Source organism: Drosophila grimshawi, unplaced genomic scaffold (genome assembly GCF_018153295.1).
Source record: "Drosophila grimshawi isolate 15287-2541.00 unplaced genomic scaffold, ASM1815329v1 contig_545, whole genome shotgun sequence".
Classification (NCBI taxonomy): Eukaryota; Metazoa; Arthropoda; class Insecta; order Diptera; family Drosophilidae; genus Drosophila; species Drosophila grimshawi.
Genome location: NW_025063357.1, coordinates 408,319 through 514,344, shown reverse-complemented (window position 1 = coordinate 514,344; position 106,026 = coordinate 408,319). Strand labels below are relative to the sequence as shown.

Here is a 106,026-nt window from a genome sequence, read left to right as displayed (position 1 = left end):
GACTGATTAAGACTAAACTCTTAGCAATTCATTTTAGATTACATGACAAACTTCATATATTCGACTTCATGAAATATGTACTAAGTGATAACATGATTCTTAATCTGATGGTGTTTCAAATTTTCAAGTTATGGCCTACCAGTTTACATTGCTAAATCTAAATTACACTCTCTTATGAACTAGTGATTATTTTATCACTTGATTGACTAATAATTAATTAAAATTTTCATTGTTTTACTTATGGTTCATAGAACAATTTCATTATATGAGCGGTATAGTTTCAATTACTTTAATATGTCAAGCCCTGTAAACGTTTATGTTAATGTTCTTATCTACATAGTATTGTTATTCAATGATTAATGAAAAAACATATATATTTACTTAATTTAAAAAAAAAATACATTACAAAGGCTAATTTATTATATATTATTTAATAAGTATGCCTATGCATATTTAAATAATTAGGTATGTACCTGTCTAATAAACACTTATTTTACTCACTGTAATTTTGTTTTTGTCCTCCAGTCGATGTGATCATTAGCCCAAGATAAGGTTGACAAAGGATGAAGCTATAGCAATAAATCAATCTATCATCCTTATATATATATATATAATTTGAAATGACCATCCGTTATGTTTAAATATCAGCGATTACAATTGTTTAGATTCTAATCAATTTTTAAAACTAAATTATATTACATTAATATTTTCTAAATTGGTGAAGTACTTTAAATATCTATAAGAATAATAAAAAAAAAAACATGAATTAGTATAATGTATATAGCAGGCCATTGGCCGCAACACTAAAGGTAATTTCGATCATTTTGCAAATATGATCGGGGTTTAAACTGAAGGTTGTTGAGTTGCTTAATAAATTTAAGATTTGCTCATCTGATACTTAAGCAGAAGGAATTAAAAATGAGGCACAAACTGTTTATTGTCTCCTGGACAATATGTTGTAATTGAACACTCGTGATGGGTATGAGGATGATGATCCTCCTTTGTCGTTCCAGCTGTGTCCTGCACTGAGGCGGCATGCTACTATCTCACCGATTCGGCGATGGTTCTTTTGTCGGAGTCTGCAAGCCTTCAACCCATACTGTATACCCCCCACAATGCTGACAGCACACTACGCACGGCTCGCCAGGGTTGGTGGCGAGTCTGGTCGTTTTTCAAATTGAAAAATCTGTATGTGTATAAATACAAGCAAACTAATTAGGGTATACCAAGAAGGTAATTAAGAGTAATAGCTCGAAAACTTGGATTGTAAATTTGTTTGGCCCATTCTCGCCTTCCAAGTTCCCAAAAGCCTATATCACCCGCAAGTTAAAATTTTTCTTAGAAACTAGGACTGATTGAAGTCAATAAACCAGGAAAAAATAGCAAATTGACTGCAAAATTGCAGGGAGAAAATTGTGAAAGTTAAGAAAAACAGACAATATGAGACAATATGAGACCACTTTTTTAGTAATTGAAAAAGTTGTATTGCTGTGTTAACAGTGTCATTGTCGTCGTCCCCAGCAACTGCTGCCATTGCAAATAACTTATTGGTGCCAATGATTTTCAACTACTTTTTCGTCAGTCAGTCAGCATGCGCCGAAATCGAATAAAATGAAATTTGATTGCTTACTCGTATACACATATAAACCGTTTTTAAAAAACAACTTTACCTGATGTTTGTTTCGTTCACATAATTAGCTGACATCGCGCTTAACCTACTCATTCGACAAGGACAACAAATTTGAGGCAAATGTAGCTACATAAAAAAGTTTTGTATTACCTGGTAGGAAATCGCTGCTACCCGAAAGAATAAATAAATAAGTAAAATTGATATACACAGTTTACCATTTTATATATTGTACTATATTAGATATATAAATTTGTAAAGATCACTGCAAAAAGTAATCGAGGAATGAAGATGACTCGAGTCGAACGCCTAGTTTAATGCTATAATAAGACATTATTCATAGTACTTATTGCTAAGTTAGAAATTTAATTAAATAAATAAAATAAGAAGTAAAAGTATATGAAATAAAAGGGTTGACAAATTACGGATGTTATCCAGCACACAACAACAATGTTAGACAAATGTTAAATGAGCGGATGCAAAGTTTGAATCGCAACGGGAACGAAAAGCGCGAGAGAGAGAGAAATGAAGAGAGAGCATAACGCAGAAAACATCTACAAAAACCAAGATAAGGAATAAAAATAAAATACAAAAACTAAATATTAGCAGAATAACGATGCAACTACGCAAGTCAAGCCTGATTGTTAGTTGTTGTTGTTAAACAAAGATTTGACAAAGTCACAGCACTAATAAAAGGCACAAAATAAAACATTATTTAGCACAGAATTAAAACCAAAATAAAAAATTATGTATAGCAGAAACAGGCAGATTTATTGTATATTTCAAGCGATGAAGAAGAAGCGTACACAATTACAATTAAATTTGTAGTTTTGTAAAATTAAGTTACATATATTTTCCCCAAAATTCAACTGAAAATATATTTTTAGGAAATACGTTTTAGAATGTTTATTTTTTGGTTATTTTATAAAAAAATATATATATATTAATATATATTATATTATATTTTATAATATATATTAAAATAATAATGTGTTGAATAAAATGTTCGTCAAGTAAATATATGTATATATATAGTAAATATATATGTATATGTATATAAGTTTTTAATTAAAATAGTTTTAGCCATCAGCAGATGTTTTGCCATTTCCACAGGATTCCTGGTACTTTAGCAAGGCGGGCTTTTTGTTTTTGTTATACTATTTCTTTTTGTTGACAAATGGCTTTGTTTTGACTGGCTGATCTTGAGCCTGATCCACAGTTTGTTTGGCATTAGCATTTGATGGAGGGTCACCAGCCTGATTTGCATTTGTTTTCTGAGATTCTTTTACAACCTGCTTAATTGGCTTATAATCTGGGTGTTTGTGGCTCGATGGGCTGTGGTTAGATTTCTGATAATTCATATTGAGGGATCTTGGGGGATAAGAACCAAGTATTCCTGGCTGATGGCGTAGAGGCAGCGCTTTCACATTCGAATGCAAGGTAAATGGAAATTGCTTCGGTTGAGCAGCTCCGCAAAAGTTGCTGCGAGTGCCATTCAAATGCAATTCGCCCAACGATGGCGTCAAATTTGACACGCCCATTCCGAGAAGACGCTCTCGCTCCCCTTCTCGTTTGCTCCAATGGTAATCCAAATGCGCCTTAAACTTCTCAAAATTGCCAGTGATAAAAGTGCATTGATTGCAATGCACTGGGGTCGCCCTCCGCAATTTCTCAATCACATCGGCGGACAAGGGCTCAATGTAGCCTTTGGTCAGCAGCAGGGCGTATACGGCCTGATAAGTGATGAATAAGTCACTGTTGAAGGTATTCCACTGGTTAATGCGCCGCATGTACTCCGAACAGAAGTCATCGGAAATCACATGCATATTTAAACGATTCATAAATGGATTTATCTTGAAGCCAACCCGAAAATTGCTCGAAGGCAATTCTTCTTTCTCAATTATCTGATTGGCCAGCTCCATCATATGTTCTAGCAGAGGCAAGTGTTTGGGCGTTAGCTGGAGCAAGAAACAATTATTTTTGGAACATATAACATATATATACAGTGTGTTACAGTTCATTTCGGGCAGTGTCTAGCAAAAACTTTAATTGCCTGCCATTAACAAATTATCCAATATTTTTCAAAAATTCCAAAGACCGGTGGCAGGTACATATATTAACCACCATAATGAATATATGACCCCCATAAACTGGGGTTTCCCCGCCGGCTAGGCCTGGTTATGTAAAAAAGTACCTGAAATTATGGTTACATTTTATTTCGGGCAGTGGCATTATGGACACCTGGGTGCCATAAAACCCGGATTTTTTACGCCGGGATGATTATTTTTGGAATAAATAGACCAATCCTTCGTAGTCAGTTTAGTTATATCCTGCATCTCGGGTGCCACCAGCCAACAAGGACTATGGACAAACGGACTACCATTGAGCAACGGAATCTCATCCTAGAACACTTCCAGATTGGATATTCACATCGCCAAATAGCTAAAATGGTAGATCTGAGTACCACAACTGTATTCAATATCATTCGACTCTTCGTCGACGAAAATCGGATAGAGGACAAGGGCAGAAATGCACCAAACAAGATTTTCACCGAACAGGAGGAGCGGAGGATCATCAGGAAAATAAGGGAAAATCCCAAGCTATCGGCTCCAAAACTGACTCAACAGGTGCAGGATGAAATGGGGAAAAAGTGCAGTGTGGAAACTGTGCGCCGGGTTCTGCGCAACCATGACTTTAATGCCCAAGTACCACGGAATAAGCCCTTTATAAGAGCAAAAAATAAAGGCACTAGGATGGCATTCGTCAAAACCCACTTGGACAAGGATTTGGAGTTCTGGAACACATCCATATTTGAAGATGAGCCCAAATTAAACATTTTTGGCTCAGACGGACAAAATTATGTGTGGCGACAGTCCGATACTGAGCTGAATCCCAAAATCCTAAAGGCAACAGTCAAGCACGACGAAGGAAGTGTCATGGTATGGGCATGTATCTCGGAAGCCGGCGTGGGAAATTTGGTGATTTTTGAAACAACAATGGACAAGAGTGTGTATTTCAATATATTCAAGGAAAATTTACTCCAAAGTGCCAAGAAGCTAGGAATCCGACGTACTTTCCGGTTCTACCACGACAACGACCAGGACAACAGCCAAGCATAAGTCCGGATTAGTACAGTCCTGGCATATCTGGAACTGCCCCCATATGATAATTCCACAGGTCCAGTCTCCAGACTTAAATGTTATTTAAAATTTGTGGGCTCTGCTGGAAAATAACATCCGCAATCACAGATCCGATCTCAAGAATGCTCTGCTGGATGAGTGGAGCAAAATCAGTCCAGAAACGACCCGGAAGCTGGTATCTTCCATGAATAATAGGTTAAGGGGAGTTATTAAGGCTAAAGGATATCATACTAAGTATTAACATCCTTATTTAAGTTTTTATACGCCTAATATGTTACTTTTCCAAGACTGTTCCAAAAAAACTGTAACATGTATTTTGGATATGTTTTAAGTTTTGACTAATTTTAGTTAATTAATTAATATTTTAATAAAAACTGAAGCTTCCTTTTCAAACGTGATATAACATAAAACAAATTGGCATTTAAACATTTTGCGTTTGTTTCTTTGTTTAAACTTTATAGCACTTTAAAATTTTTGCTAGACACTGCCCGAAATGAACTGTAAGCCACTGTATATATAATATGTATATTCACCGCAGTCACATACGCAATATCCTGCTTGGGCAAAATAATGAAATGAATTTGAGCCTTTGGGCAATCTACATTACGCAGAACAGCTGCTCGATCGGATTGAAGGACAACATCTTCGCCAGTTTCCATTTTGCGGGTCAAGAGGCCGCGTAGAAATTCCACATCCTTCTCTTGTTCCTCCATATCCTTAATTATGTAAGAAAAAAAAAAGAAAACAGATCAAACTGCACTCAAATAAGGAATCAGACTAAAAGCTTTTAATCGAACTGAAAGTAAATGTAGCTGCACAGTGCTGAAAACATTGTTTGCTCAGCCAAATGAGCGCAAGAAAAGGTTGCTATTTTTGCAGTTTGCAATGCCCCCAACCCAAAAATCAGCGTTAGTGACGTCACAGCGCTTTGAAGATTGCCTCCTTAGCTTCACATAATTAGCTTCACATAATTAGCTGAAATCGCGTTTAACCTACTCATTCGACAAGGACAACAAATTTGAGGCAAATGTAGCTACATAAAACAGTTTTGTATTACCTGGTAGGAAATCGCTGTTACCCATAAAATAAATAAATAAATAAAATTGATATACACAGTTTACCATTTTATATATTGTACTATATTAGATATATACTCGTATTATATTGAATTTTGATTGAAGTACAATATCAAAAACAATTATTTCATTGATTGGATGCTTGGTATTTTTCGCTACATCAGATTAAAAAAATTAAAATAAATTGGAATATTTAATGTAGCATATATTTTGAAAACATTTTAGCTAATTACAAAAATAAATAAATAAATTTGTAAAGATCACTGCAAAAAGTAATCGAGGAATGAAGATGACTCGAGTCGAACGCCTAGTTTAATGCTATAATAAGACATTATTCATAGTACTTATTGCTAAGTTAGAAATTTTTTTAAATAAATAAAATAAGAAGTAAAAGTATATGAAATAAAAGGGTTGACAAATTACGGATGTTATCCAGCACACAACAACAATGTTAGACAAATGTTAAATGAGCGGATGCAAAGTTTGAATCGCAACGGGAACGAAAAGCGAGAGAGAGAGAGAAATGAAGAGAGAGCATAACGCAGAAAATATCTACAAAAAACCAAGATAAGGAATAAAAATAAAATACAAAAACTAAATATTAGCAGAATAACGATGCAACTACGCAAGTCAAGCCTGATTGTTAGTTGTTGTTGTTAAACAAAGATTTGACAAAGTCACAGCACTAATAAAAGGCACAAAATAAAACATTATTTAGCACAGAATTAAAACCAAAATAAAAAATTATGTATAGCAGAAACAGGCAGATTTATTGTATATTTCAAGCGATGAAGAAGAAGCGTAAACAATTACAATTAAATTTGTAGTTTTGTAAAATTAAGTTACATATATTTTCCCCAAAATTCAACTGAAAATATATTTTTAGGAAATACGTTTTAGAATGTTTATTTTTTGGTTATTTTATAAAAAAATATATATATATTAATATATATTATATTATATTTTATAATATATATTAAAATAATAATGTGTTGAATAAAATGTTCGTCAAGTAAATATATGTATATATATAGTAAATATATATGTATATGTATATAAGTTTTTAATTAAAATAGTTTTAGCCATCAGCAGATGTTTTGCCATTTCCACAGGATTCCTGGTACTTTAGCAAGGCGGGCTTTTTGTTTTTGTTATACTATTTCTTTTTGTTGACAAATGGCTTTGTTTTGACTGGCTGATCTTGAGCCTGATCCACAGTTTGTTTGGCATTAGCATTTGATGGAGGGTCACCAGCCTGATTTGCATTTGTTTTCTGAGATTCTTTTACAACCTGCTTAATTGGCTTATAATCTGGGTGTTTGTGGCTCGATGGGCTGTGGTTAGATTTCTGATAATTCATATTGAGGGATCTTGGGGGATAAGAACCAAGTATTCCTGGCTGATGGCGTAGAGGCAGCGCTTTCACATTCGAATGCAAGGTAAATGGAAATTGCTTCGGTTGAGCAGCTCCGCAAAAGTTGCTGCGAGTGCCATTCAAATGCAATTCGCCCAACGATGGTGTCAAATTTGACACGCCCATTCCGAGAAGACGCTCTCGCTCCCCTTCTCGTTTGCTCCAATGGTAATCCAAATGCGCCTTAAACTTCTCAAAATTGCCAGTGATAAAAGTGCATTGATTGCAATGCACTGGGGTCGCCCTCCGCAATTTCTCAATCACATCGGCGGACAAGGGCTCAATGTAGCCTTTGGTCAGCAGCAGGGCGTATACGGCCTGATAAGTGATGAATAAGTCACTGTTGAAGGTATTCCACTGGTTAATGCGCCGCATGTACTCCGAACAGAAGTCATCGGAAATCACATGCATATTTAAACGATTCATAAATGGATTTATCTTGAAGCCAACCCGAAAATTGCTCGAAGGCAATTCTTCTTTCTCAATTATCTGATTGGCCAGCTCCATCATATGTTCTAGCAGAGGCAAGTGTTTGGGCGTTAGCTGGAGCAAGAAACAATTATTTTTGGAACATATAACATATATATATATATAATATGTATATTCACCGCAGTCACATACGCAATATCCTGCTTGGGCAAAATAATGAAATGAATTTGAGCCTTTGGGCAATCTACATTACGCAGAACAGCTGCTCGATCGGATTGAAGGACAACATCTTCGCCAGTTTCCATTTTGCGGGTCAAGAGGCCGCGTAGAAATTCCACATCCTTCTCTTGTTCCTCCATATCCTTAATTATGTAAGAAAAAAAAAAGAAAACAGATCAAACTGCACTCAAATAAGGAATCAGACTAAAAGCTTTTAATCGAACTGAAAGTAAATGTAGCTGCACAGTGCTGAAAACATTGTTTGCTCAGCCAAATGAGCGCAAGAAAAGGTTGCTATTTTTGCAGTTTGCAATGCCCCCAACCCAAAAATCAGCGTTAGTGACGTCACAGCGCTTTGAAGATTGCCTCCTTAGCTTCACATAATTAGCTTCACATAATTAGCTTCACATAATTAGCTGAAATCGCGTTTAACCTACTCATTCGACAAGAACAACAAATTTGAGGCAAATGTAGCTACATAAAACAGTTTTGTATTACCTGGTAGGAAATCGCTGTTACCCATAAAATAAATAAATAAATAAAATTGATATACACAGTTTACCATTTTATATATTGTACTATATTAGATATATACTCGTATTATATTGAATTTTGATTGAAGTACAATATCAAAAACAATTATTTCATTGATTGGATGCTTGGTATTTTTCGCTACATCAGATTAAAAAAATTAAAATAAATTGGAATATTTAATGTAGCATATATTTTGAAAACATTTTAGCTAATTACAAAAATAAATAAATAAATTTGTAAAGATCACTGCAAAAAGTAATCGAGGAATGAAGATGACTCGAGTCGAACGCCTAGTTTAATGCTATAATAAGACATTATTCATAGTACTTATTGCTAAGTTAGAAATTTTTTTAAATAAATAAAATAAGAAGTAAAAGTATATGAAATAAAAGGGTTGACAAATTACGGATGTTATCCAGCACACAACAACAATGTTAGACAAATGTTAAATGAGCGGATGCAAAGTTTGAATCGCAACGGGAACGAAAAGCGAGAGAGAGAGAAATGAAGAGAGAGCATAACGCAGAAAATATCTACAAAAAACCAAGATAAGGAATAAAAATAAAATACAAAAACTAAATATTAGCAGAATAACGATGCAACTACGCAAGTCAAGCCTGATTGTTAGTTGTTGTTGTTAAACAAAGATTTGACAAAGTCACAGCACTAATAAAAGGCACAAAGTAAAACATTATTTAGCACAGAATTAAAACCAAAATAAAAAATTATGTATAGCAGAAACAGGCAGATTTATTGTATATTTCAAGCGATGAAGAAGAAGCGTAAACAATTACAATTAAATTTGTAGTTTTGTAAAATTAAGTTACATATATTTTCCCCAAAATTCAACTGAAAATATATTTTTAGGAAATACGTTTTAGAATGTTTATTTTTTGGTTATTTTATAAAAAAATATATATATATTAATATATATTATATTATATTTTATAATATATATTAAAATAATAATGTGTTGAATAAAATGTTCGTCAAGTAAATATATGTATATATATAGTAAATATATATGTATATGTATATAAGTTTTTAATTAAAATAGTTTTAGCCATCAGCAGATGTTTTGCCATTTCCACAGGATTCCTGGTACTTTAGCAAGGCGGGCTTTTTGTTTTTGTTATACTATTTCTTTTTGTTGACAAATGGCTTTGTTTTGACTGGCTGATCTTGAGCCTGATCCACAGTTTGTTTGGCATTAGCATTTGATGGAGGGTCACCAGCCTGATTTGCATTTGTTTTCTGAGATTCTTTTACAACCTGCTTAATTGGCTTATAATCTGGGTGTTTGTGGCTCGATGGGCTGTGGTTAGATTTCTGATAATTCATATTGAGGGATCTTGGGGGATAAGAACCAAGTATTCCTGGCTGATGGCGTAGAGGCAGCGCTTTCACATTCGAATGCAAGGTAAATGGAAATTGCTTCGGTTGAGCAGCTCCGCAAAAGTTGCTGCGAGTGCCATTCAAATGCAATTCGCCCAACGATGGCGTCAAATTTGACACGCCCATTCCGAGAAGACGTTCTCGCTCCCCTTCTCGTTTGCTCCAATGGTAATCCAAATGCGCCTTAAACTTCTCAAAATTGCCAGTGATAAAAGTGCATTGATTGCAATGCACTGGGGTCGCCCTCCGCAATTTCTCAATCACATCGGCGGACAAGGGCTCAATGTAGCCTTTGGTCAGCAGCAGGGCGTATACGGCCTGATAAGTGATGAATAAGTCACTGTTGAAGGTATTCCACTGGTTAATGCGCCGCATGTACTCCGAACAGAAGTCATCGGAAATCACATGCATATTTAAACGATTCATAAATGGATTTATCTTGAAGCCAACCCGAAAATTGCTCGAAGGCAATTCTTCTTTCTCAATTATCTGATTGGCCAGCTCCATCATATGTTCTAGCAGAGGCAAGTGTTTGGGCGTTAGCTGGAGCAAGAAACAATTATTTTTGGAACATATAACATATATATATATATAATATGTATATTCACCGCAGTCACATACGCAATATCCTGCTTGGGCAAAATAATGAAATGAATTTGAGCCTTTGGGCAATCTACATTACGCAGAACAGCTGCTCGATCGGATTGAAGGACAACATCTTCGCCAGTTTCCATTTTGCGGGTCAAGAGGCCGCGTAGAAATTCCACATCCTTCTCTTGTTCCTCCATATCCTTAATTATGTAAGAAAAAAAAAAGAAAACAGATCAAACTGCACTCAAATAAGGAATCAGACTAAAAGCTTTTAATCGAACTGAAAGTAAATGTAGCTGCACAGTGCTGAAAACATTGTTTGCTCAGCCAAATGAGCGCAAGAAAAGGTTGCTATTTTTGCAGTTTGCAATGCCCCCAACCCAAAAATCAGCGTTAGTGACGTCACAGCGCTTTGAAGATTGCCTCCTTAGCTTCACATAATTAGCTTCACATAATTAGCTGAAATCGCGTTTAACCTACTCATTCGACAAGAACAACAAATTTGAGGCAAATGTAGCTACATAAAACAGTTTTGTATTACCTGGTAGGAAATCGCTGTTACCCATAAAATAAATAAATAAATAAAATTGATATACACAGTTTACCATTTTATATATTGTACTATATTAGATATATACTCGTATTATATTGAATTTTGATTGAAGTACAATATCAAAAACAATTATTTCATTGATTGGATGCTTGGTATTTTTCGCTACATCAGATTAAAAAAATTAAAATAAATTGGAATATTTAATGTAGCATATATTTTGAAAACATTTTAGCTAATTACAAAAATAAATAAATAAATTTGTAAAGATCACTGCAAAAAGTAATCGAGGAATGAAGATGACTCGAGTCGAACGCCTAGTTTAATGCTATAATAAGACATTATTCATAGTACTTATTGCTAAGTTAGAAATTTTTTTAAATAAATAAAATAAGAAGTAAAAGTATATGAAATAAAAGGGTTGACAAATTACGGATGTTATCCAGCACACAACAACAATGTTAGACAAATGTTAAATGAGCGGATGCAAAGTTTGAATCGCAACGGGAACGAAAAGCGAGAGAGAGAGAGAAATGAAGAGAGAACATAACGCAGAAAACATCTACAAAAACCAAGATAAGGAATAAAAATAAAATACAAAAACTAAATATTAGCAGAATAACGATGCAACTACGCAAGTCAAGCCTGATTGTTAGTTGTTGTTGTTAAACAAAGATTTGACAAAGTCACAGCACTAATAAAAGGCACAAAATAAAACATTATTTAGCACAGAATTAAAACCAAAATAAAAAATTATGTATAGCAGAAACAGGCAGATTTATTGTATATTTCAAGCGATGAAGAAGAAGCGTAAACAATTACAATTAAATTTGTAGTTTTGTAAAATTAAGTTACATATATTTTCCCCAAAATTCAACTGAAAATATATTTTTAGGAAATACGTTTTAGAATGTTTATTTTTTGGTTATTTTATAAAAAAATATATATATATATATATTAATATATATTATATTATATTTTATAATATATATTAAAATAATAATGTGTTGAATAAAATGTTCGTCAAGTAAATATATGTATATATATAGTAAATATATATGTATATGTATATAAGTTTTTAATTAAAATAGTTTTAGCCATCAGCAGATGTTTTGCCATTTCCACAGGATTCCTGGTACTTTAGCAAGGCGGGCTTTTTGTTTTTGTTATACTATTTCTTTTTGTTGACAAATGGCTTTGTTTTGACTGGCTGATCTTGAGCCTGATCCACAGTTTGTTTGGCATTAGCATTTGATGGAGGGTCACCAGCCTAATTTGCATTTGTTTTCTGAGATTCTTTTACAACCTGCTTAATTGGCTTATAATCTGGGTGTTTGTGGCTCGATGGGCTGTGGTTAGATTTCTGATAATTCATATTGAGGGATCTTGGGGGATAAGAACCAAGTATTCCTGGCTGATGGCGTAGAGGCAGCGCTTTCACATTCGAATGCAAGGTAAATGGAAATTGCTTCGGTTGAGCAGCTCCGCAAAAGTTGCTGCGAGTGCCATTCAAATGCAATTCGCCCAACGATGGCGTCAAATTTGACACGCCCATTCCGAGAAGACGCTCTCGCTCCCCTTCTCGTTTGCTCCAATGGTAATCCAAATGCGCCTTAAACTTCTCAAAATTGCCAGTGATAAAAGTGCATTGATTGCAATGCACTGGGGTCGCCCTCCGCAATTTCTCAATCACATCGGCGGACAAGGGCTCAATGTAGCCTTTGGTCAGCAGCAGGGCGTATACGGCCTGATAAGTGATGAATAAGTCACTGTTGAAGGTATTCCACTGGTTAATGCGCCGCATGTACTCCGAACAGAAGTCATCGGAAATCACATGCATATTTAAACGATTCATAAATGGATTTATCTTGAAGCCAACCCGAAAATTGCTCGAAGGCAATTCTTCTTTCTCAATTATCTGATTGGCCAGCTCCATCATATGTTCTAGTAGAGGCAAGTGTTTGGGCGTTAGCTGGAGCAAGAAACAATTATTTTTGGAACATATAACATATATATATATATAATATGTATATTCACCGCAGTCACATACGCAATATCCTGCTTGGGCAAAATAATGAAATGAATTTGAGCCTTTGGGCAATCTACATTACGCAGAACAGCTGCTCGATCGGATTGAAGGACAACATCTTCGCCAGTTTCCATTTTGCGGGTCAAGAGGCCGCGTAGAAATTCCACATCCTTCTCTTGTTCCTCCATATCCTTAATTATGTAAGAAAAAAAAAAAAGAAAACAGATCAAACTGCACTCAAATAAGGAATCAGACTAAAAGCTTTTAATCGAACTGAAAGTAAATGTAGCTGCACAGTGCTGAAAACATTGTTTGCTCAGCCAAATGAGCGCAAGAAAAGGTTGCTATTTTTGCAGTTTGCAATGCCCCCAACCCAAAAATCAGCGTTAGTGACGTCACAGCGCTTTGAAGATTGCCTCCTTAAGCTTCACATAATTAGCTTCACATAATTAGCTTCACATAATTAGCTGAAATCGCGTTTAACCTACTCATTCGACAAGAACAACAAATTTGAGGCAAATGTAGCTACATAAAACAGTTTTGTATTACCTGGTAGGAAATCGCTGTTACCCATAAAATAAATAAATAAATAAAATTGATATACACAGTTTACCATTTTATATATTGTACTATATTAGATATATACTCGTATTATATTGAATTTTGATTGAAGTACAATATCAAAAACAATTATTTCATTGATTGGATGCTTGGTATTTTTCGCTACATCAGATTAAAAAAATTAAAATAAATTGGAATATTTAATGTAGCATATATTTTGAAAACATTTTAGCTAATTACAAAAATAAATAAATAAATTTGTAAAGATCACTGCAAAAAGTAATCGAGGAATGAAGATGACTCGAGTCGAACGCCTAGTTTAATGCTATAATAAGACATTATTCATAGTACTTATTGCTAAGTTAGAAATTTTTTTAAATAAATAAAATAAGAAGTAAAAGTATATGAAATAAAAGGGTTGACAAATTACGGATGTTATCCAGCACACAACAACAATGTTAGACAAATGTTAAATGAGCGGATGCAAAGTTTGAATCGCAACGGGAACGAAAAGCGAGAGAGAGAGAGAAATGAAGAGAGAGCATAACGCAGAAAACATCTACAAAAACCAAGATAAGGAATAAAAATAAAATACAAAAACTAAATATTAGCAGAATAACGATGCAACTACGCAAGTCAAGCCTGATTGTTAGTTGTTGTTGTTAAACAAAGATTTGACAAAGTCACAGCACTAATAAAAGGCACAAAATAAAACATTATTTAGCACAGAATTAAAACCAAAATAAAAAATTATGTATAGCAGAAACAGGCAGATTTATTGTATATTTCAAGCGATGAAGAAGAAGCGTAAACAATTACAATTAAATTTGTAGTTTTGTAAAATTAAGTTACATATATTTTCCCCAAAATTCAACTGAAAATATATTTTTAGGAAATACGTTTTAGAATGTTTATTTTTTGGTTATTTTATAAAAAAATATATATATATTAATATATATTATATTATATTTTATAATATATATTAAAATAATAATGTGTTGAATAAAATGTTCGTCAAGTAAATATATGTATATATATAGTAAATATATATGTATATGTATATAAGTTTTTAATTAAAATAGTTTTAGCCATCAGCAGATGTTTTGCCATTTCCACAGGATTCCTGGTACTTTAGCAAGGCGGGCTTTTTGTTTTTGTTATACTATTTCTTTTTGTTGACAAATGGCTTTGTTTTGACTGGCTGATCTTGAGCCTGATCCACAGTTTGTTTGGCATTAGCATTTGATGGAGGGTCACCAGCCTGATTTGCATTTGTTTTCTGAGATTCTTTTACAACCTGCTTAATTGGCTTATAATCTGGGTGTTTGTGGCTCGATGGGCTGTGGTTAGATTTCTGATAATTCATATTGAGGGATCTTGGGGGATAAGAACCAAGTATTCCTGGCTGATGGCGTAGAGGCAGCGCTTTCACATTCGAATGCAAGGTAAATGGAAATTGCTTCGGTTGAGCAGCTCCGCAAAAGTTGCTGCGAGTGCCATTCAAATGCAATTCGCCCAACGATGGCGTCAAATTTGACACGCCCATTCCGAGAAGACGCTCTCGCTCCCCTTCTCGTTTGCTCCAATGGTAATCCAAATGCGCCTTAAACTTCTCAAAATTGCCAGTGATAAAAGTGCATTGATTGCAATGCACTGGGGTCGCCCTCCGCAATTTCTCAATCACATCGGCGGACAAGGGCTCAATGTAGCCTTTGGTCAGCAGCAGGGCGTATACGGCCTGATAAGTGATGAATAAGTCACTGTTGAAGGTATTCCACTGGTTAATGCGCCGCATGTACTCCGAACAGAAGTCATCGGAAATCACATGCATATTTAAACGATTCATAAATGGATTTATCTTGAAGCCAACCCGAAAATTGCTCGAAGGCAATTCTTCTTTCTCAATTATCTGATTGGCCAGCTCCATCATATGTTCTAGCAGAGGCAAGTGTTTGGGCGTTAGCTGGAGCAAGAAACAATTATTTTTGGAACATATAACATATATATATATATAATATGTATATTCACCGCAGTCACATACGCAATATCCTGCTTGGGCAAAATAATGAAATGAATTTGAGCCTTTGGGCAATCTACATTACGCAGAACAGCTGCTCGATCGGATTGAAGGACAACATCTTCGCCAGTTTCCATTTTGCGGGTCAAGAGGCCGCGTAGAAATTCCACATCCTTCTCTTGTTCCTCCATATCCTTAATTATGTAAGAAAAAAAAAAAGAAAACAGATCAAACTGCACTCAAATAAGGAATCAGACTAAAAGCTTTTAATCGAACTGAAAGTAAATGTAGCTGCACAGTGCTGAAAACATTGTTTGCTCAGCCAAATGAGCGCAAGAAAAGGTTGCTATTTTTGCAGTTTGCAATGCCCCCAACCCAAAAATCAGCGTTAGTGACGTCACAGCGCTTTGAAGATTGCCTCCTTAGCTTCACATAATTAGCTTCACATAATTAGCTTCACATAATTAGCTGAAATCGCGTTTAACCTACTCATTCGACAAGAACAACAAATTTGAGGCAAATGTAGCTACATAAAACAGTTTTGTATTACCTGGTAGGAAATCGCTGTTACCCATAAAATAAATAAATAAATAAAATTGATATACACAGTTTACCATTTTATATATTGTACTATATTAGATATATACTCGTATTATATTGAATTTTGATTGAAGTACAATATCAAAAACAATTATTTAATTGATTGGATGCTTGGTATTTTTCGCTACATCAGATTAAAAAAATTAAAATAAATTGGAATATTTAATGTAGCATATATTTTGAAAACATTTTAGCTAATTACAAAAATAAATAAATAAATTTGTAAAGATCACTGCAAAAAGTAATCGAGGAATGAAGATGACTCGAGTCGAACGCCTAGTTTAATGCTATAATAAGACATTATTCATAGTACTTATTGCTAAGTTAGAAATTTTTTTAAATAAATAAAATAAGAAGTAAAAGTATATGAAATAAAAGGGTTGACAAATTACGGATGTTATCCAGCACACAACAACAATGTTAGACAAATGTTAAATGAGCGGATGCAAAGTTTGAATCGCAACGGGAACGAAAAGCGAGAGAGAGAGAGAAATGAAGAGAGAGCATAACGCAGAAAATATCTACAAAAAACCAAGATAAGGAATAAAAATAAAATACAAAAACTAAATATTAGCAGAATAACGATGCAACTACGCAAGTCAAGCCTGATTGTTAGTTGTTGTTGTTAAACAAAGATTTGACAAAGTCACAGCACTAATAAAAGGCACAAAATAAAACATTATTTAGCACAGAATTAAAACCAAAATAAAAAATTATGTATAGCAGAAACAGGCAGATTTATTGTATATTTCAAGCGATGAAGAAGAAGCGTAAACAATTACAATTAAATTTGTAGTTTTGTAAAATTAAGTTACATATATTTTCCCCAAAATTCAACTGAAAATATATTTTTAGGAAATACGTTTTAGAATGTTTATTTTTTGGTTATTTTATAAAAAAATATATATATATATATATTAATATATATTATATTATATTTTATAATATATATTAAAATAATAATGTGTTGAATAAAATGTTCGTCAAGTAAATATATGTATATATATAGTAAATATATATGTATATGTATATAAGTTTTTAATTAAAATAGTTTTAGCCATCAGCAGATGTTTTGCCATTTCCACAGGATTCCTGGTACTTTAGCAAGGCGGGCTTTTTGTTTTTGTTATACTATTTCTTTTTGTTGACAAATGGCTTTGTTTTGACTGGCTGATCTTGAGCCTGATCCACAGTTTGTTTGGCATTAGCATTTGATGGAGGGTCACCAGCCTGATTTGCATTTGTTTTCTGAGATTCTTTTACAACCTGCTTAATTGGCTTATAATCTGGGTGTTTGTGGCTCGATGGGCTGTGGTTAGATTTCTGATAATTCATATTGAGGGATCTTGGGGGATAAGAACCAAGTATTCCTGGCTGATGGCGTAGAGGCAGCGCTTTCACATTCGAATGCAAGGTAAATGGAAATTGCTTCGGTTGAGCAGCTCCGCAAAAGTTGCTGCGAGTGCCATTCAAATGCAATTCGCCCAACGATGGCGTCAAATTTGACACGCCCATTCCGAGAAGACGCTCTCGCTCCCCTTCTCGTTTGCTCCAATGGTAATCCAAATGCGCCTTAAACTTCTCAAAATTGCCAGTGATAAAAGTGCATTGATTGCAATGCACTGGGGTCGCCCTCCGCAATTTCTCAATCACATCGGCGGACAAGGGCTCAATGTAGCCTTTGGTCAGCAGCAGGGCGTATACGGCCTGATAAGTGATGAATAAGTCACTGTTGAAGGTATTCCACTGGTTAATGCGCCGCATGTACTCCGAACAGAAGTCATCGGAAATCACATGCATATTTAAACGATTCATAAATGGATTTATCTTGAAGCCAACCCGAAAATTGCTCGAAGGCAATTCTTCTTTCTCAATTATCTGATTGGCCAGCTCCATCATATGTTCTAGTAGAGGCAAGTGTTTGGGCGTTAGCTGGAGCAAGAAACAATTATTTTTGGAACATATAACATATATATATATATAATATGTATATTCACCGCAGTCACATACGCAATATCCTGCTTGGGCAAAATAATGAAATGAATTTGAGCCTTTGGGCAATCTACATTACGCAGAACAGCTGCTCGATCGGATTGAAGGACAACATCTTCGCCAGTTTCCATTTTGCGGGTCAAGAGGCCGCGTAGAAATTCCACATCCTTCTCTTGTTCCTCCATATCCTTAATTATGTAAGAAAAAAAAAAGAAAACAGATCAAACTGCACTCAAATAAGGAATCAGACTAAAAGCTTTTAATCGAACTGAAAGTAAATGTAGCTGCACAGTGCTGAAAACATTGTTTGCTCAGCCAAATGAGCGCAAGAAAAGGTTGCTATTTTTGCAGTTTGCAATGCCCCCAACCCAAAAATCAGCGTTAGTGACGTCACAGCGCTTTGAAGATTGCCTCCTTAGCTTCACATAATTAGCTTCACATAATTAGCTTCACATAATTAGCTGAAATCGCGTTTAACCTACTCATTCGACAAGAACAACAAATTTGAGGCAAATGTAGCTACATAAAACAGTTTTGTATTACCTGGTAGGAAATCGCTGTTACCCATAAAATAAATAAATAAATAAAATTGATATACACAGTTTACCATTTTATATATTGTACTATATTAGATATATACTCGTATTATATTGAATTTTGATTGAAGTACAATATCAAAAACAATTATTTCATTGATTGGATGCTTGGTATTTTTCGCTACATCAGATTAAAAAAATTAAAATAAATTGGAATATTTAATGTAGCATATATTTTGAAAACATTTTAGCTAATTACAAAAATAAATAAATAAATTTGTAAAGATCACTGCAAAAAGTAATCGAGGAATGAAGATGACTCGAGTCGAACGCCTAGTTTAATGCTATAATAAGACATTATTCATAGTACTTATTGCTAAGTTAGAAATTTTTTTAAATAAATAAAATAAGAAGTAAAAGTATATGAAATAAAAGGGTTGACAAATTACGGATGTTATCCAGCACACAACAACAATGTTAGACAAATGTTAAATGAGCGGATGCAAAGTTTGAATCGCAACGGGAACGAAACGCGAGAGAGAGAGAGAAATGAAGAGAGAGCATAACGCAGAAAATATCTACAAAAAACCAAGATAAGGAATAAAAATAAAATACAAAAACTAAATATTAGCAGAATAACGATGCAACTACGCAAGTCAAGCCTGATTGTTAGTTGTTGTTGTTAAACAAAGATTTGACAAAGTCACAGCACTAATAAAAGGCACAAAATAAAACATTATTTAGCACAGAATTAAAACCAAAATAAAAAATTATGTATAGCAGAAACAGGCAGATTTATTGTATATTTCAAGCGATGAAGAAGAAGCGTAAACAATTACAATTAAATTTGTAGTTTTGTAAAATTAAGTTACATATATTTTCCCCAAAATTCAACTGAAAATATATTTTTAGGAAATACGTTTTAGAATGTTTATTTTTTGGTTATTTTATAAAAAAATATATATATATTAATATATATTATATTATATTTTATAATATATATTAAAATAATAATGTGTTGAATAAAATGTTCGTCAAGTAAATATATGTATATATATAGTAAATATATATGTATATGTATATAAGTTTTTAATTAAAATAGTTTTAGCCATCAGCAGATGTTTTGCCATTTCCACAGGATTCCTGGTACTTTAGCAAGGCGGGCTTTTTGTTTTTGTTATACTATTTCTTTTTGTTGACAAATGGCTTTGTTTTGACTGGCTGATCTTGAGCCTGATCCACAGTTTGTTTGGCATTAGCATTTGATGGAGGGTCACCAGCCTGATTTGCATTTGTTTTCTGAGATTCTTTTACAACCTGCTTAATTGGCTTATAATCTGGGTGTTTGTGGCTCGATGGGCTGTGGTTAGATTTCTGATAATTCATATTGAGGGATCTTGGGGGATAAGAACCAAGTATTCCTGGCTGATGGCGTAGAGGCAGCGCTTTCACATTCGAATGCAAGGTAAATGGAAATTGCTTCGGTTGAGCAGCTCCGCAAAAGTTGCTGCGAGTGCCATTCAAATGCAATTCGCCCAACGATGGCGTCAAATTTGACACGCCCATTCCGAGAAGACGCTCTCGCTCCCCTTCTCGTTTGCTCCAATGGTAATCCAAATGCGCCTTAAACTTCTCAAAATTGCCAGTGATAAAAGTGCATTGATTGCAATGCACTGGGGTCGCCCTCCGCAATTTCTCAATCACATCGGCGGACAAGGGCTCAATGTAGCCTTTGGTCAGCAGCAGGGCGTATACGGCCTGATAAGTGATGAATAAGTCACTGTTGAAGGTATTCCACTGGTTAATGCGCCGCATGTACTCCGAACAGAAGTCATCGGAAATCACATGCATATTTAAACGATTCATAAATGGATTTATCTTGAAGCCAACCCGAAAATTGCTCGAAGGCAATTCTTCTTTCTCAATTATCTGATTGGCCAGCTCCATCATATGTTCTAGCAGAGGCAAGTGTTTGGGCGTTAGCTGGAGCAAGAAACAATTATTTTTGGAACATATAACATATATATATATATAATATGTATATTCACCGCAGTCACATACGCAATATCCTGCTTGGGCAAAATAATGAAATGAATTTGAGCCTTTGGGCAATCTACATTACGCAGAACAGCTGCTCGATCGGATTGAAGGACAACATCTTCGCCAGTTTCCATTTTGCGGGTCAAGAGGCCGCGTAGAAATTCCACATCCTTCTCTTGTTCCTCCATATCCTTAATTATGTAAGAAAAAAAAAAGAAAACAGATCAAACTGCACTCAAATAAGGAATCAGACTAAAAGCTTTTAATCGAACTGAAAGTAAATGTAGCTGCACAGTGCTGAAAACATTGTTTGCTCAGCCAAATGAGCGCAAGAAAAGGTTGCTATTTTTGCAGTTTGCAATGCCCCCAACCCAAAAATCAGCGTTAATGACGTCACAGCGCTTTGAAGATTGCCTCCTTAGCTTCACATAATTAGCTTCACATAATTAGCTTCACATAATTAGCTGAAATCGCGTTTAACCTACTCATTCGACAAGAACAACAAATTTGAGGCAAATGTAGCTACATAAAACAGTTTTGTATTACCTGGTAGGAAATCGCTGTTACCCATAAAATAAATAAATAAATAAAATTGATATACACAGTTTACCATTTTATATATTGTACTATATTAGATATATACTCGTATTATATTGAATTTTGATTGAAGTACAATATCAAAAACAATTATTTCATTGATTGGATGCTTGGTATTTTTCGCTACATCAGATTAAAAAAATTAAAATAAATTGGAATATTTAATGTAGCATATATTTTGAAAACATTTTAGCTAATTACAAAAATAAATAAATAAATTTGTAAAGATCACTGCAAAAAGTAATCGAGGAATGAAGATGACTCGAGTCGAACGCCTAGTTTAATGCTATAATAAGACATTATTCATAGTACTTATTGCTAAGTTAGAAATTTTTTTAAATAAATAAAATAAGAAGTAAAAGTATATGAAATAAAAGGGTTGACAAATTACGGATGTTATCCAGCACACAACAACAATGTTAGACAAATGTTAAATGAGCGGATGCAAAGTTTGAATCGCAACGGGAACGAAAAGCGAGAGAGAGAGAGAAATGAAGAGAGAGCATAACGCAGAAAATATCTACAAAAAACCAAGATAAGGAATAAAAATAAAATACAAAAACTAAATATTAGCAGAATAACGATGCAACTACGCAAGTCAAGCCTGATTGTTAGTTGTTGTTGTTAAACAAAGATTTGACAAAGTCACAGCACTAATAAAAGGCACAAAATAAAACATTATTTAGCACAGAATTAAAACCAAAATAAAAAATTATGTATAGCAGAAACAGGCAGATTTATTGTATATTTCAAGCGATGAAGAAGAAGCGTAAACAATTACAATTAAATTTGTAGTTTTGTAAAATTAAGTTACATATATTTTCCCCAAAATTCAACTGAAAATATATTTTTAGGAAATACGTTTTAGAATGTTTATTTTTTGGTTATTTTATAAAAAAATATATATATATTAATATATATTATATTATATTTTATAATATATATTAAAATAATAATGTGTTGAATAAAATGTTCGTCAAGTAAATATATGTATATATATAGTAAATATATATGTATATGTATATAAGTTTTTAATTAAAATAGTTTTAGCCATCAGCAGATGTTTTGCCATTTCCACAGGATTCCTGGTACTTTAGCAAGGCGGGCTTTTTGTTTTTGTTATACTATTTCTTTTTGTTGACAAATGGCTTTGTTTTGACTGGCTGATCTTGAGCCTGATCCACAGTTTGTTTGGCATTAGCATTTGATGGAGGGTCACCAGCCTGATTTGCATTTGTTTTCTGAGATTCTTTTACAACCTGCTTAATTGGCTTATAATCTGGGTGTTTGTGGCTCGATGGGCTGTGGTTAGATTTCTGATAATTCATATTGAGGGATCTTGGGGGATAAGAACCAAGTATTCCTGGCTGATGGCGTAGAGGCAGCGCTTTCACATTCGAATGCAAGGTAAATGGAAATTGCTTCGGTTGAGCAGCTCCGCAAAAGTTGCTGCGAGTGCCATTCAAATGCAATTCGCCCAACGATGGCGTCAAATTTGACACGCCCATTCTGAGAAGACGCTCTCGCTCCCCTTCTCGTTTGCTCCAATGGTAATCCAAATGCGCCTTAAACTTCTCAAAATTGCCAGTGATAAAAGTGCATTGATTGCAATGCACTGGGGTCGCCCTCCGCAATTTCTCAATCACATCGGGTCACTGTCACTGTCACAAGTCACTGTTGAAGGTATTCCACTGGTTAATGCGCCGCATGTACTCCGAACAGAAGTCATCGGAAATCACATGCATATTTAAACGATTCATAAATGGATTTATCTTGAAGCCAACCCGAAAATTGCTCGAAGGCAATTCTTCTTTCTCAATTATCTGATTGGCCAGCTCCATCATATGTTCTAGCAGAGGCAAGTGTTTGGGCGTTAGCTGGAGCAAGAAACAATTATTTTTGGAACATATAACATATATATATATATAATATGTATATTCACCGCAGTCACATACGCAATATCCTGCTTGGGCAAAATAATGAAATGAATTTGAGCCTTTGGGCAATCTACATTACGCAGAACAGCTGCTCGATCGGATTGAAGGACAACATCTTCGCCAGTTTCCATTTTGCGGGTCAAGAGGCCGCGTAGAAATTCCACATCCTTCTCTTGTTCCTCCATATCCTTAATTATGTAAGAAAAAAAAAAGAAAACAGATCAAACTGCACTCAAATAAGGAATCAGACTAAAAGCTTTTAATCGAACTGAAAGTAAATGTAGCTGCACAGTGCTGAAAACATTGTTTGCTCAGCCAAATGAGCGCAAGAAAAGGTTGCTATTTTTGCAGTTTGCAATGCCCCCAACCCAAAAATCAGCGTTAGTGACGTCACAGCGCTTTGAAGATTGCCTCCTTAGCTTCACATAATTAGCTTCACATAATTAGCTTCACATAATTAGCTGAAATCGCGTTTAACCTACTCATTCGACAAGAACAACAAATTTGAGGCAAATGTAGCTACATAAAACAGTTTTGTATTACCTGGTAGGAAATCGCTGTTACCCATAAAATAAATAAATAAATAAAATTGATATACACAGTTTACCATTTTATATATTGTACTATATTAGATATATACTCGTATTATATTGAATTTTGATTGAAGTACAATATCAAAAACAATTATTTCATTGATTGGATGCTTGGTATTTTTCGCTACATCAGATTAAAAAAATTAAAATAAATTGGAATATTTAATGTAGCATATATTTTGAAAACATTTTAGCTAATTACAAAAATAAATAAATAAATTTGTAAAGATCACTGCAAAAAGTAATCGAGGAATGAAGATGACTCGAGTCGAACGCCTAGTTTAATGCTATAATAAGACATTATTCATAGTACTTATTGCTAAGTTAGAAATTTTTTTAAATAAATAAAATAAGAAGTAAAAGTATATGAAATAAAAGGGTTGACAAATTACGGATGTTATCCAGCACACAACAACAATGTTAGACAAATGTTAAATGAGCGGATGCAAAGTTTGAATCGCAACGGGAACGAAAAGCGAGAGAGAGAGAGAAATGAAGAGAGAGCATAACGCAGAAAATATCTACAAAAAACCAAGATAAGGAATAAAAATAAAATACAAAAACTAAATATTAGCAGAATAACGATGCAACTACGCAAGTCAAGCCTGATTGTTAGTTGTTGTTGTTAAACAAAGATTTGACAAAGTCACAGCACTAATAAAAGGCACAAAATAAAACATTATTTAGCACAGAATTAAAACCAAAATAAAAAATTATGTATAGCAGAAACAGGCAGATTTATTGTATATTTCAAGCGATGAAGAAGAAGCGTAAACAATTACAATTAAATTTGTAGTTTTGTAAAATTAAGTTACATATATTTTCCCCAAAATTCAACTGAAAATATATTTTTAGGAAATACGTTTTAGAATGTTTATTTTTTGGTTATTTTATAAAAAAATATATATATATTAATATATATTATATTATATTTTATAATATATATTAAAATAATAATGTGTTGAATAAAATGTTCGTCAAGTAAATATATGTATATATATAGTAAATATATATGTATATGTATATAAGTTTTTAATTAAAATAGTTTTAGCCATCAGCAGATGTTTTGCCATTTCCACAGGATTCCTGGTACTTTAGCAAGGCGGGCTTTTTGTTTTTGTTATACTATTTCTTTTTGTTGACAAATGGCTTTGTTTTGACTGGCTGATCTTGAGCCTGATCCACAGTTTGTTTGGCATTAGCATTTGATGGAGGGTCACCAGCCTGATTTGCATTTGTTTTCTGAGATTCTTTTACAACCTGCTTAATTGGCTTATAATCTGGGTGTTTGTGGCTCGATGGGCTGTGGTTAGATTTCTGATAATTCATATTGAGGGATCTTGGGGGATAAGAACCAAGTATTCCTGGCTGATGGCGTAGAGGCAGCGCTTTCACATTCGAATGCAAGGTAAATGGAAATTGCTTCGGTTGAGCAGCTCCGCAAAAGTTGCTGCGAGTGCCATTCAAATGCAATTCGCCCAACGATGGCGTCAAATTTGACACGCCCATTCTGAGAAGACGCTCTCGCTCCCCTTCTCGTTTGCTCCAATGGTAATCCAAATGCGCCTTAAACTTCTCAAAATTGCCAGTGATAAAAGTGCATTGATTGCAATGCACTGGGGTCGCCCTCCGCAATTTCTCAATCACATCGGTCACTGTCACTGTCACAAGTCACTGTTGAAGGTATTCCACTGGTTAATGCGCCGCATGTACTCCGAACAGAAGTCATCGGAAATCACATGCATATTTAAACGATTCATAAATGGATTTATCTTGAAGCCAACCCGAAAATTGCTCGAAGGCAATTCTTCTTTCTCAATTATCTGATTGGCCAGCTCCATCATATGTTCTAGCAGAGGCAAGTGTTTGGGCGTTAGCTGGAGCAAGAAACAATTATTTTTGGAACATATAACATATATATATATATAATATGTATATTCACCGCAGTCACATACGCAATATCCTGCTTGGGCAAAATAATGAAATGAATTTGAGCCTTTGGGCAATCTACATTACGCAGAACAGCTGCTCGATCGGATTGAAGGACAACATCTTCGCCAGTTTCCATTTTGCGGGTCAAGAGGCCGCGTAGAAATTCCACATCCTTCTCTTGTTCCTCCATATCCTTAATTATGTAAGAAAAAAAAAAGAAAACAGATCAAACTGCACTCAAATAAGGAATCAGACTAAAAGCTTTTAATCGAACTGAAAGTAAATGTAGCTGCACAGTGCTGAAAACATTGTTTGCTCAGCCAAATGAGCGCAAGAAAAGGTTGCTATTTTTGCAGTTTGCAATGCCCCCAACCCAAAAATCAGCGTTAGTGACGTCACAGCGCTTTGAAGATTGCCTCCTTAGCTTCACATAATTAGCTTCACATAATTAGCTTCACATAATTAGCTGAAATCGCGTTTAACCTACTCATTCGACAAGAACAACAAATTTGAGGCAAATGTAGCTACATAAAACAGTTTTGTATTACCTGGTAGGAAATCGCTGTTACCCATAAAATAAATAAATAAATAAAATTGATATACACAGTTTACCATTTTATATATTGTACTATATTAGATATATACTCGTATTATATTGAATTTTGATTGAAGTACAATATCAAAAACAATTATTTCATTGATTGGATGCTTGGTATTTTTCGCTACATCAGATTAAAAAAATTAAAATAAATTGGAATATTTAATGTAGCATATATTTTGAAAACATTTTAGCTAATTACAAAAATAAATAAATAAATTTGTAAAGATCACTGCAAAAAGTAATCGAGGAATGAAGATGACTCGAGTCGAACGCCTAGTTTAATGCTATAATAAGACATTATTCATAGTACTTATTGCTAAGTTAGAAATTTTTTTAAATAAATAAAATAAGAAGTAAAAGTATATGAAATAAAAGGGTTGACAAATTACGGATGTTATCCAGCACACAACAACAATGTTAGACAAATGTTAAATGAGCGGATGCAAAGTTTGAATCGCAACGGGAACGAAAAGCGAGAGAGAGAGAGAAATGAAGAGAGAGCATAACGCAGAAAACATCTACAAAAACCAAGATAAGGAATAAAAATAAAATACAAAAACTAAATATTAGCAGAATAACGATGCAACTACGCAAGTCAAGCCTGATTGTTAGTTGTTGTTGTTAAACAAAGATTTGACAAAGTCACAGCACTAATAAAAGGCACAAAATAAAACATTATTTAGCACAGAATTAAAACCAAAATAAAAAATTATGTATAGCAGAAACAGGCAGATTTATTGTATATTTCAAGCGATGAAGAAGAAGCGTAAACAATTACAATTAAATTTGTAGTTTTGTAAAATTAAGTTACATATATTTTCCCCAAAATTCAACTGAAAATATATTTTTAGGAAATACGTTTTAGAATGTTTATTTTTTGGTTATTTTATAAAAAAATATATATATTATAATATATATTATATTATATTTTATAATATATATTAAAATAATAATGTGTTGAATAAAATGTTCGTCAAGTAAATATATGTATATATATAGTAAATATATATGTATATGTATATAAGTTTTTAATTAAAATAGTTTTAGCCATCAGCAGATGTTTTGCCATTTCCACAGGATTCCTGGTACTTTAGCAAGGCGGGCTTTTTGTTTTTGTTATACTATTTCTTTTTGTTGACAAATGGCTTTGTTTTGACTGGCTGATCTTGAGCCTGATCCACAGTTTGTTTGGCATTAGCATTTGATGGAGGGTCACCAGCCTGATTTGCATTTGTTTTCTGAGATTCTTTTACAACCTGCTTAATTGGCTTATAATCTGGGTGTTTGTGGCTCGATGGGCTGTGGTTAGATTTCTGATAATTCATATTGAGGGATCTTGGGGGATAAGAACCAAGTATTCCTGGCTGATGGCGTAGAGGCAGCGCTTTCACATTCGAATGCAAGGTAAATGGAAATTGCTTCGGTTGAGCAGCTCCGCAAAAGTTGCTGCGAGTGCCATTCAAATGCAATTCGCCCAACGATGGCGTCAAATTTGACACGCCCATTCCGAGAAGACGCTCTCGCTCCCCTTCTCGTTTGCTCCAATGGTAATCCAAATGCGCCTTAAACTTCTCAAAATTGCCAGTGATAAAAGTGCATTGATTGCAATGCACTGGGGTCGCCCTCCGCAATTTCTCAATCACATCGGCGGACAAGGGCTCAATGTAGCCTTTGGTCAGCAGCAGGGCGTATACGGCCTGATAAGTGATGAATAAGTCACTGTTGAAGGTATTCCACTGGTTAATGCGCCGCATGTACTCCGAACAGAAGTCATCGGAAATCACATGCATATTTAAACGATTCATAAATGGATTTATCTTGAAGCCAACCCGAAAATTGCTCGAAGGCAATTCTTCTTTCTCAATTATCTGATTGGCCAGCTCCATCATATGTTCTAGCAGAGGCAAGTGTTTGGGCGTTAGCTGGAGCAAGAAACAATTATTTTTGGAACATATAACATATATATATATATAATATGTATATTCACCGCAGTCACATACGCAATATCCTGCTTGGGCAAAATAATGAAATGAATTTGAGCCTTTGGGCAATCTACATTACGCAGAACAGCTGCTCGATCGGATTGAAGGACAACATCTTCGCCAGTTTCCATTTTGCGGGTCAAGAGGCCGCGTAGAAATTCCACATCCTTCTCTTGTTCCTCCATATCCTTAATTATGTAAGAAAAAAAAAAAGAAAACAGATCAAACTGCACTCAAATAAGGAATCAGACTAAAAGCTTTTAATCGAACTGAAAGTAAATGTAGCTGCACAGTGCTGAAAACATTGTTTGCTCAGCCAAATGAGCGCAAGAAAAGGTTGCTATTCTTGCAGTTTGCAATGCCCCCAACCCAAAAATCAGCGTTAGTGACGTCACAGCGCTTTGAAGATTGCCTCCTTAGCTTCACATAATTAGCTTCACATAATTAGCTTCACATAATTAGCTGCACATAATTAGCTGAAATCGCGTTTAACCTACTCATTCGACAAGAACAACAAATTTGAGGCAAATGTAGCTACATAAAACAGTTTTGTATTACCTGGTAGGAAATCGCTGTTACCCATAAAATAAATAAATAAATAAAATTGATATACACAGTTTACCATTTTATATATTGTACTATATTAGATATATACTCGTATTATATTGAATTTTGATTGAAGTACAATATCAAAAACAATTATTTCATTGATTGGATGCTTGGTATTTTTCGCTACATCAGATTAAAAAAATTAAAATAAATTGGAATATTTAATGTAGCATATATTTTGAAAACATTTTAGCTAATTACAAAAATAAATAAATAAATTTGTAAAGATCACTGCAAAAAGTAATCGAGGAATGAAGATGACTCGAGTCGAACGCCTAGTTTAATGCTATAATAAGACATTATTCATAGTACTTATTGCTAAGTTAGAAAATTTTTTAAATAAATAAAATAAGAAGTAAAAGTATATGAAATAAAAGGGTTGACAAATTACGGATGTTATCCAGCACACAACAACAATGTTAGACAAATGTTAAATGAGCGGATGCAAAGTTTGAATCGCAACGGGAACGAAAAGCGAGAGAGAGAGAGAAATGAAGAGAGAGCATAACGCAGAAAATATCTACAAAAAACCAAGATAAGGAATAAAAATAAAATACAAAAACTAAATATTAGCAGAATAACGATGCAACTACGCAAGTCAAGCCTGATTGTTAGTTGTTGTTGTTAAACAAAGATTTGACAAAGTCACAGCACTAATAAAATGCACAAAATAAAACATTATTTAGCACAGAATTAAAACCAAAATAAAAAATTATGTATAGCAGAAACAGGCAGATTTATTGTATATTTCAAGCGATGAAGAAGAAGCGTACACAATTACAATTAAATTTGTAGTTTTGTAAAATTAAGTTACATATATTTTCCCCAAAATTCAACTGAAAATATATTTTTAGGAAATACGTTTTAGAATGTTTATTTTTTGGTTATTTTATAAAAAAATATATATATATTAATATATATTATATTATATTTTATAATATATATTAAAATAATAATGTGTTGAATAAAATGTTCGTCAAGTAAATATATGTGTATGTATATAAGTTTTTAATTAAAATAGTTTTAGCCATCAGCAGATGTTTTGCCATTTCCACAGGATTCCTGGTACTTTAGCAAGGCGGGCTTTTTGTTTTTCTTATACTATTTCTTTTTGTTGACAAATGGCTTTGTTTTGACTGGCTGATCTTGAGCCTGATCCACAGTTTGTTTGGCATTAGCATTTGATGGAGGGTCACCAGCCTGATTTGCATTTGTTTTCTGAGATTCTTTTACAACCTGCTTAATTGGCTTATAATCTGGGTGTTTGTGGCTCGATGGGCTGTGGTTAGATTTCTGATAATTCATATTGAGGGATCTTGGGGGATAAGAACCAAGTATTCCTGGCTGATGGCGTAGAGGCAGCGCTTTCACATTCGAATGCAAGGTAAATGGAAATTGCTTCGGTTGAGCAGCTCCGCAAAAGTTGCTGCGAGTGCCATTCAAATGCAATTCGCCCAACGATGGCGTCAAATTTGACACGCCCATTCCGAGAAGACGCTCTCGCTCCCCTTCTCGTTTGCTCCAATGGTAATACAAATGCGCCTTAAACTTCTCAAAATTGCCAGTGATAAAAGTGCATTGATTGCAATGCACTGGGGTCGCCCTCCGCAATTTCTCAATCACATCGGCGGACAAGGGCTCAATGTAGCCTTTGGTCAGCAGCAGGGCGTATACGGCCTGATAAGTGATGAATAAGTCACTGTTGAAGGTATTCCACTGGTTAATGCGCCGCATGTACTCCGAACAGAAATCATCGGAAATCACGTGCATATTTAAACGACTCATAAATGCATTTATCTTGAAGCCAACCCGAAAATTGCTCGAAGGCAATTCTTCTTTCTCAATTATCTGATTGGCCAGCTCCATCATATGATCTAGCAGAGGCAAGTGTTTGGGCGTTAGCTGGAGCAAGAAACAATTATTTTTTGAACATATAACATATATATATATATAATATGTATATTCACCGCAGTCACATGCGCAATATCCTGCTTGGGCAAAATAATGAAATGAATTTGAGCCTTTGGGCAATCTACATTACGCAGAACAGCTGCTCGATCGGATTGAAGGACAACATCTTCGCCAGTTTCCATTTTGCGGGTCAAGAGGCCGCGTAGAAATTCCACATCCTTCTCTTGTTCCTCCATATCCTTAATTATGTAAGAAAAAAAAAAGAAAACAGATCAAACTGCACTCAAATAAGGAATCAGACTAAAAGCTTTTAATCGAACTGAAAGTAAATGTAGCTGCACAGTGCTGAAAACATTGTTTGCTCAGCCAAATGAGCGCAAGAAAAGGTTGCTATTTTTGCAGTTTTGCAATGCCCCCAACCCAAAAATCAGCGTTAGTGACGTCACAGCGCTTTTAAGATTGCCTCCATAGCTTTTTTTGTACTACGCCTGAGTGCCCGAACAGAGTGATATTTGAAAGAGTACTCACTTATTATTGCCAATCATAGTATGACGTAGAAAATTCAACCGCAAACTACTCTGCCCCGGTTACTTATATCTGCATTTAAGACTGGAAATGTGTCTTTAAATATATCGTGGGAAACCCCCTAATATTAAATAGATTACTTCTCTGATTTTGAATTTAATTTAAGTGCAACATTTATTAAATGTGAATTTTACTACTTTTAAGGTAACAAAATAATAATAAGACATATTTAATTACATATGCATATGCATATATATATATATACATATATTCATATAGCTGTCAATTTATCGCGGCTTTGCACAACACTGGTGGAACTTATTCACTTATGTTTACAATACTTGTAATTTAGTAACAATATTCATATATATATATGCATATGCATATGTAATTAAATGTCTTATATATATATATATATATATATATATATATGCATATGCATATGTAATTAAATATGTCTTATATATATATATATGAATATTGTTACTAAATTACAAGTATTGTTAACATAAGTGAATAAGTTCCACCAGTGTTGTGCAAAGCCGCGATCAGCTGTGTTTGAATTAGTTTGACCAAACAAATATATTTAATGAGTTTCTTATTTATTTTGATTTTGCTTTTGTTTTCGAGGCTGGGTTTTCCTTGAATGGTTTCGGTTTGTTGGCCTGAGACGGATTCTGACCCTGATTAACAGTATTTGCGAACTGTTGTGAGCCCAAACATTTATGTATATTCGGCTTTGAGTAATTGCTGCCTTGCTGTTTAATATTCAAGGGTGGAGAACACTCTGCTCCATTAATATTGTTCATGTTTTGGGGCGTGGCATGGGAGCCATTTTTGTTAGGAGCCGCTTGCCTCATGTTGGGATATTGCTTAAATGGATTGAATGGAGCCTGATGCGGCATGTTAACATTATTTGGAGCATGGCCCAGCTGAAATTGCTGATTGAATATTGAATTATTAGAGTTCATTTGTGGATTTTGGTTGGCCCTTCGCCACTTTGGAGCATGCTGACCAGGATTAGGATTTGTTTGATGGTTTCCAGGACCAGCAGGCCTGTGGGACGATGTCCTCAAATTATTTGGGGAATGGCCCAGACGATAATTTGAAAAATGCTGAAATTGCTGATTGAATACCGAATTATTCGAGTTCATATGTGGATTTTGGTTAGCCCTTTGCCAATTAGGATTTGTTTGGTGGTTTCCAGAACTAGCTGATCGATTGGACACTGTCCTTGGAAAGTGGCTCGCGAACGTATTTAGATATGAAGCCGGCGGCGACTGTTGATCGCCCTGTTGCTGTCCCTTGGACGGAACAATGCGCTGAGATTGATCTTCCAGCACTTTAGCGATTGGCGTCAATTTGGTTTCGTCCAAAATGCGAGTGAGTTTTTCCACTTGATCTTTGATCGTAAACTTGTCCTCTCGCTCCTTCCAATGTGTGAAGAGGTGAGCCTTCAAAACCACCAAACCCTTGCTAACAAAATCGCATTGATTGCATCGCAATTCAATTGAATTTCGCAACTTTTGCATCTCCTCCTCGGGCATTGGCTCAATGAATCCCTGGACACGCAGCAGGGCGTAAGCCGTTTGATAGGTGAGGAACAAGGCAGTGTTGAAGCTGTTCCAGTGCTGTTTGCGTCGCATGGATTCCGAGTAGAAATCATTGGAAATTACATGCATGCAAAGACGATTCATAAACTGATCGATCTTGAAGCCAATCAGAAAGTGACTGGAGGGCAAATTTTTCTGCTGTTCGATTATTTGATTTGCCAGCTCCTTCATGTGATCCAAGAGCTGTAAGTGATCCGCCGTCATCTGAACTAGGTCATAGATTAGCAGAGAATGGAATTGATTTTTATTTACTTATTTATTGAATTACCGCAGTCACATTGGAAATGTCCTCTTTGGGCACGACCAGAAAATGATATTGCGCCTTGGGATAAGCATCTTTCATGACTGCTGCTAGTTCAGTTTCAATTAGACATTCCCGTTTCTTTTGCAATATACGTGTCAAGCTGCATTTTGCAGCTTCCTTCTTATCGGCCATTTTTCTTAGATGTAATCACAGAGAACTTAAAACCACACTAAATCAACTTCAATCGGTAATCGAATAATTGTGAATTTTATTCGACAGTGTTGCAAAGACTGCGCAGACGGCTTTGCATGCACACACACATATGCACACGCATACGTGTAATATTTGAATTATTGTTGCTTTGCTTGCAGTGTTAGTCAGTGTTGTTGCAGATGATCCTTAAGCATTGGAAAGCTTTTTGCAATAAATTCACACTTATTGCATTTTAGAGGACTGGCAAGCAGCCCGTTCACAATATCTGTGGGTAAACGTTGAAAGCAGTCCTCGCCTTTGAGCCTGGAATAAAGTGCTATAAAATACATGTATAATAAGTATGTAAATAAGTACATTTTTCGGCCAATTTACTTTCGTACGGCACAAAGAACGGCGTATTGAAGCTATTCCAATGTTTTTTGGTCTTCAACGCGCTAGATACGAAATCCTTTGAAATGACGTGCAAATGCAAACGTTGCATGCTCGGCTGAGCATGAAATCCAATTTGAAATTCCGACCAACTTTCGCCGCGCACTTCAATAATATTGCGTGCTAACAAATGCATTTCTTCCAGCAGTGGCAAATGTTTTTTGCTCAACTACAAATTAAAAAAAAAAACTCGATTCTTTTGCCTTGAGGATATGCTATCTTTACCTGAAAAATGTTGGGAATGTCCTCGGTTGGTAGCACAAGATAATGATGACGGGCTTTTGGATATTTATCGGCAATTACAACTGCTGTATCCGTTGATATAATTAGATTAGCAGGGTCCAAAATTGTTTTGATTAACCCGGTTTGCCACGACATTATTAGCAGCTGACTGCGTTGCTTTAGTATTGATAAATGCATAGAAGGGCTGTATGCAGTGTTGTATAGCGAGTTCGTAAGCACAATGATGCGTGCGTCAGGCGCACTATTGCATATATATGGAAGGTGTTTGCCAAATACTAATGACATTCATATATAGAGTTTGTGAAATAAAAGACAAATAATGCAAGTAATTAAGTAATTTATATTTTGTGTAAATTGCATGACAACTATTTACTCGTTTTGAGTGTACTGCCCAGCACTGTTAGTAGCACAGCGAATGCAACCCTGCACGCAACCCTGCTAACAACAACAATGAAGTGTAAGAGCCGAGAAGAATATTATTTGTTTGGCCGTCTAAATGTGCTTGTGTGTAGCGAGTGGCCCCGTAAAAAAGTGTGTACCGCAACATACAAAAAGAGGCGTGCATTTTTTACGCAACGCATGCATGAAAATAGCTCAATTACGTGATACATTTTAATCGGAATTCATTCGAATCTCATTTTGAAGCATCCAGTGCAGCGCCAACTTAACGGAAATTTGCATCTCTTCAATTGAATGCCCCCAATCGGAAATTTCCCAGCTAAACAAAAAAAAAAGGGATTACGCAAAGTGCATAAAATATAAATTAAATTATCCACGCAATATGGCGCATGCGACAGCAACAAAACCACGGGCTATGGCCGAACCGTTGCACATACAGCGCCTGGAGACGGCTCTAAATATGCGCCCCTTCATGCAGATGGCTCGTGAGGTGCTCAAGCAGCCACTGAGCAGTGGGAGTGGCGAGGGCAGCGCCACAGAGCTGGATGCTAATGAGGAGCAGTGCATTGACTCCGATGACTCCTCCACTCAGGTGGGCGTTGTCAGACTAAAGCCCAAACAGAAACGACGCAAACGTCTCCTGGGCAGCAAAGAAGGTAATTAAACTTATGATTTGAGTAGAGGAGTTAAGTTTACTCATTAAAACTATTTATCTTTGCAGAACGACAGAGTGTCAAGGCGCAAATATACAATTTCAATGATCTGACCAGCGATCGGGAGTGGCTCTACGATGCCCTGCTTAGCGATACGGAGAGCGAGGGGCACGCAGTGAGCGACGAGAATGAGTACATTCATCAAATGCTGCGCGAGCACATACAGGAGCAGCGTCAGCGCAAGAACTACTACAAGAAGCCAACGGTAAGTCAACTGCCCCAAATTTTAAATGACGCCTTTTTGAACTCCTTTTGATGTTGCAGAATGCTCAATATGCCTACTATGGCAGTGGCTTGCTGTCCAATCATGACGTCTATGCAGAGCGCCAACAGGCCACCGTTGGGGTGCGCAAGCGGCGGCGTCGCACAAAGCAGGAGATACTGCTGGCGCGTCTGGCTGAAGCGCAGGCGGGCCCCAAGCCCGTTAAACAGCGTAGGCGAGGGCGGAAGAAGCGCAGCATACTCGACTCGCCGGAGTCGGGCGAGGTGCCGCCGTCAGAGCTGGGCAAGTATTGCTTTGGGGACACGCTGCCCGCGAACGAAGAAGATGAGGAGGACAATGGAGAGATGGTTGACTACAAACGGGAGTTGGCCAATTTGGCACTGGACTATCCCGACGAGGACGAGGAAATCGAGGAGGAAGTGGATGTGGTGGGCGCGACGGATGGCCAAGTTACGCGTGTGCGTTGCCGTCGCAAGAATCCGGAAGTGTTGGCGGCGCGCCGTCGTCGCATCTGGCAAATTATGTCGAAAAAGGAGTCCGGCCGGCTGCAACGCATTAAAAGCAATAATCATAAAGAGATGCTGGCTAATTGCAAGCGCGTCGCGGGCATGTGTGCCAAGGTTGTGCGCCAGCGTGCACTCAACTCCCAACGCACCATGAAGGAGACGGTGTGGCGGGCCAAACGCCTGACCCGCGAAATGCTCAACTATTGGAAGCGCTATGAGCGGGTCGAGCGCGATCAGCGTCGAAAACAGGAGCGCGAGGCTGAGGAGCAGCGGAAACAGGATGTGGAGCTAATCGAGGTAAAGCGGCAGCAGCGTAAGCTCAATTTCTTGATTACTCAAACGGAGCTCTACGCTCACTTCATGTCCAAGAAACTGGGCCAGGGCAGCGAGGCGGATCAGTTGCGTATACTCAGCCAGCTGGATGAGGAGCACAATGTCCGACTGGCTGCCCACGATAATTACGATGCGGGCGAAATGAAGCAGCTGGCGCAGGCGAATGCCGAGGCAGCAATTCAACGGGATTTGGACAAGACGCGCGCATTCAATGTGCCTATCAAGAGGGAGCAAATGTTGGAGCAGCTGCAGGAGTTGGAGCAATCGTTACCGCAGCATGCGCGTAAGCAAATGAAGGATTTGCCGCAACCGAATATGTTTAAGGGCACACTGAAGGGGTATCAGATCAAAGGCATGACCTGGCTGGCCAATATCTATGATCAGGGCATTAGCGGCATCCTAGCAGATGAGATGGGTCTGGGCAAGACGGTGCAATCCATTGCGTTCCTCTGCCACATTGCCGAGCATTACGGGGTGTGGGGCCCGTTTCTAATCATATCGCCCGCCTCGACACTCCACAACTGGCAGCAGGAGATGGCCCGTTTTGCGCCCGATTTCAATGTAGTTCCCTACTGGGGTTCGCCGAACGAGCGTAAAATCCTACGCCAATTCTGGGATCAGAAGCATTTGCATACACGCGAAGCGAGCTTCCATGTGGTGATCACCTCCTACCAGCTAGTGGTCAGCGATTATAAGTACTTCAACCGCATCAAGTGGCAATATATGGTCCTCGACGAGGCGCAGGCTATCAAGAGTGCCGCCTCGCAACGCTGGAAGCTCCTGTTGGGCTTCAATTGTCGCAATCGCCTGCTGCTGAGCGGGACACCCATACAGAATAGCATGGCGGAGCTGTGGGCGCTGCTGCATTTTATAATGCCCACGTTATTCGATTCGCATGATGAGTTCAACGAGTGGTTCTCTAAGGACATTGAATCGCATGCGGAGAACAAAACGGGAATCGATGAGAGGCAAATCTCTCGTCTGCACATGATACTCAAACCCTTCATGCTGCGTCGCATCAAGAAGGATGTGGAGAACGAGTTGTCCGATAAGATTGAGATTATGGTCTACTGCCCGCTGACAATACGTCAAAAGCTGCTCTATAGAGCACTGAAGCAAAAGATACGCATCGAGGATTTACTGCATTTGGCCAGTGGTGGCTCGACAGCCGCATCGGCGGCATCGGATGGTGGCATTCTGGACCGCAACTTCACCTCGAATCTTATGAATCTGGTCATGCAGTTCCGCAAAGTGTGCAATCACCCGGAGCTATTTGAGCGGCGCGATGCCAAAAGTCCGTTCAGCATGCGCTGTGCCGAGTTTGTTTTACCTCGCTTAGTTTTTGACGATGGACTGCTCCACAGAGCGTTGCCCAGTCGGAAGCACTTGCTTTATAATCGGTGAGTGGTTATCAGGTTTACTATTTTCATTTGATTTTAATCTGGTTTGCCTATTTGACAGCTTCAACATCTTCAAGTCGGCCCACATGCAGCGATCTTTGTTTGACGATGTCAGCGTTGATAGCTGCTTCAGTTTTACCCGCTTGTACGACTTATCCCTGTCTGACACAGAGGATGTGACCTGGCATGGCCTTATCGACTTGTTCGTATTTAATTTGCAATTCGTGTTGCTCTCTCTATACTCATTTTTGTGCTCTTCCCGCAGTTTGTTGCACTACCGTCGCGTGCTTGAGAAGCAGCCACTGCTCTCTTATCGTCGCCAGTGGTGGCCGCATCTGCGCAACACTCGTTACCAACTGATGGAGCCACTGCTAGAGCGCAAACTCTTACCAGACTTTATGCTCACGAACAGTGTCTTAAGGCAGTTCATCTTTACCGCAATGGTTTGTTTGTCTTTATCTATAAGTATAAAAGTGTCTGTATAATCTGTCAATCCTTCTAAAAGACTGCACTGATTTTGATGAATGTTTTTTATGTGTTTGTGTCTGACCCTATATGGTGTCGATTCACAATTCGCAAATCAACTCTACGAGAGTTAGGTAGTACAACATCAATATCTATATAAAAAAAAACAAACATAAATACGGAAATTTGTAATATTCCACCCGAAAATGTTGGAAATCTGTTAACTATTTCAAACGGCTTGAAACTCACTTTCAATGATTTACGTGCGCAATTGAGATTTTCAGTTGATTCAACCGCATTTTTAAAGAACAATACCTTAAATTTAGATAGATAGATGAGATTTCATTGCACGACATAATGTAAGTTATTTTGTTTAGAATTGTAGTTTAAGATATTGCTATAAGGATAATAAGTCATTTTGGTTAAGTTATTGTAAAATGCACAAACAAGAAATTGATTTTGTTTGATTATTTTATTTAACTGCTGTAAGATGTGGTTCTCCAATAAGTGCACATATCTTTTGGAACCAAGGGAAGTGTTTTTTATATTGCATGTATTCCGAGATATATTTCGAATACCGTCGCGATTCATCTTGAACACTTGACCTGCACCTGAAAAACATACTTGAATTGTAAAATGAGTTCATACAAGAAACAACAGTTCGAATATTTTACAAAATTATGCAAAATTTTGCTAAGATAAATAAACATTAAAAGATCACAGGCTTAAAAATATTTATAAAATCGCCAGTCTCGATATTTATATAAAGCCCGCCACTCAAAATAATAATAGTGGTATAACCTTTTAGGATTTCCTTTGGGTCAAATTAATTTATATTAATTATAAGTATTTTTATAAATACTATTACCATACCACGTTTACTAACGCTCATCAGAAATATCCGCTTCTAAAGATATATATGTTCAAGATCTGAAAATAGCTACTAATAGCAACGTTAATGCTATTTATATTAATATTTATATAAGATTTTTGCTTTTAAGTAGTAAAACCTTAAGGTCAGCAGCTATTTTCGACAGTATTTCCTTCTGTTATGATTTTCATTGATTTTCCAAGTCTTCTACTCTACTCTACTAAATATATGAATTTCACTCAATTAACCTTATAAAATAGCTTGGCTTAAACTATTCCGATTAATTTCAGCAGCACTTCTATTACTTTTAATAGCACAGTCTACTTACATCTCCTAGACTTTTAGATTTTAAATTATATTGATTTGCGGAAATTACGAATCCTCACCTAATTTTATTACCTTCTAATTTTTGCAGACATCTCGAGATAGCAGCGTGTATGCCTTTGGCGATTACATCACTGTCAACATGCAGGAAACGATCGAGCATCGTGTGACACGTTCAAAAACAATCAAGCAGAAGACGCCTAAAATTGAGCAGCTTTGCGAAAACGATGGTCAAACGCAAGTGAATTCTGAGGCGTGCAGTATAAAGCAAGAGCTAGAAATGGAATCAGTGGAAGTGCAGACGAAATCGAATACCAAGAGCGATGTCAAAGTAACAACATTGCATTTGCTGCCCGAGTTTCCGCATCATCCGCGCAAACCGCAACGCTACGAATGCGAACCGCTACAGATTCCTCGTTTTCTCTACGGATTGGGTCAGCGGGTGCAGGCCGTCGATCGGCATTTATAGTGAGTAGAATTGCTTAGCATTCAATGTATTTTTAATCTACTGTAACTAATAATTTGTGATAACTTCTGTGTGACAGTTGCGAAAGTCGCGGCGCTGCCTGGACGCAAATACGCCACGTGCAGTGCGAGAATATTGTGGGTAGGGAGCTGGTGGCCACAGGCTTGGCGCTGTGTCGTCCGCGCAGTGGTTGGTCGTCGATTGTGGTGCCCGATAAGGAGACACTTATAACAGATGCTGGCAAACTGTCTGTGCTCGATGGTCTACTCACACGCCTCAAAGCCGAGGGTCATCGTGTCCTGATCTACTCGCAAATGACCAAAATGATTGACCTGCTGGAGGTGCGTCTAAATATTATATATCTTGCTGTACAGTCTTTGCTAATGCTTGTCCTATTTGCAGGAGTATATGTGGCATCGCAAGCACCGCTATATGCGTCTCGATGGCTCCAGTAAGATTTCAGCTCGCCGCGACATGGTCGCTGATTTCCAGACCCGTGCCGATATCTTTGTTTTCCTGCTATCAACGCGCGCCGGCGGTTTAGGCATTAATTTAACTGCAGCTGATACGGTAAGTTTGAAAGATGTATTTCAACAGAAATTTGAAAATGATTTGGTTTTCAATGTTTTAAGGTGTATAATGATATGATATGATGATATTTCCATACTTCCTGGTTCAAAGTTGTGGGGTTCTACTCTAAAAATAAGTTCTTAAATCATTATTTCAAGCTACCTGATCATTGCAGTGTCTTCTAAACGGCGATTAGGTAAGCCTATCTCTGCCTGTAAGTCTGGAAAACAAACAAAGTCAAACCGTTTTATATTCCTTGGTTCTATCTCTATAAACTTAGAAACTGTAAAAAACTGTAGAAGATTCTCCTTACGAGATGACGGAACGTAAAATATTCCACAATTCTTAGGTTATGTTTGTAAATGTTTGCAGATCCTGCAGTGTACTTTCAGGCAGCTCGTTAGAATCCGTAGATAGTTTTTACTTATGTTCAGACACTCGTCCGCACATTTATTGTTATAGCCCCTTAAAAGTTTTTAATTGTGCCTGGCTACAAGAGAAGCGCTAAAAATTTTTAACTGTGCCTGACTACAAGAGAAGCTTGCCAATACTTCTCATATTCTTGATGTGTTTCTAGTCGAATACTATGGTTGACATAGGCAGAGTCCAAAGAAATGAACTGAATTCGGATCCAATACTTGGTAACCTTCCTTCTCATTCACAATTTATTCGTGATCTCTATGCACTCCAACAATCCTAAAAAAGTACTACATTTTATAAAAAAAAATATATTTTTTGCGTAACAAAAATCTCACAATTATATTGCTGTAATTAATCAAATAGGTATAGCCCATATACATTATTTGGGTCAGTGCTGCATTTATACAAATTATTCAAAACTTAAAGAGAAACAACCGTCTAACGATTGTTCTTCAGATTTGGGAAGAGTAACAAAAATTCCTAATGGCACACTTACACAATGGGATTTAAAGGTTGTTGTCTAAAGGCACCCGATGTTAAAAGTACTTCAACCGTTATTATAAACCAATGAATTAGGACAATATAATGCGCTAGATCGCCAGGCATACACGAAAATTTCTGGGGATGACTTACCCATTGCCGATCATCAAAAACAGAAAGACAAGGTCCTAAGAATAACCCAATGAGTTCAGTCTGAGAAAAGACAAAGACGACATTGGTGTGTCAGGTGCGCACAAAGTCTCTTTAGGCAAATGGGTCTTATCCATGGGTTTACGACCTGTCAAGTATGTAGAGTTGAAGCAATCGCTTCCATAAAATGCTTAGCATTGAAATGGGCACGCTTTGTATAATGCGGCAGTCGGATGATATGCCAGAGGTGACTGCAGGTCTGATGCGACAGTGCGGCTACACTCAGAAAAAAATCGCTTTGAATTTTAGAGAGTTTTTCTTGTTTTTAGAAATACTTTCTAAATATAAGAAACAAGTATTCCAACAATTGGAAAGGCCTGCCCTATATCGGCAATCAACAAATATTTCTTATCATTAAGATAAGCATAAAAGTAAGCCCTGATTCTTCGAAAAAATCCCATCTGAAATTCAGAAAATAATATAATGCTCCCGAACGGAGAGTTTCGGGTTGGATACAGATATAAATTGAAAATTTTAGAAAATTTTGCAGTGAAACTAAGAAAAAACATTAGTTTTTGAAAATATACTTTGAATAATAAATGTAATCTTTTTTCTGAGTACGCCAGAAGCGGATTATAAAATGAATCGCATCTGTAGCGTTATTCAGAGTTCCTCAGAGCTTAGATATTGGGAAGGTCTATGACAATGTGCCGAGCTCCAGTGGCTCCAATTGCCATCTAGCTAATTTATGTGTGGGCGCTGCAGAAAGGAGCAGCTTGTTGGCAGCGCTTGTATCCATTTGCTCGACTACTTGTTAATGCAATGCGCGCTGGTTCACATTTGTGTGCGCGTCGGCATCGGCGTCACCGTCGACCGAGCAGTTCACCATGATTTACACATTGCGATCTTTATCGGAACAATGACACTGCCAAGGTAAGCAACCACCACAAATTCTCAGCCAAAAGGATACAGTACTTATTGTGAGTGTTTCTGTTTGCCTTGATTCGATTCGATTTGTGACTTTGGCTGCTGGGCTTCGTGTGAAAATGTTCGCTTGGTTCTTAAATCATTTTGTCACTGATTTTTATTTGTTATTTGCGCTGCTGCGAAGTAATTTGGTGTTTGTCTTCTCGCCTGTTTTAGTGTTTGGTTCTCAGGCTCGAAATTGTTCGCCAAAGTCTGTGTTGACTAATTTCTTGGCATTTTGGCATGGCCTGTTCCTTTTTAGCGGCTTTTTTTGAGAGGCTCATCGCTCCCGGCAAAAATGCTTTTGTGTTATTGCTTTTTTATGTTTAATGTAATACGAGCTGTGTGTCATTGTCGGGAATTATCTAGAATATTTATTTTTTGAATTAGTTAATCGAGGGATGATTAAAGTTTATCAAGGGATTTTTACAGTTCAATTTCAAGTAGGTTCATTAACCATTATGCTTTTTGATTAAATTTATTGTTAATACTTTAACTGTTAATAATTAGAATGTTTATTCCACAGATTAATGCCTATAACTATACAAAGAGTTAGTGATTTAACAACATTTTTTGATTTTTACTTTAAATCTTAATCAAAAAAAATGTCGGATTATAAAACCAAACCAATCGACCTATCTGACCATTAATCATCATGAATTATGCCACAAATTCACTTGAGCAGCAAAACCCAAAGAAATACATCCAATTTCCACAAGAATTTATAAAATTCCAAAAAAAATTGGTATTTCTCTTTCAATAAAATAACTAAAACACCAGTGTGTGAGAAAGATAACTCCATAGCCCCAAAAGTATTTGCTGGCCATGTCGCTTTCGCATACCAAAATAATTTGACCAGAAAGAACGCAGCACTTTGGCATTTCACTGACCGCTAACGGAAATGGCCGAAGGCCCTCAAAATTGTACCAGTTACATTTTAAATTAAATATGAGATCAGCTCATTAAATGTATTTTTGTGCCATTTATAAACAAATTGTATCTTGTGTAGAGCTTCGATAGTAGAGTACCGACCATATCATTGCATCATTAATATGCGCGTCTTGATTTTGTTTGCATTCAATATTTCTGACATTTTCGAAATTGTAGCAAGGTCTTTAAGTGACGGCTGTATGTCTGTCCATCACATTCTTGTCATGCTTATCACGTCACTGAATTTAGTGCAATTCATTGGGTGTATACACATTTTTTTTTACATTAAAAATGGGTAAAAGGGGCATAATGAAGTTGTGTAAACGAATGTAACAGCCAGAAGGAAGTATCTCTGATCTCAAAATATACATATATGTATATCAAAGTATACAGCTGTAATCACAATATTTTCTACATATACCTTATGCGCATTTTTAATTGTGTTGGTTTATATATCAAAGACGTGTTCTTTATAGTTATAGACTTCAGAATATCCCCTAGTCTAGAGTGTTAGACTAGAGCAGCTGTCTTGTCTGTCATAGACTCGAAATCTGTGATCGTGACGAATTGTTCGACTGGTCACACGTGTAGGCAATATTTTTTTTTTTTAATTCTTTCTGTTTATTATGTTATTTTATTATTATTATTTTTTTACAGCACTTAAATTTAAAATGTTCAAATTAATGTCAGATTAACATGTGTCTTATATCTACTTAGACTTTTTACGAAAATATCAAAGCAGTACATTTTGTTAAATAACCTACTACTATTTGAGGAGTTCAAAAGGAATTGCTGTTTTGTTATTTTCATTGTTCTTGCATTGTTATTTCTGTACTCACACATTATTAACAGACTTTAATTAACATAGCCGCATAAGACCTGTAGACGCGAAATTGTATTTTAATGATTTATAACATCCCTATATATAATGAACCAATGTTCGCATAAGAAGCAAACAATTTGCTTGCATAACACATTTTTTCTAATGCGTATGAATGGAAAGCATCACCGCATCCGCTTTTTTAAGTTTATTTAGATGCTTTTTTGTCTTTTATACTATTTGGTTTAGAACAAAAATAGGTACTTTTAGTTAGTTATATTACAGTGTCTTGAACACATAATCTTGGCTGAAATGCTAAAATGTGATGATTTTCCTCTGTAAGAATATTTTACATTCTTTGCAGACCATTTAAAAACCTGGATTTTATATCAGTTACCCAGATCACGAAAAAATTTATTCCAGATGAGAATTTTCTTATGATGATCAGTTGATTGTTGCTTTATTTCTTAGTTGTAAACTTATGTGAATCTCAAATCATTTCAAGAAATTTAAAAAAATAAAACAGATTAAAAAAAATGTTTGAAAAAAATTCCACGATTACATCGATTATTATAATAATTGCCCAACAATTTAAATTTACACTTTTTTCATTTATTAGGCCATCATATCAACTGCAATTTACACATTGAACTAATATTTAAAAGATGGTTGTCAAATTCCACAAAAGATAACATTAATGAGCTTATGTGATTTACAACTTGACTTACGCTTTTACTACTCCAGAAACTTTAGGATAAGACAACAACGGAAAGGTGTTAAATAAAATTTATATTGTATTTACAAAACATTTTTTTAAGATGTATTTTCTTTTAATATGTCATTCGTCTTCCACTTTATAGTTTATCACTTTAAGGGAATAACATCTTCATGATAATATATCAGGTTATGGCATAATGTAAATACGAACTGTGTTTCCTCTTTTGAAGCTTTTCAATCTATTTTTTTAAATGTATATAAGTGAAGACTCTAAAAAGTGTAGAAAATAAAAAAAAAGTATCGAACTAAATGTATAGATTATGTTATTCATTGTTTGCAACATATTTAATTTACTTTACAAAAAATTAATAAAAAATTGGTAAACTCTTCAACAATTACACTTTTAATTATACAAATTAAAAAGAAGTAATATCATTATTTACATTTAGTAGTCTATTTAAGAAATATGTAAATAATGATGCTATAATTATATATTTAAGATTTAAGAGTTAGTTATCTATTTAAGAAATATGTAAATAATTATGTTATAATTATATATTTAAGATAAGATTATTTTATTAGTTTAATATTCTGAAGCGCTACCTTTATTAGAAACGTCTTGGGATTAAATCAAGCAAGTTGTGACAGTTCTTTAGTCCAATTGTGCTCAAAGACTTCCGAAATATTATGATTTTTTACTTGTGTGCTTAACCTAAAAACTACTCTGATCTGTTCATAAAATATTTCTCCATTTTTGGGTTGGCCATTATTAAAGTAAAGCTTTCATTAGAAAACTCAACCAATCGAAATCCATCCAATATCACATTTTATGATATTGCGCATCTCCTCACTGCAGTTTTTTCCACGACCCATTGGATTGATCATTTTGGATTTTAAGTTTGATGATTGAAATAATAAAGTCAAACTCAAATCTTATAAGTACATGCTTTTTATAAAGCACACTTGTGCACCATAACACTTTCTGTAAAGAATGCCTTAGTGTTCCTTAAAATTATTTAAATTCCTAAAAAATATAGGCTAAAGCAGTGCGACCCTTTAGGCAACAACAAACAATTTTAAAAATCAGAATTTGAAAAAATTCAAGACTAATTGGTTGTTTTTGGATCAGTCAGAAAAGTGCATAAAATCACTTATATTCTACAATTTAATGTTAGAGACACCAAAGTTGATAACTAGGAACCGCCCTTAAGATTGCTAAGAAAATTTCTGGACCAATAGCCCTAAATTACTTTAAATGTAAAGGGAGCATAAATCATTAATCAATGATAAAGGCCCACAATTCGATACCTCCTCAAACTTTGTGTTGCATGGGAAATTAGGTGTATAGTAAATAAATATGTTCTTTATGTGGTAAATGATTTCCTACGCGACGTATTTATAAACAAAAAATGAGTCTAAACTATTCAAGATAAGTGTTAATGAATATGGAATATATTTTAAAACATTTAAGACTTAAGTTACATTTATAAAACAATGATAAGTTTAATCGGTTACAAGTGTTAGATCACGTGGACTGGTGGTCTTGCACGTCATGTGGCCATACAATTTTAGGTCGTCCTAATTGGAGAGTTGATAACTATTTCTCTTTGTTCCATTTTATAGAAGTTATAAAGCAATTTCCTGAGAAACAGTACTACTCTTTCTCTTTCTCTTTCTCTTTTGGAAAGCGTTTCCATTAACAAAAAGAGAGTTTCGAGTGACTATGAATATATCTAGAAATAATTTAAAATTTGCTACGATAGTCCGATTAGATCGAGCTATTCTTCGGTCGGTTTGTGACTGAGGAGTCATGCAACTGGCCAGAAATTCAATATTCTCCATTGTACAGTATATGTTAATTCATAAAAGCATATTTCAATAGGACTTTTCACCCATTCTTATATTTTGTATTAACTTTTTTAATATAGTGATTTTTTTTTATTATTCGTCTATAATGGGACGAATATAGTATTAAATTGATAATCTGCTTATTTGAAATACCATCTTATCTGATGTTTGCGAAGGTACACGAAGATAATTCTCATTGTTAATTTTTGATTAAAAATCCATGAATGTAGCCATGATAATGACAACTCTTTAATGTTAAGACTTGATTGCAGCTGATCACGGGTCTTTACGAACCTCTTTGCACCACACTTGGGGTTCTGCACTTGGGAAAATAAAATTATAGTTAAGAATTATTGTACCTTTAATAGTGCTCTGAACGCCCTAGCTTTTTCGTCCCACAATTGATAATGCTTAAGATTACAATTTAGTTAAATAAATAAATATTTAGGCTTTTAAAATATGTTCTTTATTGCAAAATTAAATGTGTATATACAGATAGAAATATACAAAAATTAAAATTTTTTTATGATTAAAAAAATTTTGAACCCATTGGGATATCAGGCAAGCCACTCGCGAACCAGTTGAGCCACACGTTGCTTGGATGCGAGCATTGCAGGACTGTCCTTAGCACTGATTGAACCCATGTCGGAACAATGAGAAGCTTGGGGAATAATGGTGGCACCCTGTGCTGCTCCGGCCCCAACTGGATGCCATGGATCTAATCCTCCATGAGTCATGTAAACGTTCTCGACATTAGGGTTCACACCTCCGTACACCTTGTTTTTTTCGCTTATATACTTTTCGATTTTAGCTGCAGTGTATTTTGATCCAAAGACATCTTTACAAGTGTCGGTGTACAGGGTGGCTGGAAAAGATGAGCCGAATGGTTGATTCTTGCTACCAGAGGATTGGTACCAGCCGAATTCGTTGCATGTTTGAAAGAACCAGCTGAGACTAGCTAAGAAAGAGTTATTTGATTCGTCAGACTTAGTATTCATCATTCATTTAACAAGGTGTCACTTACAACCATCATAGTTATGCATTGCCCACTTGTAATATTTAACAGTTGCTTTATATACGGTGTTAACGCATTCTGGATTGTCGAGACGCCATTGTATGAACTTAGATAGTGCCGTGGCATCGTCCGTACTAAAGGATCGAAGCACTGAGCAATGTTTGGCCAAGTCATAGTTTGCCGGGCTGTATTGAAGTAAAAACACATGTAGCTTTCGTAAATTGGGGGCGTTGCATAATTACTTTTGGTACTGGGCGAGGCCTGCCAAAATGTTTGCAATTGTGCTAAAAATTTGCCACTGATCATGTTGGTCGTTTTCATTGAAATTATCGCAAAGGTTTAAGAGCTTCTTGGCCTCAGCATTCTGACCGTTTTCAAACAAATCCTCATAAAAGGAAGTGGCATTATCGATGATGTTGTAACAATAATCTCCTCCGAGCTCCCTGTATGCTTGGCCAACAACTTTCATATAAGCTACAAAGTAGACGATACAAAACATTATTATGATATCATATTTGAGACTGGTTACTCACCTTTAAAGTCCACTTTAGCCTGCAAGGGAGCACTGGACGCCCAGCTGCCCACAATTACGTCGGGGTACAATTTCTTAATCCAAACCGCCATGGTCGCCGAGTAGGAACATCCTTGCACAACCACCTTAGAGTTCTTATATTTTTCCTCCTCCTTAAGAACATTAATTACATTAACAACATCGGCTAAAGCTTGTTCCACATTTTGGTACTTGAGGTTCGCAGTTGTCAGGGGTCTGTTGGTATAATCAAAGAATGGATCTAAGTTAACTGGCGTATTAGGATCTAAATCATTTACTTAATGGGAACGCTTTGGCCAAAGAATCGATGTTCCGTATAGACCAATGATCCATTGTGCTCGCTAGCGATGTCCACCCAATGTCCTGCTGTTATAGGACTGGGCTCAATCTCCCATTCACCGCCAAGGTATATGAAGATTGGGGAACCATCTACGAAGTGGTCCTCATTGATCAATACGCGCTAAAATTAAAGATCACTGTGGTTAAAGTGGCCAGAAATCTTATAATCACATCTTACATCATCCCAGACTTCCTCATTGTCTTCGTCAAAATTGTCCAGTTTCTGACTGATCCAGCGAGTCTCCACATTTGCTCGCTTGCTGATAAGCTGCATTGGTGGCCCACGGTGAAGCTCCTTCAGTGTTCGCACAGATGCAGGAATCTTTGAAACATCTGAGCTTAGTTTAGCTGAAGATGCCAGAGGAGCGAGCAGTGCAATTACTAGTAGGATGTGCCTCATCTTGTTGGCTAGTTCGCAAGTTTGCGAATGGTTTCCTACTCCAATACATGGCTTATTTATGCAAAATTAAGTCTGAGCAAAGTGCTATTAAAGATAACTGTTAATGAATAGACATAGCTTTAAAGCAGTTCAATTACATGCTTCATTTATAAACCAAAGATAAGTTAAATTGGTTAGACTTTCTGGTGATATGACCACATATATTGAAAAGTTAATAACTGTTTCTCTGCCTTCTGTTAGTACAACTAAAGTTATAAAATAAATGTTTGTAAATACATTTTGCATAACGTAGAACTCAATGATCTCATCAAGGAATTATGGCACATTAGTTGGTAATTGAGCAAAGTATCCACTACGGTTGGCACTTGGCTCTATGGGAGAGATATTGTTATCAAAGCAAAAACTTGTCGGTTTGTAGTCACGCCCAAGCAGATTGTTATTTTTTAGCCATATAAAGATGTGGAACTACGATATTGGTTGTTCACGTGTCTCACCAAATCAAGTTTATATATATATATATATATGCGTATATAAAGGCGCATTCATAGATATCAGGGTGCTGCGGAATGCACGTAAAAATAAGTATTCATACTGGCTTGTACGAATACATGTATACAGAAAATGCTTGCGATTGCTGAATTTTATTGTTCAATACAAAATCTTTTTAGTTAACAAAATCTGTGTTTCATATTCGATCTTGATTATATTTTGACAGTTAATGAACACGGAATATTTTAAAATGTAAGCGCATCAATTTTGGTTGATATAGGGAAAACGGAGGTATAAGGTATTCGAAAACTACCAATACAAATTTTTAGTCTCTACCTCTTGTAGCATATATACACAAATGTTCTGACATGATCGGAAATATATATACTTAATGGAGTTGGAGATGACTTGTTTTGCCTGTTACACACTTTAACATTCGATTTATCCTTTTCACACATTTCCATTCGGTTCATTATATAATACAAATTAAATATAAATTAGAGCAGCTGAACTTCGTTCCTTCGGTTGCTCGTTTGTTTAGTTAAAAAAAACTTCTCTGCAGTCATCGAATAAGTTTTGACTATGATGTAACGCTGAACGAAATTATCAGAAATCGTTATCAGGTACAGTGAACTTTATATAAAGTAAAATTTTCAGTCGAAATTTAATCATGGTGAACAAAATAAATTGGTAGATTTTGGGTAGTGTACTGATTTATGATTTACGTATTGGGAATGCTTCCGAAGAATAATCGATATTCCGGGCAGACCATAGATCCATTGTGCTTGCGTGCGATGTTCACCCAAAGTCCTGATGTTATCGGGTAAGTTGCACATTTAGCCCCAAAGTAAATGAAGATTGGATTGTACAAATGCAGGAATCCCATCAACTTGAATAGCTCGTAATCTTGTGAATGGTTTACTACCATAATACACGGTGAATTTATAAAAAAATTATGTACAGGTGCTATTAGAGGTAATCTATATTCACCATCTTATTATATAGTATTTCCTTTTACAAGTCGCTGTTCTTCTGTTCACCTTATATGTACTCAATGAAATGGTAATAGGAGCTACGGGAAGTAAATTTGCAAATCAAATATACGATACCTCTAGCAATAGCACAAGCTATACAGTTCGGCTGCTATAATCTAAAGCATGAAATATCATGCTACCGCTCTGCGCTCGAAGCATATTACCGCTTTGCTCCCGTTCTTGTTGCCTTTGCTACAACTACAGATAGCTCAAAGGAAAATTTTTTTGTTTTTTTTTTTATTGGTATTGCAAATGATAGATCAGAGCATAGCACAGCTAATTCGCTGTTAAAGTTTGTAGCAATAGCAAAACCACAAACTTCGAGGTAGCGTATCTTTATTAATCGTTGATATTTACATTTGAAATAAAAATTTCTTTAGAGGTATGGCCAAAAAACATTTTAGCTACAGTCCGTCTTTTTCCGTATACTTTGCTGAATTTAGTGCAATTAATTGGGTGAAATATGTTTTTTTTTTGTTACTGTCATAGTGATGGAATCTATTTTTACATCTGGAAGGGAACGTAATCCAGTTAACACGGATATTAACCAATAATAAAGCTAATAAATCAATGCTATTGCACGGGCAGGTAATTATCAGTGAAGAGGTACGAAAATCTCAAAAGGATACTCCAGAAAACCAGTTTCTTCGGTCAAATCATGTATGTCAATAGAGGTGGGTGGGACCAAATTGATATATTTTAATGTACAATATAATTGCAGCCACATTATTTTCGGATATTAAGTTATTTCTTTATTTGGATAACTAATTTATGCAAAAAGAAAGGGGACGACAAAAATATAAATATTCTTGATTTTTTTTCATGATGATGAAAAACTATTACCAGCTCAATTTATATAACGATAAAAGACTTAATTCTGTTGTAATTTATTAATGTTTTTACACTAAACGTTCAAATCTCCTAAAAATATTTTAAAATAGTTCTTCTTTAGTTGTTATGATGTCTTGTAATGCATGTAAACATGTCCTGGACCCTGAAGTGGAAAAATTTAGTATTTTCTGAGGAGAAAAAATGTAATCTCGATTGTCCACACGGTCTAAGAATTACTGGCACAATTAAAAGAAGTTTGAGAAATTTTTCCCATTCGAAGCTGTAATTGTGCTTCACTTATGACTGCATTCAGTCATCTCAACGCTGCACTCAGTCATCTCAACAGGACCCCGATATGTAAAATTTCTGACCGTATGAATTCGGATGAATATATAAACCTGCTGGACTATGTTTTGATGAACTTTATATGGTATCAATCAGACAATGCATTATTTCAGGAGAATAATGCTCTAATACATTTATCCCGGGCCTGTCATGGGTGGTTTCACTGATCACTTGACCTTAATTCCATAGAGAACATATGGGGAAATCGAACCAAAACTAAATTCCTTCAATTCGATCAAAGACCCTAAATTTGTTCTTTATATTTAAAATAAAATGTTTAAAATTTGAAATTAAGTGACATTTTGATATTTAAGATGTTCATGCTTTGATGTTCTTTATTACAAAATTTCAAAACCAAAAGATACAAGTAAAAGAATGTTGAAGTGAAAAAAAATAAATGTTGAATCCATTGGGATTCTAGGCAAGCCACTCGCGAACCAGTTGAGCCACTCGCTGCTTGGATGCGATCATTGCAGGACTGTCCTTAGCACTGATTGAACCCATGTCGGAACAATGAGAAGCTTGGGGAATAATGGTGGCACCCTGTGCTGCTCCGGCCCCAACTGGATGCCATGGATCTAATCCTCCATGAGTCATGTAAACGTTCTCGACATTAGGGTTCACACCTCCGTACACCTTGTTTTTTTCGCTTATATGCTTCTCGATTTTAGCTGCAGTGTATTTTGATCCAAAGACATCTTTACAAGTGTCGGTGTACAGGGTGGCTGGAAAAGATGAGCCGAATGGTTGATTCTTGCTACCAGAGGATTGGTACCAGCCGAATTCGTTGCATGTTTGAAAGAACCAGCTGAGACCAGCTAAGAAAGAGTTATTTGATTCGTCAGACTTAGTATTCATCATTCATTTAACAAGGTGTCACTTACAACCATCATAGTTATGCATTGCCCACTTGTAATATTTAACAGTTGCTTTATATACGGTGTTAACGCATTCTGGATTGTCGAGACGCCATTGTATGAACTTAGATAGTGCCGTGGCATCGTCCGTACTAAAGGATCGAAGCACTGAGCAATGTTTGGCCAAGTCATAGTTTGCCGGGCTGTATTGAAGTAAAAACACATGTAGCTTTCGTAAATTGGGGGCGTTGCATAATTACTTTTGGTACTGGGCGAGGCCTGCCAAAATGTTTGCAATTGTGCTAAAAATTTGCCACTGATCATGTTGGTCGTTTTCATTGAAATTATCGCAAAGGTTTAAGAGCTTCTTGGCCTCAGCATTCTGACCGTTTTCAAACAAATCCTCATAAAAGGAAGTGGCATTATCGATGATGTTGTAACAATAATCTCCTCCGAGCTCTCTGTATGCTTGGCCAACAACTTTCATATAAGCTACAAAGTAGACGATACAAAACATTATTATGATATCATATTTGAGACTGGTTACTCACCTTTAAAGTCCACTTTAGCCTGCAAGGGAGCACTGGACGCCCAGCTGCCCACAATTACGTCGGGGTACAATTTCTTAATCCAAACCGCCATGGTCGCCGAGTAGGAACATCCTTGCACAACCACCTTAGAGTTCTTATATTTTTCCTCCTCCTTAAGAACATTAATTACATTAACAACATCGGCTAAAGCTTGTTCCACATTTTGGTACTTGAGGTTCGCAGTTGTCAGGGGTCTGTTGGTATAATCAAAGAATGGATCTAAGTTAACTGGCGTATTAGGATCTAAATCATTTACTTAATGGGAACGCTTTGGCCAAAGAATCGATGTTCCGTATAGACCAATGATCCATTGTGCTCGCTAGCGATGTCCACCCAATGTCCTGCTGTTATAGGACTGGGCTCAATCTCCCATTCACCGCCAAGGTATATGAAGATTGGGGAACCATCTACGAAGTAGTCCTCATTGATCAATACGCGCTAAAATTAAAGATCACTGTGGTTAAAGTGGCCAGAAATCTTATAATCACATCTTACATCATCCCAGACTTCCTCATTGCCTTCGTCAAAATTGTCCAGTTTCTGACTGATCCAGCGAGTCTCCACATTTGCTCGCTTGCTGATAAGCTGCATTGGTGGCCCACGGTGGAGCTCATTCAGTGTTCGCACAGATGCAGGTATCCTTGAATCATCTGAGTTTAGATTTGCTGCAGATGCCAGAGGTGCTAGAAGTGCTAGTACTAGGGTGTATTTCATCTTGCTGGCTAGTTCGCAAGTTTGCGAATGCTTTCCTACCCCAATATGCGACGTATTTATACAAAAATAGGTGTGAATAGATTGTTATTACAGATAAGTGCCAATTGAAAAGCAAATATTTACAAGCTGTTTTGTCTTAAGTTATCTTTTTATAAGACTGATAAGTTCAAGTAGTTTCAAGATCACGTTGACTCCCGTTTGTAAAAAGATCCCGTTGTAAACCATGCTGTTTGGACAATTTCGCAATCGGAGGATTTATTCATTGCCAAGTAATATGTCTATACTCAGTAAATAATTATACTATAAACCAATTAAAAATGGGTAGACGGATATAATCTCAATAACGAGCATTTGCATAAGCATGTAACAGGCAGAAGAAAGCATCTCCGATGCCATTAAGTATATATTTTATTGTGTATCCAATCTAATCATGCCTGTGTATCCGTCTAGACTAGTTTTAATCGTCTTCTAGTGCCACACTCAACCCTTAACGTATGTAACTAAACTTCTACATCGGCTCACTCCCTAAGATATTTCAAAACTTGTTGTATAAAGGTAAGAAACCTACTCTTATCACACCAATTTAACACTTTATTTCCAAATAAATTAATATCTGCCATCAAAGTTAAAGTAATAAGAGCTCCAATAAAGTTTCCACCAAGCAATTATTATTAATAAGCAAAGATTACTGGTAGCGTCCTTTAAGGATCGTTAGACTTTGTTTTGATTTGGTCTGTTTTGGATTCAGGATCGACCATTTCAGATCTGGTTTTGTCAACGTTTAATTTGATATCTGTGTCTGTGCATACAATTTTTAATAATGACAGCAAATATGTATTTTTCTAAATCGAAGTTGACTGCTAAGATGGCTGGCGTTGTTGGAGATTATTCGAAAATTCTGCTGCCATATACACGTACGTGTACGTACGTGTTAGCACCTGCTCTGCCAGAGCGTTGAAGCAACGCTGCTGCTAGAGACAATTGGCTCGTGTGAAAACACCCAAAACTAACATATCTGGAAACGTGTCGGCGAATAAATTTTAATGGAAAGCTCCTTGCTCCTCACAGTGGAGAGCAATTGAGATCGTTGCAAGGCAAAGTGGGAAAACCTTTGGAGCTTTTAACGTTCCTTAGCCCGAAATTCTCATAGTAAAGTTTCATAAAATTAATTATCCTCCGCACCTACTGACTTATTTGTTTTTATCCTGGATTTTAAATTCATTAAAAATGCAGCTGCAGCTATAAATTGTCGACTTATTGTAAACATAGATAATTTAACGGACTTCAAATTACCAGATAGAGTAAACACCCTTGCCAGCTTATTGCCTGATTGTTCTCTGGCTTCAACATTGGGACTGGCTAGCTCTTAAATTACGGGAGATATGGGTGTTTGGGAAATTTGGGCTGCCAGAGTGGGCTAATAAAGTTCTGAAGAATTTATCTTCCTTCTAAGTTTGGTCAATGGTGCATGATATAGGCTTTTCAGAATTTTAGGGACGAAGTGGGCGTGGCCAAAAAAAATGGAGGGCTATCTTCGTAATCGACCTTGCAAGTTTCCTAGCTATAGCTCTTATTTAGCGGGAGATATAGGCTTTTATGGCTTTTGGGGGCGGGAGTGAGCGTGGTCCAAAATTTGTTGTTACTAGCAATATACCTTTCAAATTTGGCGACTCTAGTTTAAAAATTGTGTAAAGTATACGATTTAATCGATTTACACTAAGAAGTGAATTGGTTTAGGGAGGCGCAGTGGGCGTGGCCATCCAATTTTTTATCGATCTCTTACGGGAGTTACTAGTGACATATTTTCAACATTTACTGACTCTAGCTTACAATTGTTTTTTGCCGATCTCTGAAGGAGGTTACCAGCAATTTACCTTCCAATTCTGGGGCCTCTAACTTTGAAATTATCGAAGATATGCGGTCTTATCGATTTAGGCTTTCGGCTTTGGCGATTGGCAGGTGTAGGCGTAGCCATACAATTTATTCCCTGTTCTTAACACTAAAGATAACGATACTTCATGTATTCCTATTCCTACCAAAGTGGGTCAATGACCCGTTTTTACAAAACATAAAAATAATACAAGAAAAAAATTAAATATTCTTCAATTGAATCTCAAATTTAGAAAACAATTAAATAATATGCTAACTTTATTCATGCTCACCGCATATTTTGCAAATTATTGGGTTCTCGAAGGTACATTTTCCACACACATATTAATTGCATTTGAAACAGATTTTCGCAGTTTTGTTTTCTTTGCTTTTTTGACTTTGTTGACTTTTCTAAATATTTTTTTTTCTTCCTGTTGGTCATTTTGAAAATCTTCGACAAGCTCTTCAGCTAATTGGAATAAAAATTGCTGTCCAGAGATTTCTTCGCCGGTTGTTTCTCTGTATCAAACCCAAGACTTGATTCCAGCAAGGTCAAGAATATTGAAAAGAATCTGTGCAGTCCATTTATGCGATTTCGATTTCAGGTGTACACTTACCATGTGTTTCAATGCTTATAGATTTATACTTTCAGCATAGTAGAGGCACTTTTTTGTTTGGCTTACTTTTGTAAATGCTAAGTGAACAATGACTCGAGTTGTATAGTTTTGTCGAGAAGCATGACATACCATCTTTCGCCTGCTTTTGATAGTTAACTGTTGTTCCCGCGGATCGGTCCAACAATAGTGGTTTTTTCTAGTACTTTTGTAGCTAGTGATGCGCTCGTAAAGAAATTATCTGCAGCTTCCGCATCCTGTGATCGGTTGCAGTAGTTTGAAAACAACGAATTCCCCAAGAGGAGTTGAAGCTGCTCTGTTTTCTTCTTTTCCCAAATATGGAAATCCATTTATGATGTATTTGGTACTGACATTAGATGCTAGCCGGAATTTGATACCAAACTTATCCGGTTTGTTTGGCATATACGAGTATTGTATAAACTTACATCTCGCTTTGCATAGGAAAAGCTGTTCATCTATAGTTACATGTTCCCCAGGCTTGCAATTTTGGCTATTTATATTTATACCATACGTCAGATATTACAGCCAATTTATCTGTTTGTAAATGCTGTCTTCGTTGACTCTTTTTTATCTTTATTAACTCCATCATTTCACAAAAATCACTCCTGCTCACAGTTTTTGAAAAAAAGCTGGATCCCATTTACTGTTCTACAGATATGAAATATTCAAATTGTTTGCATGATATACGCCACGTGCATATAGAAGAGTAATACATACATTTAGTTGCAAAATATATCAATATATCAATGCCCATAATCACAAGAAATTCAAATCAAGATACAGAATCTTTGCAAGCGTCAAATGGCCTCTTGGGATAGTTAGGGCAGATTACATATTTCTCTCGGTAAAAATATTAACAAAAGGTTTGGTGTTAAAGGCGGCTTCCAGTAATATATCTACCAAATTTGATGGCTCTAACTCAAAAACTGTGGAAGATTTAGACATTTTTAATTTTTATGGCCGGGGGCCTGGGTGGTCGTGGCACATGCCGATCTTTGAAGGGCATCGCCAGCAACCTACCAACCAAATTTGGTGACTCATGAATGATATAATTAATATGCATAGCAACAATAGACATAAGAACTCTAGTCGAGGTAGTTTCACTGGGAAATACCCTCTACCTTTACATTTCACGAGCACTTATTTTCGAGGGCGTGAGTGGGCGTGGCCAAAAAATGTTGTAGGACGTTCTTAGTAATCTATCTTCCAGGTTTGGTAACTGTAGCTTTTACATTGTGGGAGATATAGCTTTTTTTCCGCCTCGTGGTTTACATTTTTTTTCAGGATTTTTTAATGGTGTTTGGTGACTAGGTTGCAAATTGTGGAAGATATGCACATTTCAGATTTCTAGGGCCGAAGTTCCTGGGAGCGGGGGGTGTGGGCGTAGTCTGAAAATTATACTCCGATCTTTGAAGGAGGTTACCAGCAAGTTACCTTCCAATCTTTCAAATTATGGAAGATATGCGAATCTATCGATTTACATTTTTCGATTTATCGGCTTTGGCGATTCCATAATCGCGCAGGTGTAGAAGTGGTTATACAATTTTTCATCGGCTCTTAAGGACGGCTAGTAGTAATATATCTACCCAATTTAACGGCTCTAACTGAAAAGATGAGCAAGATAGCTATTTAAAATTTGTATGGACGGGGGTATGTAGGCGTCGGGGATGGGCGTAACCAATCTTTGAATGACATCGCCAATAACCTACCAACCTATGGGAGATATGTGGCTTTTTCGATTTGTACCTACCGATTTCGATTTTATTGATTTCCTAGCTGCTTTGTGGACGTTGCACTCCAATTCTTGTACTTTGATGCGGGCACATACCAGTATATGTTCCAAGTTTCAAGTTTCTATCTTTAAGGGCATCGAAAAATACCTGCGGTAGCAAAGTATAAAAACCCAACACACATTAAGTACCTGGAGATACCTCGAGACGGTTATTGCGAACTGCTTAATACACTGAAACCAGTGCAATTGATATTGCGTATTATACTTATTTGTTATGTTTATTTAAAATTTGAGGTAATCAATAGTATGCAAATGACTATACCTATTTAAATTCAATTAATCGACTTGCAAGAAAAATCTATCAATTATTTTTTTAATTTTGAAAGTTCATACAGATGGAAATACATTTTACATACGGCTTGATATAAATGGTTTAAAAAAAAAAAAATAGTACAAAAACGAGTAGATTATAGATTTTATTACATAGCAATAAAATATTGCTTTGTTCATAATAGTTAGGCTAACCATTCTCGAACTAGTTCAGCAATGCGCTCCTTAGATGCGCGCATCTCACTGCTGTCGCTGGGGCTAATGGAGCCGAAGTCATTGCAGTGCGAGGCCTTGCTAATAACCGTGGCTCCTTCGGCAACGCCATGACCTATGGCACTCCAGGGATCTAGTTCACCGTGTGTCATATAGACGTTCTCAACGTTGGGTTCCATACCACCGAAGTCCAGATTTGTCTGTGCAGTATTGCTTTGGATCATTTCGTTACCGTACTTGGAGCTAAAGACATCTTTGCACATTTCAATATAAAACGTGGCAGGGAACTTGGTACCAAATGGCTGCTTAAGTGAACGTGACGATTGGTACCAACCATACTCGTTACAAGTCTGATAATACCATGGACGAGCTATCAAAAACCATTTACACTAATCAAAGATAACAACACGATTGGAAATAGTATACTAACTTACCCGCACCAAAATCCTCAATGGCGCTCAGAAAATAGTCAACGGTTTCTTGATAGCGTGCATCAGTGCACGTTTCATAGCCCCAAGCCCAGTATACAAAATTGGCAATGGCTGTGGCATCATCATCGAAAGTCAGCAGAAAAGTACAATAATAATCGATTTCACCCGGTCTACATTTAATAGTAAAGTCATTAGTTTTGATTGTCTTGCAGCATATGATTGACTTACTGTTGATACTGTGCTAAGCTCGCAAAGACATTGGAAATACTGCCAAACAAGTTCCACATATCCAAATCGTTTTCATGATCAAAACTGCTGCATAAGCGCAGCATTGAGCGTGCCTCAGCCGAACGTTTGTTGTCAAACATGTACTCCAAATCGGCTATGCCCTTCTGAATGCGGTCGTAGCACTTCTGGCCACCCAGCTCCGCAAAGGCTTTACCTGTCACCTCTTTGTACTCGAAAAAGTCTACCTTGGCGAGCAGAGGCGCACTGGAAGCCCAGCCACCCACCACCAAATCGGGATAGAGTCGTTTGAACCACACAACCATTGTGGCAGAGTAGGAGCCACCAGCTAACAATACTTTCGAATTGGCGAGCTGTGCATTCTCCGATTTAAGGGTTGTGATAAAATGCTTGACATCGGCAAGCGCCTGCTTGACGTGCAAATACTGCAAATCATCCACGGTCATTTTCCTGTTGACAACACTTATTCATATAGAAATGATTATGATATGAACTCGGTTAACTGCACTTACTCTGTTGGCACACTGTTTCCATAATAACGATGCTCTGTGTAGATCAAAAGGCCCTTGTGTTCCTTGGCCAAGTCGTACCAATGACCCTTTTCTATCATGCCAGGGCTGACTTCCCATTCACCGCCCAAATATATGAAAATTGGACTGCCCTCAGTTTGGAATTCATCGTTGATCAAATAGCGCTACATAAAGTAAAAGTTTATAAAATATGTGGTTCAGAATATTGTTTTTAAAATGTTCTTACCATTTGGTAAGTCTTCTCATTGCTTTCATCAAAGTGATCAAGTGGCTGTGTGATCCATTCTTCAGTAGCCTTGTCTAGACTAATCCCCTTCTGTTGGGGTGGACCACGATGTAGATCCCATAGAGTTTTCACGAAAACGGGCACATCTTTCTTCCATTTCAGACTGTTTGCCTGGCTAGCCAAAACCACCAGCAATAGACTGACCAACTGAACCACCAACATGATCGAAAATGAAATAGGCCAGAGCACAACATTCAACTTTTATTTAATTCAATATAGCTATCAATAATTTGCGATCAAGATAAAAGGCTATAAGATTGCTGATAAGCGTAATATTTCAATAGTGGTGGTGATAACAGGGGATTTTCAACCGCAAAACAAATATCACAAATTTATGATGTCCGATGATTTAATTAAACATTTAGTTATTATACTCTGAACCCATTAAAAATGGGTAAAAATGGTATAATGGTTTTGTGCAAATGTATATAACAGGCAGAAGAAACATCTCCGACCCCATAAAGTATATATATTCCTGATCAGGGTCAACAGCCGAGTCGATAGAGCCACATATCCGTCTGTCCGTCCGTACGTCTGTATGGACACACAGATCTGAGAGAATATAAAAGCCAGAGACTTCAAATTTGAAATAGAGATTCTCGTATACCCGGCGCAGATCAAGTTTGCTTTATTTTATCGATAGCTGCAGAATCTTCTAATTAATATATAATATGCATATGCATATTATTGATCACCTGCCCAAATTTCATCAATATCGGATAAGAAAGACCCAAGTTATTGTCGAAAATATATTCTCATATTGATATCATTTATATGCGAACGCATGTGTGAGAAAGAGATGACATGATAATCGACGCGAGCGTCAATATGTCTTTGAGTGTATTCTGCAGACCCCCGTTACCCCATTACGATTGTGTATACGTATATATGTGTGTATTTATATAAAGAATCAGTTCGGGCTTGTGAATAAAAACATGCGCTGCTCGGTTTCTTACTCTTCAAGTTTTAGAATATATTTAACAGCTGTGTTCAAGGTAAATAGTAGTCGAGCTCACTCGACTACAGCACTCTTACTTGTTTTATTATGGGTTTTATTATTTCTTATCCCAACTCTGAAATATAAAACTGACCAAGGCACAATGAAAGTCATGTTCAATTAATCTCATCAAACTATTTAACAGTATATTCTTAAACGACAATTTTATATGGTATTCCGCATACTTGTTTATTACAGCAATAAAACACAACCACTTAACTTTTAGATTCTGATACCGCAGAAATAAACCAAAATGGAACCATAATTTTAATTCAGCCATTCGCGAACCAGTTCAGCAATACGCTCTTTCGAGGCACGCATTTCGGCGGTGTCTCTGTCGCTGATTGAACCAAAGTCCGTGCAGTGTGCATGTTCTGTAAAGTCGACAAAATAAATATTTAATGTTTACTATTATTTTTTGATCAGTCCACCTGGTATAATGGTTGCCTGTGCCTCGTTCTGAATGCCCATCGCACGCCAGGGATCCAACTGGCCATGAGTTAGGTACACATTTTGCACATTCGGCGACATGCCTCCAAAGTCTGCATTTGTGTTTCCCACCTGTTTCTCGATAAATGAGTTGGTATACTGAGAGCCATAAGCATCAGCGCACATTGTCGTGAATAATGCTAAGGGGAACTTAGTGCCAAAGGGTTGTGCCGAGGAACTTGAAGTTTGGTACCATCCATATTCATTACATGTCTGGTATATCCATTGGCGCACTGTAAATATTTATTTAAAATTTCATCAATAATAGCAACAGCGGCGCATTTAAATACTTACTTATGTTACCACTGTATCTTGATTCCAAAAGAACGGTGGTGATGGCATCGTAGCTGAGATCGTTGCATTTGCCACCGCTCTTTTCAAATTCATCGAGTATATACTTGCTCACTCCAATGAGATCAGAGCTTTCTGCCATGATTTTTTGGCAAACACCCTCAATCCGTCCAGCACTGTTGGTTGAATAACATAACATAAGCAATATTTTGGGATCTGTTTGAACTCATACTTACTAGTGTCCCTGCACAACGCCAGCAAATATTTCGGAAATCTCGTTGAACAATGTCCATACATCCAGATCGCTGTATACATCAAAATGTTCACAGAGCTTCAGCAGAGCCTTGACCTCCGCTCCTCGTTTAGTGGCAAACATAGTTTCCATTTCAGCAATGCCGTTCTCAATACGCTTATTACAGTCAGCTCCGCCCATTAAGGTTATGGATTGTCCCATTATCTCCTTGTATTCTAAGTAAGTTTAATGAAAGGTGTTATAAGTCAGGTAGGATATAGTTAGTTGAAAGCCCAAACATACCCAAAAAGTTCAGTTTAGCCAAAAGTGGTGCACTGGAAGCCCAGCCACCTACCACTAAATCCGGATAGATCTTCTTAAACCAAGTAACCATCGTAGCCGAGTAGGAACCGCCTACAATAATGACTTTGGAATCGCTCAACCCCTCATAAGTTGTCTTTTGTGTGGTTATAAAGTGTGCCAGATCGGCCAATGCTTGTGTTACATGCAAATATTGTATATTTTCATTGGACAAATCGCTGAAAGACGTATAAATTCATGAGGAACTTTACAAAAATTATTTTTTGATAAGAAAAAACTCACGGCAAGGGATGGCTTTCGCCATAGTAACGATGTTCAGTGTAGACGAGCAGTCCATTATGTTCCTTGGCCATGTCGTACATGTGACCACTTGTAACATAGCCCGGGGATATGGCCCATTCCCCGCCTAAGAAAATGAACATGGGACCACCGGCTTTAAAGAACCCATCGTTCAACATATACCGCTAGATTGGGTAAGTAAGTGATTCATAATCGATTGGGAACTATTATATAACACTTGACGCTTACCATTTGCCATGTTCGTGTTTCGGACTCATCGAAATGATCCAACTTCTGCTCGATCCACAAGGTTTGTACCTCATCAGCCCTGTTCTGGTTCGCAGGCAAAGGAGGCTCTCCGTGCAGTTGCTTGAAAGTACGCTGGAATATGTTGTCACCAGCCTGAGCGCATTGGCCTAATGCTAGCAGAACCAGTGTAATTCCGACTAGGTGGTGTGTCATCGTTGTGAATTGAAGTTCTACTGTAGCTGAAAGCACTCTTCGAGCACTCTGCGAGAGCTAATAAATGTTGCTTAGCTAACTAGCAAATCTTATCGAGCACTTATTGTAATCTATGTGTCAAATCACACAAGAGGCAATAATGAATACTATCATACTATTATCGAATTGTCGGCATAATACATTGTCGAGCTCAATAATATTTAGTGTGTTATCAGCATAGCTAGTCGACGCGTTTCCAAAATCATTGATATCTGACAACTAAAATTTGCTAATAATAACTATCGATAAACCAGTTGCTTGTTCTACATCGTTATTAATTTACGTTTGGATCAGCTTTGATTGATTGTAATCGATTGATGATTTTTTTTTTTCTTGTTTTCCTGATATTGTGTGGGTTATTTAATTCATTTCATATTTTAATTCGATTTCATATTCAACATAAAAGAACTTTAATATATACATTTTGGTGACTACAAAAAAAAAAAACAAAAAAAATGCTGAAAAACATTTATTTTCACTCGTAGTCAAATCGCAGGTAATTACAGTTGAACAACTGAATAAAAATTCCGCTTGCTCATTTATTACATTACAATAAAGCCCACTTTTAGAAACCTAAATGGACAACAATTTTAGTTCAGCCATTCGCGAACCAGTTCAGCGATTCGTTCTTTCGAGGCACGCATTTCGGCGGTGTCCTTGTCACTAATTGAACCGAAGTCACTGCAGTGTGCATGTTCTGTAAAGCCAACAAAATGATTATATAATGTTTTTGAATATCATTATTCAATTATCTCACCTGGTATAACTGTTGTCTGAATGCCCATAGCACGCCAGGGATCCAACTGGCCATGAGTTAGGTACACATTTTTCACATTAGGCGACATGCCCCCAAAGTATGTATTTGTGTTTGCCAGCTGTCTCTCGATAAATGAGTTGGTATACTGGGAGCCATAAAGATCGGCGCACATTGTCGTGAATAATGCTAAAGGGAACTTGGTGCCAAAGGGTTGTGCTGAGGAACTTGAGGTCTGGTACCAACCATACTCATTGCATGTCTGGTATAACCACTGACGCACTGTCAAATGTTAATCCAGAGATATAGTTATAATGGCACAAGCCATCGATTTAAATACTTACTGGGACCTCCTGTGTACCTTGACTCCAAAAAAACGGTAGTGATGGCATCGTAGCTGAGATCGTTGCATTTGTCACCGCTCTTTTCAAATTCATCGAGTATATACTTGCTCACTCCAATGAGATCAGAGCTTTCTGCCATGATTTTTTGGCAAACACCCTCAATCCGTCCAGCACTGTTGGTTGAATAACATAACATAAGCAATATTTTGGGATCTGTTTGAACTCATACTTACTAGTGTCCCTGCACAACGCCAGCAAATATTTCGGAAATCTCGTTGAACAATGTCCATACATCCAGATCGCTGTATACATCAAAATGTTCACAGAGCTTCAGCAGAGCCTTGACCTCCGCTCCTCGTTTAGTGGCAAACATAGTTTCCATTTCAGCAATGCCGTTCTCAATACGCTTATTACAGTCAGCTCCGCCCATTAAGGTTATGGATTGTCCCATTATCTCCTTGTATTCTAAGCAAGTTGTTTGAAAATATTGTAAGTTAGGTAGAATGTTGTACGTAAAAATATATAACATACCCAAAAAGTTCAGTTTAGCCAAAAGTGGTGCACTGGAAGCCCAGCCACCTACCACTAAATCCGGATAGATCTTCTTAAACCAAGTAACCATCGTAGCCGAGTAGGAACCGCCTACAATAATGACTTTGGAATCGCTCAACCCCTCATAAGTTGTCTTTTGTGTGGTTATAAAGTGTGCCAGATCGGCCAATGCTTGTGTTACATGCAAATATTGTATATTTTCATTGGACAAATCGCTGAAAGACGTATAAATTCATGAGGAACTTTACAAAAATTATTTTTTGATAAGAAAAAACTCACGGCAAGGGATGGCTTTCGCCATAGTAACGATGTTCAGTGTAGACAAGCAGTCCATTGTGTTCCTTGGCCATGTCGTACATGTGACCACCTGTAATGCGGCCTGGGGAAATGGTCCATTCTCCGCCGAAGAAAATGAACATGGGACCACCGGCTTTAAAGAACCCATCGTTCAACATATACCGCTAGATTGGGTAAGTAAGTGATTCATAATCGATTGGGAACTATTATACAACACTTGACGCTTACCATTTGCCATGTTCGTGTTTCGGACTCATCGAAATGATCCAACTTCTGCTCGATCCACAAGGTTTGTACCACATCAGCCCTGTTCTGGTTCGCAGGCAAAGGAGGCTCTCCGTGCAGTTGCTTGAAAGTACGCTGAAATATGTTGTCACCAGCCTGAGCGCATTGGCCTAATGCTAGCAGAACCAGGGTAATTCCGACTAGGTGGTATGTCATCGTTGTGAATTGCAGTTCTACTGTAGGTGAAAGCACTCTTCGAGCACTACTAAAAGGTGTTGCTTAGCTAAACGTCAATTCTTATCGCACAATTAATAAGGGTATTATCTATGTAAGAAAATCGCACAAGAGGTTGTAAATATTACTAGCATACTGTTATTAAGGCATTGGCCTGAAAACTCAAAGCGAAGTCAATATCATGCGGTGCCTTATCTGCACTACTTAGGCTACTTCGGACCTTAATGTTTATACGGTTCTATATCATGTATTTGAAGTCATTTTACGATAATGATTCCCTTATAATTTTTCTTAAAAGAGTGTACATTATTAAAATTCGAATATTAATTTCCTACCCATTTCCTAAGTTTTAGAAAGTTTTACATTTAATGTGAATAATCAAATATATAAATATAAGATATTCGGGGGTTCCTAAAATTTGTTGCAAGAATACTTAATACACCCAATACTTAAATTCGAAAACTAATAATTGTTATCGGTGATCCGAGCAGCATGCTTTATATTATTATTATTGTGTATGAATCACTTTCAATTACTTGCAATCGAGAAATTATTGATTTATTGGTTTCGGTTGCTCGAGCTTACAATTTGGGAAATCTGTTGACCAATTTGTTAGCAACAAAAAGTTTTAATAGCGAATTGTGCCCTAAACTTAGCAAATGGACTCAAACTATTTGTTAGTTCCTGTAATTTACACTCTGTCTTTGCTGAAAATCTTCTTTACTTCGCACACACATCAATAATGCTGATCCATATCCAGGGATCATCTTCGGGTTTCGGGAATTAAATGTTATTAAATTTGTGCTCTTGACCTCCATATAGCGCGTTGAGCTCGTCAACTTTTCTTTTTGTATTGTCAAAGATGTGCATGAGACCGAATTGTATTTAATATTCTGTAATTAATGTGGTAAATGGTGTGTTCTTGCCAAATGGCTGAAACATAGATCTCACGTGCAAGTTTTATTAAAATATTTACGACCTGAAAATAGTTATTTATATAATTAATCTTTGAAAAGAAAATATATTAAAATAATCCCTGGTTAATCTAATATCATTCGTATTATCTAAACCTGGTATTTTTTTATTGAGCTGCTTCAGCACCTTACCGAATCCGACATATTTGTTGCTGTCAACCGCAATCACGTATTTGCATAATTTTTACATCACAGATATGCTAAAAAGTTTAAGTCTTAATTAACAAGTCAAATGAATTCATTTTACTTTAAGACTTTCTTACGATGGTGCACATTAGTTGCAATTATATGGGCGACATTGCCACTGCACATTTTGATTTTGTGTTTGAAGCTTAGACTATTCCAACCTGCAGTAAAGCGTAGCGGAAGCTGAGCCGACACCATCAATTAACTCAGGGTTGCCCTTCGAAATTAAGTTACCATATTTCCGGCAGAGATACAACCCATTAAGTTGACCTTGGAATTCCCTAGGCAAGGGACTGTGACCTCTTGAAATATGCCAGTTCAATTCTTGCTCCATTATCAAATATTGCAGGTGGTCAACTTTTAGATTTCTGTTGAATGTAATCATTATAAATTGCACTTTATTTGGCATTCAATTCCACTTACTGTACTGGTCTGCTTTTGCCATAATAGTGATAACCTGTCCAAGCCCCATAGGTGTTGAACTTTACAACCATTTAGTAGAAGTGGCCCCACAATTATTTTTTAAGTTGCAGTCCGTTCTGCATTCACATTGATTGACTTTAAAAGTATCCTAAAACCTTAATTTATTTAGTGTACAATTCTTACTTGTGAATTTGCCATTTTCCACATAAGAGCCTCGCTCTCATTGACATTAAATGAATTAGGATAACATATTGTTGTAGCCTCACCTACTAAGCTACGTTTATTTACTGCTTTCCTAAGTTAATTAGACTCTAAATAATAAAAGTTGCTTGCAGTAATTAACAATTGACACGATCTTAAATATAAAATGTAAATTTCATTATTCACGCTCATTTACTCACCAAAATAAAAATCAGTACGTATATACATAAATAGTATATTTTTTTCTTGCTTTAATATTTGTTTATTACTTGATCCACAACGTAATTTATAATGCAACTTGCATTACTAATGCAAGTACGAATAAAAGATCTTTACATCAATGTTAATATTAGTAAAATAAGACAAACCTCTACAAGTACAAACTTAGTTACTTACAAAAGCATTAAAAATTCTTCAAGATTTTTATTTCTGTCTTGCGCCGATTTAATATCATCTTAAATATTCAACCAAATTCTAGTCTCATTCTTTTTGTGTCGTCTCCAATGATATCCAAATGCTATCATTCAAACGGAAACGGATTTCGACAGAGCAGTGAAATGGGTTACGCCTGATATGTATGATTTGAAAACACGTGTTCTAAATTGAGCTCAATATAATTAGTTTCATTGCTGCCGGATATGGCAGTCTCGATGCAACCCTTGAAGAAGCGCAGCCCAATTGCAGTCTGCACAGGTCCCGAGTGAAATGAGTAGATAGTCGAAAGAGCCGAAATAACAGAAAAGGCGTAGAATTCGTGACGCGACAAAGTGGATTATTGAATACTCGTAACCACATTTAATATGCAGCGCTGATAATCAAAAGGATTGCGAAAGGATGTGCGTGTCAAATGTACATTTACATATTCATTTCAATTCTTATTTGAGTGGTCTAAGATATATTTGATTATGTGCTAGTAAACGGATGTTTATTCAAGGTTCAATTCACCAGTTCTAAATCATCTTACATTTCTGCTTGCAGGTCATCTTCTACGATTCGGACTGGAATCCCACCGTTGACCAACAGGCCATGGACCGGGCTCATCGTTTGGGCCAGACCAAACAGGTAACAGTCTACCGTCTCATCTGCAAGGGCACCATCGAGGAGCGAATTCTACAACGGGCGCGCGAAAAGAGCGAGGTAAGAAAATTACTCGAGGCCAGGAAACCGCAAAACTCTATTCAGCAAAGCGAACAAAAAAAAGTCGCTTGCTGTTTTTGCTTTCTTCTGCCTTATATTAGGCACGTGCGTGGACTTCTACAATGCCTGAGCTGCAGTTGCCTGGCGCATTGTTGCGCCTTTTTAAAAAGTACTGAATGAAACACGAGCCGCACACATGAAACACATGTGCACGACGTTTATTGTTTGGGGCAGATATAATAACAGGGGTAAAACGATACCGGAAATAAATTATACAATTGGTTAGGCGACATTTCGGTTACGCCTTTAAGTATTCTATGAGAGAACTCATTCAGTGCTTTGTTTTTTTAATCTCTGTGCATTTATTAGTTTAATTGTCCAACTCCTCATTATCATATTAAAGTGCTACTACCGACAGAACGGAAGCTAAATAAGTCTATGCCAAGCCCCAGGCGCTATTCCATTCGTGTTTCATTTCATTTCCTGAGGCGCTTCGCTTTCAATATTTTCGGCATTTTCATTCATATGTTTTTTCATAATTATTGTGTTTTTTTTTTTTTCCAGATACAACGCATGGTTATAAGTGGCGGCAATTTCAAGCCCGACACACTCAAGCCCAAAGAAGTCGTTTCATTGCTATTGGATGATGAAGAAATTGAAATGAAATGTAAGTTGATTGTGATTAGATAAATTAGATGAGGTGATAAATTTAATTCATTATGTTGCAAAGTTTACCAGAATACAGTATATTTTGAGATCGTTAATTTCACTCACAAATACGCTGACTATGTACTTCTAATTCTTAAAAAAAAACGCAAATAACCAAATGCATGTATATAATTAATTTATTAAGGTTGTTCAGAATATTCGTTTGATTTCCACATCATAGCCTGTTTAAAAATATTCTATATTAAATAGTTTTGTAAATTTAAAAAATTTTGAAGTCTTATGTTTAAAAATATCTAAGTAAAATTAAAAACATTTTTTGTCAGTAAACTGTCGCTTTTAGTTTTCATAATTACTTATATTTATAAATTTGGACTATGTAATATAAATGAATTTGAATTTGTTTGCCAACAGATCGACAGGAAGCCAGTATGCAGGTCAAAGAGGAGATCGCCTCCTCCTCCCCCATTCCGACAATAAAAGCAACAGCAACTGTAATAACATCAGCGCCAGCTGCAACTTCAAATGAACGTAAGCGACGCAAGCCAAATAAGGTAAGTCCACGACAAAAGCGAAAAGCCACTAATTGTTGGAGTAAACGGAAAAAGAACAGCTATGTAAATCCAAAGACTTGAGGCAAAAAGCTGCCTTTTTATCTGACCCTTAAATCGTGTACCAAAAATTTGCTCCTTTACGCATGATCTGACTGGCTGTTAATGGACAGTTATTAGACCAAGTTTACACTCGTTACACGAAGCGACAAGTTCCGCAGTCTCTCAATGAAAGTAAATGATCTTTTAAGTGAAGTTCAAATTGCAGCTTGGCCATATACAGGTACAGCTGCAGTCTCTTGGATAAGACTTCAAGTCTGAATCTTTTGTTGTTCTTACTTGGGCACTGCATGGTGGTCATGGTCACGTGATTCATGCAACAACAAGAGCAACAACAGAAACGCAAAGACAATTCAATTTGCTACAAAACTCAACTCATCGTCGAGTTTGTCTTGGTCTGTTACGTAGCGTGCTTTGAACTTGCTGCCAGCTTTGAGCATATTCAAGGTGGATCTACTGCTGTTTTTATTTCTTGCCTATATTCATTCATCCAAGTGTTGTCTACCCTACGTCCCCATACGTACGTACAAATAAAGCAAACACTTTACCTTAGCCAACTTGGTTGTCTCTTCTGCTTCTGTCCATATCTTGGAAAACAGTTTCAAGTGCCTTGTAGGCTTGTGGGCTTGTGGGCTTATGGGCTCGTGGGGTGCAGTTTGCGTTTGCTGGCTCTTGTCGGCTCTTTTCGTTTCGGTTTCGCTAAATGATTTTGTGCGTTCAATGGAACACTGATTATGGTCTGTTGCCTCTTTGTCTTTTCATTTCTCTCCGTTTTTGGTTAGTTCTACTCGCAGGTCTCTCCCTCATCTTCTCAGACTCTCTGCGCTTCGGTTCGAATGCAGTGGAAGCGGCCTGCACTCAAGTTCATATACCACCATAGCATATGAGCACGCAGCCATCTTTTTTTCTCTACATCGTCTGGCTGTCAATTGGAAGTTCAAGTTTCAAATTTATCCACTTAGTACGCTTAAGTTTGAGGTCAGGTGTCATTGCCCAACAAAGTTGGCTTTTAATTAAAACTTTTCATTTGAAACTGATTACAGTCATTTGGTGTCACAGTTGCCAAAGTAGTTTGGTTAGTAGGTAGAGTAGTATGCTCCATTGGTTAAAGTAGGTTAACATAGATTGTCTGCGACCTGTTTATGAAACAGCGTGGAAAAGAGAATTGAAAGACTGATTCTTTTTGTTCATTTTTTAGAAGTCATCGAATATGTAAGTACCAGATATTATATACCTAAGTACGAAACCCCAACCAATCCAAATGAAGGATTATAAGACACCCAAAATTCCATTTTATTCAAATCACCTTTAATAAAATCTGCTACTGTGTTGCCTATCTTGATAATTGCCAGCGAAATCTGAATTTTATGCAAATCTTTTTACATTTACCCTGTGTGCCGGGCCAGGCCCTGAAGCATGGGTATTATGTTCCCATCCCTTTCACATGTAGTATTCCAGGTCGAACAGAGTCAAAACATTAAAAGCGACCCACTTAGGAGTCTACCGCCCGCTAACGCTCAGCAATAACTCAAGTCTCTGTTTGGCACGAATTATAGTATGGCTACTACACAACGGCAACAAGAAGAACAACAATAAGAGCAGAAGCGCTGGGATTGCTATAAATTATAAATTAAACATTTTTCGGACCAGTTAGTTAGGGTAGACCGCACCTAAACAAATAGATATCAAGGCGATACTTGTTGTTATCTTACTTCCGTTGCTAATAAATATGCTAATTGTTTTTATTGTTACATCAGCAATTAAACTCAATTTTATTGTATTTGTCTTAGGAGGCTAATATGGGTGGCATTACGATACCGGCAATTGAAGATGATGGAGCCAGTTGCAGCCCAGTTGCAAAGCGCATTAAACAGGAGGTGGACGAGGATTGCATTGATGTAGGCATTGCCTCCTCCACGTCCAGTGGCGGCACAGAAAGCAACAACCAAATACTCAGCCATGAGACTTATGTGCCGGGTGCGACAAGTGTGCGGCAGCAACACCAACACTCCCAGGCTGATAACGATTCCGATAATGAGGCATTAGTGGTGGATGGTGATAGTCCAGCAACGGAGTCAATGAGTAAGTACCTATACGAGTTAAAATTCTTAATGGTGTTCGTATATACTATGAACACATTTCCCGCTATTAAAATGTATTTATTATACAAATTCTTATAAATAACTTTTTCAATATATTTTTGTGGTATATCTTATTCCATCTTTTTGTACACTGAATGGGTTGTACAAAAGTGTGTAACAGGCAGAAGGAATGCTTCTTTCCAACTCCATAACATATTCTTGACCACTGTATTATGACCAGTGTTAAAAGCAGAGTCGGCCTATCCATCCGGTCGTCCATCTATATGGGCAAAGAGCTAGTTAAATTTAGGACATAACTTCTCGTATACCACGCGCATATCAAGTTAATTTGATATTTTATTGATTGTTTATCGGACATATCGACTTTCGAAAGCAGCAAAAACGCAAATTTTAATATATAATGTACTTATATACTATCAACAATTTTCAGCAAGATCGGATAAGAAACATATAAGTTTTTCGTGTGAAATGGAGACAGCATATCGAAACGAGAGTAAAAATGTGTTTTTTTTTTATATTTTAATCGTATCTTAGTCGATATCAGTGGGGCTTACGGTATATTCTAGTCGCGCTCTTTCGACTAAGGCATAATTACGGTTTTTTTAAAACCCTTTGCCCGAACTCGGCAACTACAAACTAAAATGATACATTAATCGACCTCGTGTAAATAAAGCGGTTTATTGCATTATAAGCTGAAATTCTTAACATAGTCCAATCACTTTATTATTAATAATTCAAATTATTTGGCAATCACAAGCTAAGGCGATTGCCGAGGCACATAGAGCGAGACATGTGCATCGCAGAATGTGGTCTGTGGCCCGCTGAACAAGTTGGACTAAGCAACTTGGCCTGTTTGTTGTTATGAGTTGCAAATTACATGTGGGATGTGCAACAGCAATCAGTGATTGCAACTTGTTAGAGGCAGCCACAGACAAGGCTTGCATTCGATTTGCATTCGAATAACTGTTGCTTAATTTGTTTAACAATTAACCAATCGAAAGTACAAGACGTTGAAAAGTAGGCAACACAGCGAAATAAAATACAAACTGATGTTCAATCGCGACAAGTGCAACGTCAACTGATTCGACTTGTTGTTAAAGTCAAATCTGCCCAACAACAACAAAAACAACTATATACCAACTGTAAGCTGTGAATGCTAACTTGGCCATTTGCCTGGCCTGCCTAACAACTTGCCTGGTTAGCTGCATCACAGATGGGTTTCCAATTCAATTTCCGGAGTTGCTGTGCCAAACGCAACTCATTTTCTCTATGTGGCCGTCTTTGTCTTTGCTGCTATACCCTGTACCCCATAAAAGTGTGTAGTAAACTTGTGCAAATATAGATATACATGAACCAGACTAAAGAATATATTTTTCCGACTCTATATTAAGAAAATGGACTTTTCTTAATCGTCATCAACCGCATCGACGTATCTTAGACTTTCCTGATACTAAAAGAGCTAAAAAAAACCAAATTTGGTAGGAATTTAAGATTTTTGTTATTACCATGGTTCATGTCATATTTGTAAAAATACTCAAAAATAAATGATTCCTTTCTGAATTTTTAAAAACGCTCCACATTATTCCATATTTTAGATATTTCAAACTGAATTGTTAAAATGTATTTGTCATTTAAAATACAAGACATCTTCTATTCGATTGTTAACTTTTGCATTTTGGCAGTATTTGTAACTGACTGTCGTTGATAACGTATTCATTTGGATTGGCCACCGTTTTTGTTAAGCATTTCCCAGCCACGTACGCAACCCAATTTAATATCATTCGTTGCCTGGAAATTGTTGCTGCCAGTTGATTATGTTCCCCAATGCGGCTCGCTTGTCAGTCAGCCAGCCAGTTCGGCAGTTAGTCAGTTAGTCAGTCGCACAGTTTGCAATGTTTTTCGGCTTATTGATTTGGCTGTAACTTGTTTGCTTGGCTTATGCACTAAAATGCCACAAAAAAACGAGGCGCTCATAAATATTTTTTATGTGCCATTTCTTTGGTTTTTGCTTGTAGCTTTGCAGGGCTTGGCAAATGAATACATCTAATTTAATCAATGGTTCACGTGTTGTGGCTACATAAATTGTGGCTACCTTTTGCAGTTTTGAGATTTGTTTTTTTTTTTTTTGTCTACAGACATTTTATTGCTGCTTATAGGCCATAATGAGAAATTGTCATGAGAAGCAAAATTGGAAACGAGCTTGTCATGGTTAAAGAGCTCACATTATAAGTGTAAGTAATAAAAAAATGCTTTGATATATTCAACCAATTTTGTTAAGCAAAGATTTTTTTTGTATTCACTTGTGGCTTTAAATGTTAACTAATCGCGGAAGCGACAATTTATCGTAAATTATTATAATATCGTATATATTTATATTTATATATATATATAAGAATATATCAATATATATATATTTATATATGTATAATAATAATATATCATATGGACAAAAGTCTTGAGAAACCGGTTTTGATTTTCTGGAATAAGTCTGAAAAATCCAAATGGTTGATATTTATTCTACTCTACGTTACTAAACGTTGAGTTGATCTGCCAATTTCATTTTTTTGTTTCCCTCTAGATCATTCCGTTGTATCACTAATTATTCTTCACATGAATATTCTCAAGTACTCTCTAATCAATACTATTGACACATCAGGTTATCAGTTCAGAATCCTCTTAAAGTTGATTTTGTGTGGTATTTTTTTTTTTAATTTAAATATAAATCTAACATTTTATTTTGAATTAATTTTTTACTTTTTGTATCTTTCTGTGTATACAAACACATTTAAAGAGTTATTTCATTTAAATATATTCAATTTAAATGTGTTGTCTCTGTTATTACAATTAATCCACTTCATTTGCCTTCATATCGTGCTCAACCCTAGACTTGAGTTAATCCAGCTACGCGTGCCTCACCTGTACATAACTGCATTCCACAGCAAACACTTGATGCGGTCCATAACAACATTTCGTTTTCCTCTGTCTACTGCATATTTTAGCACATTTAATTTTATACAGTATAATTTATTTTATTATTATGTTTCTCGCATCTCCGCTGCATTTTCCGCCATTTGCTGCTGTTTGTTGTAAACAATTTTTCCCATTTCCCCAGTAACGGCGCCAGAAATGTGGGTTAATTTTAACATACTGGAGGCAGTGCACAAATCATTTGGTTGGTTGGTTAGGTACTTAGTAGTTAGTTGGCAGTGGCCAAAGCGTGCAAGGCATTCAAATTGCAATACCACTGAATGTTTCTGTTGTGTAATAAAGCCGGGAAAAACAATTTTTTAATTGATTTCGTTTAAGTTCGTTTCGTTTTCAAATGGACGCGTGTCCACTGCATTTGATCCGAGTTTGCAAGTTACTTTCTCAATGCGCCAGTTGAAGACATTGCCGATACGAATCCAGATACTTTGTAGTAAATGCAGTGCAACGCCCAATCGAAAAATGTAGCACAGTGAGTAATCATTATTCATTAGATTGATCACAAATCCTTGTCCACTTTGTCAGTGTTGCTTGTGATACATAATTAATTAAAGAAACAGTTGTAAACAAGGTGCAAAACTCCCAAAGAACATGACGACAACAACAACAGCATAAGCAGCAAATAGTGAAAAAAAAAAACAATAAATAAATCTCATAGAATACGCGTTAGCCATGAGATACAATTACGTTGAAATCTTGGCTGCAAATCAAAACTGCGAACAAAAACGCTGATTGGCCACAAAAATTCACACAGCTTACAAATAATTACAAAATGCTGTTCGATTGCACATGAAGATAAAAAATATACAACAAAACAAAATCAACAAAAAAATGCCAATCAAAAGGCATACGAAAAATGTGCGTTTTGTTGAGCTTTTATAAAAATTAACAATAAATTGCATAGGCTCTTTTGCTAATGGTTGCTGGCCGATGTCTGTTGTTATTGTTGCATTGTTGTCGACTGATTCTCTTAACTGGCGCTGGCGCATAAATTTACACCTTATTGGCCCCCATAGCGCCCAGAGCAAGTACGTGCCCGGCCAGCACCAAGCCCATACTGGCAAAGACTCGTCTACATAAATATCCGAAAATGTGTATCGTAGATGGATCGCTCGGATTGGTAGTCGCCGTTGCCACTTGTCTATTTGATTTCAAACTTTATAATTAAAGTGGTTTTGACTTAAATTGGCTAATCATATTTATATGTGAAGTATTCCAACGAAATGCAGTGCTCAAATAAATAATAAAAATAATTAAATTCCAAGCGCAATTCAAAAGAATTTGATTTTGATATTTCCAGGCAGTGCATATTCGATTCTATTTAATTTAAATGCGAGAATTTTGTCATTTAGCTGAAATCGTGAGATAATGTTTTTCATATAATGCTCAGGTAGTCATAGGTATTCAGTACCACACCAAACACATCTGTAAATATTTTTTAAAACGTAATTATAATTTGTCTCTTTTTCTTCTGACTATTCTTGGTTATCGGGTAAACCGTAACTGCTACTTTGGCCAACAATCAAAGTTATATTCTACGAGTATATGTCCTTAATTATGTCTACTTATATTTTTCTATACATTGTCATTCTCAGAGTAACTGAACATTATTAAACTATATAGCAAAAACAATAATTGGAAACATCTGGCACAGATCCAACTAGATTATTGTTTATTTTTGTTAATAACTCTATTTATTAATTAGTAAACATTAATCTCTTGAATTAAATTAATAGTGAATAAAAATTAAAGATGTAAGAAACAAAGCTTTAAACTAATATTACTCAAAAATAAAGACAGGATCTCAAATCTCAATCCGTTTTTTATTATTATGTCTTAGATCAATAAAATAAAGTTTTTTAATTGGACACAATTTTGCAACGGATTAAAGAAATCATCATCTGAAGTTAGATACCTGGTGAATTCACATCTCATAAAACTTACGTTTAAATGGTGCATCAAAATTGATATCTAGATATTTAGCGCTTGGCAGAATCTTTGAAGTATTTAAATTGCTTGCGCGTGTTTTCATTTATTTGCCTGGATGGAAAAGTAACCATCACAAAACTCAGCCCCGTATGTCCCATATTCACCCACTCTAATGCACAATGTAAACGGCTCAATCACACACTCCCGACCGCATCGGAGGAGCTTCCCATCGCATTGCAACGCCAATCGATTTTGGCGACACGCATTCGAGGTCATAACCCAATTCCTTTTGTAGTCATTGTCCGACTGAACGCCTGGCAACTGATCTCTGCTCTAACTGGTCTGGCACTGGCACGGGTTGTCTTCGTACTTGGTGCTGTTTTATCATCAATAGCAGCTGTAAGTATTTCCCGAATGCCATGGCCATCCATTACGAAAGCTTCTGCCGTTGTATGTTGGTCTTCTTTGGTCTTTGGTTTATGGTCTCGCGATGCCCAATTGAAATTCGGTGCGCATTGCAATCGATCGCACTTTTTGCCTTGTGTGCTTTGTGCGCGTACCTTTCTAACGTTCTTGTAGTTGTTTGGCGTTGTTGTTGTCGTTGGTCGTCTGTTTGTTTACCTGGCCGTCTTGCTGCGGCCAGTTGGCATTGTCGCCCATCTTCATTATCGTCCATGCTGCCGCGTGTTGCATTTGATGATGTGCATCGCCGTCGCTGTAGCGGTCGCTGCCACCATCACCATCGCCATCGTCGTCGTGGTTATTGTCGTCGGCAGTTTGTTGGTAACCGTTGTCATGATTTGTTGTCGCCAGTTTCTAACCTGGTCAAACCACGATTTTTGTCTGCGTTTCTTGTTTGGTTTGGTTTGGCTCTTGCTTTTGATTTCGTGGTGTTAACCTGAAGAATTTTAATAATTCACGAGACTTTGTTTTCTTCTTTTTTTTGCTTTTCCTTTGATCGGGGACACTTCCTGTTGGTTCGCCTACTGCCGGAACTGTTCCTCTAAGGACAAACGCGCTCAAGTTCAAAGTCATCAATCTGAAGGCGGTCGTTACTAGTACTCGACCGCAGAGTGCTCATAACATGTGTGAAATCGACACTACATATGCCATCGAAAGGCTCTGGCGGCGGAAACAAAAGCAATTTTACGCTACATTTGCTTAATGATGCAACCCTCAATGTGAAGCAGCAGCTGTTCTTTTGACTTTCTTGAGCTGTAAAAAGAAGTACTTGTGCAACGCCTCAAAAACAACTACAAGCAAAATATTGCCAACTGAACGGACATATAAAAAACACAAGACTTCGAGAAATTTAGATTCACTTAATTGCCATTCATTTTACTAGAAATATACTTGTAGTTTTCTACTCACTTCTTTACTTACTATAAGGATGGAGTGTAGTTATCCATGTGTCTTCTGCTTCAACTAGAACTAAATAAACTTTAAAATCATTTTGATAAAAATGGTTATTGCAACATTTCACAAAATGCAAACAAAAAAATAGAAAAAACAATTTTTTTGTATATAAATTTTGACTTTGTTTTTACAAAATTTCGGCCAACTACGCAAAAATAATTTGTGGAGCATAATGGAAAGCAGATGGGCATGTTGGGAAGAATGGGCGGAACGCAATGCGAAGCCAAAGTCCAGATTCATGGCGGCTAGCAAGCCTGAGCCGCCGACGCGATGGCAAAAGTCTGGACCAATGAATCGGGAACAGTGGATGAAATTCTACGATTGGGCCGCTGTTAAAGCGAAAGCCAAAACAAAACCAAAAGCGAACCCGCTTCTGATACACCAAATGGATTCACAGTCACCGTTGTTTTTCATGTATGTCGGAACCAAATTGCATGCTGATAGGGAAAAAAAACAAGAAATGATGGAACATCTAACAAGGCTGAGTCGACCAACGCGACAACGTTGCAAATATATTGCATCACCTCAAAAGGAGCATTCCTATCGGCCGCAGCTGAGGAGGCCACCACCGAAATCAGAGCCTGGGAGGCCCACAAAAAAGCCAAAAGTGCCTTGCTGTTTTCAGCACAAAGCATTAGAGGTTGATTTTTGGTCAATCATTCGTTTCCCTGTTTCAAAAAACGCACTTAAATTCAAACCTTCCAGAAAAGTTATGGAGTTAGCTCGACCGCGCTCCTATCCAATTATGAGAAGAGATGAGAAACCGCCCAGGCGCCGGACGATGACTGCAAGACAATGGCGTGAGCATCTGGTACGCCTCCAGTTTCTGTCCACGCCGAATTCCCGGGTCCTGAGCCAGCCACATAGATGACAATTGTGTGGCTGCCTAGTACTTGGATCAATGGAAATAAATTAGATGTAACGATGAAGTGCAACAATTGTGCCATTTAATTTTTATCCGTTGGATCCTTGTATATTCGCAGCCAAAAATGTTCACTACAACTTGAAAAATCCTCTTTATCAGAAATAATTGAGGGACAGTCCTTTATTAGTACCAAAGCACTATAATACTAATATACAACAGCTAAAATTTTGCTTACTTATATATTGTTATTCTGGAAATAAGAATTCGAACTTGATATTATAACTTATTATTTTACTCCTTAGTTTGAACATGTACGTCGCAAAGAGATATATATAAAATATTCCAACTATCTTTGTTAGAGTCCCAATAGCAGAGTATAGGCTTACATTAATATTAAAAAAGTAATATCGGAGACAAATACTGTATGGGTCTGCTCAATATGGTTCGTGAATTTTCCCTAATCCAAGAATGCCAGTAGCCGATGATTATTTTGTTATTTGAAAATAAAAGTTGTTTTCAAAGTGCTCATAGTATGATAGTATGCCTTGTGTTTATTGTTTTTAGATTTTACTATTCCATATATAAGCCTAGGAGAAAAACATATGCTTAAAAGCTAACCAAAAAAAAAAAAAAAAAAGTACAAAATTTCAAGTTTTCCACAGACAATATTATTCTGAAAGTTTCTTTTTGCAAAAATGGACTTTTACGATAGCGAGGACGGGGCCGGTGATGATAAAAAGGCTAACATGGAGGAAGAAGAAAAACCTTTACCATCGTGGGTTGAGTGGTGCGAGCGCAATGCGCAACCCAAACGGCGCTGCATAAAGGTAGTAGAACCCGAACTGACACGTTGGCGAAAGCCAGGACCCATGAAAAAAAAGGATTGGAAAAAATTCTTTCAGTGGGCTATGAACAAAGCAATGCCCAAAGAACTTAAGGTGGTACCCCCAGAGCCATTACCCTGTAATTCAAAATATTTGCCCTGTGGACGTCCGAAGCGCAAAATACCAATGGAAGATTTGATAGAGAAAATGGAGGCACTATCAAAGCCATTAGAACGTAAAATGACTCCGAAGCATGAGTACGAACGTCCATTTTACGCTTACTCGCCGGTAATTGTTTGGGGCAAGCCACCACGCCACGATAAGGGTCGGCCATTTCCAGGACCTTTTTTTCCCTGTTGTTTTGCCAACAAGGAAGTCCAAGATGATTTCTGGGCCACTCTGCGTTTTCCCGTACGCCCATCTGCACTCACCGCACGCCCCACGGCCCGCATCCTTAGCTTGGCCAGGCCACACATAATGCCGCCAAATCCACCGCATTGTCCAATACCAGCCAAGATTCCTGGACCACTGGAAGTGCCACCTCCGAAGCGCAAAAAATTTACGACACGTGGCTGGCGATTGCATCAAATTCGTTTGATTTATCTCTCCAAGCCAGTGTCCAGACCGGAGTTTGAGTACTTCTATATGTGAATTGGGAGAATAAATTCAATGTAGATATAGACATGCCTAGAGTATTCTTAAAAAGCACCACTGCCTCATACTTTCAAGAATAGCTATTTATCTTATTTATATTTACATCTACATTTGCAATCTTCAATTTGCCAGCTGGCTGAGCAAAGTCGCTAAAAATTGCAATTTATATCTTTAACGGCTTATACGGTAGCTGCAGCCACATCCACAGTCACATGCACACTCGCAGTCACAGTTCCAAAAGTAATCTCAAGCGCCTAAATCTGTCCAAGTCCAAGATGCACTTTGTCATGGCAGGCGCATTAGAGTCTCACAGTCAAAGGTGAGCAGCCGCAAAGAATGGCATTGTGCCTCCAGAACCTCCGCTCCTTCTCCCTTACCCTCTGCGTCGACTCGCTGCCAGCTCCAAATTGCTGCTTATCAAGCGTAACAAACATGCGTCACATTGACTTTAGCTGGCCGGGCTAGGATCAAGGTTCACAAATGATCATCAGTCAAACCAATTAGATAATTGAATGAATGATTTGTAAAATCCGATTATGTGTGCACCATGTTCCTTATACGAAGGTAAAGAAATGTGTGGTGCGTGTCTGTGTGTGAATCTGTGTATGTATAAAGTTGTTCAAGTCCAGGTAGCTTGAGTTACCTTCTACCTTCCTGCTAATGCACAATTTGAGGGAAACAAGTTCGTAAGGCAACTTCGCAACAATAATTGCATAATAACCACTAAACAAACACGAATATGCTTATTATTTATATAAGGATATACCATTGAATAATTCGCGATTATTCTGCGAAGCTATACAGCATCTCCCAAGGCACCTTTCAATTTAAGTTTACTCATTTGAATTTGCAAAACTATTAACTGCAATTTGAGTTTTAAGAAATATTTATTAATTTTTTAAGCTTTTGCGCTAGATAATTATTTATCGTCTATGTTAATAGACTATATACATTTAAAATCGGTAATCTACATAACAGTATAAAAAGGCAATATTTTTAACTGTATTGATTTTGAATTTAATATGTGCTAGGTTAGGTTAGGTTAGGTTAGGTTAGGTTAGGTTAAGTCGGCTGTCAGCCCTATGGGCTGACATACTTAGGACATATTTGGCCCGTTGTGATGCCAAATAATAATATGTGCTAACTAGTCAAAAATCTAATTCTCGGACACGTATAATTAAAATAGAAAATAAAGCGTGAAGAAACAAGTAAGAATACTTTAGGCGAGTTTGCTCGACTACGATATACCCTGAACTCAGATGTTAAATAAATGCTGCATTTGTTTATTGGCAAATTTCCCTTTAAAAAGTTGTACACCCAAATGTGAGCAGGTCTGCAAACACAGGCAATGTAGAGAGAAAAAAACGATTGCACCGAATGTGTTTATTCTTAAGCCCGACCTGATCATAACTGGCTGGCTACAAGCACGTGCATATTTACCAACATATATACAGGTAATCGTATGTACAGGCAATCGTAGGTAACGTAGCCCTGCAGAATACACATAAGAACATATTGACGCTCGCGTCGAATATCATGTCATCTCTTTCTCACACTTGCGCTCGCTTATTAATGCATACAGAAAATGCTTGCGGCTGCTGATAGAAATGAGATCAATATGATAATATATTTTCGACTATAACTTGGGTCGTTCTTATCCGATCTTTATGAATGATGATGCAATTGATCAATAATATGCATATGCATATTATGTATCAAATGGAAGATTCTGTCTTTAAAAGTGTAGCATTTGTTGCTATCGGAAATCGAAATGTATCGATATTCAAAGAAGTAAACATGATCTGCGCCGGGTATACGAGAACCTACATTCAAAACTTAAAGTCTCTAGCTCTTATAGTCTCTGAGATCTTATAGTCTCAGACATACGGACGAACGGACGGACACACGGACATAGCTATATCGCCTCGGCTGTTGATTCTGATCAATAATATATATATACTTTATGAGGTCACTTTTGAAGTGACATCCCCGGTTTCTCATAAAGGATAATGATATGGCTAATCACTAAATATCGATATAACCGAAACGGAGGTAGTTGGTGATTAAAAAATATATATACTTGATAAGCGCGTGTTATACAAGAATTTATATTCAAAATTGTATTATTATCAGAGATCCGTTTGTTCATACAGACGGACCTGACTAGATCGACTCGCCATTTCATGTTGATATATATATAACATTATTTTTCCTTTATTACCCATTTTTAATGTGTTCAGGGTATACAAACAACAGACATTACAATCGTTCATATAAGCTTCGAAATTATTCTTTTAAATTACTTTCAATATATTTTCTCTTACAAAAAATAGTATTCTTGAATAAATGAAACAATTCAGCTAAGGGCCAACTACCCCAAACAATTGACATATTGATTGATTTTATGTTTCATAGCATACCCCAGCGCCAAATCGGTAGCTGAAATGACTGAATGAAATATGCTAAAAAGCGAACTTTAGACAATTTTTCGTTCTGCCTGCAATGCCGAGAAGCGTCGCAAACATTTGTCGTAACATTTGGCCGAAATACATGGGTAAAGCAAAAGCAACAGCTACAGCAATCAAAATAACAAATTGCCCAAATAATATTACCAATGAATGGGTTGAGTTTGGCAAACGATTGCCTTGGATTGAATATTATTGATAAAACTTATGGCAGCAGACAAGGCAGACAGGCGATTCAATAATTTGGCACTCGTTCTCGATTTTGGGCGCAAGTGTAACAAAAGCTAAAGCGATGGGCTAGAAGCGAGCTGAAGTCTCATTAAAAATTGCTTTAAGTTGTCTACCAAAGTTGTTGACAATGCCACAAAGGGGCCAACCGAGAAGCGGCTTCAATTGTCGGTTGTTGCCTGCATCCAATGATGATTATGATGATCACTCGACTGACGAGACAATGTCGATAATGATTTGCCCAGGCCAGGCCAGACCAGACGAGACGACGATGATGATGTTGATCGGGATTGTGAATGCAACGATGTTGCTGCACTTGCATTGCATACCAAAATAGCAAGCGCCAGGCAATGTCGTCGTTGCGACAACAGCAACAACAACGTTAACAACCAGAGTAACAACAACAGAATCAACAGTGACATTGTTGCCATCAGTTGTTAGTTAGAGTTGCTTTCTGAAGCCCGTCTCTTGTATTCTTGTTGAGTTTGTTTTATTTATGCAATTTACAGTTAACTTCAAGTTAAGCAAAGCAAAAGGGAGAAATACCAAACACAAAAAACCTTCCAACCTCCTTAAGCTGCAATAGACAAATAAAATATGCACACATTGTAGTGCTTGAACCCTGGTGCTAGAGTCACAGTTTAGACTTGTTCCATTGCTTGAATTTGCGATTGTGTTGTGCCTAGAAAATGTATCACGTAAGTTCAAATATGGTCATGACACACATTGCATTGCAGCTAGCTTTTCAGTAGCAGTGCAGCTAAGTGGGTGATTGGCGATGAGAAAGTGATGACTGAATGTTGATTGAGATAGAGTGTTCAAATTTAGATTAATATTTACATTACAAAGAAATCGAAATTGCACTTTGATTGATAAAGTTGAACTCTGGAAAAATAATCGTCAGACTTTTGCGACAAGGGTAACTCACTTCATTATTAAAAAAGTAAATTTCTAAAACCTAAAAACTAGGGTTTTCTTTTTTTTTATTTCAGGGTACATTTTTCCAAAATGTGGAAAAAACAAGAGCGAACTTTGCAGTTGGGTGTAACCGACTGGGAAATACTTTGATCCCATAAGTAATTCCAGTGGATAATAAATAACAAAGAACTGGGTGGGTCTAGCCAAGGAGTACTGTGCAAGTTTGCCTTTCAAACTGCGATAGATAAGCTACAAACGATCCTTCGATGTTTGGAAATTTTAAGGGCGTGATTGGGCGTGGCCAAAAAATTATTATAGAAGGTTCCTAATAATCTTCCTTCCAAGTCTGGTAACTGAGCTATTAAATTGTGGGAGATATATGCTTCTGAGCATTTTGGAGGCGGTGGGTGGGCGATGTCAAAAATAATTTTGAAGCACAATCTTAGTAATCTACGTTCCAATTTTGGTAACTGTAGCTCTTAAATTGCAGGAGATGTGTGCCCTTAAAATTGTGAGGGGGGGGAGTCATGGTCCAAAAATTTTTTTCCGGGTTTTTTAAGGGTGTTACTAGCAATACACTTTTCATATTTGGCGACCATAGCTTTGGGTTTTCTTTTCGATCTCTTGGGCGAGTTATCAGCAACATACTTTTAAAATTTTATGACAGCATACGAATTGTGGAAGATATGCGCATTTCAGATTTCTAGGGCTGAAGTTCCTGGGGTGGCGGGTGTGGACGCCGTCTGAAAATTATGTACCGTTCCTTGTAGGAGATTACCGTCAAGTTTCCTTCCAACTTTGGTCACTCTACCTTTAAAATTGTGGGAGATATGCGAGTTTATCGATTTACACTTCCCGAAACATCCACATTGGCGATTACGGGCGCAGGTTCTTGAAGGCGGCTACAAGTAACATACCTAATTTCACAGCTCTAACTCAATAAGTGCGAAAGATATAGCCATTTATAATTTTTAGAGGCGGAGCCTGGTGGCGGCGGAGGTGGGCGTGGCATATGCATATTTTTGAAGAACATCGCCAACAACCTTCTAAGCAAATTTGGTGACTGTAGCCTTAAAATTGTGGGAGATATGTGGCCTTATCGATTTGCGAATATCGATTTCCTGGCCCCCTGGTGGACGTATCACTCCAATGTGTATACTTTATCTGACGCGGGTACATACCAGTATGTGCTGCACGTTTCAAGTCTCTATCTTCGGTATCAACGTATAAAAAGTGTATTTTCCAAAGTACTCCACAGAACTCTCACATTACATTTTTTTCTTACTTATATTAGTTTTAAATATTCATATTTTATTATTAAAAAAAAAACGTTATAATTTCATGCCTTTTTTTGAATATTTATAAACTATTTATAAAAAAAAAAGACAACTTTTTCAATTTCGATTCTATTTTTTATGTAGCAGCAGCTTAATTTTGACTAAGTTGAGTTCTGTCAATATATAATGTCAATACAATGTATTATCTATTTAGTAATTATGTTAACACATTTTTGCCAATTAGTTCAATGGCACTTTTATACAGGTACCAGAATATATCTAATAATTAGTTTCTTTAATCAGAATTATTATTAAATAGCTACAGGATAATAATGTCAATATTCAGTTACTAATGTCAAATAATAAGTATCCATAAAGTTTCTTCATAACTATCCTTAGTAAAGAATTGCATAATTATACAAAATTAATATAAATAATTACTGTCGTTGAACTGAATTTTTATAGCTCAAAATTAGATTAATTTGCAAGTAAATTAAACAACATTTCAGCAATAGTGTATAAGTTTTCCTTCTTTTATTGTGTTTACTGCGAGCTTTGATTGTTTTAATGGTGGTTGCTTTGTGCCAATTGCTTTATCGAAACCGCATAAAAAACCAACAATAAAGAATGTTGCATTCGAATCTTAACTACTGATAAATGTCCTAGCAGCTGAAAAGAGCCTTATTGATTACAATAATTGACTCTTAAATTGCGACGAAGATGTTGTAATTCTGAAACACTACCCAAAGTGAGTGTTTTTAAAACTCCTAAGATATTTCATCATTTTGGCGATTTGCGGAAAAACTTATATTTGATGAAGCTATAAGCCAAAATTAAATTTTTCGTGACTAGCTTGACAACTGCAACAACTTAAGATAGACAGGCAGACGAATATACAATTTTTGGCTTTGGTATTGGCATAGTATAAATACCCCAATAAAAACCCATTATTCTTTTCTTGCAGACTTCCTGGGCGATTTTGATAGTATGCCGTCGGTGCGGCGGCGTCACCACACTCGTGGTGCAAGGCGAGGACGACCACGTGGCAGCACAAGACGCGGTGGTGGCCATGGATCGCTGCAGCGCGTGCCGACGCCAACATTGCCGACTGTTGGTGGAACGACCACATCACCGTTACCGCAGCAGGAAGTAGTCAGTGGCGAGGCTGCAAGTGGCCCTTCCGTACTTCTGCTCGAAGAAGGTAAGTGCAGCCAGTGTCTGTTTTGTTGATCGGCTTCTTCCTGGTACTTCCCCCTACGCCGTCTACATGGTCTCGAGTGTCACTTGTCGCTAATCGCCGACATAATCACGTTTTTCGTTGCCTCTTTACATACTCACTCACACACATGTATGCTGCATCTCTGGCAACAATTGGGCACACTTGAGTGGCACTTTGTGGTCGCTGCCGCCTTTTTCATTTTTGGCTGCCCGCATTTTTCTGTAGGGGTTGAGTGTGGGAGGGGTGGGAGAGAGAACTTCACTTGTAGTACGTGACAATTTTGGCACAGCACAAACCACTTTCATTATATCATCAGATTCATTGGCATTTGCTGTTCCCTTTTAGCTGATATTCGGTGTGCTCGCACTTCACGCAGTCAGGCCAAATATTTGTTCAAAGATTTGCATCTGGCTGCATTACGCTGATGTACAAACAGGAACTGAAGCAGAAACAGCCCCCGGCTCTGTTAATATTAATAGTGTTTTATCGTCTGCTTGGCGGCATTCCAAAGTACTTCCTAAGTGCCTTTTATTGAAGCCCTCTTGAGTAGGTGTGCATTTGGAAATCTTGCCAGCGTTGATTGATAGCATCCTTATCTAAATAAAAAATAATTATTCCTTGTTCGGATGATATATCTGCAATGTATACATTAAAATAACGAACCCCAAGAAAGTTTTTGTTTTTTATTCGATGTAATGGCATTCTTGTTTCTTTACGTTATATCTTTCGAATACAATTCAATTACCGAATAAGTAATGCTTTAGATAATTACCCAGGCACGTTTCAATCGTTTAGTGAATTAATAATAATTTCTACACAGCCGATATTCACAAGTACTAATTAGCAGCCCGCCGCTTTTAAATTATGCAAACAGCTGCTCACTCTTAAAGCCGAAAATTAATGCAACCAGCAGGCAAATTCAATGGAAATTTGCCAACGAATTGGTGCAACTTCCAATCGAATTTTCAGTTAAAAACACGTTAGCGCACATGTCAAATTTGTACGACAAATGATAATTGAATAAATCGGCTTAAATGCTCAGACCCGCAGCCGAAATGATGATGTGTGTTCACGTTTGTACATGTGTGTGTTTGTGTGTGCCGGCTGTTAAGGGGAGAACGCGTATGCTACTGGCAGCGCCAGACAACACGTGACGGAATTAAACCTCTCTCTGCTAAATGCAGTCATAATCACAAAAGCAAAAACAAGAGAAACAAGTGATTGATCGACTTTGAGCTGCTCTGTACCAAATAAGTATAGATTCCTGCATTTATATGTGAATATCAATCGATTCAGAATTATCTTTAATATAATCTGTTATGTATAGATGCATTGGCATTTAAACGCTGCTATCAATCGATGCATAGTTAATATGAAAAAAGCGGACGGACTTATATACATGTACATAGATGCCATATAAACAAATAAAATAATTCATTTAATAAAATGAACAGTACATAACCCGTTGTAACCCTGTTAATAGGGTATTTTAGCATAATGTTGCATAAGTGCCATTGAGTACGCTGTACGAGGGCATTGGTGTCGATATGGGCTTGGTTGGCAATTAAAGAAAACCACAACTGGTGCGCCCAAAAGAATGCAACATTGTTTGCAAAAATGCAGATGAGGCAGCAGGACGTGCCCAAAACGTGCGGACGCAAGCGACAGGAGCATTAGCGACAATGTTGCCATTTCCATTTGTAGTATATAGTAAGGTATGCGCCAGCCTAACGTTCATTAACATTAATTACGATTATGTTAAGCCACCCAGTCGTAAAATGATTTCTAATTCCGCTCATAAAATGTATCTTTACAGATACATATCCGAGCACAATGAGCACCCCACCTGCCTCATTGGCCAAACGCGGACCAGGACGCCCACGCTCGAAGACATCGATGCCAGTTAGCCGAGGATCACGCGGCGCACCTCGAGCGCGTCGACCTATGGGCCCACTGCTGGTACCGCTTGGCCGCAGTCCGGATGACACTCCGCCAGCCAGCAGTCCGGCCACCAGCCGTGCGCCCAGCCCCACATCGCATGGTGAACGTGGCGCCGGAATACTCGATTAACTTAGACAATTCCATTGCGAACGTATTCACAAGGAGCATATGCCTAATTTGTGATGCAGTCTTTGTTAATAGCATTTATACCTCTCAGCTTAGTTTGAAAAGATTTAACAACTCATGACAAGTTTAATAAAATGTATGATTTTAAAATATTATTCATTTGTTTTAAATGTTCTTCAGTTTTCCCAGTCTTAAATTAGCTGCAAATTTGATAACTGCAAATGTGATTCAAATATATAGAATCTTACAATTTTCAAAATGGTTTGCGTGTCAAAATATCTCGGTAATTTATAGGAGTATCTATCCTTCATAAAACAAATGGATTGTACTTGGAAGTTCTTGGATAAATGCAGTTGAAGTCACGCAGAATCTGGTAAGATGGAGCATAACTGAGTCTCAATAAGTATAATAAGTCTCCGCAGTATGTGGTCACCTAACAGAAAAAAAAAATAATATTTCAGTTTACATATTTCAGTGTTCATATTTGTTCATACAAATTGTTCAATTTATCGGCACTGCATTAAGTTAACGCTATTTTTGTATATTTCATTGAAAGTAGGTTATCAAGCCAACACAAAATTATGCTCTTATTCTGGTTCGTAAAGTAAAAATATTCCTATTAAGATTGCATCATTTTTTAAATTGCGTTATTCGTGATTTTTACTATACTTCGAGACATTATATTTCGAATATAAGTTCACGTAGGTATAACTCATAGCCATAAAATTCACATGCATCACAAAACATATTTAACGGGATCGACCAATGTGATCCGATGTATTTGGGCAAATAAAATCAGTTCCGGTATTTGTTTTTAAACAAGTATTTCGATTTTGGATCTCGATTGTTAAGCATGTGGTTTCAATTCCGGTCTGATACCCTGATTAAAAATAAAAGGACACTATATCTAAAAAAAATAAGAAATTCTATAATCTCTGTCGAAAAGTCGACTCATTCGATGACTTATTTCATTACTTTGACTCAAGTTCGGAAATCATAGGATCGAATACGAATTCCCTTCGATAAAATCGATTTTCAGGTGCGTCAAAAATCAATTTTAAAAACTGAAATTAGATTTTGGTGAAAATAAAAACATATTTAAGATAAGATGCCTTGATCCTGTTTAAGCTTCTCAATTCCAGTACGCATAGTGCAAGAATATTTTTTGCCTTGAAAACGTTAACAATCGAATAAAAAACAATCGAAGGACAGCTGATGATCAACTTGAATAAAGTTTGCTTTCTAAGACGCATTGGGTTAAGTGAAAACCATTATATCCATTGTGAGCTATGCACAAATGATGACTTTGTCTTGTCTAAGATAAATTGAATTAGGGACGCCGAACGCGCACATTCATCATCGCCAGGGACGGGGATAGCAGCAGCATGTGATAGATAGTTGTAGTTGATGGGATACCTAAAAAAACGGAGTCGGAACCCTCGCAGACAAATAGTAGGAGTAGACATTTTAATTTCCGAAAAATAGCTGCAACGAAAATAGACTGCCAGATGAATGCGCCTTGAGGGTTCAGCATGCCCTGGGCTTAAGTGCCAAGACGATGACGATGGTTGGCCCGACATTGTTGTAGCGCACGCGCGTTTAAATGCCGACCTAGACTTGGGGGTAGCATTGGGGAATTAGAGCATGCTGCGTTTTTTTATTTTTTCTTTTTAAGACAATCGAAAGGGATGTGAAGAAAAAGATGCTGCATGTCAGCGCTTATACCTTGAAGATTGTAATTGCGGACCAGCAGTAGGCTAAACTGCCTGTCTTGTCTCCTGTTCTTTGTGGCTATGTGTGTAGGCAGCGGAAAGGATTTGATCCTGAAAACAACAAAGAAGGAGTATACACTTGGATTTCGGTTGCCCCTTTGGCCTAAGAAAATTTAATCCTTTTGCTTATTTTTTCAAGGTGTGGCTACGCAATGTGTGCGCGTGGGGCGTTTCCTCATTATTGTCTTGATTTATGAGCAAAGCATCTTGGCCCTAAACCAATGTAGCCGCTTTCAGCTAAGGGCAAACAACAAAAAAAGGATTTAAGTCAGCAGTTTGTGGCTTATTAGTTGCGCTGGATTAAATCACAAGAATGGATGCGTCTATGTGCACGGAAGCAGCTGCCTTTATAAGAAGTATTAGGTTCAAGGAAGGACTGACGGTCTTTGGCTGAGCCTAGCGAACAAGCAAAACATTTGTCTTAACTGTACATTTGGAATACCTAGGCGCAGATTAACTGAACATCTATGCTAATAAAATGAAAGTTATCATTACATATTTATTTGCTGAATTTGCAACCAACTATAGACACACCCTCGCTGAGGCCGGACATAAATCTAAGCAAGCCAACCAGAGTTACGACTGCTGGTAAAAAAGGCGAACCTGTTGCAGGCCTTTAAATAATTTATTTTTCCTGACTGACCACAGCAGCTTCATCAATCAAGACGATTGAACTGATGTTTCTGATTTTTAGTTGAGAAAAAAATGCACAAGTGTGTTTGCTTGGCTTAGTCTGTGTGCTCCTGCACTTACAGGTAAATCTCTGTCTGCAGTGTGTGTGTGTCTGGATCGGGACGGCTGCTAATTAATAAACGCACTGCCGGCAGGGAGGAAACCGGTGAACGGCAACATCGAAAATTGCAAAGACAACTTCAGCGTCAACTCCAACTACAACTGCAACTGTGTCTGAGTCTGAGGCCGAGGCCGCCCGACGCCGTTGCAGATGCCACTTGGCATAAATGCACACTTTTAAAATTGTTGAGATTCTCCAACTATAACTAAAACGTGCTGCTTTATGACAGTCGGACTCACAGCGTCTGCCGTCTTTGGACAACAGAAAAAGTTGCAGAAACCACTTGCTGTCGGCATCAGAATATTAAGAATTGTCATATTGAGAAGTCCAAGATGCCTGCAGTCAATGCCAACAGTCGGATTTGCCGAAGATCTGATGACAAAAAACCACAGCTAACTAAAGAAAAAACCCTGATTTGTATACACTTCCAAAACACTTTAACCCATTAAAATCCATAAAATTAATTAATAATAAAAATGTAACCGATAAATATACATTACTATATCTAGAACAGCTAATTTTGTTCACTCTAGTATTTATAAACCTTCAAATGTATAAAGTTTTTGCTTTAGTTTTATATTTTTTATTTATTAATTTCTTGATAGGAACATTTAGAATCTAAAAGAAGTATTTTTGATTACTTCCGTAGTTTTATACTTAACTGACTACGAATGTAAATTAGTTAGATCATATATGTTATCTTACTCATAATGTATTGATTTCTATAATATTATATTATATTATATTATATTATATTATATTATATTATTATTAAAATTGTTCCAAACATTATTATTTTCACTTAGATTCAAAATTGTCAGTAAATATAAAAAAAAAAGTTTAATTTGTCTCCAAAGTGCCGTAAAAAATGTTGGTTACTGAAAGTTGCTGAAGTAAATGCATCCAATGAAAGAGAAAATGTTGCATAACAAGTTTGCAGGTTTTCTTATTTGTGAGTTATTGTCTGACAGAACAGCGTGTCCTGTTTATTTTATTAGGAGAATGCCATATCATTCATTTACCGCTCAAAATAATTTTTCTTATGCATGGGTTTCACAATTCGGGCATGTCTGCCTAATGTGTCCGAATCTAAAGAATTTTGTACGTATATATTAAAAAAATAAACATATAAAAATCATGTGCTGTAACTAATTGCTAAGCAAAAGTTTCCCTTCTCAGGGATTTCCACAAAGTTTTCAGCGTAGCTTCTGTTGTTCTTTTAATTTGATTACAGGCCACATTTTGTTGTGATGCTTCTGTTGTTGCTTTTGTTGTTGTAACTCATAGTGCTTGATTGCTGCGCTAATTTAATGTCATGCACACTTAATGTCTGCGGCTGCTCTTCTCCAACTCTACGAAAGGCGGGTGTTGATTACAACAAACAAAATTATTTTTGTGCTCACTCCGAGCAAACACAAATTTTACTTTATTACTTCAAGCAAATGTTGTCTTTGTTTATTTTATTATTATTTTTTTTTTTTGTAGTGCCGTACAATTATTTTGGCAGGCGATGCGTGAATGCGTCAAATGCGCTGTTGCGTGGCTCAGGTTCAGTCATTTTGTCTGCTTTGGGTTTAAACAAATGACTTAGACGACGAACTTGCTTCGTACGACAAACGGAAATGCTCCAACAGTTTTACAGCTTATTAATTTATGACCGATAGTAAAATATCGGTTAATATGTCAGAGAGAGGCATAAAATCTAATTAAGAACAAATGTGAATTTTATTTTATATCTTTTATTGGACATTTTAAAATTGAGATGACAAACTTATATATTTATAATGATTTTTGTCTTAATTTTGTCTTAAATAATATCTAAACATAATTGAGCTTATTCCCATAAGCTGCACAATTCAAGACGGTTTAGTAACTTGTTGACTTAATTGACTTCATTTTTTATTAAAACTAATTCAATAATGAAAACATATCAATAAACACACGTCGCTGTCGTCAGTGAAGGCAAGTGACGGCTTTCAAAAATATTCGACTCGTACAAGCGGCTTGAAAAGATGCCACGGCCGGGAAATTGTGCAAAAAGCGCAGCATGTAGCTGACAGGAGCAGGAACAAAAAGCCATAGCAAAAATAATTAAAAAATTTAATTGATGCATTAAAGCAGGCAACAAGTTTTGCAGTCGTTGTAGTTGTTGCCTCGCTACAACTTTGTGTTTTTGCTTTTCTTTTTTCAACCAGCCGCTTGGCGCCCGTACAAATTGTAGAAGGCAAGGCTTGCAAAAAACAGAAACATAAAATGAATTGAGCCGAGCCTCAGTCAGCCCATTACAAAACACTATTTTTAGCTGGCTGACAGGACCTGGACTCGAGGTATCGTTAACGAAGTTAAAGAGCTCATTATGAGGCCGCCAGCGGAGTGGGATGGCTTTTACATACACTTGAGTATGACTTTTAAATATTTACATTAAAATTGTTTGGTTTTCAGGGAATGCAGTTTTGATTTTAATGATGCATTGCTGCAAGTCTTTAAGTCTGCCAGATAAATTCACATTCTTCTCTTTTATACTACAGATAATTGCAAGTTGTTAGCATATAGCGGAAGAGTAGGGCCAGACAGGCAAAATAATGAAATAAATAAGTGTTAAGACATGAATTATATAACTGTGGGAAAAGCCTTAGTTTTTGTCAATAAATTAATTTAATGATGTTATTATTATTTTAATCAATGAGAATCAAACATTTTTGCAAACACAAAAAAAAAAATATTTTTTTGTAAAAAAAAAAATTATTTTAGTTTTTACATTTCGAAATTTCTCGATATTTCAGAAATTTCGAGTAATTAACAAAGGAAATGCTTAGTTCACAAGCTGTCAATAATATACGTATTCGTTTTATGATTTATATTTCTTCAATATTATGATAATTCAACAATACGAAATAAGTAATTGAGTATCATGTTAGCTGATTTCTATTAAAAGCTTTGCACTCTTTTTGTCGACTGTGATTGAAAATATGTGTTGCATTGTTTTTAATCAGAATCAACAACTTTTGAAGAGAGATTTCTGATACTAGCCATACCATTTAGGGGTTTTCTATACTATACACAACTGATTGCGCTGTTCGTCTTATTTGTAAATTTTTTAATGCATGCATGTATTCTCTTTCTTTAATCAAATAATCGATACTAATATATCTTCGGTGAAGCTCTGAGCGAGCTTTACTTTGGTTAACATAAGTATCTCACTCTACCGTTTGAAAGTTAGTTCGCATCTTTATTTTATATTTCAGTCTCTCTCTCTCTCTCTCTCTCTCTCTCTCTCTCTCTCTCTGTCTTGCTCTCTGCTTTTCAACATTTTGTAATTTTCTTATTACCAAGCTACTAACGCTTGACTATTTTAGGGCTGATTGGAGTTTTTCTTGGTTTCCACGAGCCTTCCAATAATATTAGATCATTTTACATTTTAATAGCTCAAGATTTATTATATCTATTATTGTTTATTTTTATTTGTTTGGTTGGTTTTCTTAATTTCAATTTTAAATGTAATTTTTACATTTTCATTTTGTGTAATTTCATTGCAAACTTCAATTATTATTTTAGATATAATTTAAAATTTTTATTTGTTAAAACCATTTTAAAAACCGTGTTCACATTAAATAAATAAATAAATATATTTTTCATTTATATCCTGCACGTATTCAGAACACCAAATTTATTTATTCATTTGATAGCACTTATTTGCAACGCGTCCACTTAACACACATATGTACATATAACATGTAGATGTATATATTTACCAAAAAAATAAACAATTACTCAATTTGGATGCTCCCCAGTGCAACGCTCTTTATCATTAACATATCGCATCCTGTGGATCTGGGACCAATGCGAACAACATCAAGTAACAACCGCAAACAACTTGACAAATATGCTTTCAGGCCTAATTATACACCAAAGAGCAAACTGCTGCCAATGCGAATGCGCATGCTCATTGGGCTCGAAACAGAAGTGGAGAGAGGAGAGCAAAGATGGCACCGACAACAATGCTGGAGACGCTTACCAGGGGAAGGTGACCCCAATTCCAATTCCAATTTTCGGGCAACCCTTTCAGACACGTACATGCCAACGACCCTATATAATTATGCCGAATGAAAATGTGAATGTCAACTGAACATCAATAAAAAGGTAGCAAATTAAATTTTATTAAAATTGTTATTTCACTCCATTTTTTGACTGTTGCGTGTGAACGAAATTTTCGTTTGTATTGCAAAAAGACCACTGCCTTTTGTTGACCTATTCAAATTAACAAAAAGTGAAAAGAAATTTACATCTCTGAGAAATTTAGGAACATTTTAATTAAGTTCGCTCTGTGGTTGGTGACTATCAGCGATGAGCATCTTGTTGCGTCATTAAAAATACGGTTAAGAAAAAATTAGATTAGCATAAGCAATCTTTGTCGACCAGTGGAATAGCAACAAATTATCAAAAGCGACGACGCTTGTCACAATGTTAATGCTCTTTCGTTTGCTTTACTATTATTCACTTTTACGGCATAGACCTCCCAATTAGCTTGATTTATTGCAATCGGTATGGGTGTACTCATATACTAGTATGTACTAGTATGATGTAGTAGTATGCAATTCCCAAGTCAAGAATCGGATTTAAATTTAGCTTTGTGTCTTTCATTCGCTCCATTCAAGAGACTTAAGAAAAAGAAGGCTCAACTGAGAACATTTATGTTAAGCACGTACAAGCGAACTGTCAAAGTCATCCAAGTCGCGCCGGCAACTTGGCGCCACTTGGGCCGCATGCAATGCAATTTTTCTGCAAAAATAATTAAAATAATATATAATGATACCAGAAATTTCACCGTTCGAAATTTGAGCTTTCAATTTAAATTTTGACTGCATCGCGTGTCCAAAAAGGGCAACTAGCTTATGGTCTAATTATGTAGACAATAATAAATTTATTAACATTTTTGCTCATGGCATTGCACAGTGGCATCAAGTTGATTAAATCTGATTAAAAACAGGGTAATACGCAAAAACAATAATATAAATTAATAATTTAGTAAAGTCAAATTTTGATAGTCAAAAGAAAATGTATTTTGGGAGCAACTTTAAATTGACCTTGCATACATGTTGTAAATCGGTATGCACTTTAAATTTCCAATATTAAGTGCGTTATTTGAATAAAACTTTCTGTCCTTTAAAATAAATTAATTTTTAATTTAATTTATTTGACAATATAATTCAAATTTGCTCTACTGTATTGGCTTTTGCCATGGCCCGCTTATAGCGATTAAGAGCTGCTTCAGGTTGTGAATTTGGGCAATTGTTGTGATGAATTTAATAAGAAAGAGCTTAGCATGGCATGGCATGAGTATAATTTATAATTTATGTGATAAGATATGTATGGGGAATTAGTAATTCTGCGATGTGCAACATTGTCAGTTTTTTAAACAGGCGATGCCAATTTTCGATCTAGAAAATATGACAGTTCGCAGCGAGTTCATTGCTTAGGTCTTTTGTTGTGACCGCAGCGGACACATTTTCATTTTACCTGCAAAATAAAACAACAAACTGCTGTCGGTAAAAATCAGTATAAATTAAGCATTAAATGTACAGCATCTCAGACCACGATCAATGCATGGCAATTTCCATGCAAATTATATACACTTATGCTCTCAATATATATTGTCCACAATACAGGCAAGTATCAGGCCATCTGTAAAGACTAGTGCCGATTTCGGTGATGATGGCCACACTTTGGGCGACAACACTGCAAACTGTTTTCGCACCTCGCGGCCCTGAAAACCAACTTTCCTAAAGTGTGAACATCAGCAAGTGGATGAGACGTCCATACCCAGAGCCCAGACCCCAAACATCGATCGAGGTGGTATCTGGACACGCGCAAAAGAAAGTGCGAGCGTCGCAGCTGCCCCGAGGACATGTAAAATTGTTTGAGGTGTGGCGAGACTTGAGCGCCTCTAGCTGACCAAGGTTGGCCAAGTGGTAGCAATGACAATACCAATGCTTTGACCACGGCTCTTCTGCCCAGTCAGCCAGTCAGTCAACCAGCCATGGACACTCCAATATCAAGTGTTGACGTTGATGGTGGCGACACTTTCTTTTCCATCTGCGATGAACGGGGCAAGAGCGACGAGGCAGAGGCAGAGCCGGGCAAACAAAAGCCGGCCACAGGCAATTTCAGAATTCTCAAGGCGAAAGTGCATGTGAAGTGCGTGCGCCGCAATCGTCTCTGGCCAATTGTGGGCGTGTGCACGCCTGTGGGTGTGGCACATTGACTGCAATGTGCACCGCAAATTATGAGGTGTTATGTCAATGCGGTCGATGTTGCCACAACCACTTCCATGTCCAGACCCACAACATCCATGGCGTTTAAGTGCCTGAAAATTTGTGCTAAAAGTCGCACGACCAAAGCTTGTGAAAGGTTTTGACTGCTCTGCTATATAATTGAAAACGTCCCATGAAAGGGAAATGCGTGCATCTGCAATTGTAAGCTATTGAAAGGGCTGACTACTGTAAATCCATTTATAATAGTTATTAATTTTGTTCAGGTTTTCACAGATTACTGGTGTAGAGGATAGAGTGCCGCAAGCAATGAAACAGTAATTATAATACATTTCTTAATAAGCAGTAAGGGTAAATCTAGCATATTTGCATAATATGTCATAGAAAAATAAAAAGTTCTCCGGTAGCGACAGTAGGAGCTACACTGAACCCAACTTATTAGGTTGATAGTAGGTTATTCAATACAAAAATATGATATGGTTGACAAAATTAACAATTGGATGTATTCCTTTCGGAAATTTGTATCGATATTCGAGAAAGTTGTCGATACAATGATAAAAATAAATCTAAGCGTCGTATACGAGACTCTCATAATCACTGGGATTGGATTGTTCACGCAGACGGAAATGGCTAAGTCGACTAGACTGTTGATGCAGATCAGGAATATATATATACTTTATGGGCTCGGAGATGCTTTCTTCTGCTTGTTACATAAATTGCACAACTTCATTAAATCAATTTCCCCATTTTTAATGGATCAATGTATAAAAAGATACGAAGAGATTCGTTATCTTCAGGCGATTCAGACACACCTGAGAAATCAATTCAAATTCAATATGATCTTTAATTTAATAAACTATAAAATTAATTTAAACTCCTAATATCAAAGTGTAACAATGAATCTTAAATGCTTCTATATACTTTATAGCTGATTTATGAATCGTTTTTTGTGCTTCGAATCAGGATTTTTTCTGGGCAACTTGTCGAACCTTCAGACTTGTTTTAAAATAATTATTCCACAGTCTTTGGACAGTTTGTAGTGTAATTGTTGTTGCAGTTGCATTTGTAGTATCAGCAGTTGTGGTTGTCGCTGTTGTAATTGTCATGGTTGTTGTTATTGACTTCACTTGTTGTCGTTGTCGATGTTGTCGATGTTGTCGATGTCGCTAGTGGACTTTGTCGCTGTAACCATCAAGACTTACTGTCATAGCCATCGTTGACTCCATCGTTGGACGTCCGATATCAGGCTGCGAACGTGCAACATTTTATGAAATTGCTCGTTGTTATTATTATGGTTATTATTAGTACCACTTGTTGTTGCTTTTATTGTTGTTGCTGTATGTCATTTGAAGTTTGGCGCAAGTGCTCTCACGGCGTTCCCTAAGAAAATATAAACATAACAATCATTACATGCAATATCACTAAAGAGCAACCAGAAAATAATAATAAAAAAAACACGAAAGCTGTACAAAAAACATTATTGGTATTTGTTAGAATTATGTGGACTTCCTGCTTTATCGCTACACGGAGGCATCTTAAGTGGCGCTAAATGCGTGCATTTCATATAATAAATCTTGTTTTTTGTTGATGTTTTAAATAGTTTTGTTTTCGTTTTTTCTCACAATGATTTTAAGCTAAGTTTTGGGTGGCCCAGCACGTACACGTTGAGATTGAGTGGCGTGAAGTTAAGTGAAAGGGTCGACAGCCTGTAGAAATGCTAGTCTAATCGTAAATCGTCTAAAAACTTGGAAATTTATTTTCAAATTAGGTGAATGCTGCAAGTTCGTCGCAGAAGTCTTTCGATTTATTCATTGGCGTTAGGCATTTGATACACTCATTACCTTAATAGACCTCACTAGCGTCAAGAAGTATACTTTCAAAAAAGTTCAGCTCACTAGTCTTTACTTTCCAGCCGGCTGCCTCAACAAAATCCATTAAAATCGAAATCTAACAAATGCGTACGCTAAGGTTTTGTATCCAAGTCCTTGTACACATTCCGTTAGTCGCCCTGCTCATGCATCATCAGACAAGGGAATGCAAAGATTTAAGTCTTATACATAGATGGAGGAGTTTCGGGAAATATATGTGCCCATTGTTGCGCCATTTCACGCTGCTTCACCGATGAATGCGACTGGCTCAAAGATACTCAAACAGAAGGCATAGAGACGCACAATGTTGTCATACCAGCTATTGTTGCGTTTGTCTTATTGATTGTTTGTTTTGCCTTCTATTCAGGCGTTGTCCTGTTGACAATTGGTCATAAGTTAGGCACCCAATGGTCACACCAAAACATGAAGCAAAATGTCAACGCATTATTTACCCACTGTCCCCTAACTTATGTATATGCAGCATAGAGAATTGCTTAAGAAATAAAAAAAAGAGAGAGTGCTATGAAATCGATTGCACAGCTTGCAAGTGCCGCCTTTTGGCAACAGCAGCGATAATGTGATGGGAACGCCCATCAGAGTGAAGGCATTGATTAATTGCGGGGCACTTATTTCGAAGTGATTAAGTTTATTCTGAGATACTTTTAAGCATATATTGACCTCAGAGATATACAAAAACTAAATATATCCGAAAACAATGTTCATAGAAGCAGTTGCTTATACTCTTATTTGGTTTTACTTTTTTGTCTAGATATTAATATTAGTTAAATCCACGAAGGGCAGATATTGTTTTTGTACGTATTCTATTTTATCTTGATGAACCTTGCAATTGGGAGACTATATATACGATCTCTACTTAACAATAGGATGCACTGGTGAAATATACAGAATTTTAGTTAAATAGAGGTAGTCAAATTCATAAGCTTGGGATCAACCAAATGAATACGATAAAAATACATTTACATTTGCCACAATAAAGATATAAAACATTAAAATAGTTTGTTAATGTTGATCAGAAAATATAATAGGGATGTTAATAAAATTTGAAATTTGTAATAAAAGAACATATCTGGAATGATAAAAAATCAGGTATAGTTTAAAAAAATCTTTAATTTTAATATAGTTTAAAGTATCTCAAACGACAACAGCAGGGAAAAGACAAAACTTTGTAGATATGTGAGCTCAAAATATTGTTTTAAAAAATGGGGGAATATACAAGTATATTATAGATTTCTCGTATTTATATTGTTGATATGCTTCGCATTTCTCGCAACTTTCTCAGCAGTTGGTAGACACACAATAAATAATTCTGCAGCTCCCTCGGCACCCACATCTGCTGCAGCGTGTTCAAATATTGTCAACACAAAAGTCAGGAGAACAAAGCAGTTAGCATTTATACACACACACACCACATACACATACAAACACAAATTCGCTGTCATTGGCAAAGATCCAACGCCAAACAGTGGCAATATTTGGTTGCTGTTTACAACACTAGGCCCTCGCCTTGGACGCCATGGGTTGGTTTCTTGAGAAATTGGCGCATGCTGTGAATTGTGCAGACATATCTATCTAACTATTTTTCACATAGTCATAGTCATGGACAATATTGCGTTGCTTTTGTTTGGCAGCGGCTTGCGATTGCGCTTGGGATTTGGGTTTGAATTTGGCTTTGGCTTAGGCTTTGACTTTTGCATGCTTTATTTTTCATTCACGCCTGGTGCTATCAACAACCACGATGAGACATTGTGCGAGTCCGCGTGAAGCATGGATTGGCTTCTTGCCTGGGGCTCTTGGCTATAAAGTGTCAACAGCAGCGGCTACCGTTCTACGTACGATTTTTTTTGCATTTCTTTATATTTTTGTGGGCAAACAACAATTTTTCTGTGGAATTTATCTGATCCTGTTGAGTCATGCAATGTCTCAGCCAGCCAGCATTTGAATTATGGAGATGATAATGCGTTTGCCTATGTGTGACATGAGTGCCATTCCGTGCCGGAGCTATTCCGTGGCTTCATGCACTCACTATGCAAAGCACCAGACGCAGAAATTTGCATTTGAAGCAGCACCAAGCTTAGCGTACTTGCAAGCCGACTTAAAGTGCCCGCTGACTATCTGTCTGCCTGCTCAATTAAATGTCGTGTACTGCACAACAATCATCAGCACTTGCCGAAAATACTCAACTTTGCTGTCCGCTTAATTGAGTTGATCGCTCCTGCCCCCTTTCCTTATGTCGTTCTCGAGCATATTGTATAAAAAAAAAAAATAAAAAATAAAATATGAAGAAATTGCCGCTGACATGCGCATGAGAAAATATAAATATATAAACTCACAAAAATGCAGACGCACGTATTTATATAAACCAAAAATAACGGTAACATCAAAATTTTTCTTGCAACTTGCGGCAATTAGCGGCTGTCCCTCTTGTCCCGATCTGAGTCAGATCTCCTTTCCGCCTCTTTCCGAATGTCATGCTTGGCGTCCTCCTCTCAAATTACCGACACTCACCACAGTCTCGCCACGCACACATGTATACATATGTGTGACTTGGAATGATACGAAATAAATTGCAATTTTTGAAATAATTAACAAAATATTTTCAGGCTTCCATGTTCTCAGGCCAGGTGAATTTCGGTGCAATTTTATTTGCAATTAGCTGCAACGCCAAGTTTAATTATGTAAATTTATTAATGGTTGTTGGTATTCTCTTAATATTTATAGTGACCCACATTTGGGATTGAAATACTTATAGACTATGTATATTACAGCAATGAGAATTGTAATTGTAATTTCTGTTACAATGATGCCAACTTATTTCAGAATCCAAGAAGCTGAAACTCAAATGGCAATCAAACTGATATAAATTGTTTGTCTAAAGTTCCGGAATTACGAGGAAATAAAGATAAACATATTTAAGATTGTTTTAAGTTGGTTGTTTGTAAAATAAATCAGAAATATTCTTGATCAGCGTCAACTTCCAAGTCATCACGTCTGTTTGAACACGCCCTTCTCAGAGATTAAGAGCTAGAGTTGATTTAAATATCTAAGTCGAGCTCTTTAGATCATTATCATAATGAAAAATGACATGAAAATCTCATGATTTAATTAATCTTGATTTGGAATTTAAAAAGTGTACATTTGTGTTTGAGGAGAAGCGCAATATAAACAAGAAACAACAACGAAATCAAATATAGAAACTTTTACAACAACAAATAAATCGTGTGAAATGGATCATCAATGTTTGGGTGTAATTTGTTTGGGTGCTTTTATTATATTATTTGATCAGGACTAATAAACCATTGATTATTTATTTGCTATGTGTAAACTTTCGTCTGACACTATGGAAAAGCATATCAAATTTTGTGAAGTCCGAATAAATTAAATGTATTGGATAAATTACATAAATTCAATTAAATATGAATTATTTTATTACGATATCTTTTGCTAAAGTTTAAGCTGACTGCGACCAACTGACATGCCGAGTTCCGTTTCAAGCAACTGTTAATTTGCCAAAAAAAAAAAAGAAAGCTAACTTATTAAGAAGCTGCTAATGACAAGCTACAAATTAATGGGTTCAACATTTTGAAAAGAATGTGGCAAATAAAAAATAGTAAAGACACTTGGCACTTGATCCCGTGTACTCACTAAACCTAACACACACACACATAGCCTTACACAGCGTACACAGTTATAGGCAGACACACATATTAGTTATAATACTTTGTTAGCTATCTGACGTGTCTATGCCAGCAACTGCATGAAGGCCCAGTTCAGCGAACACGAAACTCTCACTAGGCACTAAAAAATTAACGCTTTTGACAGCCAAACGGACTTTCAAATGTCCAAAGAGCAGTCAAACAGCCATCCGACAGTCAGCCACAAATTGCGGTAAAGCGACTGCGCAGGCGCAACAAAGTGTCAATTCGGCGAACAGCAGCTTTAACAAGATTGGCAATGACGTTAACATCGGCGTTGAAGTCGACGTCGCCGTTTACGTCGGCGGCAGATGAGACACAGCGGCAACGACGAACCGGCCGAGGCCAATCTTGAGATTTTCTCATAAGGTGCAAAATCTGTGGATATCATCATAAAATATGAAACAACCAAAAACATGCTCAGAAATGAACCCAACCGCCGACAGAAACAAAGTTGTAAAAGCCGAAGACGTCGCGGCAGACAGTACCGCCTCTTTTGGGCTCTCGTGCTAACTGGAGACGCGGGTAAAGAAGGAGCTAAAGAAGCCTCCTAATTAGCTGGCCGGCTGTTTTACAATTGAGAGCGAATGCACTTCAATATTTTAGGTAATTATTTTATTATTACGTGTATTTTATTTTTATTTGTTTTTTTTTTTTTCTTTTTTGTGACAATTGCACAGCCTCTGAACGTGTATCGTCTTAAACAATGGATCAGTTAAAATCTGAAGCTAATAAATAAATTAAGTCTTTAACGATGACAACAGGGTCGCAAAGCCAGGAGAGACTCCGCATGGTGCACGAACATCTCAATTATGTGCTTGAGCTCATTGTTTTTAAATTTTTTCTTAATTTTCTTATGGTTATGGGTGTTTTGGTTTATTTTTTTTCTTTCGCTTATCTCATCGCAGATCGGTCAGAGTTGTCCAAATTGCGGAAATTCGTTGGCTGTGCGGCAATACAATTTAAATGGGCTCATAAATGTCTTCAAATGCCCCTCTCGACCGCATTTGTTCAGAGGTTTACTAACCTATGGTTTTACGCCGCCACTCTGCGAATTATTTCGTCTCCAATTAAAATTATAATAATATTTTTGTTAATGCTCTTAATTAGCTAATTTGCAAACAATTAAAGTTGTAATATGCGTTGCTCTTGTGAGTGCTTTTGATTACAACCTGTGGCAGTTACAAAGTTGCCAAGTCATTTGATTACCGATAGAGACGAGCGAGTTGAGCAAACTCATTGCGGAAAATCATAATCACAAAAGGGTGAAATTGCTCGAAAAGTGAAATGTTTGAGGAGTAAATGTCTTAATCGGATAGAAATCTCCAAAGTACACTGTTGAGTAACTAATGGGCATGGCCAACATATTGTATGAAATATGTAGGCTACATATTTGATATTTAAATCACTTTAATAACTGGAAAATGTTTAAAAAGTTGAAAGAATCTATTGGAATGATATACAAATAAAACAAATGCATAGTTTATTTCAAAACACGACCTATTATTAAAGGCAACGTTTTCTTTTAATTTCTGCCATAGTTAATCTTACGAGAAATCCACTCGAATCGCTGCCAATAAATCTCTGTTCCCACGTTTGCCAAACTCGAATACATTTTATAACCGTAACCAGACACATAACTGGCCCTGAGAATATTTTGTGATGTCCACCTGCAAAAACCTAAACTAAAATTGAAGAGGAAAGAAGATCTGTTGTTGCAATCCCGTACTGTGCATATCTGCTAGTCCCAGCTGCGTGCGAGCCTCACAGAACAGCTACGCACGAAATGGTTTTTTCTCTTTTCTTTCTGTTTTCTTTTTTTTGCTTGCTGTTTTTTGTTTAGCAGGTAGTTTCATATATATGAGTACAATAAAGCGATTCCAAACAATTAAGTTTTAAAAATGACATTTTTTTTGTGAGAAATAGAACAATGCCAGTGCCTGGCATTGCACCTGAACCAGTGAAAGATCAGTCCTATTGTATAGCTGGAAGAAAATAATGCTTTATATAATTTAAAAAAAAAGTCCGCTCTATCAGCATGCGATGGCAATGGCAACGGCTCGAGAAAGCAGCTGCCAAAAATAAAAAAGAAAACAGAAAACAGACGATAAAGTAAAACAAGTTTGTTGCTTGAGTCTTTTGTTTAACCACCGGGCGCTCGTCAAGTTATCTGTTTTTATTTGTTGGCTAACAAAATTTTGAGATTCTGGCTCCCTTCTGGTCTCCATTCGATTTAACGCTTCATAACTGACAAATGAGCAGCATATCCTGTTGATCCTGTTGTGAGCAAATATTTATAAAATAATGCTCGATGTGCGTGTGAGCGCTGCAGCTTTAATTGCGAAAATAATTAAAAGCTCATAAATTAATGGCTTTCAGCAAAAAAGAAACGAAAAGTGTAAATTTAATTATGGCCAGGCTCAATTAATTCATTAGGCAGTCAGAAACAACAACGACAAAGTCAACCTGAAGCACAGCTTCTGCAGTTAAATCAATCAACGCCAACTACTCGTACAGACGCGCCTTTTCCCTAAGGACATGGGCTATCGCAACCGGTTTGCAACCGCGGCTTGTCCTTTCGCATCCTGGGACACATTTAGAATATGTATTATGCAACTGCCGGTTGCGGTGCCAGCCGAGGCCAGCAGGAGTGCGCCAGGGCTTTCATAATTTATTGATTTTATATGGCGTCACATTTGTCTCTTTGTCTGTCTCTCGACACTGAACGGTGA

At 36.7% G+C, this 106,026-nt stretch overlaps 19 protein-coding genes across 19 annotated transcripts; 2 read left to right on the top strand and 17 right to left on the bottom strand.

Moving 5' to 3' along the window:
- Window positions 1-2,664: 2,664 nt before the first annotated feature.
- On the bottom strand, window positions 2,665-5,526 carry LOC116806026 (aprataxin-like protein). The gene is made up of 2 exons (XM_043215745.1): window positions 5,301-5,526; window positions 2,665-3,585 (listed from the first exon to the last, which is right to left on the bottom strand). The coding sequence occupies exons 1-2, from the start codon at window positions 5,478-5,480 to the stop codon at window positions 2,785-2,787; spliced, it is 981 nt and encodes a 326-aa protein (XP_043071680.1). The 5' UTR covers window positions 5,481-5,526; the 3' UTR covers window positions 2,665-2,784.
- A 1,352-nt stretch (window positions 5,527-6,878) lies between these two features.
- LOC122322685 (aprataxin-like protein) lies at window positions 6,879-8,093 on the bottom strand. The gene is made up of 2 exons (XM_043215747.1): window positions 7,866-8,093; window positions 6,879-7,800 (listed from the first exon to the last, which is right to left on the bottom strand). Exons 1-2 carry the CDS (start codon window positions 8,043-8,045, stop codon window positions 7,000-7,002), a joined length of 981 nt encoding a protein of 326 aa, XP_043071682.1. The 5' UTR covers window positions 8,046-8,093; the 3' UTR covers window positions 6,879-6,999.
- A 1,362-nt stretch (window positions 8,094-9,455) lies between these two features.
- Window positions 9,456-10,670, bottom strand: LOC116806024 (aprataxin-like protein). Its single transcript, XM_032741796.2, has 2 exons — window positions 10,443-10,670; window positions 9,456-10,377 (listed from the first exon to the last, which is right to left on the bottom strand). The coding sequence occupies exons 1-2, from the start codon at window positions 10,620-10,622 to the stop codon at window positions 9,577-9,579; spliced, it is 981 nt and encodes a 326-aa protein (XP_032597687.2). The 5' UTR covers window positions 10,623-10,670; the 3' UTR covers window positions 9,456-9,576.
- Window positions 10,671-12,149: 1,479 nt separating this feature from the next.
- On the bottom strand, window positions 12,150-13,212 carry LOC122322686 (aprataxin-like protein). The gene is made up of 2 exons (XM_043215749.1): window positions 13,013-13,212; window positions 12,150-12,947 (listed from the first exon to the last, which is right to left on the bottom strand). Exons 1-2 carry the CDS (start codon window positions 13,190-13,192, stop codon window positions 12,246-12,248), a joined length of 882 nt encoding a protein of 293 aa, XP_043071684.1. The 5' UTR covers window positions 13,193-13,212; the 3' UTR covers window positions 12,150-12,245.
- A 1,395-nt stretch (window positions 13,213-14,607) lies between these two features.
- On the bottom strand, window positions 14,608-15,808 carry LOC116806027 (aprataxin-like protein). Its single transcript, XM_043215746.1, has 2 exons — window positions 15,594-15,808; window positions 14,608-15,528 (listed from the first exon to the last, which is right to left on the bottom strand). Exons 1-2 carry the CDS (start codon window positions 15,771-15,773, stop codon window positions 14,728-14,730), a joined length of 981 nt encoding a protein of 326 aa, XP_043071681.1. The 5' UTR covers window positions 15,774-15,808; the 3' UTR covers window positions 14,608-14,727.
- A 1,384-nt stretch (window positions 15,809-17,192) lies between these two features.
- LOC116806028 (aprataxin-like protein) lies at window positions 17,193-18,407 on the bottom strand. Its single transcript, XM_032741800.2, has 2 exons — window positions 18,180-18,407; window positions 17,193-18,114 (listed from the first exon to the last, which is right to left on the bottom strand). Exons 1-2 carry the CDS (start codon window positions 18,357-18,359, stop codon window positions 17,314-17,316), a joined length of 981 nt encoding a protein of 326 aa, XP_032597691.1. The 5' UTR covers window positions 18,360-18,407; the 3' UTR covers window positions 17,193-17,313.
- A 1,365-nt stretch (window positions 18,408-19,772) lies between these two features.
- On the bottom strand, window positions 19,773-20,984 carry LOC116806025 (aprataxin-like protein). The gene is made up of 2 exons (XM_032741797.2): window positions 20,759-20,984; window positions 19,773-20,693 (listed from the first exon to the last, which is right to left on the bottom strand). Exons 1-2 carry the CDS (start codon window positions 20,936-20,938, stop codon window positions 19,893-19,895), a joined length of 981 nt encoding a protein of 326 aa, XP_032597688.1. The 5' UTR covers window positions 20,939-20,984; the 3' UTR covers window positions 19,773-19,892.
- Window positions 20,985-23,009: 2,025 nt separating this feature from the next.
- Window positions 23,010-23,534, bottom strand: LOC122322687 (aprataxin-like protein). The gene is made up of 2 exons (XM_043215750.1): window positions 23,290-23,534; window positions 23,010-23,224 (listed from the first exon to the last, which is right to left on the bottom strand). The coding sequence occupies exons 1-2, from the start codon at window positions 23,467-23,469 to the stop codon at window positions 23,012-23,014; spliced, it is 393 nt and encodes a 130-aa protein (XP_043071685.1). The 5' UTR covers window positions 23,470-23,534; the 3' UTR covers window positions 23,010-23,011.
- Window positions 23,535-24,880: 1,346 nt separating this feature from the next.
- Window positions 24,881-31,198, bottom strand: LOC122322689 (aprataxin-like protein). Its single transcript, XM_043215752.1, has 3 exons — window positions 30,969-31,198; window positions 30,614-30,903; window positions 24,881-25,513 (listed from the first exon to the last, which is right to left on the bottom strand). The coding sequence occupies exons 1-3, from the start codon at window positions 31,146-31,148 to the stop codon at window positions 25,003-25,005; spliced, it is 981 nt and encodes a 326-aa protein (XP_043071687.1). The 5' UTR covers window positions 31,149-31,198; the 3' UTR covers window positions 24,881-25,002.
- LOC122322690 (aprataxin-like protein) lies at window positions 25,528-26,065 on the bottom strand. The gene is made up of 2 exons (XM_043215753.1): window positions 25,820-26,065; window positions 25,528-25,754 (listed from the first exon to the last, which is right to left on the bottom strand). The coding sequence occupies exons 1-2, from the start codon at window positions 25,997-25,999 to the stop codon at window positions 25,542-25,544; spliced, it is 393 nt and encodes a 130-aa protein (XP_043071688.1). The 5' UTR covers window positions 26,000-26,065; the 3' UTR covers window positions 25,528-25,541.
- On the bottom strand, window positions 27,412-28,612 carry LOC116806306 (aprataxin-like protein). The gene is made up of 2 exons (XM_032742558.2): window positions 28,398-28,612; window positions 27,412-28,332 (listed from the first exon to the last, which is right to left on the bottom strand). Exons 1-2 carry the CDS (start codon window positions 28,575-28,577, stop codon window positions 27,532-27,534), a joined length of 981 nt encoding a protein of 326 aa, XP_032598449.2. The 5' UTR covers window positions 28,578-28,612; the 3' UTR covers window positions 27,412-27,531.
- Window positions 31,199-31,900: 702 nt separating the features above from the next.
- On the bottom strand, window positions 31,901-34,321 carry LOC6569964 (aprataxin-like protein). Its single transcript, XM_032741841.2, has 5 exons — window positions 34,162-34,321; window positions 33,880-34,105; window positions 33,675-33,823; window positions 33,319-33,498; window positions 31,901-33,254 (listed from the first exon to the last, which is right to left on the bottom strand). Exons 1-5 carry the CDS (start codon window positions 34,312-34,314, stop codon window positions 32,040-32,042), a joined length of 1,923 nt encoding a protein of 640 aa, XP_032597732.1. The 5' UTR covers window positions 34,315-34,321; the 3' UTR covers window positions 31,901-32,039.
- Window positions 34,322-34,685: 364 nt separating this feature from the next.
- Window positions 34,686-89,031, top strand: LOC6569965 (chromatin-remodeling ATPase INO80). Its single transcript, XM_001996220.3, has 15 exons — window positions 34,686-34,710; window positions 34,825-35,234; window positions 35,300-35,496; window positions 35,556-37,753; window positions 37,815-37,955; window positions 38,019-38,196; window positions 39,505-39,881; window positions 39,959-40,220; window positions 40,282-40,449; window positions 68,495-68,653; window positions 69,218-69,320; window positions 69,734-69,873; window positions 71,721-72,012; window positions 86,558-86,794; window positions 88,629-89,031. The coding sequence occupies exons 2-15, from the start codon at window positions 34,961-34,963 to the stop codon at window positions 88,880-88,882; spliced, it is 4,980 nt and encodes a 1,659-aa protein (XP_001996256.1). The 5' UTR covers window positions 34,686-34,710; window positions 34,825-34,960; the 3' UTR covers window positions 88,883-89,031.
- LOC6569966 (thymus-specific serine protease) lies at window positions 47,222-49,116 on the bottom strand. The gene is made up of 6 exons (XM_001996221.3): window positions 48,863-49,116; window positions 48,624-48,805; window positions 48,329-48,561; window positions 48,038-48,269; window positions 47,805-47,980; window positions 47,222-47,738 (listed from the first exon to the last, which is right to left on the bottom strand). Exons 1-6 carry the CDS (start codon window positions 49,082-49,084, stop codon window positions 47,338-47,340), a joined length of 1,446 nt encoding a protein of 481 aa, XP_001996257.1. The 5' UTR covers window positions 49,085-49,116; the 3' UTR covers window positions 47,222-47,337.
- LOC6569967 (thymus-specific serine protease) lies at window positions 52,092-53,979 on the bottom strand. Its single transcript, XM_001996222.2, has 6 exons — window positions 53,726-53,979; window positions 53,487-53,668; window positions 53,192-53,424; window positions 52,901-53,132; window positions 52,668-52,843; window positions 52,092-52,601 (listed from the first exon to the last, which is right to left on the bottom strand). The coding sequence occupies exons 1-6, from the start codon at window positions 53,942-53,944 to the stop codon at window positions 52,201-52,203; spliced, it is 1,443 nt and encodes a 480-aa protein (XP_001996258.1). The 5' UTR covers window positions 53,945-53,979; the 3' UTR covers window positions 52,092-52,200.
- Window positions 58,641-60,382, bottom strand: LOC6569968 (putative serine protease K12H4.7). Its single transcript, XM_001996223.3, has 5 exons — window positions 60,157-60,382; window positions 59,913-60,094; window positions 59,383-59,850; window positions 59,158-59,324; window positions 58,641-59,093 (listed from the first exon to the last, which is right to left on the bottom strand). Exons 1-5 carry the CDS (start codon window positions 60,376-60,378, stop codon window positions 58,696-58,698), a joined length of 1,437 nt encoding a protein of 478 aa, XP_001996259.1. The 5' UTR covers window positions 60,379-60,382; the 3' UTR covers window positions 58,641-58,695.
- LOC6569969 (putative serine protease K12H4.7) lies at window positions 61,377-63,348 on the bottom strand. Its single transcript, XM_032741801.1, has 7 exons — window positions 63,075-63,348; window positions 62,829-63,010; window positions 62,529-62,764; window positions 62,230-62,461; window positions 61,997-62,169; window positions 61,645-61,935; window positions 61,377-61,587 (listed from the first exon to the last, which is right to left on the bottom strand). The coding sequence occupies exons 1-7, from the start codon at window positions 63,285-63,287 to the stop codon at window positions 61,481-61,483; spliced, it is 1,434 nt and encodes a 477-aa protein (XP_032597692.1). The 5' UTR covers window positions 63,288-63,348; the 3' UTR covers window positions 61,377-61,480.
- On the bottom strand, window positions 63,827-65,733 carry LOC116806030 (putative serine protease K12H4.7). The gene is made up of 7 exons (XM_032741803.2): window positions 65,502-65,733; window positions 65,256-65,437; window positions 64,956-65,191; window positions 64,658-64,889; window positions 64,425-64,597; window positions 64,084-64,362; window positions 63,827-64,023 (listed from the first exon to the last, which is right to left on the bottom strand). Exons 1-7 carry the CDS (start codon window positions 65,712-65,714, stop codon window positions 63,917-63,919), a joined length of 1,422 nt encoding a protein of 473 aa, XP_032597694.1. The 5' UTR covers window positions 65,715-65,733; the 3' UTR covers window positions 63,827-63,916.
- On the top strand, window positions 79,811-80,731 carry LOC116806031. The gene has a single exon (XM_032741804.2). The coding sequence runs from the start codon at window positions 79,923-79,925 to the stop codon at window positions 80,700-80,702; it is 780 nt and encodes a 259-aa protein (XP_032597695.1). The 5' UTR covers window positions 79,811-79,922; the 3' UTR covers window positions 80,703-80,731.
- Window positions 89,032-106,026: the final 16,995 nt, after the last annotated feature.

Bases quoted from the DNA above. Each gene is read 5' to 3' on its own strand.
- LOC116806028 (XM_032741800.2), bottom strand. From the start codon at position 18,359: ATGGAGGAACAAGAGAAGGATGTGGAATTTCTACGCGGCCTCTTGACC. The intron at 18,115-18,179 runs GTGAATATACAT...TTCTTGCTCCAG, and splicing joins ATATTGCGTATGTGACTGCG to CTAACGCCCAAACACTTGCC.
- LOC116806027 (XM_043215746.1), bottom strand. From the start codon at position 15,773: ATGGAGGAACAAGAGAAGGATGTGGAATTTCTACGCGGCCTCTTGACC. The intron at 15,529-15,593 runs GTGAATATACAT...TTCTTGCTCCAG, and splicing joins ATATTGCGTATGTGACTGCG to CTAACGCCCAAACACTTGCC.
- LOC116806025 (XM_032741797.2), bottom strand. From the start codon at position 20,938: ATGGAGGAACAAGAGAAGGATGTGGAATTTCTACGCGGCCTCTTGACC. The intron at 20,694-20,758 runs GTGAATATACAT...TTCTTGCTCCAG, and splicing joins ATATTGCGTATGTGACTGCG to CTAACGCCCAAACACTTGCC.
- LOC122322686 (XM_043215749.1), bottom strand. From the start codon at position 13,192: ATGGAGGAACAAGAGAAGGATGTGGAATTTCTACGCGGCCTCTTGACC. The intron at 12,948-13,012 runs GTGAATATACAT...TTCTTGCTCCAG, and splicing joins ATATTGCGTATGTGACTGCG to CTAACGCCCAAACACTTGCC.
- LOC6569967 (XM_001996222.2), bottom strand. From the start codon at position 53,944: ATGAAATACACCCTAGTACTAGCACTTCTAGCACCTCTGGCATCTGCA. The intron at 53,133-53,191 runs GTGAGTAACCAG...TCTACTTTGTAG, and splicing joins GGCTAAAGTGGACTTTAAAG to CTTATATGAAAGTTGTTGGC. The intron at 52,844-52,900 runs GTAATTATGCAA...ACTTCAATACAG, and splicing joins GGCCTCGCCCAGTACCAAAA to CCCGGCAAACTATGACTTGG.
- LOC116806031 (XM_032741804.2), top strand. From the start codon at position 79,923: ATGGACTTTTACGATAGCGAGGACGGGGCCGGTGATGATAAAAAGGCT.
- LOC122322685 (XM_043215747.1), bottom strand. From the start codon at position 8,045: ATGGAGGAACAAGAGAAGGATGTGGAATTTCTACGCGGCCTCTTGACC. The intron at 7,801-7,865 runs GTGAATATACAT...TTCTTGCTCCAG, and splicing joins ATATTGCGTATGTGACTGCG to CTAACGCCCAAACACTTGCC.
- LOC122322687 (XM_043215750.1), bottom strand. From the start codon at position 23,469: ATGGAGGAACAAGAGAAGGATGTGGAATTTCTACGCGGCCTCTTGACC. The intron at 23,225-23,289 runs GTGAATATACAT...TTCTTGCTCCAG, and splicing joins ATATTGCGTATGTGACTGCG to CTAACGCCCAAACACTTGCC.
- LOC122322690 (XM_043215753.1), bottom strand. From the start codon at position 25,999: ATGGAGGAACAAGAGAAGGATGTGGAATTTCTACGCGGCCTCTTGACC. The intron at 25,755-25,819 runs GTGAATATACAT...TTCTTGCTCCAG, and splicing joins ATATTGCGTATGTGACTGCG to CTAACGCCCAAACACTTGCC.
- LOC6569965 (XM_001996220.3), top strand. From the start codon at position 34,961: ATGGCGCATGCGACAGCAACAAAACCACGGGCTATGGCCGAACCGTTG. The intron at 35,235-35,299 runs GTAATTAAACTT...TTATCTTTGCAG, and splicing joins TCTCCTGGGCAGCAAAGAAG to AACGACAGAGTGTCAAGGCG. The intron at 86,795-88,628 runs GTAAGTGCAGCC...GTATCTTTACAG, and splicing joins CGTACTTCTGCTCGAAGAAG to ATACATATCCGAGCACAATG.
- LOC116806024 (XM_032741796.2), bottom strand. From the start codon at position 10,622: ATGGAGGAACAAGAGAAGGATGTGGAATTTCTACGCGGCCTCTTGACC. The intron at 10,378-10,442 runs GTGAATATACAT...TTCTTGCTCCAG, and splicing joins ATATTGCGTATGTGACTGCG to CTAACGCCCAAACACTTGCC.
- LOC6569969 (XM_032741801.1), bottom strand. From the start codon at position 63,287: ATGACACACCACCTAGTCGGAATTACACTGGTTCTGCTAGCATTAGGC. The intron at 63,011-63,074 runs GTAAGCGTCAAG...TACCCAATCTAG, and splicing joins AAACACGAACATGGCAAATG to CGGTATATGTTGAACGATGG. The intron at 62,765-62,828 runs GTGAGTTTTTTC...TACGTCTTTCAG, and splicing joins GGCGAAAGCCATCCCTTGCC to CGATTTGTCCAATGAAAATA.
- LOC6569964 (XM_032741841.2), bottom strand. From the start codon at position 34,314: ATGTCGTGGCAAACCGGGTTAATCAAAACAATTTTGGACCCTGCTAAT. The intron at 34,106-34,161 runs GTAAAGATAGCA...TTTAATTTGTAG, and splicing joins ACATTCCCAACATTTTTCAG to TTGAGCAAAAAACATTTGCC. The intron at 33,499-33,674 runs TGACTAACACTG...TCTCTGTGATTA, and splicing joins AGGATCATCTGCAACAACAC to CATCTAAGAAAAATGGCCGA.
- LOC116806026 (XM_043215745.1), bottom strand. From the start codon at position 5,480: ATGGAGGAACAAGAGAAGGATGTGGAATTTCTACGCGGCCTCTTGACC. The intron at 3,586-5,300 runs GTGAATATACAT...TTCTTGCTCCAG, and splicing joins ATATTGCGTATGTGACTGCG to CTAACGCCCAAACACTTGCC.
- LOC6569966 (XM_001996221.3), bottom strand. From the start codon at position 49,084: ATGAGGCACATCCTACTAGTAATTGCACTGCTCGCTCCTCTGGCATCT. The intron at 48,562-48,623 runs GTAAATGATTTA...TTATACCAACAG, and splicing joins GGCCAAAGCGTTCCCATTAA to ACCCCTGACAACTGCGAACC. The intron at 47,981-48,037 runs GTAATTATGCAA...ACTTCAATACAG, and splicing joins GGCCTCGCCCAGTACCAAAA to CCCGGCAAACTATGACTTGG.
- LOC116806306 (XM_032742558.2), bottom strand. From the start codon at position 28,577: ATGGAGGAACAAGAGAAGGATGTGGAATTTCTACGCGGCCTCTTGACC. The intron at 28,333-28,397 runs GTGAATATACAT...TTCTTGCTCCAG, and splicing joins ATATTGCGTATGTGACTGCG to CTAACGCCCAAACACTTGCC.
- LOC6569968 (XM_001996223.3), bottom strand. From the start codon at position 60,378: ATGTTGGTGGTTCAGTTGGTCAGTCTATTGCTGGTGGTTTTGGCTAGC. The intron at 59,325-59,382 runs GTAAGTCAATCA...TATTAAATGTAG, and splicing joins AGCTTAGCACAGTATCAACA to ACCGGGTGAAATCGATTATT. The intron at 59,094-59,157 runs GTAAGTTAGTAT...GGTTTTTGATAG, and splicing joins CATTGAGGATTTTGGTGCGG to CTCGTCCATGGTATTATCAG.
- LOC122322689 (XM_043215752.1), bottom strand. From the start codon at position 31,148: ATGGAGGAACAAGAGAAGGATGTGGAATTTCTACGCGGCCTCTTGACC. The intron at 30,904-30,968 runs GTGAATATACAT...TTCTTGCTCCAG, and splicing joins ATATTGCGCATGTGACTGCG to CTAACGCCCAAACACTTGCC. The intron at 25,514-30,613 runs ATTGCGGAGGGC...TGTGATTGAGAA, and splicing joins TCCGCCGATGTGATTGAGAA to ATTGCGGAGGGCGACCCCAG.
- LOC116806030 (XM_032741803.2), bottom strand. From the start codon at position 65,714: ATGACATACCACCTAGTCGGAATTACCCTGGTTCTGCTAGCATTAGGC. The intron at 64,363-64,424 runs GTAAGTATTTAA...AACATTTGACAG, and splicing joins AAGGTACACAGGAGGTCCCA to TGCGTCAGTGGTTATACCAG. The intron at 64,024-64,083 runs GTGAGATAATTG...TTGGCTTTACAG, and splicing joins TCAGACAACAGTTATACCAG to AACATGCACACTGCAGTGAC.